At 35.9% G+C, this 144,179-nt stretch overlaps 6 protein-coding genes across 30 annotated transcripts; 4 read left to right on the top strand and 2 right to left on the bottom strand.

Moving 5' to 3' along the window:
* Positions 1–4,610: 4,610 nt before the first annotated feature.
* On the top strand, positions 4,611–28,189 carry LOC123524119 (40S ribosomal protein S12-like). Its single transcript, XM_045302068.2, has 6 exons — positions 4,611–4,722; positions 4,841–4,883; positions 14,378–14,503; positions 14,974–15,076; positions 15,610–15,711; positions 28,054–28,189. Exons 2-6 carry the CDS (start codon positions 4,861–4,863, stop codon positions 28,114–28,116), a joined length of 417 nt encoding a protein of 138 aa, XP_045158003.1. The 5' UTR covers positions 4,611–4,722; positions 4,841–4,860; the 3' UTR covers positions 28,117–28,189.
* Positions 28,190–49,333: 21,144 nt separating this feature from the next.
* On the top strand, positions 49,334–61,352 carry LOC123524120 (uncharacterized). The gene is made up of 3 exons (XM_045302069.2): positions 49,334–49,894; positions 56,686–56,883; positions 57,933–61,352. Exons 1-3 carry the CDS (start codon positions 49,489–49,491, stop codon positions 58,580–58,582), a joined length of 1,254 nt encoding a protein of 417 aa, XP_045158004.1. The 5' UTR covers positions 49,334–49,488; the 3' UTR covers positions 58,583–61,352.
* A 5,247-nt stretch (positions 61,353–66,599) lies between these two features.
* LOC123524121 (dehydrogenase/reductase SDR family member 11-like) lies at positions 66,600–79,848 on the bottom strand. Of its 4 annotated transcripts, XM_045302070.2 has the most exons (8): positions 79,659–79,848; positions 78,141–78,344; positions 76,803–76,897; positions 71,760–71,892; positions 71,210–71,302; positions 69,879–69,971; positions 67,750–67,815; positions 66,600–66,979 (listed from the first exon to the last, which is right to left on the bottom strand). In XM_045302070.2, the coding sequence occupies exons 1-8, from the start codon at positions 79,788–79,790 to the stop codon at positions 66,938–66,940; spliced, it is 858 nt and encodes a 285-aa protein (XP_045158005.1). In that variant the 5' UTR covers positions 79,791–79,848; the 3' UTR covers positions 66,600–66,937. The 4 variants fall into 4 exon arrangements, with proteins under 4 accessions (XP_045158005.1, XP_045158007.1, XP_045158008.1 ...); XM_045302072.2 differs by lacking the exon at positions 71,210–71,302 and having other exon boundaries at positions 79,659–79,847; XM_045302073.2 differs by lacking the exon at positions 69,879–69,971 and having other exon boundaries at positions 79,659–79,846.
* Positions 79,849–93,225: 13,377 nt separating this feature from the next.
* On the bottom strand, positions 93,226–115,908 carry LOC123542500 (uncharacterized). Of its 16 annotated transcripts, none has more exons than XM_053539216.1 (4): positions 115,650–115,893; positions 98,044–98,133; positions 96,993–97,421; positions 93,226–94,919 (listed from the first exon to the last, which is right to left on the bottom strand). In XM_053539216.1, exons 1-4 carry the CDS (start codon positions 115,675–115,677, stop codon positions 93,901–93,903), a joined length of 1,566 nt encoding a protein of 521 aa, XP_053395191.1. In that variant the 5' UTR covers positions 115,678–115,893; the 3' UTR covers positions 93,226–93,900. The 16 variants fall into 16 exon arrangements, with proteins under 16 accessions (XP_053395191.1, XP_053395193.1, XP_053395197.1 ...); XM_053539218.1 differs by having other exon boundaries at positions 98,059–98,133; positions 115,650–115,891; XM_053539222.1 differs by lacking the exon at positions 115,650–115,893 and adding an exon at positions 100,348–100,665 and having other exon boundaries at positions 93,226–95,299; positions 97,110–97,421.
* Positions 99,406–110,327, top strand: LOC123524122 (monocarboxylate transporter 12-B-like). Of its 3 annotated transcripts, none has more exons than XM_053539204.1 (7): positions 99,429–99,657; positions 105,939–106,341; positions 107,223–107,366; positions 107,615–108,151; positions 108,643–109,149; positions 109,555–109,680; positions 109,962–110,327. In XM_053539204.1, exons 2-7 carry the CDS (start codon positions 106,071–106,073, stop codon positions 110,129–110,131), a joined length of 1,755 nt encoding a protein of 584 aa, XP_053395179.1. In that variant the 5' UTR covers positions 99,429–99,657; positions 105,939–106,070; the 3' UTR covers positions 110,132–110,327. The 3 variants fall into 3 exon arrangements, with proteins under 3 accessions (XP_053395180.1, XP_053395179.1, XP_053395178.1); XM_053539203.1 differs by having other exon boundaries at positions 99,430–99,657; positions 105,934–106,341; XM_053539205.1 differs by lacking the exon at positions 107,223–107,366 and having other exon boundaries at positions 99,406–99,657; positions 105,934–106,341.
* Positions 115,909–132,857: 16,949 nt separating the features above from the next.
* On the top strand, positions 132,858–140,810 carry LOC128555766 (monocarboxylate transporter 12-B-like). Of its 5 annotated transcripts, none has more exons than XM_053539200.1 (7): positions 132,858–135,474; positions 135,885–136,344; positions 137,232–137,375; positions 137,623–138,159; positions 138,641–139,147; positions 139,554–139,679; positions 139,961–140,810. In XM_053539200.1, exons 2-7 carry the CDS (start codon positions 135,960–135,962, stop codon positions 140,098–140,100), a joined length of 1,839 nt encoding a protein of 612 aa, XP_053395175.1. In that variant the 5' UTR covers positions 132,858–135,474; positions 135,885–135,959; the 3' UTR covers positions 140,101–140,810. The 5 variants fall into 5 exon arrangements, with proteins under 5 accessions (XP_053395175.1, XP_053395176.1, XP_053395173.1 ...); XM_053539201.1 differs by having other exon boundaries at positions 135,880–136,344; positions 138,641–138,790; XM_053539198.1 differs by having other exon boundaries at positions 135,880–136,344.
* The last annotated feature ends 3,369 nt before the right edge of the window (positions 140,811–144,179 follow it).

The following is a 144,179-nucleotide window of genomic DNA, read 5'->3' as shown; positions in this document are numbered from 1 at the left end:
AGTTAAAATTTCAATATCTATCATCTTTATGATATACGAGCCGTTATATGGTTATTACTCAATTCTGATCAGAATGTTAACGAAGTGCGAATTTTTCATTATAGGTTAGAAGGTATTAAATGCACCCGCTTCTAAATTCTATGTAAAAATAATAATCTATAACATGTTTTTCTAGCCTTTCACTTCTTGCGAGACTAACCTTGTTTTAAAGTTATGTCTTTAGGCAATAAAAATACCAAAAATATGGAGTTGACCATAATGCAATGAAACCATGGTCACGTGACTAAGACACGTGATGAAAACTCTAAATATTGCGTCGGTAGACATCAAGAAATATCTATTTTCACTTTCATTTTACCAAACAACTTCTACACAACTTTTGAAACACATAACATACGTAGCTTAAAATCATCAGCAGACATTCCTCTTCACAATTAAGCATCAATAAAACTTATATCTGACATGAAAATGGCGTTATTTCATTTAAACAAAAAATCTTGAGACCTAATTTTCAGTACTTTAGAGCATTTCAATGATATGAAAACCATATATATGGTAATATAGTATAACACGTTTCCTCATCAACGATAAAAAATATTGACATGTTATTTTACATACAAGAAAACACACCACCCTCTGCAAATGCTCCTATGAAAATAACCGTTTAGAATTTACACGTATGAAGACATTTTCTCAATAAATAAAACGCACATAAAAAATAACTAGATCTTTTCTCAATACAATAAGCATTAAAAGTAAGTCAAAAATATCACTGCCACTTCCTCATATAACTCATAATACCAGATTTCATCAACATCATGGAACTACACTTTGGACTTCTTCACATATAACACTGTAATCAGTCATACATTCAACATTGATGCAGTTTCTCGATGCTCACTCCGTCAGAGACTTATTTTCTACTAGACATTCATACATTGCTTCAAGAAAGGAAAAGTGTGGTATTGAATAGTATTCAGCGAAATGCAGGTCAACTGACCAAATTACTCCTATGTGACCTTTTTGGTCAAATCAGACAAATAGGCATAAACACATTAAATAGCTGACTTTCTTTTTTATTTACAAAATTGAGAAACTTCAGATGGCTGCAGCACACACCAGGACTCATTTTAAATGTAATTTGCATTTTCTTGAAGAATACTGTTAGTGCTGAATAAAGCTTAAAAGAAAGTCGGTGTCATGTTTGATGCAAGAAAAATATTTTCGGTCAAACAAACACAAGATCAGCTCGAAATTGAGACCAAAAATTGTAGTGATGATGTATGACCAAAGTTTCCATGACAAATTCTGTAATCTATCTTACTGTTTTATCTCACCTTTCTCCCCTATTTTCCCTTTCGTTTTAATTAACAAAAGCGCAGTCGTTGCAAGAGAAATACTTTTATAAAAGGTATTGACAGTAGGGTGTCAAAGTGAGAAAGTAAGATTGAAAACAATTGCGATTGTAAGATATACAGGCAGGAGAAGTAAATTTAGGTTAAAAATAGCTTGCTGCAACTTATTGTATGTATGCTGGCATACTGCTTGCTTGCTTAACAGATTCAAGCTTGGAGGTTGTTCCATAAGGATACTTGAAAAAAAGGAAAAATTGTAACATTTGGAAACTGTAAGGATTTGTCTGTAGGCCAGGGTGTTTGGTTGACGAGTCAGTCTCCTGGGCTTTTTTTTTTTTGTTGTTTTTCTTTTCATAAAAAGCTGGAACAGGAATAGCTATTAGTGAATTGGCAATTTTGTAAATCATTATTATTTCGCATGTGTTCGTCTGATCTCCAAAGATCGTAAACCAGGTGGAATTTGCATATCTGAGACACTGTCATTGTCATATGTAGAATAGTTATTATGTATATATCTGAATGCTCTTCTTTGTGCAATACTATCTCGATACTTTTATTTTTGTTAAAAAAAAAAATGTGGAAAACCACAGGTCGCCAAACACGACATAAACGAAAATGTTGCAAGTTCGGTTTGGTTGAGCCTGTTCATAGACGGTAGTGGACGTGCAAGCCACCTCCAATGCTCTCTAGCCCCGAGTTGAGCAGAACTCAACATTTACACATGTTATCAGTATGTTTTAGTTTATACTTATTTATTTTAGCTCGATTGTAATATCAGTATGTTTTGTCCGACTTTTGAGGCCTTTGCCGATCATGTAAGGCCATTTCCGATCAGCGATGTTTATGTAATGACTCATATTTTGTCGACAATTCATTTAAAAATCGAAAATTGATAAACACAATCATATTTTTTTCTGTTTTTAATGTCAAAATGAAATGTGAAAAAAATCCTTATTTACTAATAATAAACAAACGACAGGCCCTTTCCGATCAAATACCACGAAAAGGGCCTGTGAACATGTGTCAGGATTCCGAGAAAACAAATAAAGATTTCTTTCAAGTTTAAAAGTACTTTTACTATAAGCTCGCCCGCTTAGCTCAGTAGGTAGAGCATATGTCTACGGATTGCGGGGCCGCGAGTTCGATCCTCGGGCGGGGCGTATGTTCTCCGTGACTATTTGATTAACGATATTGTGTCTGAAATCATTAGTCCTCCACCTCTGATTCATGTGGGGATATTGGCAGTTACTTGCGGAGAACAGGTTTGTACTGGTACAGAATCCAGGAACACTGGTTAGGTGAACTGTCCGCCGTTACATGACTTAAATACGGTTGTAAAACGGCGTTAAACCCAAAACAAAAACAAAAACCCAACAAAAACAACAACAAAAACAAACAAACTTTAACTTGATGTTATAGTAATATTCTCATTTATCGCATAGTGCGGCAGTTTTCCTTTGATCTTTGCAGTATGTTAAACATAGTAACACACATTATTACTACAAAATCTGTGCTGATATTTTACAAAACTGTTACGATATATATCAACACAGAAATCTCTATAGAGTTTCATTAGAAAAAAAAGTGTTGCGATATATATCAGCACAGTAAAACTGTTCCGATATATATCGCAACACTTTTTCTCTATTGAGGTCCTATCGAGGGAGTATAATTTTTTCCTTTCAAAGAAAAGATGATTTTAGCTCCAATTTACAGTTCACAGAGAAAGAATTATCACGAACACCTACATTTATAAAGTAAAAGAATAAATAAACTAGAATATTTCAAAAACTCGATAGTTATCGCCAAATTCAGAAATACATGAAATACACAAATGTATATGAAATTCTGAGATTTCACAATTTGATTTTTTTTACAAACAAAACAACAAGTTTTACAAAATGTTTGGCCAATGAAATGCAAAGATTTACAACCAATGCAGAAATCTGTTCGATACTTTTATCTGGGGAACACATTTTCAGAAGTTTCAGTGTTTCAATCGGCGAGGCACAGAAAGGGAATCAAAAGAGTAAAAATAATAATAAACAAATTTAAATGAAAATAATATATAAATTTTAATGATAAAACTATGCGATAAAACAGTTATAATATGTAATGCTCGTGTGTTACGAGGATATATCAGAGCTAGGGGTACATCACGGTATTTTTCTCTGCACATATCTGTCTCGGCCTACCGGCCTCGACGATATGTGCAGAGAAAAATACCCTCGATGTACCCCTAGCTCTAATATATCCTGGTAACACACTCTCACATATACTATAACTATTACATATTAACAACAGTGTTCCTTCATACAGCTGGATTACAAATACTTACAAGCAGGAGTTGGCTGGATTTTATCAAAGTGAAATTGAAAGCTGGCGGTTGTTGCACTTTTATGTGACACTTTTGAAAGTCAAGACCGAAGTGCTAGCCAGGATTTCTTACCAGCTTTTATAAACATCTGGATCTGAAATCCACCAACAAAACAGTAAAATCCAGAAATCCACCAAGATCCACCAATCAAACGATAGAAGGGTTTCCGAGGCCGAAACCCAGAATTTCAGCAGCCGCCATTTTGAAATGCAGCACGAAAAATAAGTTAGAAAATGATCGATAAATTGCATATAACAACGGTATTTAATGTATTTCTGGTGTTTAATAATCATAAATTACAAATAATAACAGATCATAAATTGTTCCTAGGTAGAAACTTTTGACTATAAATGGAATCTTATAAGAAAATATTGAAGTGGGCGGATTTCAAATATTTCCGCCAATGAATCTTTTGGTAACAATGAAATCTGGGAAAACTGACAAAAAGGTAAGTCTTTCACAATGTTATTGTAGTTTTCATATACAAAATGTTCACTTCTAATCAGTTCACACCAGTAAAGTTTATAACGTAAGTGAATCTATATTTTGTAAAGATCAGTTCACGACGCAGGATTTCAAAATCACAAGGATTCAGGATTTCATTGTAAAGTTCCATTGTCAGGAAGTCTTTCCTCAATTATTCATCAATTTTAAGTTCATGTATTAATGGTGTAACATGCAGTAACTTAGAAAAATATAACATAACATATTACAGGGCCCGGTATCTAGTCATACCGATTTCAGTCCCATATTTTGATGTTTTCGATTGCCCAAAGACAGATTTTAAGACATGATTAGTCTCGCAAGCTGATGAAAACATGTTGAACACTGTAATTCTTACATAGAAAATAGTAGCGGAGGCATTTAGTACCTTCAAACCTAAGCGTTGGTAAAAGATGTAGAATATTATTCCGTGTCATTCGTGGACAACCTCCCAAATTTTGACTTCCGCTTCCTTTCTACGCGGAATTTTCCCAAGTGGATATCATTGTGAGTGGCAGGATCCTAATCTGCTTTAATCGTTGCATTTTTAAGTCGAAGTTAAAACACATGACTTGATTTTGATACCTTGACTATTTCTTTTATACTTATTTTATTTTATTTGCAGAAGGACGTCCGTTTCTCGACATGGCTGGTTCGGATACGGAAGGGTATGCATGGCACAAATCTTGAGATTTATTTTGTAAACATTGACTAGATCTTCTTAATTTATGTTAAACTGAATTTAACAATTTAATTTGAATGTTAAGTAGACTGTTGTCTTTTTCCAAATGCCCTTGCAAAATCGCAGATTTTGGTGTAGTTCTGGCAACATTTGCCAGGCTGGTAACATTGCCCGATCGGGCTTATGACACAAAAAGTAATATTTCTTGAAAAATAATGAAGATAATTCTTTCAAACTTGGTCCATTTGATAAGCATAACAAATGGTACAAATTAGAATAAGAATAACTTGGTTGCCTTCAGTTTTGGTAGAATTATTTCCCCTTTTCAGGTTTTTATGACGCGTAATCTTTTAAGTCCAAAAAAACAATGTGCTAATGCTAAGTTTAAAACAAAAAGGGTTAAATGGCTTTCTAATGCTCTAAATTATTGCGCAAGTACATGAATGTAAACATTTTACTCTGCTTTCACTTACAGCATTATAGAGAAATGTTAGTCCTAAAAAAATTGCTCATACATCTGCACTAGAAACAAAGTATTTACCCTAAATATAGCCTCACTGTACCATTTCTCGACCCATTTTGCACCAGTAAATAAAGACTATTAAAGTATTTTCACATGTTTCACCGACATTGGCTAGTAGACAGACCCTTTTCAAAGCTGTGTATTCTTATTTTGCATGTTTATTCCACTTCATGAAGTTATGCGGCACTTTTAAATACAGACAGTAATGGTAGATATTGACGAACTTCAGAGAACCAATTCTCGACCTTTGACCTTTTAGGCATCATGCCACTAAATCAAAACAAGTTTTGTCAACAGTGTTTTATTGTTTTTACTTGAATAGTCCGTGGATAAATATTTATTCTCATCAAAACGAAAAGAAATAAACTAAACAATTAGCATAAAAATCTTGTATCCAGGTATGTAAAGCACCTCTACAGATGCCGATAATCTAGTGTTATGTCAACGTTGGTCGAGAGATGGTACCGTTCGAGAATTGGTACAGTGAGGCTATAGAATAAAGGTATTGGCCCACAAATTTGGAGCACTAGAAAGCCATTGAACCCTTTTCTGTTTTAAAACATTGCATTAAAACATAATTTTGGACTTCAAAAATTATGCATTATAAAAATCTGAAAAAGGGAAGTAATTCTAACTAAACTGAAGGCAACAAAGTCATTTCTATCTTGATAAGCATTATATGTAATGCTTAACAAATGGACCAAGTTTGAAAGAAATATCTTCATTATTTGTCAAGAAATATTACTTTTTGTGTCATAAGCCCGATTGGGCAATGTTACCAGCCTGTTTGCCCGACCGTGTTGAACAGGGTCGAATGCAGACTTCACAGCTTATATTTTGTGGAAGTTGCGTCTGTAAGTTTTGACAGCATAAGACTTTAGACCTGTCCAGACTGATTACCTTGCCAGATTGACTTTCTAAGCTCTGTACAGCATTCTTACAGATGTAGTGATTACAGCCCCCAGGGTTTTTTCTAGCTACTTTGGGAACATAGCCTGTACCCCCAAAATTGGGAACTTTTACGCGCAAATGTGCCGAATTTGGAAATATATAGTCCCATAGGATACTGGTTTCCCAGTGGTTTCCGGACCCAAGTAGTTTTCCGGACCTTTTACATGTCGTGCTGTATAGACTTTACACCGTCGTAAAGCATCTGGGTAACAATATCATATCTACACCTTTGTTGCCTTTACATAGCAGCGAAAACCTAGCATTACCGAACTTATTTATTATATGAATATCCCAGCTGTTTTAACTTACTTCGATGTAATGTTTACACAAGAGATTGTCAACAGCAGGGGAATTTCAGTTACAGTGCGCATGCGCAGAAATTGAGGCCCATTGAAAGTAAACATCACTCAACTGATGCTCTCTTTTACAGACGATGCAGTAAAAACATTTCGATAGTAAAAAATAAAACAATGAAAGTCAGAAAAATTGACCTATCCACTATACTACGGCATTAAATTATTGATTAAAAATAGGAACAAAAATAGACAGGGATTTACCTACGATAACGTCTATCAGTCAAATGTTTAGCAGTAGTGTCCATGCCCGAGTGGTCAGGGCGTTTAGAGTACCAATTTTGAGACCGGTCTTGTTTTTTTTAAACTTAATTATATTAAATGTTCTTAATTTCTTTTTTGCAATATTACCAGTCCGCTAAATACGTCTCGTCATTTTAGCGTGACATAGCAAATGTAATTAGACATATCTGTAATGAGCATATTATAAATCTAGTATTTGTTAAATTCTTGAAATAAACTTTTCAAATCGTCATCACGCATTAGAATTATTTTTTAATTTTGAATATATATAACGAAATCGGAAACGTTTACTTTTACAGAAAGGTTACAACTGTTACAATGAAAGGTCCGGAAACTACTCTGACTAATTTAAATATTAATGGAATTCATTGCCCCGTTTGAGGCCTCGTCTACATTTGTGTTATGAACGCAAGTGTAATACGAATTCTGCATGGTGTTAATGAAGAACCTAATTTTTTTCTGTGAAAATTTTATGTTTCTACTAGATTTTGTTTGATAGTTACTGGCAAAAAATAGCGATTTCGGTCCGGAAACTACTTGGAAACCAGTATAGTAGGGATGTGTTTAAGCACTTTCTCATACACTTGTTTCATATTATACAACCTCTTTAACATACTTTCATTACAAAATTGTCTATAATTTGGTCATTTTTGTGCAATTTTGATGAAATGTTTTTCAGAATGTAGAATGGGAATTTTTGCACTCATTTTGGGAAAAATACATATTTTTTGGCATTTGGAATATAGCCGAATAATAGCTATAAAAACAGCCGATAAAAAAACCCTGCCCCCCTCTGCCGCTGTCGGATATCAGCCAATATTTTTATTCTTTTAAAACATGCTGAGCACATATCTCAAACATTGAATATGTTTTGTTACAAAGTAATCATGTTTTGAAAAAAACTACCATTTACTATAAATGCAATAAAAAGTAAAGACAAGGTATTCTAAGTCTTGTTTCAACACAAGTTGCTTGTCCAAGGAATATATGAGAATAGATCTGAGCTTGATGTTACCAACAGAGCAGACACACAGATGTTCTCATCATTGGTCATAATAAAAAAACTTTCCTCCTTAGTTATTTGCAGTGATGGCATAGTGGTCTAACTCTAAGGCGATTGTTTATTATGTTACAAGTTTTTTGTTGGGACTGGGGGTTCGCTCCCTGCTGTAGCCAATTTTTTTTTATAGATTTTTTTTAATATGTAAATATTTAAAAAATATTACATTTGAAAAAGACAAAGCGGATCAATCAGTGCAGAAAATAATTTACGAAGGTTTTTTGTGAACAACTTCAGGTGAGGTATTGTGATCGCTCGATGTCTGTCTGTCGTCTGTCAGCATTTAGCTTGTGTATGCTGATAGAGGCATACTGATCTTCATGAAAGTTGGTCAGAATTATTATCTTGATGAAATCTAGGCAAAGTTCGAATATGGGTCATCTAGGGTCAAAAACTAGGTCACTAGGTCAAATAAAAAAACACTTCTAGTATGCGATAGAGGCTGTATTTTTCAATTGATCTTCATGAACTTTGGTCAGAATGATTGCCTTGATAAAATCTAGGTCAGGTTTGAATATGGGTGACATTGGGTCATCTGTGGTCAAAAAGTAGGTCACTCTAGGTCAAATCAAAGAAAAACCTTGTGTGTGCGATAGAAGCTGTATTTCTCAATAGATCTTTATAAAATTTGGTCAGAATGATTGCCTTGATGAAATCTAGGTCAAGTTCGAATATGGATCATCTGGGGGTTAAAAAGTAGGTCACTAGGTCAAATCGAAGAAAAACCTTAGTGTATGCGATGGAGGCTGTATTTTTCAATTGATCTGCATGAAATTTGGTCAGAATGATTGCCTTGATGAAATCTAGGTCAGATTTGAATATGGGTCATCTGGCTTTAAAAACTAGGTCGCTAGGTCATATCAAAGAAAATACTTGTTTTAACTCGAGACCAAATTTTTGGTCCAGTCCTGATGAAAATTGGCCAGAATATTTGTTTCCATGAAATCGCAAGGTCAAACATGTTTACATTGTTATGGTGTGTTTCTCAGGTGAGCGACCTAGGGCCATCTTGGCCCTCTTGTATCTATTTAATTGTCATTTAAGGATTTTTATACACCCAAAGGGACTAATTATGTTATACCCCCAATGTCTGTTCTTGCGATCGTTAGCAACTTCGTGTCCGCTCTGTAACTCTTGAACCTCTTGAAGGATTTCAAAAAAACTCGCACAAATGTTCACTACACCGAGACAACATGCAGAGCGCATGATTTGGATGTCTTGCTTCAAGGTTAAGGTCACATTAAGGGGTCAAAGGTCATATAAGTTTGTTTCGTGTCCGCTCTGTAACTCTTGAACTGCATGAAGGATTTCAAAGAAACTTGGCACAAATGTTCACCACACCGTGACAACGTGCAAAGCACATGTTTCAGATGACTCGCTTCCAGGTCAAGGTCACACTTAGAGGTCAAAGGTCAGATATGACTGCTATGTGTATATTGCTTAGCATTGCAGTGCTCTGTTTTTATTTGGCAGATCCCTTTTTTAGCCCACCATCATCAGATGGTGGGCTATTAAAATCACTCTGCGTCCGTGGTCCGTCCGTCCGTCCGTCCGTTAACAATTTCTCGTTATCGCATCTCCTAAGAAACTACTGGGGGGATTTTGACCAAACTTTGTCAGAATGATGTATTGGTACCCTAGTTGTGTCCCCCTGAAAATCAGACTGGTTCAACAATTTATGAGTGAGTTATGGCCCTTTGTTTATTTCTATATTTTACATAGATTTATATAGGGAAAAGCTTTGAAAACCTTCTTGTCCAAAACCACAGAGCCTAGGGTTTTGATATTAGGGTTTGAAGCATTATCTAGTGGTCCTCTACCAAGATGATTCAAATTATTTCTCTAGGGTCAAATATGGCCCCGCCCTGGGGGTCACATGGTTTATATAGACTTATATAGGGAAAACCTTTGAATAACCTCTTGACCAAAACCACAGGGCCAAGGGCTTTGATATTTTGTATGTGACATCATCTAGTGGTCTTCAACTAAGATTGTTCAAATTATACCCCTAGGGTTAAATATGGCCCCACCCTGGGGGTCATATGGTTTACATAGACTTATATAAGGAAAAACTTTGAAAATCTTCTTGTCCAAACCACAAAGCCTAGGGCTTTGATACTTGTAATGTAGCATCATCTAGTGGTTGTCTACCAAGTTTGTTCAAATTATCCCCCTAGGGTCAAAAATGGCCCCGCCCCGGTGGTCACATGGTTCATATAAACTTACATAGGGAAAAGCTTTTAAAATGTTCTTGTCAATAACTACAACATTCAAATTTGGACCACATGTATATTTTTGAGTGGCAAGATGAACCTTGACATGAGTTGACCTTGATTTTGACATAGTGACCTACTTTCACATTTCTGTAGCTACAGCCTTCAAATTTGGACCACATGTATATTTTTGAGTGGCAAGATGAACCTTGACATGAGTTGACCTTGATTTTGACCTAGTGACCTACTTTCACATTTCTCTAGCTACAGCCTTCAAATTTGGACCACATGCATAGTTTTGTGTACCGAAATGAACTTTGACCTTTACATTGACCTAGTGACCTATTTTCACATTTTTGAAGGTACAGGCTTCAAATTTGGACCACATGCTTAGTTTTGTATTCCGAAATAGAATTTGACCTTGATTTTGACCTAGTGACCTACTTTTACATTTCTCAAGCTACAGCCTTCAAATTTGGACCACTTGCATGGTTTTGTGTACCGAAATTAACCTTGACCTTAAGATTGACCTAGTGACCTACTTTCACATTTGTCAAACTACAGCTTTCGAATTTGGACCACATGCACAGTGTTGTGTATGGAAATGAAATTTGACCTTGAGCTAGTCAGTAAGTCTTGAAATTTGGAACACTCAAAAATGGCACATTGGTGGGCGCCAAGATCACTCTGTGATCTCTTGTTGTTCACTTAAGATAAAAAAAATTTTGAATTGCTTCCCTTTTATGTTACTATAAATAGCTTATTTTGAAACTTTTTTATTATTGGCCGTAGGGGAAAACTGAGACCACTTTCCTGTGGAACAATATGGATGGTACCTCCCAATTTTTAGGTGTATTTTGACATACCTGTACCTTGTAAAGATTTTTTTGTGGACTTTTTTTGGAAATTCTTCCCTTTGTTGTTCCTGTCCTTTGAGCTTCAACAGTCAAGTTCTTTAAATTTTGCTCCCATCCTCTGATGTAACCCTTCGGGCGTATATTGCCCTGCTTGGCGGAGCTCTTGTTTTCTCTTGTAATAACATCTGCAGAATCCCAAGGGCTTGGTTAGCCCCATCACTGGTAATAGCAATTCCCTAGGGATTCTGAAGATGTTATTACACAAAATGAACATGTTCTAATACTATTTTAGCATAAAATGCACAAAAACTAATGGCATTAATTATATCTCCCACCACACAGTGGTGTGGGAGACATTGATTTACTCCAGTCTGTGTGTGTGTGTCTGTCTGTCTGTCACAAAGCTTGTCTGCACTAGTCAAACATTTCTCATTCGATCTTCACCAAACTTGATCAAAATGTGTTTGGCCATAAGACCTCGGCCAAGTTCGATAACTAGCCAAATCCGCCCAGGCACTTTTGAATTATGGCCCTTGAATTACTGATTGGATCCATTCATCTAGACCATCCAGAGAAACTAGTAATTTTTCATTGGGCAGCACTGTCACAAAGCTTGTCCTCGCTCTAAGTCGAACATTTCTCAGCGGATCTTGACCGAACTTGAACAAAAGTGTTTGACCATAAGACATTGGCCAAGTTCGATAGCTAGCCAAATCCGCCTAGGTACTTTTGAATTATGGCCCTTGAATTACTGATTGGATCCATTCGTCTAGACCATCCAGAGAAACTAGTCATTTTTCATTGGGCAGCACTGTCACAATGCTTCTCTGCACTCTTTAAGTCGAACATTTTTCAGCGGATCTTCACCGAACTTGAACAAAATGTGTTTGACCATTAGGGGTGTAACGATACATCGAAATATTGATGCATTGCGATACTGAGTGTCCTGATAGTATGCATCGATAGAAAAGTCTTGATCCAATAACAATTGCCGATAGTTCCTTCAACAATCGATAGTTTTGATAGTTTTGAAATTTAAGTAAGTACAGAAATAATTTATAATTTATAAACCAAGAAACAGAGCCAGCTTTCATTTGCGGAAAATGTTAACGTCTCCATTACAATAATTATCCTCATGGAATTAAACTACCACAAAGACTGGGAAGTCTGGGAGATAATTAATAAATTTAGTTTCTTAGAAACTTAGATTAAATATATTTAAATAACCTGTTAATCTTAAATGAGAAAATATACTATGGACAGGGGTTCCACTAGACCTGAAAACCCGAGAGTCCCAGGACCATTGGGTCCAAATTTTGAAGGGTCCTTTTCCAAAATACAGGAGTCCTGTCCCAACACGTCGAAACAATGGATTATATTTTCTAGTATAGTAATACTATGTAATAAATAGCTAATAAAACAATAAAACCAAAGAAGTATAAAATACATTTTTTTTTATTTTATAGCTCTTTGATAAAACCAAGAACATGTTACAGCATAATAACAATATCTGTTTCAGGTCATATAATCTCATATTGTAAATTAATATTTATCAAAATTCATGTTAATTTGATGAGGTTTTTCTTCAATATTTTTATTTTTTTAACAGAAAAGTGCTAAAACACTAAAATGTATCCAAAACGTACTATCCGGATACTGGTACACTTTCGGAATGTCGCCTGAATGTTGTTTTTGCTCAGTTAACTTGATCCACTAAGGTAATCCAGAGATAGTTCCTCAAATAATGATGCTACTTTTCATTAAAAATTGCACTGAAAGTCAGTTTTTTTTTCAGAGAATTTTGGAAAAATTGCATATGTCATCGGGTGTAATTAGAATCATGAACGGACATCCTAAACTTAGTTTTGCTTTCCAAATTCATTAAAATTTGTGGATTTTCTTGTTGAAATTAATGTTTGATCACTAAACAATGGTCTAATTTAAAGTTTGCATGAAGAAATCTTGCAGGGCACTTTTCACATGCTCTGTAATCAGCTGGTCGCTTTAATACAGATAATTTAATAATTGGCGCCTTTTTGACAGTACACAATCAATACGCTTTATTAATTAATTAACACTTCACTGATTCTCATTACCTATGTGCTCTCGCCGTGACGTAACTTGCTGATAAAGAAAAATCGGCCAGGCATGTCCACAGGATAAAGGGTGGGATTTAGTAGATCAAAGGCAGGAGGGCATGACCGCGAGTGTTTATTTTGAATACACGTGTTTATCGTGGACATAGTTTTACTGTAGGAAATGAATGATAAGAGGAAGGATTATCAAAGGAAAATGCCTTCGGGTCCCGAGTGACGCACAGGCAATTATCATGCCGGGTCCTTTGAGCGTCTTTTGAAAATCTCCCGGGTCCAGACCCGGGGTCCCGGGTCAAATGGAACCCCTGCTATGGACATGGAGAAAGAAGGCTACTTGTATGATATAGCAAACTGTTAGGTAGGGCCCTTCATTTAGTGCTGGTACACCATAGTCCGATCGGTCAATTTTCGTCTTTTTTGATGCTTTGGGTTATTAAACATGTTGCCATTTGCAACAAAATGGCCAATTCGTTTGAGTATACCTGGCATAGGTTTATTGTTTTACTTACTGTTTTAAAGCCAAGGGAGGCAAAAAATAGAAAAAATGTTAAAAATATTTAATGTTAGATTTATTTCTGTCCATTTCAGTTATACAAACATCTCAATGTGTATTAACAGCAATTATAAACAGTGCCGTGTCTTGCACTGTGTAACAATGCCAGTTGGTAGTTTTACTGTATAAAACATAGTGGCTGATAACTATTGCAGTAGTATCGCAATAGTAACCTGCATTAGTTTTTCAGCAATATCAATAGTATTGCAATACTCAAAATTGGCCGCGATAGTCACCCCTATTGACCATAAGACCTCAGCCAAGTTCGATAACTAGCCAAATCCGCTTAGGCACTTTTGAATTATGGCCCTTGAATTACTGATTGGATCCATTCGTCTAGACTATCCAGAGAAACTAGTTATTTTTCATTGAGCAGTTGTGGGAGACATGCGCTTTTCTCAAAAGCATTTCCTAGTTTTTCATGAAATGCACAGGAATGTCTGCGTTGTTGGCTCATAAAAAAGGTGTTTTAACAGCACTTGAGCATGAAATCTTTAACACATTAATTCTTTTGTTAAAACTCCCAGTTAGTGAAAATAACAGTCGTCAAATGGTAGAACTTGAACTTGCATGTAAATGATGGTAAATTTATTCAGTTTCTACATGTAGTATGTATTTATTTTTATAATAGAGATGAAATTTCCACTGGGGCGGGAGCTATGGATGTCATGACCGCCCTACAAGAAGTCCTCAAAACTGCACTGATCAGTGACGGACTAGCACGTGGATTACATGAATGTGCTAAAGCACTAGATAAGTATGTTAATTTTAAGTTTCATATAATTTAAGTGAAGGAAAGAGATCACATAAATTTCAATAAAATTAAGATATAGCAAAAAAAAACAACCTGGGTTATACTTATTTTTGCTGTCTTGAGGTGGCAGTCTGGAAATGACTTGGCAATATCTGTGTGAGTCACTGACTATGCATTCTTGTTTAACAATTCTTCCTTCATAGCTCATTGTGTGCAAAAAATGTGAAAATTGCTTTCAGAAAAGAAGTAATTTGCTTATCACCATTGGTCCACTACCTTAAAATGAAATGAACAGTAAGAGTAAACAAGTGAGAACAGAGATAACTAGAATGAATCTTGCGATTGGTAACATGAAAAAATCTTTTACATGAAAAATATATAATTATATATTTAGACTTTCCATTTAATACGAATGATCTTATTTTGAATGCCACTGAAACAACATTCAAATGATTTTGAAATGTCTTTTACAGACGTCAAGCTCACTTATGCGTACTTGCTAACAACTGTGATGAAGCTATGTATGTGAAGTTGGTTGAAGCTCTCTGCGCTGAACATGGTATCAATCTTATCAAGGTAACAGCACTTGCATTGATACACATGGTCTTTACATCATTGTACTTTAAACTCATTTAATTCTGAGGGCTCAACTACTTATTTGTTGCTAAAGAACCTTTTGGATATGAATTTGTTGATTCTTAATCCTTACCTTGCTAAATTTCTGTAATGAACTTGTCCATCTTTCAATTTGGACAGTACAATGAACTTAAAAGGGGTGCTTTGCAAAAGATACTGAATGGCGAACAGTGCAGATCTTGATCAGACTGCATGGATGTGCAGGCTTATCATGATCTACACTGGTCGCAAATGCAGAATCAGTCGCATCCAGCACAATAAGGATAAGATATGTGTGAATTTTACTTTGGATTTAATTTCATAGATTGACCCTGTCATGAAATCCACAAAAACGGTTCTACACAAATATAAATAAATTGATTGGTCTTGTAAAGAATTAGTATGAAAGATTTTTTCGAAGGAATCTGTACAATTTATGTGAAAGGCAAAAGTATATTAACAATAATTATGATGAATAAATTTTGCCAATACAGGTTGATGATAACAAGAAACTAGGAGAATGGGTTGGCCTGTGCAAGATTGACAAAGAAGGAAAGGCTAGGAAAGTGGTTGGCTGTAGTTGTGTTGTTATTAAGGTGAGAAAATAGTGAAATGACTTGCTTCAGTTTACCATTAGTGGTATTTAAACCTAGGAAAAGATGATTTCAGGTAGAATTAGCAGTGTGCGACATTTACGGTAGCCCGATCGCAAATGGCTACGAAGAAACGGCTAGGCCAACAGAAAATCGGCAGACCGTAGCCCGTTGGGCTATGAAAATTTCTGAGAAATAATTTGGCAAAAAGATCATTGCAAAATGGGTCTCGCGAGGGAGCGAAAGGAGCGAAATAGTCATTTCTAAAGAAGCTTCAGACTTCGCTCAAATCTTACCTCAAAGCGAAATTCAGGTCGTCCTATTTTTTATTTTCGCTATCTGTTGATAATTTGCACCATGTCATAAAGTGCGTTGAATACACATACACACACGCCGATAGCATTATTTAAGCTCCACCTACTTGGGTACTTGTGAGAGAAGTGTGAAAGCGAATCAAATTATCCGTTTCACCATAGGCAACTGTAATCGGCCAGTCCGCGCTGCGGATACGTCTTTGACACTTAATGTTTAATTGTCAACATGTGCGAGTCGTTTTCTAAAGAAATTTTTGATTAACAGTGAGATTAATTGAAATTATAGACACAAATATTTGGTATCCATGGTAAAAGAACAACATGTAAAGTATTTACTTCATAAAACTGACTGATGGATGAATTGATTTGAATATGTATTTCTAGGTTTGACACGGTTTACTTCCAGTTTTATTCGAATGAGAGACTGTTCACACAAGTAGTGACTCAGTATTAATAATAAACTCCTTTCATCCTGCATTCATATATTACACGATATGGCACCAAAAAATCGGCGGGTTAGATACAGCACCGTCTTGAACAGATAACTTTTTTCTGAATTTTGTGATGAAACAATAATCACTGTATTGTAAATGTTGGAACTAAGAAAATGAATGGACATCGAATCACTTCACAGCGTTGAGGTAGAAATATTAAAAATCAATGGAGTCTTCCTACTTCTCCCTAAATCATCTAAGATCAGCTTGAGGGAGAAGTGACTTCTCCCAAAAAATTGGGCCTAGCGAGACCCCTGACAGACCTGGAAAATTGGTTGGGCTATGAAAAATTCTGTCAGGCTACAAAAAATAGGAAGTCCGTAGCCCCATTGGCTACGGTGTTAAAAGTTAATGTCGCACACTGAGTTAGCTTAAAATTGAAGTTTTCAGGACTTGTACCTTGATCTTTTGGCGATATTTTGCCTTCAACTAAGAACTTGCAGAACGAGAAACATTGTTTGCAACCTTTAGATGTTAAGAATAAGGAAAGATATTGTATATAAAGTTTAAAAAGTATTTTTCAAAATATTAGTGGAGAGCACTTGATAAAGGAAACTTTGGAGAGTAAAATCAGATAACCAATGATGAAAAACAAACTACTCATGCTTCCTCGTCTGAAAGTAGTGTTGAGAATTGTTTACATGTATCTGATGGTTAACATGTTTTCTCCATACTTTTGAGTGGTGATACCAAGATTACTTCTTTTTGTTGGGTATATTGTCTCATTGTCCATATTTTGCTCTGAGGTGAATTATACTTTACTGGGAATCTGGAAACACTTTCTTGCATGCCTGACAGGGTTTTCCTTGGTTCACTGGTTGGAGTTGCAGATGGGAATATCCACCTAAACAAACAGTTGCCTTCAAGTCAGATATTTCTGTCTGCAACTTCAGCCAGTGAAAGGTTCTTAAACCTCTGTCCGGGAAGAATGGCCAAGTAGAAAAAAAACTTCCAGTTGGCAAGCTTCAGCTTGTATGAAGAGAAGATAAATGACAATGTTAACCAGTGATGAAAAACAAACTACTCATGCTTCCTCGTCTGAAAGTAGTGTTGAGAACTGTTTACATGTTTCTGATGGTTAGCACTTTTTCTCCATGCCTTGAGTGATGGTATCAAGTTTGCTTCTTTAGTTTTTCATTGTAAGAATATATGACTTTGGATGTTTTGGAAGAATATGCTTTTTCCTTGTGCGTAATAAGCTTCCACATATCATGTCCGAAACCGCAACGTCTTGCACATCAGTACAAATATGGGCAAACGCATATTTCTTGGCAAGCTGATGGACTGTAACGATTCCCGATAGAGGCAGTGCCTTATTTCATATTATGCATAAATTCCTATGCTACTGTACTGAAACAGATTCAATTTATGAAGAAATGCGTAAATTCAAATGCTACTGCAATAGAATATATAGGTTGAGAGGAAAGCATACATTTTGTTTTAGTTCTTTTATTTGAGGGATAGGGTATGCAAGAAAAGGAATTTCCTTGGTTCTAGGTATGGCTGGAAATTTTTGCTCTTCGGTAACTGTGTTTGCTGTAACTCTGCATAACCTTTTTGTTGCCTAAATGGTTATCTTCAGCCAGGTATTTCTGTCTGCACCTTCAGCCAGTAGTAAATATTCTTATAACCTTTATCTAAATATTCTTATAACCTTTATCTGGTAACCGTTAGTATCTTCAATCAGAAAAAATCTTTTAAATTGCCTTACTAGTCTGGTGGGGAGTTCATAGACAAGTGTTAACCAATGATGAAAAACAAACTACTCATGCTTCCTCGTCTGAAAGTAGTGTTGAGAATTGTTTACATGTATCTGATGGTTGACATGTTTCTATGATTTTCTATCCATGCTAAAGTTTTTGTTGTAGAGAACGTACTTCTGGAATTCTATATAGATTTAACTGAATAAAAAAGCAATATAGATTTTACTGAATAAAAAAGCAAATTTTTACAACAGTGAAGATACTTTACTCACGTTTAAGATCATCTCTCTCTCTATATATATATACACACACAAAAGAAATGCCCTTGAAACCACCAACAGCCGAGATGTACATGTTATTTTTAATACGCCCAAAGGGGGCTATTGTGCTATGACACCGGTGGCCATCTGTTCGTTAGCAGTTTCATGTCCGCTCTGTAACTCTTGAACCCCTTGACGGATTTCGAAGAAACTTAGACAAATGCTCACCACATCAAGACAACATGAGAGCAAATGTTTTGGATGGCTCGCTTCAAGGTCACACTTTGGGGTCAAATGACATATGACTGTTTCATGTCCGCTCTGTAACTTTTGAAATGTTTGAAGGATTTTAAAGAAACCTGGCACAAATGTTCACCACATCGAGATGAAGTGCAGAGCGCATGTTTCGGATGGCTCCCATCAAGGACACACTTAGGAGTCAAAGGTCATATCTTGGGCGTATATTGCTCCACATTGCGGTGCTCTTGTTGGATAGTAGGCAAGTCATTCTATCAAAAATATAGGCCCTACCTTAAACAAATTCCAACAGAAACTTTCTTCATTTCCTTACAATCTTTAGACATTGTAGTATTGTAGAAAAAAAGTCCTCAAAAAAAATCCTGTCGGAAACTCAGAAAATGCATCATGTTTAATGGCATCCTTTATTCCTTGAACGATTCTCATAAATTCTTAGTTGTACTGTCAAAATAATAAGCATGCAAGAAAAACAAACATTTTTGTGTGATTTATTATTTTTATATAATACTTATGCTATTCTGATATTTCTATAACATATTTTTCAACAAGAAATACATTTATCTCCAGGAAATTTTATACCAGTGGGGTCAAAATACCCCACCCACTTGCATTTACATTGCAACTCAAAGAGCACCAAATAATTTGCCCAGTAAAACTAGCACATCAGTAACAGTTCCAGGTTGCTGTATAAAAGACTAAACAAAAAGTATGCATGTGTACTTAAATAGATAACAAATCACTATAAGATGAACCACATCATAGCAAAATGGGCCATATGATATGATATTTCCTTAACAATGGGAAGGTTAAAAATAGTTATTTTCGCATCATCTTTATCATGTTACAATAGCAACCGGTGTTCAAAAAACATTATTATAATCATAAAGGAAACCCCTTAGTATATTCACTGTTCTTTACTATGCGCTTTTAAATGTATTATGCATAGTGTATCATTGTGACGAAAACACAAGAGCAGCCCAACAATCTAACCTGCTTAGCCTGTATTATAGAATAATTAGATAAAATATGTATAAAATTCATATCTGAACATTCCATTGTCAAAAAAATATATTAATACGTACATATGTATTAACTTTTATGAATTATATAAAATTACAATGCATTTAAATATAATGATGCTGCTTGTCATATCAGGCTCACGTAGGAGTATGTCGGAATATTATCACGTTCAATTCAATCTCAAAGTTAAAATATTTCTAGATCTACATTTAGTTCTCGTTTTCTTTTGATTACAACAGTTGGCAAATAACGTTCACTTAAGTAAATACAACTGTATCAGCTAATAATTTTCGAACAGTTAAGCGTACTTAAACACCACCAACATGCTCGAATTCTTCACTGCCAACCTTCATACTGTTTGAACAACAGATGCCTCTACATCCTCCACATCCTACAGAACAGGAAAGTCCATGTTTCCTGCAAGAACATCTTTTTGTATCACAATTGATTTTACAATTACATTTAATGATGTTAAGCAACCTTTCTGGTGCAGCGGACAAATGTGTTTTAAATGGAACAAGTTTATCACCGGTTGAACACCAGCCCCATTCCAGAGGGTTTATTGTATTGCCAATCCACGTTTGAACTTGATGGTACACTCTATAGCTATGGTACTTCGCGGCTGCTTCTGTCGGGGTAATGTCTGTACCTGAACTACACATGTGCTTGTAGCTGCTTTAGTTATAAATTTTCTGTACCTTAAACTGTTCAGTGGTGTTTCAATTAATCCATTATACAAACACTTAAATGAATTTTCTCCAGCTTTCGCTACCTGTTCATGGGATGAACCATTATTTACAAAAACATGTGCCTGTTGTCTAAAATAAGCATCTGTTGCTATCTTCTTAAACACCGCACCTTTACCAATGCCATAATTCGTGATGTTGTATCACACCCGCTGAAAGCATGAACAAATGGTAATAATCTGCACGTTTCTGAACCTAATGCACATTTTGTCTCTTTTATATCCCATATTCTCTTCTTTTTCATACAATTCTTCGAGTCGGATGTGAAGTACAAGCTGTTGTCTGATTCGTTTGCATGATAAAGAAGTAAAACGAGTAGATCGGTGTCCTCACCAACAACAATAGTTGGAAAATCTTTCGCTAATTTTACTCCTGTTTCAGCTATCAGAACATCAGCATCACCACCAGCGTTTAAAACACAAATTTCCCGGTCTTGCATATGCTTTGTTAGAAGATTGATAAATCTTTGTTTGTTTTCTTTGTTTGACAAAACTGACTCCTTTTTTGTTTTAAATGGTGTTTTCCCATCAAATTTTACTTCTGTTCCAACGACCCCCCTTGTTCTTCGCTCATGAGTTACGTCTTTTGTTGACGGACCGTTGCAGTAGCCATCAAACACTACATGTGCTTTACCATAGCTCCTCTCGACGTAATCTGTATATCTTGAACAAATTGAATCAAACGATGATCCACATGACCAAGGAATTCTTTGAATTAACGAGCCACCATCTAAGACATAATGAACATTTTCATCTGATATAATGTCTGTACCACATTTGCTATGGTCCCATATAGCCTTGGCCAATAATGGTTTTTTGTGGTTCGCGCAAAAGTCCAGCAGAATCAAACAGAGATGATGGGTTGCCACAAAGTTCATACTGGAAAATATCTTCCTTCTCATCTAATGTTATGTCAGCAACAGCAATAAGACGTTGGAATAGAAGTTGTGAATCAACATGTATTTCCGCTCCATCAACTTTCACACTGTTCTTTTTTCCTAACGTTACAGCTTCATTCTTCCTTTTAAATGTATACTCGATAACTTTTTGATCTGTCATCCCCTTTACAATACCCTCACCAACTTCTTTTGCTGTATCCGCATTTACATTTTTATCTGCAATAACTCCTGTTTCAATGTTTCTTAACTCTACTTCTTCTGCGAATGGATTTCTTTCTTTTAAAAAGTCTATAAATGTATTTCTGTCCAGTTCGTCTCTTTTAATTCTTGATTCTGTACTTTCCTTATACTGCTCACTTGTTATTAATCTATGCTCTGTAAATTCCTGCATTGCATTATTAATCTCAGCCATTGCAGGGACAGAAAGTAACCAGTGTGCTCTTGTGCTTCTGTCATCCCTCTTCTTCTAGTTAGACCACCGACCGACTTAACACTTCGCATTAAGACCTGCTCTATCGCCAAATCCGTTGAAAGACCTCCCCAGTAGCGATCGCTCCTGCGTACAACATGAAACCCATTGCAAAATGCGTTATGAAGCTGTGGGTTGCTATCAGGAAGACTTATCATCTGTTGGAGATACAGATAAGCTGATTTCAGGTACAAGTTGTGACCGGCTGCTGCAAAGAATGGCAGCATTTTCTGCATGGATTTCAGATGTAGACACCAGTTTCCAGTTCACTCTGCTTTGATAAATGATTTTAGTATATCTATCATTTCCATATATTGCAGCCAAAGCCTTGCAGTTTTATATTTCAAAAGGTCCAACTTCATTTGTTCATAGCTTTCCATCAATTCAAGTATTGTTTTGTTATTTTGCAGAGATTCCGGGGCTCGTCTCTTATTCAATATATCATGAAGGATGTCTTCTACTTTAGGAATGTCACTGTGTTCTGTGCTTTTTTCTTTGTTAATGTCACTTTGTCCCCTTTCTTCTACCTTGCGAATGTCATTTTGTTCTGTGTGTTCCACTTCGTGGATGTCACATTGTTCTGTGTCTTCTTCTTTGAGAATGTCACTTCCAGTTTCTGGTTCAATGTTATCATTTGTATCGTCTTTAGTTTGGATAGAATTGTTGTTACTATCCGAAGATTGATCTTTCTGTGCCAGCATCTTTTCAAGCAGCAGAACATTTAATGCGTCATCTACAAGAAAATGTCCTCTGATTGCCCTGTTTATAGCTTTACCATCAAGCATATGTCCAACTGTATTTTCAGCATAAGCAGTCGCAAGAAGTTCTTTCAGGCCAGTATTTTCCATTATTCTGCCAATGCACCCTAAAAAGCTCATCTCGGTATGAAATCCACCCAACCGTACCACGACTGATTTAATCTTGCTTTCACTTGGTTCATTTTCTATAATATTGAGTGCCTTCCAGTACAGAGGCTGATCGAAGGTAAGAACCGGGGTTGTATTCGATTGGTTAGATTGTGATACTACAGAGTGCAGCGTTGAAAAGATACAAGACAGGTCACTTGCACTCATATCAATCATAGGCATGAACACCAAGGATGACTCTCCGGGATACTTTCCATGATGTACCATCTGCATAAATCCGGACCAACCTGATGACTGTACTCCCAACGGTCGTGCAATTTTAATCAGGAAGTCAAGTTCTCTCAGTGGTTCTTCAATGTCTGCTAAATCAATTAAATGTTTAAATATCATCTCTTCCATTTTGTTACTCTTTTGTTTGTAGAAATGAATGTCAATTTTTGCAATATCAGTTACTTCTTCATTTGCTACATGTACACGTGGGATAATTTGATTCGTTTTAAGTCTAGGAGTAACAGCTGCAATTATGCCCATCCCATGAAATGTGTTCAGTCCATCCAATGTACAAATGTTATGATCGACATTGTCGGCTATGTATTGCACAAATTCATTATTAGTTGTGTGAATAGTTGTTCCCTGTGTAACTGCAGCACAAGATTCATATTTCAGAACTTCTTGATAAGAGGAACAGAAACCAAGACTATGTAAAGATTCAAGTAGCATTTTAGAACCAACTAGATGATGGACTTGCACACCTAAACCTATCTGTAGTGGTGCGATAACACTCCTTGGGCAGGCAGCTTGCACAATTGCTTGACCTATAGATGCAATCTTCTTTTCTCCTTGTTTGTTATCAATTATCTTATTTAGGAATATTTGGAGACTTTCAGGGACATACTTAACGTTAGATTCAAGTGACATAATTTCGGATGCTGTTGGATAAATTTCTTTTGAATACTCGCCAGACTTATATCACTGAAAATAAGTTTTGCTGCTGTTAGTATGATAGCTTTCTGTTCTGATTCACTATCTTGTTTGCCATTTCTATTATAAAAAGAATGTAAAATGGAATGAGCTGTACTTTTAAATGTTACAACGTCATGTTTCCCATTCAGTTCTGATATAATGATAGCATCCCCAAAATGTTCAATCATTCTTTTTTTCATATAAACTGTACCATATGCTTCATCATCCCCACACAGCTCTGACATAATTTTCACAAGATCTGACAGTGTTACCTGATCATGTTCATGATTTTCAAAATACTTCATGGTATCAAAGAATGCGTCTTCTATTTCTTTTTTAGTTGGTCTACCTTTTTTTCTTGTTTGAGAATTAACAGGAGATTTATATGGCGTAGGAATTTGATAACCTGTCCTAAAATTAACCCTACAAACTTGATGATATCGAGCTTCAGCAGCTGGAAGGTCGTGTACAAATTCAAGCCTACAAAGTACATCATTTCCCCATTCATCATTTCTCTGTTTACACACATTTTTTATTGTTTGCTGAAATTCTAGAGTTCTAACTGGGAAAACGTCATAACCTCTATTATTTTCATTTTGTTTTGCGTCAGTACCACAAAAGATACATTTACTTTCAATATCAAATGCTGTTTCACCAGATTTCCGTGTCTTTACACTAGAGCTTAAATCAGACTTTTCTTTTGATGTTCTAAGCTGGTTTGGGTGACAGTAGACCCTCCTACACTCAAGATGTACTATCTGGCCCGGAGAAACACATAGCAGATCACCTGAAAGAAAACGTATGATTTAGTACATACCTGATTTGACAAGTACTTCAATAATCTACAGTCTAATACTACCAGTGTTCACTAGGATCAAAGTATGGATTATATTTTAGTTATGCATGAATTATAAATTGACATAATCAAATTATGCATTATTCGATGCATGCTTTTAATTACATATATAAGGTAAAAAAAAAAATTTAAGTTGATAATAAATAATTGTTCATGTATAAAACAGGACATAACTGGCTTCATTGTTCTTCCATGTCCTCTGAGAACTGAAATCTTTCAACGCAGAATAATTAGAAAAATAAAAAATTGTGTACCTTTCTTCTTGCTAACTGTCACTAAACTCATGCACCCATTTGTACCAAGCTTGGCAGTAGGACCTTCATCTTTTACTTTACAAATAACACAGGCTTGCTGCTCAGTGCTGGAAAACAATATGGAGAGTTCTTTAATATATCACAGCGTACTTCGTTAATACTTTATGACAAAAACAAATTCGAGACATCTAGTGTACATATCGCATTGATGTGAATAGACTTCCGTTGCAATAGTTACCTGGTTTGAAATAAAAACGAAATCATTATTCATTTTTTCAAAACTAAACTAAGTTTCATGAATGCCGTTCAGATATAACTTATAAAATTTCAAAATCATCATGGTCTTACTTCATGCTCATCGCCAGAAAAAGCAGTAAGCAGCAGTAATCAAAGATAATGTACATCTGTTTCAACAGCTTCTCTTTAACAGTGTTTCAAATAGTCGTGCTACGCATTCCATATTTCCTGAAATGAACAATAAATAAATAAAATAAATTTACTTTTTTTCGTTTTAAATAGAAATAAATGGGTTGACTATGTTACAATTCACTACAATTTAAACTTTACAATGAATCATAATATCTTTTCTTAATCAATTTAACGAAAAACAAATATTATTTCGAATAATAATAATATATATTCGTTACTTTCAGTCAAAAATACACGCAATAGCCTATTTGCAGAGTTTTTCCATTTTTCAATTTATGACCCAAAAACGCTTCCGTAGATTTATTTTTTGGTTATATTCCTTATAGGCAACGTGTTTTTCTATTATTTTTTTTTCATAAATACCTGTTTTTTTCATTACGATTATAGATATAAATACGTGTGTTTACTGTACTAAAGCTTATGTGGCCAATACTGGACATAATAAAGTGTATTAGCCTCTAGTAAACAAATCGCGAAAACATAAAACATTAAAAGACCTTGCTTATTTTCGCCTCTTTTAAAAAGTCGTAGTGGCGTAAATGTTGTATTTATTGTTGCAAATAAACGTATATTTACCAATCCTGTGAAATATATTCGTCTTGGTGGTTAAATAAACGGATAATGTAACACTTTCACAGTAAACTTTGCGTTAATCATATATGCAGTACCGAATATGACTATAGGTAGTACACTGAGCGTACAATACACTGACTAGAGGTTAGGGTTAGGTTTAACATAGGTATATCATACTGTACTACCACCAATAACATCAGTACTGCATCTAGAGCTAACCTAAACTTTGCAGACGCTTTGTTTACGTCAGAACCGGAAGTAGGAAAACGAGCGATATGGTGTATGGTAATGGACATCGTCAGAAAACGAACAAAACATAAACTTTCCGACGTTGTATCTGAAAACCCTGTCGCCCGATTTTTGAGGACTTTTTTTTAGTGTTTCACTTCATATTAAAGAACATATTTATCATAAGAAAGTTTCTGTTGGAATTAGTTTAACGTTGACATTCAGAATAACCGGCCTATAGGTTTGTTGCCCATGTGGGCCACCTTGTACACTGTTGCTTTGAACAATCTGTAGCATATTTGCTAAATCTGTGCTCAATGTCTCAAGTGTTTAGGTGGTAAGCGTTCCCTTCAGAAAAGGCAAGATGTGCAAAAGTGGAGTCTACAAATTCTTCTTATTCTTTTCAGTAAATCGGGGAAGTCTATTTTTATGCCCCCGAAGGGAGGCATATTAGTTTTCAACTGTCCGTCCGTCCGTTCGTTAGTCACAACGTTAACTTTTTGCATGAAGGCACTTTACTCGCGAACCACTGCACCCAGGACCTTCAAACTTTACTTGCCGATAGTACTTATTGAGTATACCACCCCTACTGACTTTGGGGTCACCAGGTCAAAGGTCAAGGTCACAGGGGCCAACGTTAACTTTTTGCATGAAGGCACTTTACTCGCGAACCATTGCACCCAGGACCTTCAAACTTCACGTGCTGATAGTACTTACTTAATACACCACCCCTAATGACTTTTGGGTCACCAGGTCAAAGGTCAAGGTCACAGGGGCCAACGTTAACTTTTTGCATGAAGGCACTTTACTCGGGAACCACTGCACCCAGGATCTTCAAACTTCACATGCTGATAGTACTTATTGAGTACACCACCCCTACTGACTTTGGGGTCACCAGGTCAAAGGTCAAGGTCACAGGGGCCAACGTTAACTTTTTGCATGAAGGCACTTTACTCGTGAACCGCTGCACCCAGGACCTTCAAACTTCACATGCTGATAGTACTTATTGAGTACACCACTCCTACTGTTTCTGGGGTCACCAGGTCAAAGGTCAAGGTCACAGGGGCCAACATTAACTTTTTGCATGAAGGCACTTTACTCGTGATCCACTTCACCCAGGACCTTCAAACTTTACATGCTGATAGTACTTTACGAGTACACCAACCCTTCTGACTTTGGGTCACCAGGTCAAAGGTCAAGGTCACAGGGGCCAACGTTAACTTTTTGCATGAAGGCACTTTACATGCGAACCACTTCACCCAGGACCTTCCACTTCACCCAGGACCTTCAAACTTCACATGCTGATAGTACTTATTGAGTACACCACCCCTACTGACTTTGGGGTCACCAGGTCAAAGGTCACAGGGGCCAACATTAACTTTTTGCATAAAGGCACTTTACTCGCTAACCACTTCACCCAGGACCTTCAAACTTTACATGCTGATAGTACTTTATGAGTACACCAACCCTACTGACTTTGGGGTCACCAGGTCAAAGGTCAAGGTCACAGGGGCCAACATAAACTTTTTGCATGAAGGCACTTTACTCGCAAACCACTTCATCCAGGACCTTCAAACTTTACATGCTGATAGTACTTTATGAGTACACCACCCCTACTGACTTTGGGGTCACCAGGTCAAAGGTCAAGGTGCTGTGGGGGCATTTGTCACCATTAGAGTCTTGTTTTAAATTAATGCTATGCTGTTAGTCAGTTAACCAGTGATGAAAGATCAACTACTCATGCTTCCTCATCTGAAAGTAGTGTTGAGAATAAGTTTTTCTGTTTCTGATGGTTAACTTAAAGGTGCCTTTTGATTATTTCATTTAGTTTTTTGGTGGGTATCTATATTCCTTTATCAGTACTGGTCTCAACTTGCCTTCCTGTCTTAGCAAGTTGCCTTGTGCTGTTGGGACGGAATGTGAAGTGGGGCAATATGCATTTGGAATTTAGAAATAGTTCCTTTGAGTAAATTATTTTGTCATCTATTTTAATGTACCATATTTTCCGTTTCAGGATTACGGCAAAGAATCACAGGCCCTTGATGTACTTAACGAGTACTTCAGGAACAAGAAATAGACTTGATAACAGGAAAAAAATAAGAGAAATAACCTGTAAAATTGTACAATAAAACAGTGCAGTTTTGAGGAAATATTGTGTATCTTTTCTTTTTATGCCCCAGGGCATAGAGCAATTAAACTGCCCATTTGTCAATCCATACAACCAAGATTGCCTAAAGCCCACATTAATGACCCGATTTAGTTCATAACTGGTAAAGCCTACAAATTGACATATAGATAGATAGATAGATATGACTTTCACCTTCATTCGTCCGTATGTACCAGATTACCAACAGCCCCCAAGAATGACCAGATATAATTTATATTGGCTAGACAATCATTTGACCCATATAAATTACCTTTACCTTTACATGCTTTGAACTTTGATAACATTTTGGTCATTACTATTGAAGATTGAACTTAAGGTATTAGATCACTAATAGTATTGTTTACAAAATGGCCTTGGCTTGATATATTCTGAAAGGTAACCGTGTTTTGCACTATTTTGCAATTTTTAAACAACTTTTACCGTGCCATTTCTTAGCCCACCATCATCAGATGGTGGGCTATTCAAATCACTTTGCGTCCGTGGTCCGTCGCCCTTCCGTTAACAATTTCTCGTTATCGCATCTCAGAAACTACCAGGGGGATTTTGACCAAACTTTGTCAGAATGATGTATTGGTACCATAGTTTTGTCTCCCTGAAAATCGCATCATCTAGTGGTGGTCTACCAAGATGATACAAATTATTTCCCCCGAGGACTAATATGACTATTCATTTATATTAATTAAGACTTATGAAGAAATACAAATTTCCATATTAAACAGTGATGTGTTTTTAGCCCACCATCATCCGTCCGTCCGTTAACAATTTCTCGTTATCGCATCTCCTCAGAAACTACTGTGGGGATTTTGACCAAACTTTGTCAGAATGATGTATTGGTACCCTAGTTGTGTCCCCCTGAAAATCAGACTGATTCAACAATTCATGAGTGAGTTATGGCCCTTTGTTTATTTCAATAATTTATATAGATTTATATAGGGAAAAACTTTGAAAATCTTCTTGTCCAAAACCACAGAGCCTAGGGCTTTGATATTTGGTATGAAGCATCATCTAGTGGTCCTCTACCAAGATGATTCAAATTATTTCCCTGAGGTCAAATATGGCCCCGCCCTGGGGGTCACATGGTTTATATAGACTTATATAGGGAAAAGCTTTGAAAAACCTCTTGTCCAAAACCACAGGGCCTAGCGCTTTGATATTTTGTATGTGACATCATCTAGTGGTCTTCAACTAAGATTGTTTAAATTATCCCCCTAGGGTCAAATATGGCCCCGCCCTGGAGGTCATATGGTTTACATAGACTTCCATAGGGAAAAACTTTGAAAATCTTCTTGTCCAAACCACAAAGCCTAGGGCTTTGATATTTGTAATGTAGCATCATCTAGCGGTTCTCTACCAAGTTTGTTCAAATTATCCCCCTAGGGTCAAATATGGCCCCGCCCCGGGGGTCACATGGTTCATATAGACTTGTATAAGGAAAAGCTTTTAAAATCTTGTCAATAACTACAACATTCAAATTTGGACCACATGTATATTTTTGAGTGGCAAGATGAACTTTGACACGAGTTGACCTTGATTTTGACCCAGTGACCTACTTTCACATTTCTGTAGCTACAGCCTTCAAATTTGGATCACATGCATAGTTTTGTGCACTGAAAAAAACTTTGACCTTGACATTGACCTAGTGACCTACTTTAACATTTTTGAAGGTACAGGCTTTAAATTTGGACCACATGCATAGTTTCGTGTTCCGAAATGAATTTTGAGCTAGTGACCTACTTTCACATTTCTCAAGCTACAGCCTTCAAATTTGGACCACATGCATAGTTTTGTGTACCGAAACAAACTTTGACCTTCATATTGACCTAGTGACCTACATTCACATTTTTGAAAGTACAGGCTTCAAATTTGGACCACATGCATAGTTCTGTGTTCCGAAATAAAATTTGACCTTGATTTTGACCTAGTGACCTACTTTCACATTTCTTGAGCTACAGCCTTCAAATTTGGACCACCTGCATAGTTTTGTGTACCGAAATGAACTTTGACCTTAAGATTGACCTATTGACATACTTTCACATTTTTGAAGGTACAGGCTTCAAATTTGGGTCACATGCATAGATTTGTGTTCTGAAGTGTAATTTGACTTTAATTTTGACCTAGTGACCTACTTTCACATTTCTCAAGCTACAGCCTTCAAATTTGGACCACTTGCATAGTTTTGTATACCGAAATAAACTTTGACCTTAAGATTGACCTAGTGACCTACTTTCAAATTTCTCAAACTACAGCCTTCAAACTTGATGCACATGCATTGTTTTTTGTACAAAGACCTTTGTCCTTGAAATTGATCTACTGACCTACTTACACATTCATCAAGCTACAGCTTTCGAATTTGGACCACATGCACAGTATTGTGTACGGAAATGAAATTTGACCTTGAGCTGGTCAATAAGTCTTAAAATTTGGAACACTCAAAAATGGCACATTGGTGGGCGCCAAGATCACTCAGTGATCTCTTGTTTAATATCTAATCCATTAATATAGGGTTGTTTATTATTAGTTGATTGAACAAATTCACCTACTGTAATACTTTAACTCACCTGTACTATCACGGCATTACTAAAAAGCACACGTGACCAGAGGTGATAATTCAATTATTGATGTTGTGAAGCAGTAATAACGGGGTATAGTTCAATTAGTGTTATTAACGAGGTAATAATTCAATCAACCTATGTTGCGTATTAAAGCTGTGATAATCACAGATTTTTGTTTGTGAAAAAATTGCAGCTGTATTGTTTATTAAAGTCTCACCAAAGTACACAAATCAATATTAAAGACATGATAAAATTATATAATAAACATGTAATTTGCATAACGCAGTTTATGACATGTAATGCCAATAAAGTTATGTTATATACATGTACTTTGTCACTCTTCAGTGCAGTTATAAGAGACTACTTAAACATATTATTTAATGATAAGTGATGAAAAACTGAATAATTATTTGCTCAAAACAGGATGGAATTTGTAGTCGCACTTTGTTCTTTATAGTATATTTCTCGATCCAAATTATTTACTTACAATGAGAATTCATAACGTTATGCAGCACAAAAGGAAATAAAATGGAACTTCATGTATTATATAATGTAATATATTGTTATGTTGTATTATGTGCTGCTTGAACTATTAATAAATCTTTAAATAAAAACTGCATCGTTTTCTTTTTCAGTCACATCGTTTTCTTTTTCAGTCACAAATAACTATTTTAAATTAAGATAATAGATAAATATAACCCTTAAATACTATTGGTTAGGTTTTTTACGACGCAAAGTGATTTAAGCTATTTTCATTACTTTTAAATCTGAAATAAATGAATTTAAATAATTTAATTTTAACTATCGATCGTGTAATTAAAGATCATCAATAATATTTGATGACTGTTTAAGATCATTAGAACTGCCGGCAATCATTTTTAGCTCATCTGATTTTTTGAAAAAAAATGATGAGCTATTGTCATCACTTGAGCGGTTGTCGGTGTCGGCGTCGGCGTCTGCGTCGGCGTTGCCTGGTTAAGTTTTATGTTTAGGTCAGCTTTTCTCCTAAACTATCAAAGCTATTGCTTTGAAACTTGGAATACTTGTTCACCATCATAAGCTGACCCTGTATAGCAAGAAACATAACTCCATCTTGCTTTTTGCAAGATTTATGGCCCCTTTTGTACTTAGAAAATATCAGATTTCTTGGTTAAGTTTTATGTTTAGGTCAACTTTTCTCCTAAACTATCAAAGCTTTTGCTTTGAAACTTGGAATACTTGTTCACCATCATAAGCAGACCCTGTGCATCAAGAAACATAACTCCATCTTGCTTTTTGCAAGAATTATTGCCCCTTTTGGACTTAGAAAATCAGTTTTCTTGGTTAAGTTTTATGTTTAGGTCAGCTTTTATCCTAAACTATCAAAGTTATTCCTTTAAAACTTGCAACACTTGTTCACCATCATAAGCTGACCCTGTACAGCAAGAAACATAACTCCATCCTGCTTTTTGCAAGATTTATGGCCCCTTTTGGACTTAGAAAATATCAGATTTCTTGGTTAAGTTTTATGTTTAGGTCAACTTTTTCTCTTAAACTATCAAAGCTATTGCTTTAAAACTTGCAACTCTTGTTCACCATCATAAGCTGACCCTGTACATCAAGAAACATAACTCTATCCCGCTTTTTGCAATAAGTATTGCCCCTTTTGGACTTAGAAAAATCATTTTCTTGGTTGAATATTATGTTTAAGTCTACTTTTCTCATAAACTATCAAAGCTATTGCTTTAAAACTTGCAACAGTTTTTCACCATCATAAGTGGACACTGTACATCAAGAAACATAACTCTATCCTGCTTTTTGCAAGAGTGATGGCCCTTTTTAGACTTAGAAAATCATGGGTAGGACAATATTTCTATTATACAAAAAAAATCAGATGAGCGTCAGCACCCGCAAGACGGTGCTCTTGTCTTACTTACGACAATTTTGATTAATGACAAACTGTAAACTAAATTGAACTGTAATCAGGCATTGACATTATCACAGCTTTTATGCAAAACAAAACAATTTCAGTAACACAATCTTTTCACTTAATTAAACATAAATATAATAGATCTACATTTTGTATTTTACAAAAAAATAAATAAAATAAGAGTAGAAAAATCTATCTCCTCGGTCATTTACATATCTTAATTATCTCATTATCCCCTTTGTTAATGACGTTATTAATGTTATAAGAATATAATTATATTTCTAAACCAACCAAATTAAGTTTCTAAACATGGTACGAGTTGACCAAAAACTTTGGTTCGGGTCGTCTATAAAATGAGTCTGTAAGTTAACTTTAATAAAAATGAGCAATGTTCGTAATAGACATTATTAGTAATTCTGAAACTTCAAAAACATGTATTTTGTACAAAACAGTGGCTTAGAACTTTACAAAAAACAGCTCAGTTCGTTCTGAAACGTGGTCCGGGTTGTCCCAAATATGGTCCGTATTGTCCCAGTACCGAATGAACATTGTACCACCAGAGGAAATTCCATGAAATTGTACAAATCTAGACCCCGCTTACACGGCTACTAAACGCTAGCCCCACCACCAAATTGTGGTGATAAGGAGAAGAGCTATCGAAATTTCCGTGGTGTAGCTATCGCCCGTTTCTACATGTAAACACGCGAGTAAAATATATATTTTATCTTATATTCTTATTGATAGAACTTTTTTCAAAATTCGGAGAATGTAGTTCCGTGTAACAACACTTTAACTAGCGGTTGGCTGTGATTTCATTAAAATAATATGCAAATTGTGGTGTCAGGAGCTTTTCTCCCGAACCGAATCTGACAGTGGCGCATTTTCATATAGGCCAGTATTCGAACACCATTCCGATGAATGGACTCACTGTAAGAACATACCTGCGCATGCAAATGGTGTAGAAATGATAAATAACTATATATGCACACATTATGAATAATAGAATCTCGGGTTAGAAGAAATATTCCAGGATTTTTAAAAGTGGTGGCGCTAAAACTCTAGTGATGGCACTATACAGTAGTGGTGGCGCTGTTACGGCATTCAGTAATACGAACTGCTGACGCATCCGGAACAAAACAAACACTAACATTCTCTAACTGATAATTTTCCTGCAAGGAATTATGTTATTTAAGAAAGAAAAACACGATCATAGTTTATTTACCTTTATGAAACATTCTCTATCCAAGAAAAAAAAGAAAAAGATACTCACAGACCCTTGGAACTCTTGTAGTCAAAGTAAATATTTTCCTTTGTTTAAAATGTTAATGTAGAATTATTTCTAACATTTAAATATTCTACCTAAATACAAACGTAAGTGTACTTTAAATTCAGGTCATGAAAAATAGTAGCAATACTTTTATTTCAAACAAAGATTTGTGTAGAATGTATTTGTTATATTAAGATTTTGAAAATTACTTGCCTTTGTTTTTATACGTCGTTTGCATGCATTGTAAACAAAAGACCTTACTTTCACAATTCTTTCTGAAAAGTGAGTACAGTACATTTTCAGTTCCAATCGATTAAATGTGATTAATCAATAGAGCTTAGATGTACAGTCTGAATCCACATACATGTAGATTATTTTGCGATCATGTAGAGGTTACTACATGTATTTTGTTGAGTAACGTAATTTGGGTTTAGTATGGGATAGATTGATAACATCAATTATGGTAGAAATTTCCGTGGCTTGCAGTCAGACATTTTCATATATTAAAATTGAATATATCAGCCACTAATCATATACAACAGCGCCACCACTACTGTATAGCGCCACCACTTGAGTGATAGCGCCACCATTTTCAAAAATAGTTGTGTTTTAACTTTTTACTGTGTTTTTCGTAATTCTTTTGTGTATGGGAATACGTGTAATTCAGTTTTACACCATTTGCATGCGCAGGTATGTTCTTACAGTGAGTCCATTCATAGGAATGGTGTTCGAATACTAGCCGATATGAAAATATGCCACTGTCAAATTCGGGAGAAAAGCTCCTGGCACCACAATTTGCATAATATTTTAATGAAATTACAGCCAATCTCTAGTAAAAGTGTTGTAACACGGAACTACATTCTCCGATTTTCGAAAAAAAAAAGTTCTAGCGTTTAGTAGCCGTGGCTTAGACATCCGAAAGTATTCATTCAGTCATCGTGTGGTTGATATGTGGAACTCGCTGCCAGATAATGTGATAAGTGCAGGGACACTAATAACCTTTGAATCCAGGCTGGATAAATACTGGCAAAACCAAGCAATTTTATATAACTTTGAGGCAAAAATAACTACCGGACAAGATATAAATTGCCGAGAGCTGGTGTCAGAGGAATTACACCTTCTACCAGAAATCAACTAATGTAAAGGTATGTCCAATATCATAGTCTAGTACAATCCGAAAATTCACAAACCTCTTTTTAGGTTTGTTATCAATCAATGTCAAGAACTGACCACAGCCTAACTGATAGAGATCAGTGGTTTACTGCCACATGTTTATGCAATTTATTGAGACCGTCTGGTAGCTGGGATTTACAACTGCAGGGGTCAGCTGAGTTGAAATTTTACCAGAAATGAATTTTGATTTCTCTGTATTGGTACTTGCAGTTAGATTGGAAATTCTGAAAGATACACATCCCTATGGCTTGTCATAAAATGGACATAACTTATAATGAATTAAACTGTTATTGAACAATAAAGGAGTAGAACAGATGTGTTTTTTCCTGAACTGGTAGCGGAAAAAGTTAGCTTTTGCGATATTTGTGTTGAAACCTTGAACAGTAATAGACGGAATGCACATATAATATAGTGGTATCACCTCTTGGTGCACCAATGAATATCCAGGTTAAGGGGCTGAATAATGCATATTGAAGTGTTGTATTTGAAGGACAGTGAAACACAAGTACAGGCACATAAATCTGCAATCTTGCTCTTAGAATATTCGGACAGAATGCTTTCATTTCTTGTTATCCTGTATTCTGTTAGTTAGAAGGTCTATGACTTTTCTGAGGAATTTTTAGCTTCAAAAATCTATATGTAAATACATGATAGCACATTTTGTACATCAAAATTGGTATTTCTGCAGAAGATAGAATCGTCTCAAAGTTAGATATACATTTAAGCTTTTAATTCTTGTGTTTCTTATTTGTGCAAATTACGCATGTTGCCTACCTATATAATATTCCTCAGTTAATTCCAGTTAGTTAACTACTACTATACAAATCAAGAAAAGCCCATACTTGTATAATCTTTAGTAAAGATTTAGTAAAGAGCCAAATGTTTTAAAATAAAAATTAATTGATTTGTCAAAAATATAATGTTAAATAGAGACATGTGGTTTCAAAGTGTTTTGGTCTTGAAAATGTAACTAGAACATATTAAGATTTAGTTACATATCTCTTATAAGGTACATGCATTTGTTCAATTAATCGCCAGTGTAGAGAGGACTGGGGGTGATTGAAAATCTTCTGTATACTAAGTAACATTATTTGAAATTTTAAGCGCTGGGGGTTATCACATCTTATTAGACCACTTTATTTGCTATTTAGTTTAAAATAACAGTTTTATTCATGGAAGGCTTGTTCAGTTTACCAAATACTTCATTTTAACGTTAAAAATGTTTAATACTCTAAATACAAGTAAGCATTTGATATTCCGCATAAGATATATAGCATCAGGAGTTAACATTATAACTCCGCCCTTTCATTTGAAGAATGCCACATGCCAAATGCAAAATATTTAATGCCAAATGCTAGATCTTGAGTCATAATTGTCAAATGCGATGGCAAAACAATACTGTGGAAGGACGGTGCGCCATGCTAATTGCAAAATGCTAAATGACATATAATTTAATAAAAATGGCATTTAGCATTACATAATATGTATTTAGCATTAAGTTATTGGCATTTAGCATTAAAATTGACATTCGGCAATTAGCATGACGAACCGGCCCTCCATACAAAGTTGAATGCTAACATGCATTGTCCGATACTGGCATGACATGGTAGAAGATGCTTCAGATCAGACTCATGAAACATGATGCAGATCTTTATTTCATAAAATCAATGGACAATTAGCATTATCTTTCAGCATTATAAACATTAGATATTTGAAATTTTCACATTTATTATGAGTAAGAATATTGAATGTTTCTCATTGCAGAGTTGGTGCAGCCGTTCTGCGCCTGCGCGGAATTATTATCCGTTGGAGCGCACGGCAAAATTACTCATTTTTTTGCATGTCCGCACGCATTTAGAGTATCAAATGCATGATATACTGACTAGAGGTTAGGCTTAGTATCACCATGGTTACAAAATATATACATTTAAGATATTTTCTTTCAAATTTAGTTAATCCGGTAAATACCGGAGTCTGTAATATATCATAGGTGCACCAACTCTGTATTTGGAGGCAGTAAACAGTTTTCTGAGCTTCTCGGCTTAGAGTCGCCTACCTAACTTTCAAAACCTCACACAAAAGTCTGTAACCACACACCTGAAATAAAGATATTGCAACATTAACATCACTGTATGTCTATCGTTACAAACTATCTGCAATACATCTCTAATATCTAGTTTTCTGTTTACAAGACCTGAACTTTGTGCTCTCCCGGTCGCGGAAACTGATGATGAAAAAAGCTAAATTTGCCAATTTTTCAATCGCTGCAGAAAATTCCCTGCCAACGATAGCCCCAATTGCTACACTGTTCCATACTCCAGTAACACTGTAAAATCTGAAAATAAGCTGAAATATATGTGCCATCCGTACCGTTTTTTCACTATTCCACTTTTCCTGAGGTCCCTGCTAAAATGACAACCCCACTTTAAGCTAGCTCAGAGGAAGCATGTATACGCTCCTGCAAGTCATTACGTCATACTATCAAGATCAAGGCTACTCAACCGATTTTCTTTAAATAAGTGAAACTCAATTCTAGCCGCTGAAACTTCAATTCTAGCAATTATTATTATTTAGAAGTTCAAATATGCACTTCATTCCGTAAATTGCCTCTTATTTGTAAATTTCACCCCGGTCAATTCGACACTAACAGCTGAAAACTGTTTACTGCCTCCTTTAGTCACAGCCAAGAATATTGTATTTAGCGATTAGCATGCATTAGATATTTGGCATTAAGAATGATGCACCAGTCTTCCATATATGCATCGACCTTCAATAGTTTTGTTTTTTATCAATCTTTGTTAAGAAAATAAAACGTCTTTTTTGTTTGGTGCTGCAGTGACTGCAGTACGTGCTTGGTCACTGAATAGAAACTTTATGCTGACACTTGTATTTCTTTTAATTTTGGTACAGCTTTCTCATAATTTTGTCTATATCTACTAGCTTTCCATTGGGACAACAAGTCTCGGTTTATTATTAATACCTCTGAAAAGTTTTATATCGTAGCGATCATAATCTTCTTTTTTGCCACATATTATACAAAGCAGTTTCTTTATCGTTTCAATAAACTTGAACTTGACATATATTTTAAAATGTGCCTTTGACAAAGATATGCTGTAATAAACTTTTAAAATCCATTCTTCAGTTTCAGAATTAATTAGATTAATCCTTTAAATAAGATAAACATATTATTGTTAATAAATATATTTGCAAGACGACCCATCAAGATTTCAAAAGTAGCAAAATGGTTTAGATTCTATTCTAGATGAGAATGGTTCTTCAACTATCACCATTAAAAATCAGTTAGGTAAACAGATTTATGATCAGCAGCAAAACACTTGACCACTGGCATGATGTACCAAATTATCCATGGGTAATCTAATAGCCATAGGTGCCAATGATCTCTCTGAGAGCATTTCGGATTGTACTGGACTGATAATATCAACATCAGTCCTGTGTGAAAATCTCTAAAATAGACTGTCTTTTGTCTCTATGAAACTGAATTTGTCAAAAAGGGAAAAATATAGAAATATAGTTATTATCAGTCTAGTGGCTAGTCTACCTCATTCTCTACAGTAACCCGAGTCACCCTGGGTATTACTCGAATATAACTCGTGTAACCCGGGCGATAGTAGTCGTGTCACCCGAGGTCTACCCACCTCCTGAAGCCGGGAAAGGCGGGTGATCGTATCCGAATGCATTAACGCTTTAAACATGGCGTCGCTGGTAGACTTGTAAAATTTTGGATGCAATTACTATCAAGGCTTTATCTCAATAACCATAGCTGATATTGAATTGAATCTTCAAACAAGTTTTTCCACTCATCAGACCTACCAAAATAATCAAGTTAGATAACTCTTGATCGAATCTTATGTAAATTATGGGTCTCATTTATAGACATAATGCTTTGAAACCTATTTTTACTTTTTAAGGTCATTAACTAACCGCAGATGATCAAGTCCCATTACTCTAAGGAGGCAGTAAACAGTTTTGAGCTGTTAGTGTCGAATTGGCCGGGTGAAATTTACAAATAAGAGGCAATTTACGGAATGAAGGGCATATTTGAACTTCTAAATAATAATAATTGCTAGAATTGAAGTTTCAGCGGCTAGAATTGAGTTTCACTTATTTAAAAAAAATCAGTTGAGTAGCCTTGATCTTGATAGTATGACGTAATGACTTGCAGGAGCGTATACATGCTTCCTCTGAGCTAGCTTAAAGTGGGGTTGTCATTTTAGCAGGGGCCTCAGGAAAACTGGAACAGTGATCAACGGTACGGATGGCACATATATTTGAGCTTATTTTCAGATTTTACAGTGTTACTGGAGTATGGAACAATGTAGCAGTTGGGGCTATCGTTTTCAGGGAATTTTCTGCAGCGATTTAAAAATCGACAAATTTAGCTTTTTTCGTCATCAGTTTCCGCGACCGGAAGAGCACAAAATTCAGGTCTTGTAAACAGAAAACTAGATATTAGAGATGTATTGTACATGGTTTGTAACGATAGACATACAGTGGTGTTAATGTTGAAATATCTTTATTTCAGGTGTGTGGTTACAGACTTTTGTGTGAGGTTTTGAAAGTTAGGTAGGCGACTCTAAGCCGAGAAGCTCAGAAAACTGTTTACTGCCTCCTAATATGTATTTTGACAAAATTGTACCCCTTTTGAACTTTAAGTTAGAAAATGCAGTTTTAAGTTTTACATGCAAGTTAGTATATCCAAACTAATGCAGATGTTTGGTAAAAACTTCACATATTTCTTCGGGTCTGTAAAATAAGGTCATATCTACATATCACATGCCTCATAACTCTTACTTGAGTCAGACTCCTTTTTGGGGTTAAAGTTTTGCATGCAAGTTTTTTTTAAACTAATGCAGATACTGGGTTGAAATTCACACATGTCTTCCATGTTGTAAAGGACATGTCATCGACTTCCATAACTCTTACTTGAGCCGAGTTATGCCCCACTGTTCAAACTTAGAAAAAGTTGGTTAAAGTTTTGCATGCAAGTTACTATCTCGATCGGAAACTAATGCAGATATTGGATTGAAACTTCCATACATGTCTCCAGTGATGTACAGGAAGGTCAAATCATCAATTCCCATAACCTTAATTTTGGACAAGCTATGCCCTCTTTCTTGTGCATAGATATTGTTCTGTTTGTATGCAAGTTGCTATCTCCAAAACTAATGGGGGCATTGGGTTAACATTTCTCATATGTCTTCAGGGTTGTAAAGCAAGGTAAAAACATCAAGTTCCATAACACTTACTTTAATTGTAGCAAAGTTATCCCCCTTTATTTGTAGTAAAAAATGACGGTTAAAATTTTACCTTCAAGTTGCTTTTGTCAAAACTAAGGGCGGTACTAGGTTGAAAACTTCTTATATTTATTCAGGGTTTTAAAGCGAGATCATAGAACCAAGTCAAATAATCCTTGAATCATTATTTCAGTTCTAGAACCGAAAATCATTCATACTGACAATTGCCTTCGAATAGTGGAGCATGCTGTAATTGTTCTTTTAAAACCTTTTACTTTCTTCTAAATGCAGAGTAACTTTGAAATGCCTTTTTGGCATCCATGCCCTCCCCACCCCCCTCCCCCACCCTCACATCTGTAAATACTGCTGAATAGGACAGAGATTGAGAAAAAACTGCTTCTAACAGCAGCATCCATGTCAAGCATATTTCGAGGGTTCCCGATCTGATTCTTAAAGCTTGTAAGTTTTCTTTCTAGGTTCACAAGGGACAACTTGTGTGAAAAATATCTAGGCTTAAGAACAAATAATGAGTGATAAGGACAAATAATCCACAAAAGAAGCCACACATCGATGTTGAAGTTATAAGTAAAAAAATCAACCTCCCTACTTGCCGACAAACCTTTCCACAGACACATATGGTACTGTTGTCTAGTTAGCTCAGTAGTTGATCAATGCACTTTACTGCCGGTCCAAAGGTCACAGGTTTGATCCGATTAGCGAAGAAATTCCTTCCATGGCCATTTGCAATCTACCTCAGTTCATACGAATGTAGAGATGTCAGTTCCTTATGAAAGTGTACTGGTAAGCCACTTAGGTTGCTAAGCTTGTCAGGGAGAGTGAACACTTGTTACCATTAATGACTGTCAGTCATATATGGCAATAAGATTGTTGGAAATGGTGTTCACTCACTCACAGAACCAAACTGAACAACATTAAGAACTGGTACTTGGTCTTTTAAAGTCAAACTAGCGTTTAGCACATTTCATGGCTGTAGCATAGTGAATTCAGTTATGTCATTTTAAACAGAGACATTTTCATAAAAAAAGACATTAATTAGCAGGGGGGGGGGGGGGGGGGGGGGGGGGGGGAGGGAAGGGGAATATATATGCCGAATGCGCCCAGTGAAGGAAGAGGAGTGTTTACCTATTTCAGGTCACGTGATAGGTATGTCGATATTGGGCGCATTCGGAATACAAGCCCGTATAACTCTGACCAGATCACCCGAGTTCACCTGAGTGACACGAATAACAACTGTAGTCCGAACGCTTTCTCGACTAACTGAAAATGATGGAGAACGTTACCTATATGCTAACAGTTCTAAAGCTTCTGAGCTGTAACAATAATCAAGAATGGTTGCTACTTTTGACACATAATAACTTAATTTTCCAAAATAAACTGCTGATCAGACAAGACAGTATCCCTCGATCGTATCAGAAATTATGTTGAATTACATGTAGTGGACTTTATGTTTTATGTATGTGATATAGTGTTGTTAGTTGATTACATTGCCGCTGCGTGTATCTTACAAAATGTTTGCATTTTCAATGACAATACAATAAGTGATTTTTGTGAAGAACCTAATATAGATATGTTTGATGGCCATTATGAGGACAGACAATCTGTTACAGATGAACTGGTACGACCTCTGTCAGAGTGAAAAATCAGACTGGTTTATTATTAATCGACATTTCAGATTCTAGGATCAAGTAACACTTGGAAAAAATGTTCAGCCCATATTGTTTAATAGACTTGAAATTTCTATTTTATGTTAATTTATACTTTAAATTATTCCAGAAGCAAGAGCTACAACTTATACTAATCCTCTTATGTCTACACATGACTCTACTACCCCGAACCATTTCAAATTAAAAGGGTGTTTGGTATTATTATTTCGTCTTTTTATTGTTCTGACTGAAAGAAGGTTTGTCGGCAAGTAGGGGGGTAGAATATTTTACTTATAACTTCAACATCAATGTGTGGCTTCTTTTGTGGATTATTTGTCCTTTTAATTATCACTCATTTTGTGTTCTAAAGACTAGATGTTTTTTCTAAAAGTTGTCCCATGTGAACCTACAAAGAAAACTTACAAGCTTTAAGAATCAGATCGAGAACCCTCGAAATATGCTTGACAAGGATGTTACTGTAAGAAGCAGATTTCTCAACCACTGTCCTATTCAGCAGTATTTACAGATGGGGGCATGACTGCCAAAAATACATATAAGAGTAATGGGACTTGATCATCTGCGGTTAGGTAATGACCTTAAAAAGTAAAAATAGGTTTGAAAGCAATATGTCTATAAATGAGACCCATAATTTACATAAGTTCGGGGGCATGCTCCCCCGGGAAATTTCTTTTCTTAGAACGTCTCTGGTGCGTTCTGGAGGGTATCCAGATGACGAATTTCAATATAAAAATCATACAATCATGGTAGCAAATTTGATTTAATACCGATTTTTTTATCTTTAACAGCCGATCTGAACCACATTATTATAAGTGACCAGAGAGGGTCCATCACTAGATCTTACATATCAAGTAAATGCCAAACTGAATAGCAATGATTTTACGGCACAGTGTTGAAAATCATCAAAATATGCAGAACATTTTCCGATAAAGACAGGAGTTAATTAAATACACGTTTTACACGCTTCAGTCGTAAGCACGAAGAAAACACAAAATTCCCCTGATTGACTATAGATGGCGATGGGCTCGTGTCGTATCAATGATCAGTGCGACATTTTCTATTGACATTGTTATATATTTAAACACGGAAGTGCCAGACGTCGGCTTTTCCTTTTCGCAGATATGTCAACAACATGTTCTGCACTAATTTCCCGCTCTCTATGAATGTTCAGGAGTCCTAACCCGGACAACCGCTTTCTGTACTCATTGTACTGCGCAGATAGGTCTTCATCCTTCTCATAGTGGAGAAGGATCTTCCTGCGGTTGCAGTCGAGACTGGCATCACTAACAGAATGATCAGACATTTTCTGATGCTTGGGTACATATCGGACGCATACTCCAAGCTTCTCAGTGCATCCGATGTCCACCAAATGCGCCAACAATCACATTCCCTGAGAAAGGGGTCTTCGGTGACATCTACTGGCAGGTTGGCACTGTAAAATTGGAACACTTCCTCTTTGCATTGTTCCTGTGAAAACGGACGTGACACCTTTAGCTAGGCTGAATGGGTCATTGTCCACAGGGGATACTACTTTAAGGTCCCTTAGGGGCTATGAGTTTACTCAACCGTAACCCAATATCCAATGGGGACATTGTAGTATGCTCAATTGAAAAAATACTAATAGCGCCTGCAGATACAGTGTACAAAAACATCCATGTTGAACAGCTAAATTAAAGGCAATAAAAATAAATTTTAAATATTTTCGAAATCCATTTTGTAGCGATAAGTTTATCTACCTTTTAATTCATATTTGAAAATAAGGCCAATTATTTTATTATTAGTTTTACCGATTTTTTTTTTGAAAAAAAAGATAGGGCAGGAGGAGGGGAAAAAAGAAATGTCCTCGATTGTAAAGTATTTTTGCAAAATCTCAAACGCAGCACTGTTCAACCTGAACTGAAACTACCAACAAGGCAACACTATCACCAAATGAAACGATGATTATTGAATCAAACTACAGCCACATCCCTGTTCACAAGGCAAACGCTGACAGCCAGAGGACAGACAGTAGTTGATCACAAAAACTTACCTGGTGTACCTGTACTCAGTTCTCAACATGTTCGAAATGTGCATTTTTATTGTTCTTGTATTTTTATTCAAGAAGGTTTGTAATTGCTCAGCAGTTGGTGCCGAGTGGATACTGGTTCAAATCCGGCTACAGCCCATTACCTTTATATGTTAAATGATTAAGGTCACTAATTTTATATTCTTACACAATGTCATACCATCAACTGTGAAACAAGGTTTGAATCACAATGCTCAACGAACCCCATCCGTGGAACAAGTTGGCAGATAAAAGTTAAAGACAATCGTGATAGTTTTTTTTTCTCACATTAAAATAATTTTCTTTGACTTTAAATAATAAGATATCAGCAATAAAAAATACACTTATCATATAGTTTACATTTTTTGATGATTTAAAGATGATACATTAACAGTGCACCCCTTATAAATAAAAAAAACTGGAATAGAACCCTTTTTTGCAGCAAATATGAAGGAGTCAGGACATTTCTTGTTTTGTTATATCCCAATCCATATTCAAAAACTCATCTTTTTTAAGATGCGTATGATTTGTTCTTAAGCATTAAACATTATTTTCATGTATAATCAGTATGGAACCAGTTTTCTGATATTCCTGTCCTTAAACTGTTATTTAATTAAAAAAACCCAAAAAAAACCCCAAAAAACCCCACACATTTATTAATTTTCCTGAAAAAAAAGAGGTAAAATACCCACTACTAAGAAAATCAACATAAAAAATAAGTTTACCATCTATGATCACTGTGTGTGCATCATTTTTGAGTTTTTTTTTAAATCTTACTTTTTTCACTTTCCCAAATTTTAGGGCAGGAGGGCCGGTAAAACTAAAGATAGAAAAATACTGGCGTAAAGTATTTTGGAAGACATAAGTTAAATCAAACTCTTTGGGGAGGCACGAGATAACAGATCTCCGATAAATTCTGCCGCTGATGCTTTTCTTGCTAGTTAGGCCAAAAAAAATCTTTGTTTCCGGTAACTTTGTTTCCGGTAACATGCTAAAATCAAAGGCCTGAAGGGCCTGAGAGTCGGCTAATGATTGATGTACTGGTAGTATAGTCTACCAGTTTCAGTTTGGTTTTAGTTTTTTTCCCCAACTGAACAGAGATCTTGTTACAATAGATGAAATGGACATTCAATCGATGCCTAGTAAAACTTTGATTGACATGATACAAGTATTTAAACCCAATATATTTCTCTAAAATTGAAGAGTGGTTCGCAAAAACAAAAATGTTGAAAGTACAAACTACAATTTGACAGGTGACACTAAGATACTGCCCATGACTATGAATATTTTTCCAGTAAACATTTGCCTCCGGCATTACCAAAACAGGCAATTATCGGCTGGTATATATTCGCACATGATAAAATTTGAATATGAAAATTTATATATTGAAATTTTATAGCGCGGATTGCCACATACAATTTGTAACGGATGGACGAAAGAACTGTTCAGATATTTTTCAGATATGGGGCCTGGCAATAACCGTGTCACACGCTAGGTATTGTTCAATCATATTATAAGGTATGTGAATTTAAAGTATACTTACTTTTGCGTTTAAAGATATGTAAATGTTGCTGAGTGTCAATATATAGTGTCATGAATGTTTACACTGACAGGAAAATTGCGCATTCGAAACTAAGAGAAGTTACTCGGACTAGCTACCAATTTCGGAAAAGATAACCAATATTAATAAATGCAGTTCTTTTTTAGTTAAAACCATCATTTATTCTATTTCAGACCTGTTAACCCCTTAAAAAACCATGTCAGTAGTCCCCAAGTGTATGTACTTTCAATTATCCGTTTTGATTCATGTAGACAGACAGGCCCAGACTTGGCTGAAAAAATGTTTGAGCCATTTTTACGTGGTCGGTAGCAGGGTGGGTGTGGGAAGGGGTGTTCCTTCCCGCTTTGAACTGCAGTCAGATTTTGAAATGGGCATTGTGGCAGGTGGTAAAAGGGCAAATGTATCAAACTGTAAAGTGGCAATATGGGGGGAGGGTGTGGGAGGATACCTCCTCCTGCAAGTAGGGTTTGAGTTATCACCACAAGGAAATTTTGAAAATGTAGACCCTTGATACAGCCTTTGGTGCGATTTCTAACTGAAAATTTTATGTTTCAATTTCTAAATATTACCTAGATTCTTTTTAGTATTACAATATTCAAAGTATGAATGACTGTCACTTCATATTTTTACTTTCAGGTCATGCCTCAGCACTAGAATATAAGTCTGATATTGATTCTACGTATGTATTATAAAAATAAATTCCAGAATCATTTCTGTTACAATAATATCTATCATGCCTGTTACTTGAATGTTAAAATTTCATAACACAGCTCGATATTTACCCAAAATATTATATCCGGATACGATTACACTTTTCTCCAGTTTCAACAATATATTTTACAAATTGTGATAATAGAAGACATTTAGCAGCACTTGGCAGTATCTGACATTGAAGTTTACGGTTAAATCACCTCTTATTTAAATCTTTTCATAAAAAAGTTGTTTCGTTTCGTCAAAGCAGCCAAACATAGACGATCTACTTTCGATTTCAAAAACTACAATAAAATACAATTTAATATTTCGCCGATTTGTTTATTTCTCGAAAAATAAGAATTAATATCATTTTTAATATCAGTAGTAACTAAACAAACCAGTAAGAGCTTCTTCTTCCGATAATTTATCCGTTTACTGACTACAAAATTCAACCCACGCAAAGTCGTAGAAGCATTGTTATAAACAGGTCACGCGTGTTCGCCGAGAAGTGTCCACAATGTAGTTAGGATTCATCCGCGAAGTCTCGCGGAAGAATTAACGTACTGCACATATCTTATTCGGGTCATTTAAAATGAAGCTGTCATAATTTAATTTCATCGATGTGGTAAACTCTTTGATAAGAGACATTCCAATGCTTTCCCACTCAATAAGATACTAGCAGTATGTTCTGGAACTATATTTTGTCTTTCGCTGGATGTTACGCAAGCTTTGTAAGTCTGCGCAATTCATAAAATGCACAGCACAATAAATTTGTTATTTTCGCAATTATTTTAAAGATTATTTTTTGAAACGGACAGGGTAACAAATGGATAATTTGGCTAATAAGTTAATATGCAGTTTTTATTTGAATTTGTGAACATCATATTTGCTATTTTGTGACAAAAGGGCTTAAAATTCGTCACCACAATCATATGCGCAAATGTATTACCAAATCCCGCAGAATCGTTATGCGTGTTTATGCTTAATGAGTTACCGCGGAAGAAAATACGTGGCTTTATTCGAGTATTGCACAATTACAAGTCATAAATATGACAGATTACATCGTATATTGGTCATAGCAAATAGGATTGACATAAATGAACTTCATTCGATCAATGAACTCTTTGAAATTAGAGACAATCCAATGGAACTACATCACTTCGCTGTGTTGTGAGGCCATTTAAGAATGAGAAATCGTGCGATAGCAAGGACTCGTCAAACGCTTGACAGCGTTTAGCCGACTCAAAAATTAGGGTAGGTAGGTTGGAAATTTTTTTTGGAAATTTTTTTATTAAGTGAGACTTCTCGGAAATTACTTTACTGTCAAATAAGGGTGTTGTGCCTTTAGAGCATCAGCAAGTTGATTTCTAACGTCACTGGCCATGTTTAAAGCATAAAAAATGCAGTTTTGCAACCTTTTGTTAAAAAGTTGAAAAAATATTCTCCAAGGCCATAAAACCTTTAGGGTCGGGCCAAACATTTACGGTAGGTCGGGATACCGGAAGCAAATAATATTTTTTTACGCCTTAGCAATGATTTTTTCCCTCTGTAAAACGTTGGTGTTTAACTCAGGGAATGTTTTCAGTATTTCGGTGGGCCCTTAGTATACTCAATGCAATGTTTTGCTTCCCACACAAAATAATCGTCTCTACAATACAAGTAATTATCTGTCTATTTTTCTCAATTATTTCATGATACTGCGACGAAAGAGTATTTTCATTGTCCTTTCTGTCCCCCCCTCATAACAGCCAAAAAGTTATCTGCAGCAATAGATTGCTGAACATGGTAAGGATGTGGCAGGTTCTCTAGAGAGCTCCTTATTACGTGGGTTATGCTCACCAAATAAAAAGCAGTTAACACAGAAGACTCCTTTAGACTTAACCGAATATCGCAACAACTTGTAATCCACAAACCACAAAGCTTGTGCCTTTCGCATTTTGTCACTATTATAAAAAGAAAAAAATATGAGAACTGATTAAACATATCTTGCTGGAGTCGAACCTTGAACCCATAGATTCGACAGCGAGTGCTCTACCAAAAGACATATGGCGACTATACGATTGCGCAATATATATTATTGTAGTATTTAACCAGTTGCTGTACCCACCGTAACAGTTTGCCGCTTCTTGGAAGTTCAATTTCTTATGTTTACATGTTAATTAACACATTATTGACATACATATAATTAAATAAATGCACTTTAAGCAATTCATAATTATGGCAGATGTTCAATTAATTTACTATCATGATGTGGAATATAATTAAATAGATCTAGAACTTACCAGAAGAGATCCTACATCATTCTAAGTTAGCTTACATTTACAGGAAATCAAAAACATGGACTTGCTTCCTTTCGTGAGTTTTCATCTTTATTACAAGACCTTGGGTTATCTGTGCTTTCGAAAACGTCAGCGTTAGGTGGCGAAGTGCCACAGTCAGCCATTTCAAACATTCACGGCTTGTTTACATGTTACATTTGGAAAATACCGAGATACAACGATAAAGCGAGACAATCAAGGGTTATAAACAGTGACACGAAGTAGGTCTGCGGTCGGCCTTTTGTGAGGGACTTTTCTCATTTTGCAATGAAGAACACAAAAATTCAGCGACGACTGATAGGAATTTAATGCCTAACCCCCCCCCCCCCCCCACACACACACCCCTTAGGCATCGATTTTTAATGCAGATTTCGCATTTTTAGACTTTTTATTTTTTTAAAATGCGATTTGAAAATGACGCACGTGCGCTGCACCCAAACTTTTACAAGTGTACCAAAGACGCCTTGTTTAAAGTGTTAATGCATTCGGATACGATCACCCGACTTTCCTAGTCCAACCCGTTGCGTAATTATCACTTTCATTTCATTTCAGTTTGATATTACGACTCTGTGGACGGACCGTCAGGGGAGGTAACTAGAATCACGGATTGGGACTACGACTTTCCCAGCTTCAGGAGGTGGGTAGAATTCAGGTGACACAACTACTATCGCCCGGGTTACACGAGTAATACTCGAGTTATACCTAGGGTGACCCGGGTTAGCTCGAGAAAGTATGCCGAACGCGCCCATGGTGTAGGGTTAACGGACGACAACAATATGAAATTTAGCTGTAATTATATTACTAGTAATATCACACCGGAAGCTGAAGATGGCTGACGGTGAACCAGAGCAAAAAAAACGTAAAACAGATGTCGAACAAGACTTTGATCCAATTTTTTGCTCTTTTTTGACGAAGCGGAATAAAGTCGATGCTCTTGATCAGGCTTTGATTGCTTTGAAAAGGGGGATATGGGATTGTCAATTGAATCTTGCCTCTTTACATATTGATGACTGCAATGCTCGTTCGTTTGTATGTTTCTCGAGAGCAACCTTAACTACAACTCCAATCCAGTGGGAAGATGACGAGAGCCCAGCACAAGGAATTGCGTTTGGAGAAATTTTCGGAACTGGGATTGATGTGTTGGAAAAATATTTGGATAAATCACCTAAAATTCCAGAAGATGAAAAGATGCGACATGCACTGCAGAAACTTCTGGAATTTCTCGTTAAAAAAGGTATATAGTCGATTCAGGTGGTATTGCGTGCCAGGAGTAGAATTCATACGTCCGACTCGGGACTTAGTGCCACGAGTTCCGGTAACCGGACCTCTAGCCCCAGACCAGAGTCTAGGGGTCCGGTAACCGGATCTTCAACCTGGCCTACAAGGATAGGCTAGAGATTTGGTAATTGATAAATTACAACTAAGCAATGACCTTTTGAAAATAGGGGTTGAAATGACTGGGGCTGAAGCGACTAGGAGGTGAAAAGACTTGATACTCAATAGCAGTAGTCTAACTAATTTAAACGACGTTGAAAGCTTTAGATGGGCACATTCTTCCAATTCTAACCCCTTTCTGAATTTTTACGTTCGGAAACTGCTCAGTCGACAGCGGTTGGGCCCGATTTATTCAAATTATTGTGAACTTCCATCAAGAAAAATATTGATCCTTGTTAATTTAACACTTCAAATGACCTTTCAGTAGTAGCCTAGCTGTAATATAAGTTTTGTTTTCCTTCAATCTCAGTTATATAACGATCCGGTTTCAGTTGAAACTTGGATGCGCCTTTTTTTTCATAATTTAACTCCTGTACAGAGCCATTTCGGCGGTAATCCGGATGAAGTTTAAAACTCAATATTTTTAATCAGCCACGATGTTTTTCATCACAATTTGCATTTTTCTTTGAAAAAATAAATCATATTTTCCTTTTTCAGAGTAGAAAAACTGAAATTTGAATCAGATAAATTGAAATAAACATCATGTACAAAATTAATGGCCGACTGTACCGTAAAGCGGACGTACATTTTCCGCTTGGTTTTTAGCAGATCGAAATTAGGTGTTGATGATTGACAAGTTATGAAATGTCAGATCTATATGCTAAAAGGGGTCTAACTGAGTACGCCAAAGGAATTAGGCTACAATGGCAGTGACATGTATTTAGCAGAGACATATATATAATACATATATGTCTCTGTATTAAGTAATTTTACCTGCAGGCCAGGGATTTTCTTTGCCATTTTGGGGAAAGGTCCATGACCAGTAGAATTAGGAAGAATGCGGATTTCTTACATAGATTAGGAAAAATGGCAGGGTCTTTGGATTTTTAGGCCCAAGGGGAGCTTTTAGGATCGCCTGATGTCCGTCATCCGTTCGTCATCCACGTGACAATTGCTTTAAAGATCTTCTTCTCCGAATCCGCAAGGCCCAGAGCTTAGATTTGGTATGTACCATCCCCAAGTGGACCTCTACCAAATTTGTTTAAGTCATGTCCCCTGGGTCAAAATTGGCCCCTAAATAGGGGTCAAAAGAAAAAACTTTGACAATCTTCTTTGGAACCACAAGGCCCAGAGCTTAGATATTTGGCATGTAGCATCTTCTAGTGAACCTCTACCAAATTTTTTCAAATCATGACCCCCCCCCCCCCCCCCCGGGTCAAAATTGGCCCCGCCCCAGGGGTCACTTGTTTTTACATAGACTTATATAGGGAAAACTTTAAAAATCTTCTCCTTTTAAACCACAGTGCACAGAGCTTAGATATTTGGCATGTAGCATTGTCTAGTGGACATCTGTCAGTTTGTTCAAACCATGACCCCCTGGTCAAAATTGGTCTTGCCCCAGGGGCACATTGTTTTATATAGGGAAAACTTTAAAAATCTTCTGAAACCACAATGCACAAAGCTTAGATATTTGGCATGTAGCATTGTCTAGGGGACCTCTACCGAGTTTGTTCAAGTCATGAACCCCGGCCAATATTGGCCCCCACCCCTGGGGCACATTGTATTATATAAGGAAAACTTTAAAACACTAATTCTCAAAATGAAGGGACACAAGTAAAGTAGATTTTTTAAAAAAAGAAACATCAATATTTTGGACAAAAATGTTTATTTTCATAAACAAGAAACATTAACAAACAAAAATAAAAAGTATCAGAACTCAGCTGCTTCTGGCAGCAATTGAAGTTGATACATTACAACTAGGTGTATAATTTACATTGTAATCTACGTTATGTGGCATGTACAACATAAATAAACAAATAAACAAACAACATTGCTCGTTTTACCTTTGCCTTTGTAACCATTATGCTATAAAACGGTCTTACCGAAACTCAAAAAAAAGTTACTGGACAGGAGGTCCTGTGAAGCTCAAAATTTTACTGGACCTCACTCGAGTTTATTGGACCGGAGAAATACATACGGTGACCGGCCCAAATTTTGGAGGGTTATTTCCAAAATTCCAGGGGTCACCTATATTTCATTATTCATACATATGATACCACCTGCTATAAAATTTGAACGTCAATAAAAGCAGAGTTTAAATCACTTGAAGAATGCATAATTTAAACAATTCAAATGCATATTAAATTTTGAATATTGTTTAACATCTTCATCTCAGACTGCTGCATAATGACATTGGAAACGAATAATTATGATAAATGCAGAAATGAACTTTTTTTGGCATACTTTGAGAAGCAAAAAAAATTCCAAAAAGTAAAAAAAAAATCTTTTACAGACTCCGAATTTTTAAAACCTAACAAAATATCAACAGCAGTTGCAAATCATAAATTTAGAAACATAATGCCATATAATCCAAAAGTTTATTGGTCAAATCAAAGGTAATGATGGCTCAATCTGACTGAAGTACTTGATCTTCTAAACGAAGATCTGAGAACGACCCATTCACATTCGTCTTCTGTATATTTTGGATTTCCAGTATTGCTATTTTTATTTTATCCAATCAGACGACTTGTTCGAATGTCAAAGAGTAAGAAAAATGTGCAATCATTCCAGGGCTCGAACCCGGGACCCCTCGCTTACAAAGCAAGTGGCCTACCGACTGAGCTAACCGGCTATCTGATAAATTACGACATAAGAATTATAAATATCAAAAGTCAAGGCTACAGGTAGATTTGCAAGATGTTGTAAGTTAGGCACTGATTGGCTAGCGGAAGGGTCGTCAGAACGAGGCAATGAATAGGTCGTTCTCAGATCCTATGCGTAGCTAATAGGATATGTACTTTAGTCAGATTGATGATGGCTACTCTGACTTTCTACATTGTTGTCAATTAATTAATCTGCTTTCCCTTGCCGACATGCATTGTTATTGTTTCTTACTTTAGGTTTCAACAGTAACGCACGATTTTACTCAATGCACAAAATCAATTAGTCATTTTAGTTTCGTGTGTTTGATTGATGTTTTAAAAGTTTTGACCAATAAAAATCATCGTTTCAAAATTTTGAAGGACGGAGCATATTTTTGTTGACGGGTGAAATCGCCGTTTCCTTTTAACTCAGTTTGAATTGAAATTTAAAGTATGATCATTCCATGTATTCTGATAGATATGTACACTATTGTTCGTAAATATAACAAGTTCAAGGCTATCTTTTAAACGCCGACATGTGCGAATTATCAATAATTAACACTCCCTCAGTCGGCCAGGCTGTGTAATTACCGACAGAGCTTTATCGGATCCGCGTGATTTTATTAGCCGGAATGCGAAGCTTCACACGTCAATTCGACAGTTGTCGGCACATGAAACAAAGTAGGCTGGTCATTGAAATTGATTGACGCATTGAATTTGCCCTGTTGGGAGATTAGAATGTTTTAGCGGACAGGCGGTCCTGTGTTCTGTCGCATTCAATCGGACCTCTTGATTTTTTGCCAGACAGGTCCGTCGATCCGACGGAGTTTCGGTAAGACTGATAAAACAATACAAAATTATATATGAAAACAGTATCTCAGGTCGTTATAAAGGAAACATGTTTTCCGTTTAAATTGTAAATATATGTAATTATAAAGCTCAAATTTTTCACTTTAAAAAGTTATGCAAACTTAGTTAAATACTTAACGTAACTGTTTTTAGCTCAAGGGGAGCTATTCTGATCACTCGTTATCCGTCGTCTGTCTGTCTGTCTGTCTGTCTGTCTGTCTGTCAACAATTATCGTGTGAACACTCTAGAGGCCACATTTTCTGCCTGATCAATATGAAAATTGGTCAGAATGTTTGCCTTGATGAAATCTGGGTCAAGTTAGAAACTGGGACATCTGGGGTCAAACACTAGGTCACGGGGTCAAATCATAGGAAAACCTTGTGAACACTCTAGAGGCCACATTTTCAGCCTGATCTAAATGAAACTTGGTCAGAATGATTGTCTTGATGAAATTTGGGTCAGGTTCGAAACTGGGTCATCTGGGGGTCAAAAACTAGGTCACAGGGTCAAATCATAGGAAAAGCTTGTGAACACTCTAGAGGCCAAATTTTTGGCCTGATCTAAGAATGATTGTCTTGATGAAATCTGGGTCAAGTTCGAAACTAGGTCATCTGGGGTCAAAAACTAGGTCACGGGGTCAGATCATAGGAAAACCTTGTGAACACTCTAGTGGCCACATTTTCAGCCTGATCTGAATGAAACTTGGTCAGAATGATTGTCTTGATGAAATTTGGGTCAAGTTTGAAACTGGGTCATCTGGGGTAAAAAACTAGGGCACGGGATCAAAACATAGGAAAACCCTGTGAACACTTATGAGGCCACATTTTCAGCCTGATCTAAATGAAACTTGGTCAGAATGATTGTCTTGATGAAATCTGGGTCAAGTTCGAAACTGGGTCATCTTGGGTCAAAAACTAGGTCACAGGGTCAAATAGGGAAACCTTGTGAACACGCTAGAGGCCAAATTTTTAGCCTGATCTAAATGAAACTTGATCAGAATGATTGTTTTGATAAAATCTGGGTCAAGTTCGAAACTTGGTCATCTGGGGTCAAAAACTAGGGCACGGGGTCAAATCATAGGTAAACCCTGTGAACACTCTAGAGGCCACATTTTCAGCCTGATCTAAATGAAACTTGGTTAGAATGATTGTCTTTATGAAAACTGGGTCAAATTTGAAACTGGGTCATCTGAGGTCAAAAGCTAGAAACTACGTCACTGGGTCAAATCATTGGAAACCTTGTGAACACTCAAGAGGCCACATTTTCAGCCTGAACTAAACAAAACTGTGTCAGAATGATTGTCTTGATGAAATCTGGATCAGGTTCGAAACTGGGTCATCTGGGGTCAAAAACTATCAACACCAACGCTGACACCGGGGTTGATGCAATACCTCTACATATTCTTCGAATAGTCCAGCTTTAAGTTATAATGGCAGTGTAATTATAACGTGTTAAAGTGTATAGGTAGCATACTAACAAAGTGTATAGGTAGCATACTAACATTGCTCGTAATTCACCTTTTTAGCTCACCTGAGGGGTCACTTGTTTTACATAGGAAAATACATGAAAGTCTTCATGTCTGACAGCACAATGTTTTGAGCTGAGATATTTTGCATGGAGCGTCATCTGGAGACCCTTTAACAAAGTTGCTAAAATAATGTCTCTGGGGTCATAATTGACCCCCCATATTATGACCCCCCAGGGGTCACATGGTTAACATAGATTTATATAGGAGAATTAAAAAAAATCTTCTTTTCTGAAAGCAGAAGATTTAGAGCTAAGATATTTCGCCTGGAGCAATACTTAGAGACCATCAAACAAAGTTGCTAAAATAATGTCCCTGGGGTCAAAATTGAACCCGTCGCAGGGGTCACATGATATTATTATGTTTTACATAGGAAAATATAAGATTTCTTGTCTGACAGCACAATGTTTAGAGCTTAGATATTAAACATGGAGCATCATCTGTTGACCCTTTAACACAATTGCTTAAATTATGTCCCTTGGGTCATAATTGGCCAGGCCCAAGGGTCACATGTTTTACAAAGAAAAAAATCTTCCTGTCTATAAGCATGAGGTAAGTGATATATTACCTAACCCGTTTCTCAGGTGAGCATCCCAGGGCCACTTGGCCCTCTTGTTTACTATTTTTGTATGATGATCCTTATTTGCATAGGTCAGAGGATAACTCCGCCCCGACAGGTCAAATAAAATGCACAATACAGGCTATTACAGCTATGAAAATTGACATAGATAACGGCATGCGGATTTCATCCTTGACCTTTGTTGACATTGACCTTGACTTACTGACCTACTTTACTGTTTTCCAAGCTAGCCTACAGCTATGAAATTTGACATAATTAGAAAACTTTGCATGCAGATTTCATGTTAGACCTTGACTGACCTTGACCTACTGACCTACTTTACTGTTTTTCAAGCTACAGCTGTGAAACTTGACATAGTTAGATAACTTTGCATGCAGATTTCGTCTTTGACCTTGAACTTGACTTATTGACCTACATTACTGTTTTTTAAGCTACAGCTATGAAACTTGTCACATATGCATGATTTTGAATGTAGATTTCAAATGTGAACAGTTTAGCATGTTCAGCATTGGTTGACCTTAAGTCCTTAACTGCAGTGATACTCAGGTGAGCGACTTGGGTCCCTCAGGGGCCTCTTGTATTTGATATACAATAGCCTTTTCTGTCAGCCTTGGTAATATTCATAAGTCATTAAACATGACTCTATACATATATTGAAATACACACATGCATGCCAGTGTTTCGAACTTGTTCTTTTGAAAGAGAAGTGGTGATTGCAAATTATCTTAAATAAACCGGAAGACATATAGCTTTAAGTATATGAAATCTAGATTGTGCAGGGTTTCAGTGGTACTCAGTTTAGCGATATAGGGCCATCATGGCCCTCTTGTTAATCACAAGGTTGATAAATTTGACCTTCTTGTCCTTTAGTGCACAGGCACTGGGGTGAGTGATACAAGGACAATCATGGCCCACTTGTTTCAGAACTGTGTAAATTCATTAAATTTGCCAGGTTTGATCTCAGTTCAATGCGATTTGTTTCTATTATTTGCAGATTATCAACCTTTATTCGAAAACCAAGAGAGGGAGTCAGATTGGTCTGTTGTTGTTGCCCAACATCTGTTGTCTGTACTGACAGTTGACAGTACCTATACTGTATCTGCAGCCCCGTTTACTCAAGCAGGACTGCCACCTAAATGTCCCTGCCAACTGAAAGATGACTTAATTGGGAAAGTAGGAGACACTAGCTTTGGTATGTACAATTTGAAATGGAGGAGCACACTTGTACTAACTACTAAGTTTTCTTCCTTTAATAGGTCACTAGGTGAGCAATGCTCATGGTGAGCTGTTGTCCGTTAGACTCCTGTAGCGTAAAAAACCCTATTGGCATCTTAAGACCCTTTCAAACTTTTAAATTAGTATCATATTTTGTCAGACAAAACTCAGTTTTGTAATATATTCAAATACCCTATGTCCGTGGCTCCTAAATGTTGCAACATGAGAGACATGAGACAAAAACTGACACTTTAGGCCAACGTAAGAAATGACCTGAGACACAATTTTACAATTTTCACTTGATTGTACATACTAGGAAAATTCTCTAAAAAATTCTAAAACTAAATCAGAAAGATTTTTAAGTGCAAAGATTCTCAGGTGAGCGATATAGGGCCATCATAACCCTCATGTTTAAGCTGCAACTATGAAACTTGATACATGTGCATGATTTTGCATGTAGTTTACAAATGTGAACAGTTTAGCATGTTCAGCGTTGGTTGACCTTGAGTCCTTAATTACAATGATACTCAGGTGAGTGACTTAGGTCCCTCAGGGGCCTCTTGTCTAGTCTTTTGTGATTGAATAATGTCAAATTGACCCCACCCTAGGGGTCACTTTGTTCTTCAGAGGAAAAACTAAAAAAAATGATAAAACTAAACCAGAAGGTTTTAAGCTTCGATATTTGACATGTAGCATGGCCTAGTGGACCTCTACCAAGATTGTTCAAAGCATGACCCCCGGGTCAAACTGACCACACCCCAGGAGTCACTTGATTTTATGAAATTTAACCAGATGACATAGAGATTATATATTTTACTTGTAATAATTGGTCAGAATGTTTGTCTTCCTCTGCATTGGGATTATAACTTAGGTCATTTGGGGCCAATTACGTCAAGTTACCCAGGTGAGCGCTGTATCTTGTTTATTATCTGGCTGTCTGGTTTAATATTGAGTATAATTACATATCTCCATGTCATAAGAAAGTACAGTTTTGTAAGACCTAATTAAGATCTCATATTCCTTCAGGTTGTAGGAAAGGATGGCACGGACATACAGACATTATAATGGAGGAAGATATTGCAGTCTCAGTAGCTCCAAGTGAGGCATCTGGAGACTCCACGGTAGAACAGACGCTTGATGACACTGGTACTGATGTATCTGATGACAGATCTGTTTCTTCTGTTGAAAATAAAGCTAGTCCCGATTTCAAAAGAAAGGATTTAATGCAGATCAAGGCTGAGACAATTGTGTTTTCATTTTTGCAGCACAAATTAAAGAAAGGCATTTTGGAGAATACTTTAATTCCTAGCATAGGAATCTCAAGTCGTAGTTTGTTGCTAACTTTTTATGACTCACAGAATGATGTGCTTCTCTCTAGTAAAGCAATTCGTCTTTTTGACCAAAATACCATAATAGTCTCACCTGTTGTGGCTCTTTGGCTGACACTTAATTATAAACTCTTCTGTACAGGAGTAACCAAACGCATGACAAAATATAAAGCTGACTTCTTCAAAAGGGTTGATGATCTTCTAAATGAGTACTCAGATCATGTAGAAAAACCTAGTCCTGTGCAGCGCAACACACAAGACGATCTATTTCCCTGGTTAGGACTTACAAGGGGCTATGAATTTCCAAAAAGACGGATTCCATTCGTGTTTTTAAAGCCAGATCGTTAGGGTCATAATATTTTAGCACACCAAGTTTGTACAAATCATGTCCCCGGGGTCAAGGAGGGTCACTTGATTTTACATAGGCATATATAGGAAATACTTTAAAAATCTCTTGTCTGAAACCACAAGGGCCAGAGTTTAGATATTTGGCATATAGCATTGTCTGGTGGACCTCTAAAAATCATGTCCCCAAAGTCCAAATTGACTTCACCCAGGGGTCACTTGGTTTTACATGTGGTAAAATAGGGAAACTTTTAAAAGTCTTCTAAAGAAACCAGAAGGCCCTGAGCTTATAGCATTGTCTAGTAGACCTCTACCACGATTATTTAAACCATGTCCCTTGGGTCCAAATTGACCCCGCCCCAGGGGTCACTTGGTTTTACAAAATAAAATTATGGTTATATAGGGAAAACTTTAAAAAAAATTCTCAAAATAAGCCAGAAGGCCCAGAGCTTAGATATTTGGTGTGTAGCCTTGCCTAATGCAAATCTACCAAGTTTGTTTTAATAAATACCCCTGGATCCAAATTGACCCCACTCCAGGGATCACTTTATTTTACATAGGCTGATATAGTCTGAAACCACAAGAGACAGAACTTAGAAATTTGGCATGTAGCATATTTGGCATTTAATCTGAGCACTACATAAAGTGCCTATATTTCTCAACAAACAGCAAATTTAAGGTTGACAGTCGTTAAATTTCAGTTAAAGCAGAAGTAGATTACTTTTTAGGTTGTACAATAAATACAATCAAACCTGAGTACAAGACACGAGTGTTAGGTAGCGGCAAATGTTGTCTTTGTTGACATGAAGTCACATTCACAGTTCTTTCTAGTATAGATAATAGTACACAGTGATCATCCTTAAATAGCCCAATATTGGCCCATACATTACAAATGTGAACACTTTTATATCTATAATTTACATAGATTTATAAAGGGAAAAACTTTGAAAATCTTCTTGTCCAAAACCACAGAGCCTAGGGCTTTGATATTTGTTATGAAGCATCATCTAGTGGTTCTCTACCAAGATGATTAAAATAATTTCCCTGGGGTCAAATATGGCCCAGCCCCGGGGGTCACATGGTTTATATAGACATATAGGGAAAAACTTCGAAAAACCTCTCGTCCAAAACCACAGTGTCTAGGGCTTTGATGTTTAGTATGTGACATCATCTAGTGGTCTTCTGCTAAGATTGTTCAAATTACCCCCCTAGGGACAAATAATTATGGCCTCGCCCTGGGGGTCATATGGTTTACATAGACTTACATAGGGAAAAACTTGGAAAATCTTCTTGTCTAAACCACAAAGCATAGGGCTTTGATATTCGTAATGTAGCATCATCTAGAGGTTCTCTACCAAGTTTGTTCAAATTATCCCCCTAGGGTCAGATATGGCCCGCCCCGGGGGTCACATGGTTCATATAGACTTATATAGGGAAAAGCTTTTAAAATCGTCAATAACCTACAATATTCAAATTTGGACCACATGTATAGTTTTGAGTGGCAAGATGAACCTTGACTTGGACCATGTGCATAATTTTGTGTACCAAAAAATAACTTTGACCTTTACATTGACCTAGTGACCTACTTTCACATTTTTGAAGGTACAGCTTTCAAATTTGGACCACATGCATAGTTTTGTGTTTCGAAATGAAATTTGACCTTGATTTTGACCTAGTGACCTACTTTCACATTTCTCAAGCTACAGCCTTCAAATTTGGACCACATGTATAGTTTTGTGCACCGGAAAAACTTTGACCTTGAGATTGACCTAGTGACCTACTTTCACATTTTTGAAGGTAAAGGCTTCAAATTTGGACCACTTGCATAGTTTCATGTTCCGAAATAAAATTTGACCTAGTGACCTACTTTCACATTTCTCAAGCTACCGCCTTCAAATTTTGACTACATGCATAGTTTCGTGTACCGAAAAAAACTTTGACCTTGACATTGACCTAGTGACCTACTTTCACATTTTTGAAGGTACAGGCTCCAAATTTGGATCACATGCATAGTTTTGTGTTTTCGAAATGAAATTTCACCTTGATTTTGACCTAGTGACCTACTTTCACATTTCTCAAGCTACAGCCTTCAAATTTGGACCACATGCATAATTTTGTGTACCGAAATGAACTTTGATCTTCAGAATGACCTAGTGACCTACTTTCACATTTCTCGAGCTACAGGCTTCAAACTTGGACCACGTGCATATTTTTGTGTTCTGAATTGAAATTTGACATTGACTTTTACCTAGTACCTACTTCCACATTTCTCAAGCTGAAGCCTCCAGATTTGATGTATACCGAAATGAACTTTGACCTTGAAATTGATCTTGTGACCTACTTTCACATTTCTCAAGGTACAGCTTTCAAATCTGGACCACATGCATGGACCACATGCACAGTGTTGTGTACCAAAATGAAATTTGACCTTGATTTTAACATTGAGCTAATCTTGAAATGGGAACACTCAAAAATGGTTAAGTGTTGGGCGCCAAGATCACTCTGTGATCTCTTGTTATAAATTTTGTATAACTTATGGAATCTCCTCGAGCTCAAGTAGAGACAAATTTCAAAGTGATAGCCACTATCTAAAACGTTTGCAGAGAACTCATTTTACCATTAATTTTAATAAAAGAAACATCAAACTATCGGTAAACAATTATAAAACACAAAATAAAAATGTCAATATCATTTTTTCTATGGTGCCTCGAGTAAACGGATTTAATGAAACAGAATTCATACTTCAACATTGAAAAAATAAGGTCAAATGCTGTGTTTCTGTTTTGAATTTTGCTTACTCCATTTAAAAATAACCTTAGGGCAGATGTAAAACCTACCTAAATTTCTTCCAGAATATATAATCGAAGAGGGAGAGCAAAATAGAGAACTTTCACCGCGTGTAACTGAATATTTTTAAAGATGTGTAACCACTTCTGTTTAATTAAGTAGTAAATTCACTTTGAACACCAAGAAATCGTTTATAAGATTCATCTTTTTTCCATTTTTAGCTCATCTGATTTTTTGAAAAAAAATGATGAGTTATTGTCATCACTTGAGCGGTTGTCGGCGTCGGCGTCGGCGTTGCCTGGTTAAGTTTTATGTTTAGGTCAGCTTTTCTCCTAAACTATCAAAGCTATTGCTTTGAAACTTGGAATACTTGTTCACCATCATAAGCTGACCCTGTATAGCAAGAAACATAACTCCATCTTGCTTTTTGCAAGATTTATGGCCCCTTTTGTACTTAGAAAATATCAGATTTCTTGGTTAAGTTTTATGTTTAGGTCAACTTTTCTCCTAAACTATCAAAGCTATTGCTTTGAAACTTGAAATACTTGTTCACCATCATAAGCAGACCTGTACATCAAGAAACATAACTCCATCTTGCTTTTTGCAAGAATTATTGCCCCTTTTGGACTTAGAAAATCAGTTTTCTTGGTTAAGTTTTATGTTTAGGTCAGCTTTTATCCTAAACTATCAAAGATATTGCTTTAAAACTTGCAACATTGTTCTACCATCATAGGCTGACCCTTGTACAGCAAGAAACATAACTCCATCCTGCTTTTTGAAGATTTATGCCCTTTTGGACTTAGGAAAATATCAGATTTCTTAGTTAAGTTTTATGTTTAGGTAACTTTTCTCTTAAACTATCAAAGCTATTGCTTTGAAACTTGCAAGACTTGTTCACTTCATTAAGTAAGACCTGTACAGCAAGCAACATAACTCCATCCTGCTTTTGCAATAATTATTGCCCCTTTTGGACTTAGAAAAATCATTTTCTTGGGTTGAATATTATGTTTAAGGTCAACTTTTCTCATAAACTATCAAAGCTATTGCTTTAAACTTGCAAGTTTTTCACCATCATAAGTGGACTCTGTACATCAAGAAACATACTCTATCTGCTTTTTGCAAATGATGGCCCTTTTTAGCTTAGAAAATCATGGTAGAATATTTCATTATACAAAAAAATTCAGATGAGGTCAGCACCGCAGGCGTGCTCTTGTTGTACAAGAAATCAATATCTTGAAGATAAAGACTTTTTAGAAAAAGGAATTGGTCAGTAGGCTTGACCTAGCCCTAATGCGTAAGTAAGTTGTAGGATTGATCTCTTCAAAAGAGTTTCATAGTATTAATACTTAGGACAGTGCGACTCACGTCCGTAGAACCATTTGTTTCTGTAATGCCTGAATGACAATACTTCACCTGGATCGCTGCTCAAATTTTGATATAATGTGGAATTGCAGGGCTTCTCTTACTTGACTATATTTGTGATTCGTATTGAAGTTAATCCTGAAATGTCATAATGCATATTTATGCGCCCCTTCAAGAAGGGGTATATTGTTTTGCAGATGTCGGTCGGTCGGTATGTAGACCAATCCGTTTCCAGATAACTAAAGAATGCTTGGGCCTAGGATCATGAAAGTTGATAGGAAGGTTAGTCATAACCAGCAGATGACCCCTATTGATTTTTAGATCTGTATGTCAAAGGTCAAGGTCACAGTGACCCTGAACAGTAAAACAGTTTCCAGATTATAACTCAAGAACGCTTGGGCTTAGGATCATGAAAGTTGATAGGAAGGTTTGATCATCACCAGCAGATGACCCCTATTGATTTTGAGGTCAGTATGTCAAAGATCAAGGTCAGTGACCCAGAACAGTTGAACCGTTTCTGGATGATAACTCAAGATTGTTTGGGCGTAGGATCTTGAAAGTTGATAGGGAGATTGGTAATCACCAGCAGATGACCCATATTGATTTTGAGATCAGTAGGTCAAGGTCACACTGACCAGGAACAGTATAACGGTTTCCAGGCGATAACTCAAGAACGCTTGGGCCTAGGATCAGGAAAATTGATAGGGAGATTGGTCATGACCAGCAGATGACCCCTATTTTGAGGTCATTAGTTCAAAGTTCAAGGTCACATAGGCCAGGAACAGTTAAACGGTTTCTTGAACGGTTTCTGGACGACAATTTGAGAACGCTTGGGCCAAGGGTCATGAAAGATGATAGAGAGGTTCATCATGACCAGCAGATGACCCCTTTTGATTTTGGTCAGTAGGTCAAAGGCCAAGGTTACAGTGACCCGGAACATTTAAACCGTTTCCAGACAATTACATGAGAACGCTTGGGCCTAGGAACATGAACATTGATAGGGAGGTTGGTAATGACCAGTAGATGACCCCTATAGATTTTGAGTTCAGTAGGCCAAAGGTCAAGGTCACATTGACACAGAACAGTTGAACCCTTTCCGGATGATACCTTGAGAACGCTTGGGCCTAAGATCACGAAACTTAATAGGGAGGTTGATCATGACCAGCAGATGACCCCTGTTGATTTTGAGGTCAATAGGTCAAGGCCACATTGAAGCAGAATAGTAGAACTTTTGTTTACAGTCAGCAAATAATTTGTTCCTTCTGCAATTACTGAATGGATTACAGGGGGTGGGGAGCATTTCGTGTTCGACGAGCTCTTGTTTCACATTAATGACGTGCCTAGCTCAAAATGTGTTTGATGTAATTTAATGAAACCTTGCACGAGTCTGTATCATGACCTGACCTTGCACACTTTGCATTCTTCTTGGGATTTTAAGTGCTAATTACAGAGTTGCAACCCTTAAGATATCCAAAATAGTGGATTTTTTGTTTGTGATGCTCGTAGCTCAAAAAGTTTATGGCCTAGAATAATGAATCCTTGAGGCTAGTATAACCCCTTAAGATCGCAAACATTTGAATTATTGCCCCTTATCTGTGACAAATGTTCCAGTGGGGGACAGACCCATGTGTTCTACAGACATATTCTAGTTAAATGGTTTACTGTATTAAGGGCCCCAGAGTGTAAAGCAAGATGTACCCTTCAATTAAATTAACGGTTTCTCCTAAACCACTGCATGGATATACCTGCACTACACAAGCATCCATCACAAGTTTGGTCAAATGGTTCCATATGACTGCAATTTGAGGCCACCGGAGTCGGCTATACAAGATTATTACATGTCTATATAAATTGTAGGTCCATAGTTTGTGCTATTGACTTGCGACAGTTCAAGAGTAAAATATGCTGTTCAAAAGAAAAAAAAACCGGAAATTTATTTTATATGCCCTTCAATAAGATACTGGGTGACTTTCCAGGTTTGTCTTGAGGCGATATTGTCATGCTACAAGTGGTACTCGGTACTCGTACCAAAGACGTATTAAAAAAAATGGCACAAGTGGCTTCCTCGCTTGGCGCTCAGTATTAAGAGGATATTGCTAGGACTGGTCAGCCCGGTGTCAGTATAATGTGACTGGGCGTGATATTCCAGCGAGGCAGCACTATAAAGTTGGGCATTGTGCTCACTGCTACAAGTAGACACCATCGTTTATATGGCTGAAAAATTGTTGAAAAAGACGTTTAACCCGAACACGCACAAGAGGTACTGGCTGGTCTAGTGTGCCAATATCGCCTTCGGTCACATCAGCCATGTTTTATAAAGGGGTTTGCCTTGCTATAATGGCACACCTACTGCAATAATGGTTTTCGAGAAAGAAATATCTAACTTGGTTACTGATGTAGATTTGGCGTTGCCCGTCCGGCTGTTTATACACGAGTCTGTCCAAACTTGAAAATGCTTTTTATTTCATTTAAACATGCCCGGGTGCCTAATGCAGAAAATCTTAAAATGCCGATGTAATGAGACAAGCACAGCAGAACATTCGCAATGGTATACGGTTGTGCGTGTGTCAGGAAATTGTCGGACCCAATCTTATTATGCATGGTCACCAGCTACATGGAAATTAAATAAGATGTTTCAGAAAATCTTAAATCATATGCTTTAAAATGATCAAATCAAGTATTATATTCAGTCTTAAATGTTACATTTCAGCAACCAGCATTATTTTTTTCAATTGTGTTTTCATAATCTAAAATTTTAAGTACTACGGTAGTATCGCTACCTGGTGAGAATTCTGTTAACTGCTAGTAGCTGCATAATACTGGTGCGCTGTTTTTTTACATAACCCACAGTAAGTCAAAGCAGGAAGGTCTAATACGTATCAGTTGTTCCAGGTCAAAGTGTACAAGAGCGCCGACATCATTTAGAGATTTTTTATTCGCCACAAACAAGTGTAAGTCTAAACATTTATGTAATACCCAGTGCAGGGCCTCAGTTTATACCGAGAAAAGCATGGGTACAATATAAAGCAAGTCAAGAAAGGATGACCTTTTAGCTGTACAACCTTGTGAGGTCAAACCTGATAAGGCGAAAGGTCAAAGAAAACAAATGCATACTTGAAACTTCTGTTCAAAAAGAATTTATTATAAGTCTCCGATATCGTTAATAATATATTCTATAATACATATTTGTCAGACAAAGCCAGCTATGCAGATCTTGCATCAAAATTTTTATCAACCCTGATAAAGGTCAAAGTTTATTTTCGTGTGGGGATAGCATGCAGGCCCGGATACAGAAATATTTGACGTTGGGGGTGGGGGGGGGGGGGGGGTTTGAACACCAGTCTAGAACGAAGACGTAACTGCCGAGAGCAGGTAGGTACGGGAGAGGGGCCTATGCACTGGACATTATTTGAAATACACGAGCCATCTCTAAACAATAAGCAATGTAGGCATAATCCAAACAACAGCCAAGGACAAACTTTATATCAAAGATCAAATTTGTGTGAAAAGATTTTTTGCAGTATAATTCTACCGTTTAAACACACCTTTGTCATTATTAATAAGTGGTCGTTAGTCGAGGAGTATCAAAAGTGTACCTACATGTGCATGTACAAACATATCTGCGGGTACAAATCGGAAAGGTACATGAGGTATAAAACTGTACTTTTAGTATTTGGCATATAGTTGCACGGTATACCAGTTTAAACATTAAGCTGATTTGCAAGAAATATTGATCAACAGGAATCGTGTACCTTCGTTTGATATACATGCACTCACTACGCTGTATAAAAAGTGTCTACTGTGATATCATTAATATTCATGGAGATTTTATGGTTGTGTCAACCCGTGAAACTCAATTCCAACGAACAACTAGAATTCCCATTCCTTTTATTTCCCCACGAAAAAGGATGTTCTACTCAAAACCACGAAATATCATGTCCACGAAATCAAAGGATTTCACGGTATTTGTCTACCTTTCGCTGGACTTTGCTACGAAACTGAAATAACTTGCAATCCACTTTGAAAACGTTCTATTATTACTTTATTGTCGCTATTGAAATCCCGGAAATTTTGTTAAACGAGATAGCTAAACATGGAGTTATTACAGTGAATGTACATTTTGTATTAAAGATGACACCGTCTGATTTTGTGTTTTAATTAATGCACAAATATACTGCGTGATAGTTCAACATATCTTAACAAACTTTCTCAATACGGACACTCGGTCGGACGAATTAGTATGTCGTGTACCTGAAAATAGAAGACATAAAATGCTGAAAGTTAAAAAAAAATGGCACAGAATCGCATATAAGCAAGCATTACATACGTGTCAATAGAGTTTGAGACGCCAAATATAGCAGGTGCCAGCTTATTTACAAAGCCGAATGTCTTGTGTCTTGAGTTCCTTGGAATATCAAAGAATTGACGTATAAGTGACGTCATCTGTTATACTTAACATTGCAAAAAAGCAGCCCTAAATACATAAAAAAATACAAAATATAAATAGAGGATATAACCTATTATTCTATTTATCTTGTCATTACTTCATTTTCCGATATTTGGCAATTTATTTAACAAAAATAAGTGTGCGACAACCGCTTTAATGACGTCATATTCGTAATGACGTCACTTATATAATGACGTGATTACCGGCAAAATCGCAATAAATTCTTCGTTTTTGAATAAAAACTCATTATTTGACCACTCATTTTCTTAGTTCGGACATTTCCAACACAATGATGATGGTTTCGTTGCAAAATTTCTTATGACAACAATATCGATCATAAGGTCACATGATCAACTGACCGTATATCACTGGTCACATGATCAACTGACTGTATATCAAGAAAGATATACGGCACCCTGATATCGGGTCGAAAATACTGCAAGTGACAGGATAAAAAGCTTTATTAAACTAGTCTAATACCAAAGTTATGTAATGGCTTTATATCACTCCCAAGACGGCAAACGTGTGATAATTAAAATTAAACAATTAAACAATTATAAACTCTAAAATTTACCTGCACATGCGTTGGTGCACTTAGAGCGTAAATCACACTGTCGGTTACGTCATCGGCGGTCATTGCCTAGAAATTAAAGAAGGTCACATTACCATTTTGTTTCATCCAAGCAGAGGAAATGGAAAATACGAAATTAAATGAGAAATCGAATGAGAAATATATTAACTGTAGAACGAAACTGAGGCAAAAAAATTAACACTGATATTCCCGTTAACATATCTTCTACAGCAACACTAATTATATTTTGCTAAAATACGGCAAACTTTATGCTGTTTAAATACTATCTTATGATCTATCTTCGTTTTCTAGTAAAGTATTAAAATACACATTCAAAATAAAGCACGGAATTCCTGCGAATTAATTAAACAAAATTACCTCGTCGTCCTAGCTGCTACACGGGTGAGGAAAATTTAACTTTGTCTTGATATTTAAACATATTTTTGTGAATCTTTATTATAACGGAATCCAGGGCTTAAAAATCTTTAAAGTAGGTTACTTTTGTGACTTGAGGAAATAATCATTATAATAAATATAAATAATAAAGGATTTTTCTGCAGAAACGTACATAAGTAAAGATAACGTAGTGCGCATGCGTATAAAATTGACCACAAATTAACAATTTTAATAAGTATAATATTGTACAGTGATCTAAAGCTTAATTACTTCTGCAATGAATATTGTAATTAAAACCCTTCGACATGTTCGATTCTCTTCAGTGTTCTAGATTATTCGTATAATGGATGCTTTATTGACTGACCCATCAAACTCGTAACATTTTTTTCTCTCGATGTTTTTTTTTTGTCAAAACTTAAAATGAAAAATGTTGTATAATTGGGACTAAGATATTTGGAAAGTTATATCAACAAATAAAACCAAAATTTGAATTTTTTACAATGGAAAATACGCCTGAAAACTTTTTTGATGATTAATTAAATTAAAAAAATTCTTGTTACCATCCTTGGAGATTTTCTAAATGATACATGGTATGAAATAAAAGATAATTGTTCTATCTTTAAAGAAATCAAACACACTTAAAACACGGAAAAAGTGGGTCAAACAATAGGCTTAAACAGTATTTGAACCGCACCATGAGAAAACCAACATAGTGCATTTGCGACCAGCATCCAGACCAGCCTGCGCATCCACGCAGTCTGGTCAGGATTCATGCTGTTCGCTTTCAAAGCCTATTGCAATTAGAGAAACCGTTAGCGAACAGTATGGATCCTGACCATACTGCGCGGATGCGCAGGCTGGTCTGGATCCTTGCTGGTCGCAAATGCAAAATATGTTGGTTTTCTCATGGTGCGGCTCATTTATATATAGCGGTAAGGGAAATGGAAGAGTTAATCGACGTGGTGGCACTGCTGCAAAGTGAAATTACATAAAAACCTGAAAAACTGATGCTCAATGATGCTAAGTGGTCCCAAAAACCGTTCAATCAATGGCTGCTCAGTGAAATTGACATAAACTTATGCTCAATGCTGCTTGGTGAAATTACATACCAAACGTGTGCTCAATGGTGCCTGGTGAAATTACATAATACCAGACAAACTTATGCCCAATGCTACTTTGTGAAATTACATAATACCAAACAAATATGCTCAATGCTGCTTGGTGAAATTACATAATACCAGACAAACTTATGCTCAATGCTGCTTGGTGAAATTACATAATACCAGACAATTTTATGCTGAATGTTGGATATCAAATTTACGCAAAATCAGACTAATTCGATGGTTCCAGATTATTCTCCAATTTGTTCTAATTAAGAAACGGTTTAGCGGACAATGGCAACGCAATTTGGCCGAAGGATATGATTTCAGTCAGACTGATGGCACAGCGAATGAATATTCTCCAAGAAATTTGCTTTTCAGCCTTCATAAAGTTCTTCTATAAACTTCAGTTCATTTTACCTTGTAACTGTTAAAAATTTTGTCTGCACGTGCAGGCTCGTCTGTCCACATTCTATGATTAAATTCCGTCTTGGCCATTCCCGGGCTAATTGCCTGAAATACATCACCAACACCACCATTCTAAATAAACAATCTTTAAGAACCACAGCGCAGAAAGTTGCAGACACTATGGTGCACATTCATTGGCATAATGTACACTTTTTTTCTGAATTTTACCTTGCAATCTCCATACTCTAGCTCTGCTTTTCTTATATCGTCTGCGAAGAGCCTGTGAGTAAATTCCGTCCTCGCCATTCCCGGACTTATAGCCTGGAAGATATATGCCGACTACTATGTAACATATACTGACCTAGCAGTTAACTTCCGTCTGCCTGCCAAATCCACAAAAAAGACTTTGGTTTGCATATGTGTAAAACTTAAAACGCCCTTCCTTTGCTCTAGCAATATCTTTCATATTACATGTACAACCAGTATATCTATGAAAGTATTAATAAGAACTTACGCGAATTTCAGCATATTCAAATAATTCTATGATATCATTTGGTGTGGTATTTGACTGTATTATATCAGCGAAAAAGATATTTGCTTATTTAATATTATGAAAATTAGCTGTAACCGTAAAACGAATAAAATGAGACCATGGCACTGTTCAACTTTAATGTAATTTTCGAAAATTGTTATTAATTATTAACCATTTCTTAGCTAGTGTTCATGATACAAAAGACAGTGCAGAAATATGGAAGGGCGTTAGGAGTTTTGTTATATTTATGTTGCTGTCTTTTCCGACGTCCAAGCGCTAGCTGTTAAAACATTCGGTAAAGTCTATTTCTTGTCACTTGACAACTTTGAACATAAAATTTGGACCGAAAATTTTCCCCGCTTCTTCTTTACCCGAGGAATGAATTTTCAACATGTATACAAAATTCTGAGCCGCACCATGAGAAAACCAACATAGTGCATTTGCGACCAGCATGGATCCAGACCATCCTGCGCATCCGCGCAGTCTAGCCAGGACCCATGCTGTTCGCCAACGGTTTCTCTAATAACAATAGGCTTTGAAAGCGAACAGCATGGATCCTGACCAGACTGCGCAAACGCACTGTGTTGGTTTTCTCATGGTGCGGCTCAAATAGCTTGTTTCAAATCTAACTAAACTGTCAATTATTTTGTTGAAACAGTTGGCCATTTAAGGTTTGTGAAAGGTTTGTCATCTCGAAAACACCAAATTAGGGAAAGGCCAAAATGAAAACGAGAAAGATCACGCAATAAAACCTCGGGTAGATAAAAACCAGATTTCTTTTAAAAATCTTCCCTTTCAACGGCGATGCCTGAATTAATTTCGTATTTGCTACATTGCTAACCTACTCGTGCACTGACATAAAAATGTGACGGAAGTAGACATTACCAAAACATGTATAGGAACACTGCACGGGTTTCACGCTCTGGGCTATCTTGTTTGGGTAAAATCTGTACTAATGTTTACAGCTACATGTACAACCACAGGAATCCTGAATAAGATAGGAAAGATACACGTTGTCTGCTAATACCTGTATACCAGAATATCTTTTATCTGCCCTTTCTATATCATCTTTAAACAGACGATGTGAGAATTCCGTCTTTGCTAAACCTGGACTTACACTCTACAAAGTAATTTTATGCAGTTTTTGGTTGGCCCGATTACATCAATATTAAGGCTAAGACTGTACAATGTTTATAGTTATTTTGTTCTCTAGAACGTGTAGAATTAGAGAATTTTACTTAAATGTTTGCCCTCATCATTTCGAATGACTCTACAGTAAAATTTCAGCAGTTCAGATTTACGAAATTAAAGTACTGAAAACATTCTTTAGACTAAGTTTGAATCTCAAAACGGTCCCTCAATTAATGTATTTATGATGCTTAGTTTTACCACTTCTAGGCTACATTTGTAAGTTCATACTTATGACTTTTTTTGTTATGGCGGTCGTCGAATGTTGATTAAGTATTCAAATAACTTTTTTGTAAGCTAAAGTCTACACCATCATCATCATCATCATCATCATCATCATCATCATTGTTAATTATTATTATTATCATACAAACTAAGAATTAACTTACCGTTACTCGGATGTGACTTTTCATCTCGCAGACTTCATTCCGCAGACCTTCTGTCAGTGCTTTTACTGCGTATTTAGTGGCAGCGTAGAAATGAATGTGTGAGGCGTTTGGAACAACTCTGTGACCCGACATACTGAAACAAAAACATGCATAATTCAATAAAAACACTTAATAAAATGCTGCATTAGGATTTTTGAATCATGTTTATTCTAAACTGTTGCAAATATAGTTTGAATCTAAATATGTCTTATAGAAAAACATCAGCAAATGATTTAGCGATTTAAAGACACGTCTGAATACAGAATGTACATTCAAACAAAATTGCGATAACATTGAAAGATGTTCTGTTTGAAAAAACTTTTGTTGTACGTTTTTTATTAATAACTTTATAGCGTTTATCATGTGTGAAATTCGTTCTAAAACTAACCTTTATTCACTACTACTACTACTTCTTCTACTACTACTACTGCTGCTACTGCCACTGCTACTTCTACAACTAACGCTACTGATACTGCCGTTATAATTGCTACTATTACTTCCACTACCACTATTACTACTATTGCTACTGCTACTACTACTGCTGCTGCTGCTGCTAATGCTGCGGCTGCTGCTGCTGCTGTTACTGCTGCTTCTGCTTCTACTGCTACTACTACTACTGCTGCTGCTGCTGCTGCTGCTGCTGCTACTACTGCTACTACTACCGCTACCACTGCTACTGCTACTGCTGCTACTGCTACTGCTACTACTACTGCTACTGCTGCTACTGCTGCTGCTACTGCTGCTACTGCTACTGCTACTACTGCTGCTACTGCTACTACTGCTACTGCTGCTGCTATCACTGCTACTGCTGCTACTACTACTACTGCTACCACTGCTACTGCTGCTACTGCTACTGCTACTACTGCTGCTACTGCTACTGCTACTACTGCTGCTACTGCTACTACTACTACTGCTACCACTGCTACTGCTGCTACTGCTACTACTACTACTGCTACCACTGCTACTGCTGCTGCTGCTACTACTGCTACTACTACCGCTACCACTGCTACTGCTGCTACTGCTACTACTACTACTGCTACCACTGCTACTGCTGCTACTGCTACTACTACTACTGCTACTACTGCTACTACTGCTGCTACTGCTACTACTGCTACTGCTGCTGCTATCACTGCTACTGCTGCTACTACTACTACCGCTACCACTGCTACTGCTACCACTGCTACTGCTACTGCTGCTACTGCTACTGCTACTACTGCTGCTACTGCTACTACTGCTACTACTGCTGCTATCACTGCTACTGCTGCTACTACTACTACTGCTACCACTGCTACAGCTGCTACTACTACTGCTACTACTACTGCTACTGCTGCTACTGCTACTACTGCTACTACTGCTGCTATCACTGCTACTGCTGCTACTACTACTACTGCTACCACTGCTACTGCTGCTACTGCTACTACTGCTACTGCTGCTACTGCTACTACTACTACTTCTACTACTAATGCTACTGCTGCTACTGCTACTACTACTGCTGCTGTTACTAATGCTACTATTGCTACCACTGCTACTACTGCTGCTACTGCTACTACTGCTACCACTGCTACTGCTGCTACTGCCGCTACTACTATTACCACTGCTACTACTGCTACTACTACTACTACCACTGCTACTGCTACTACTACTACAACTGCTACCACTGCTACTACTGCTACTGCTGATACTGCTACTGCTGCTACTGCTACTACTACTACTACAGCTACCACTGCTACCACTGCTACTGCTACTGCTACTGCTACTGCTGTTACTACTGCCACTACAACCACTGCTACCACTGCTACTACTACTACTACTGCTGCTACTGCTGCTACTGCTACTACTACTACTACTACTGCTGCTTCTACTACTACTGCTACTACTGCTACTGCTACCACTGCTACTGCTGCTGCTGCTACTACTGCTACTACTACCGCTACCACTGCTACTGCTGCTACTGCTACTACTACTACTGCTACCACTGCTACTGCTGCTACTGCTACTGCTACTGCTGCTACTGCTACTGCTACTACTGCTGCTACTGCTACTACTACTACTGCTACCACTGCTACTGCTGCTACTGCTACTGCTACTGCTGCTACTGCTACTGCTACTACTGCTGCTACTACTACTACTGCTACCACTGCTACTGCTGCTACTGCTACTGCTACTGCTGCTACTGCTACTGCTACTGCTGCTACTGCTGCTACTGCTACTGCTACTACTGCTGCTACTGCTACTACTGCTACTGCTGCTGCTATCACTGCTACTGCTGCTACTACTACTACCGGCTACCACTGCTACTGCTACTGCTGCTACTGCTACCACTGCTACTGCTGCTATCACTGCTACTGCTGCTACTACTACTACTGCTACCACTGCTACTGCTGCTACTGCTACTACTGCTACTACTGCTGCTATCACTGCTACTGCTGCTACTACTACTACTGCTACCACTGCCCAGATAGCAGACATGCGTTGGCCCAACGTTGGCCCAACGGCAGACTCTTCGTTGGCCCAACGAAGATTTCCAACGTTGGCCCAACGCCATTTTGCTAATTGGCGCAACGTTGGCCCAACGGTTGGTACACCGTTGGCCCAACGACTGGTATCCTACACTTATCGTTGGCCCTCCATTGGCCCAATGACTGGTATCCTACACTTATCGTTGGCCCTCCATTGAGCCAACTACTGGTATCCTACACTTATCGTTGGCCCTCCATTGGGCCAACAACATTTTTTCGTCTATTATGGTTGGTCCTACGTTGGGCCAACTCTATCTCTTTGTTGGCGAAAGAAGGATGCCAACGCTATTCCAACGATAACGAATTTGAAAAAAATAAACTAAAACTAAAATTATTTAGTACACATTTTATTTTCAAATAATTGTGATTTTGTTTAACATTTAACAAGAAGAAATCTAACATTTATTTAAAGTTTGTTTGCAAGTCTCCTGAAGAAATATAACCGAATATTTCATCACTACAACATGTCAAATATTTATTCCAGCCATCTATAAATCTATTTTTCATTTTTCAGTTACTGATCAAATCCTATTAATATGAATTACTGTCTGTATTTTAACTCATTATATATCCAAGTTCTGTCTGATTGTTTTCTTTTCTCACTGAAGTTGCAGCTTTCTATCTTTTCTTTTTTTCCTGTGCCCCACAGTGCTAGGCGCCCAATTATTACACTCTTGAACAGCATCCTGTAAAAAAAAACGAAAATCATAATGTTGATTAAACCATCTACGTCATATTGATAACAATAACTATACAGATGCACATAAACCTTGGACATAAACTGTATGAAATTTATTTTTGTCTGTATTTAACCGAGAAAAATATGTTAAAATTAAGAAAATACGAGTTATTTCATTTACAGAATTAAATACTCAACACTAGTGCCATCCGTCAGTTTTAGATAAAAGTATTCATCATATGTTCAAGTCACATAGATACTACATGCATACAGGCTATAAAAAGAAATTCTCTATAATATTCAACAATTTTATCAAAAAATATTCAAAAACTTCTACTTACAGTTTATAGTTAGTAGACCGGGTTTTTGTTAACATGTATTAATAGTTTCCTTTACTTCACGTCTATGCAGCTAGAAATCTCGCCTAGAGAGTAAAATTAACCACATTTTCTGGGATTTCTTACATAACTCGGGTTAACGAGAGTTCATGTTCTGGAATATTCAACAGATTTATTGTAAACATTTTATGATTGTACAAATTAGATATTTGTTATAGCAGTTTTTTTCTTCAATATTTTTTTCACAAATCAGATTCTTCAGGTAGAAGATTTGAAATAGTTCAAAATATCATTACGGCTGCAGATAAGTATTAAGTTTAATTAGTTCAAACTATCAGATTACGAAATGGTGCAGAAAAGTATTTGATTATTAATTAAATACTGCATGTTACACCTACACAATGTGTTTACCTGTAGGTGCTTGTGATAAAATAGTGACCTGTAAAATATATAATTATTATATTATTACTTCTATTGGGCCAACGTTGGGCCAACGATGTTTTCTCTGTGTAAGTCTTTCCCTGAAAATCAGTATTGGGCCAATGCAGAGATATCTTTGACTGAAATTTAAGGTTGGTTCAACGTTGGCCCAACCGCTGTATTTACAATTCTTATTAATCATTGTTGGGCCAACAGTGGCCCAACAACGATTATCCTTTGACGGTTTTCCGTCGTTGGCCCGATGACTTCATGTTTACAGGGTGCTACTGCTGCTACTGCTACTACTGCTACTGCTGCTACTGCTACTACTACTACTTCTACTACTAATGCTACTGCTGCTACTGCTACTACTACTGCTGCTGTTACTAATGCTACTATTGCTACCACTGCTACTACTGCTGCTACTGCTACTACTGCTACCACTGCTACTGCTGCTACTGCCGCTACTACTATTACCACTGCTACTACTGCTACTACTACTACTACCACTGCTACTGCTACTACTACTACAACTGCTACCACTGCTACTACTGCTACTGCTGATACTGCTGCTGCTGCTACTGCTACTGCTGCTACTGCTACTACTACTACTACAGCTACCACTGCTACCACTGCTGCTGCTACTGCTACTGCTGTTACTACTGCCACTACAACCACTGCTACCACTGCTACTACTACTACTACTGCTGCTACTGCTACTACTACTACTACTACTACTGCTTCTACTACTACTGCTACTACTGCTACTGCTACTACTGCTGCTGCCCCTGCTGCTACCATTATTACTTCTACTTTTACTGCTGCTGCTTCTGCTGCTGCTAGTACCACTACTACTGATGCTGCTGCTTGCCTGTCTGCTACTGCTGCTGCTACTGCTAATACATGTTTGTGTAAAACCTGTCCTGAAATTAATACGAACGTAACTTTAAATGACTGCTGTGAAACTGCTTTGACCTATGTAAATTCAAACTTTATGCTAATAAGCAGATATACATGTATGTTACTGTTGATAAAGCGTTTCCTATACCTGCTCATTAGAATAATATGGCCGTCATCAACTCCTCGTTCCTTCATGGATTTCACGGCCTCTCTCGAACAGATACACAATCCCAGTACATTAACCTGAGAACAAAAATACAATCAACAGTGAGTTTAGACCACTTCTGAACAGAGACTACATGGATCTTAAAACCACTAACTTTAGTTCCTTCCATTTCAACACATACGTATTTTACCACATTAATAAATATCACAGGTCTAAATGAAGTCCTAGTTTTCGTCCCAGAAGCTTGGATTTTAAACAGGCATAGGTTTGACCGTTGAAAAATAAAGTAGGACGATAAAACGCGTATGAGAAAACGTATTCAAAAGAGAACAAAAATCAGAAGACGGACAACATTTTGTTGCTTTTATCTTGAAAAATTATACTTTATCAATAGCTGTCAATGCGTTGGATGACCTGAGAAAAAAAAAAAAAACGAACACAACGGGTGCTTTGAGAGTATTCAGTTAAGCGAAAAAGAGATCAAAACTCTCTTTTCTTTATGTTGTTTTAAGACAGTGGATCTGCAATGGGTCGTTTTCTCCATATGTAATTTTGGCATTCTCTGGTTGTTATGGAAACCATTGCTCATACTGAGCTACATCTACGGGTGATTGCCGAAATAACAGACGAGAATACGAAATCGCATGGAAATTGCCGATTCCCATTACGAGTCAGCATGAAAAACGTCACACGAAAGACACAATTTGGGAATTTGAAATGAAGTGATTCAAGGATTTCAATGAAGTATTCATTTACAGTTGAACAGACTGTAAATTGCGTGTATAAGGAAGTTAGTCGCGCAATAAAAATTGATGTATTTTAATATCAGCTGTTTTCGCGTTACCAAACTTTCGCGATTTTACAAACAGCCCGTTTACACAACACTAACTCCTTGAAGTTTCGCATAACAGCTACTGAAAGCCGAGTGTTCCAGAGGACTGATTTTCGGTAAAAATAAAAAGAACGCAAAAAATGGCGAAACTAAAATGCTCGAGAATATTTCTAATTCTACAGTAATTTGCATGTTCTTTGCAGCCTACTCCGAAGGTACTGCTTTGAATTGAACAATTCTTTTTATTTTGATACGTAATAGCCTTGATATGTGTTTTTATAACATGTTATCTCGGGACTTTCCTCGAGGTTTAAAGGGACACCAACCTTTTGCCTTTTTAATGTTGAAAATATGAACAACTTCACCCTCAAATTGGAGTATATGAATAGACAATAACAACACCAACATCATCAACACAAAATAGTATGTTATCCCTCGTTGTAACTCGAAAATGTTCAATTATATTGAGGAAAGGCAAAAGAACTTACATCAAGCATATGCCTCCATTGTTCTGTGGTGCCGGACAATAACGGGGCATTATATGACAGACCGGCGTTGTTGATACACACGTCCACTCCTCCGAAATCTTTTTTGATCTTTTCAAACATGGCCGAAATCTGGTCTTCTTTAGATATGTCACATTGTATAGCTGTCAGAGTTCCCTTCGCACCTTTTAAACTTTCGGATAAGGTCTGTTAAAATCATATAAGATTATGTCCATGTAATTTTATATTTATTTGAAACATATATTTATCTACGAGTATGCTGGTATTTCATAAAGATGCACTGAGTAAGCTACGTTCAATAATTTTTCAATTTCAGTTTCATAGGATAAATGAAGTGTCTACATATCACACACACTACCATGTAATATCACAAATGCATGTCTATAGATATATTAAGGGTGTGGAAAAAGTTCGTTTCTAAATATACAGCGCGTATGTGAAATAATGACAATGTCGCATACTGCTAAATCTGAATGCAGAAATTTGGTTAATTTAGAGTATATACAGTTTTTAAAAGTAAATTCAGAAGCTGTCAGTTCTTAAAATTAAACGGACAAACTTTCATTCATTGATCATAACCCTATCACTCTATGTCAGAACCTGAAATCGCAAATCATATACAGCTTATCTTTAAATATAGTGTTGTAGAGTCTGTATGCGACCCACATCATCGCAAGAAAAGGTTAGAAGGTATCAAATGCCTCCGCGACTATTTTCTATGTGAAAATAACAATCTATAACATGTTTTATCATCATTTCTAGCCTTTCATATACATGTATTGATATGGACTACATTCGAGTGGACCACGGAGGCATATCCGGCGAGTTACTACCTTCGTACCAAAAGGGGCAAACTGTCATCTGTGATCGTAAATTCTTCCCATTTTTAAAACCAGTATCATGACTGGCATATAGCATGGACCTTACACCTTAATACGATTAAATTCTTACCCCTTACCCTGCTAAATTTCTAAAGTGAACTTATCTATCTTTTAATTTGGACAGTACTATTAACTGTTCAAAGGGGTGCTTACCAAAAATATACTGACTGAATGGCGAACAGGGCAGATCTTGATCAGACTGCACGGACGTGCAGGCTGATCAAGATCTTCACTGGTCGCAAAGGCAGAATCAGTCGTGTCCAGAATGATAAGGGTTAATAGGGTCGAACTTTCCACACATTTTATGATATGAAGTCCAGCCAACAGTTATTAAATGCGACGGGAACCGTTGATGCATATATACTGAGGTCCTTCTTACCCTCGAACGTGTGTGACCTTACAAAGTATATAATGACTGGCCTAATCCATTAAACCAAAGGAAAGATACGAGTATAAACCTAGAAAACTGTGACATTGAATAAAACTATCTAATTTACTACTAGTACTTTAATCCAGAGGGCTAGGTTATGCTTCTAACATAAAATAAAAACAAGGTTATCTTAAAAGTTGCAATTCATCCACAAACTTATGTTTGCTGATTAAAAAGTCAAACACCTACTTGTATTTTTTCTATGTTTCTGGCACATCCCACCACTTTCATTCCATGTTCAACCAAACGCTTTGCTATTGATTCCCCAAACCCAGCTGAGGCTCCTGTCACAAGTGCAACACGCCCGATCCACTTCTCCATTTTTAAAAAATTCTAATCTTGCTCACCCGACACTGCACAAAATTGTATTCAAACTAGGTTTGTTATCTCTACTGATAGTCATAACAGATCGCAAATTTTTAAAGGGACATGCCCGTACGTTCATCATATTATCAGATAGCAACGTTTACCTATAAAATTATGATATTAAACTATTATAACTTTAAATCTTTTTGACAGACAAAACGTTGAATTATATGTCCATGTTATACAGTGAACGTTTTCCATTATAATATATAAATCGCTTTGTTGGAGTCATTAAATACTGGCCACGGCTTAAAGTTGTAAACACGAAAATGATTTAGTTCAACACCTGCTTTCTTTAATACATGTCTTTGGCTTTATTGATTTATTCCTGTTTTCTGTGGTGTCAGTTATAAATATGCACGGAATAGTAGTATTTCTACAGGATGGACTACCCACGTGACTTTTTAATGTCGTGCACACGGAGAAAACCGCATGACTCATGTAACATTTTTGTTTTTAATTTCCTTCTTACTTGGTGATTTTCATAGAATGAAAAGCGTCGAAGTCAGACTTTTCTCGGCACAGAACGTCGGCCACTCTTAATCAATACTGCATGGCTCAATTCCAGTGTGTACGTTATCTCCACATTTGGTGCGTGAAAAACATTTGGGCGGTGTGTTTGAGAAAGGTATCAAGGATTTCTGACAGATGCTTTATGGCGGGGAAAACACCCGTTTTCCTATCTTATTATTATCAAAATTTGTCAAGTAATAAGGAAATTATAAGCAAAAATGTTATTTGAATCGAGCGATTTTCACTGATAGATAAATGCGTATAAATCTCTGCTTTCCAGGATAAAGTCGCTGTCCTGTTTCTGTAGATTTTTTTTCTCCGTGAAACCTCTCCCACCCGAAACATCTAATTTTTATACATTAATATGCAGTTTGTTAGCTTTAAAAAGATGAGATTAAGTTTTTAATTGAATAAAGGATGGTTCGATTCTAATAAAATGATCAAATATCATTGACATTTCATTGTTATAAATTCAAAGATGTTCGTTTGGTAAATCCTTTATATATTTAACGCATAGCCTTACATTTTGAGAAAAAAAATCAAACACCACTAAAATCATAGAAAGAAATGGTTGTTTCACATGAACATGTATATTACTCTAACAAAACTATTGTCAGTTTCACAATGTATACATTGTTTTGTTCAGAAGTTTCTAAAGCAAGGCAGATTCTGTTCACAGGTTGTCTTTAGCAAAGGTTCCACTGTACTATCAAATCATAAAAGAAGAAACACTGGACATGTAACCGTAAATATCGTGCAAAAATTCATCATGCTTTAAAGAAGTTCAATTCAATATGGCAGATCTATGTTGAAAATGCTGAATGCTGCACATGCTGAAATTTTAAAGACAAAGAGCTACTACATTGTCACCATAGTTTTTATTTGTGTATGTGCTTGCATCTATGGTTAAAATCAGTATAAACTAAACGTATTTGAGCCGTGCCATGGGAAAACCAACATAGTGGCTTTGTGACCAGCATGGATCCAGACCAGCCTGCGCATCCGCGCAGTCTGGTCAGGATCCATGCTGTTCGCTTTCAAAGCCTTTTGCAATTAGAGAAACTGTTGGCGAACAGCATGGATCCTGACCAGACTGCGCGGATGCGCAGGCTGGTCTGGATCCATGCTGGTCGCAAAGCCACTATGTTGGTTTTCCCATAGCACGGCTCATTTGATGAAGAGAAAAGACCATACTTAGTATAATGACATTAGAACTGAAAAATGCTTGAAATCATTTAAACACAAAGTGGATGGAATTAGTTTGCAAAAAGTACTCAAATTCGTCAGTTGTAAAGGAAGATTGATTTTCTGATAAGAAATGTCACGAATTAGGTAAGCATGTAGTTCGTTCAAAATGCTTTTGTAAAACATGTTGTTTAATGTCTAAACTTCACAAACATGTCACTATGTCAGTAGTTGCTTCTAACAAAGGAAGTAAAGAACTATCTTGCTTTAGTAGCCTGGACTTTGTTGGTTAAAATACCCTTTGTCTCAAACTCATACACGCGCCAAGTACACTCACATCCTAGCACTTGCATACGTCCGCCACATCCGCAGCTATTGATGAATATTCAGTCGTCTAGCTTGTAATTTCTAAAAATACCTGGCCTCGAAGCTTTTATACTACTCCAAAATTCGTCAAAGCAGCTCATTGGACATACACCCGCGATTGCCTGAATTGCATTTCCAGCTTTTGTTCGGAGGTATCTCCAAAGTTTTTGAGCGGGTGAGACATCCTGACCAAGAATTCTTCTGGTTTTCCGGAAATATTCGTTGCTGCGTTTACATTTTTCTCGCCATTTTATAGTTTCAACCTCAGAAGTTTGTAAGAAACTTTTCCAATCATCTCTATCTCCTTCTAAATTGCCAGCTAGTAACTCATCTCCAAGAATATACAAACTTTTGAAAAGATTTGTTCTACATTCTGTTATGCGTTCGAAGTACTGAAATGTTTCTTCATAATTTTCGGGCGTTTGACATTCATTTATTTTTATATCTTTGAAGTCATCTTTATCTATAGGTATAACATTGACAATAACTGGTTCTCCGGCAACTTCTGTCCTAATTATTGCGGCCACAACGCGACCTCTTTTTCTTTTCCTATTTTTCTTAAACATTTTCGGCATCTTATTAACATTTTCACTAACAACAGCCCTTATCAAACTTGGTAAATCAGTGTCTTCCTTTATGCTTATTCCTGAATCAGTAAACTTTTCTTTGGGACTCATTTTTGAGCAATTATTCAAATCGACGATTTCAAGCATAGAATCTCTTTGATGCGAAGCCACTCCACATACTGCATGTTCTGCTATACTTGCAGTGGACACACATTTTGAAAATGATGCTATTTTGCTATTTTCATCTTGTAACATTTCCCGTCTGTCGGCCAAGATTTTGTCGTTGTCAGAGGATACCTGTGAGTTTTGTTGCTTTGAAGATATTTTCTCCGTCATCAAATTTTGACTGCTGTTCTTGCAATGTTTGTATAGTCCGAATGGATCATTTTGTGATTTCTTTCGTCGACGCCGGCAAATTTCTCCGACAGACAGCATACTTTAATAATTACCCGAAACTTTAAACGTTGTTGTCAAGTAACGTCGTTACTATTGTTGGTGTCATGGCGTCATAGTCATCCAGACGCTTATTTGTCATTCGCAGTATAAGCGCTCAGTTACTGCGAATCATTCACGTAAATTAAATGTTGGATTAGGTATGACGGTATTAAAAACATTTCTTCTTTGAGTCATATTAAATTGTCAAAGACTACAGTGTTTTATTTCACTTTTCCATTCTTTCACTTGTTACCAGACCATGTTCCTTGTATAAAATAATCCAAATGCTGTTGAAAACACAGAAAGAAAACAAACAATATTTCGACCATAATGCAAGAGCACCGGCTAACTTCGAATGGCATCACTATTGTAAACAATGTATTCTTCCGCAAACTGTCCCAGCATCCTCAGCTGTCATTAAGCAACATCACAAAACTACATACAACTTCAATATATCTGACCTCTTCAAAAATACTCTATAAGGATATGATTACTGATTAAATTGAAAATTAAAGCAATACCTAGCATGAAAATGCCTTTTTTACCCCACAAAAAATTTGAACTATATATTGTCAGGGACTACATTCGAGTGGACCACGGAGGAAACCCGGCGCATTACTACCGTCATACCTGAATATAGCGTTTTTGTAACATTTATATTTATCATTTCTTTATTCAGTTACCTTGCGCTGCATTATTTCAATTTCTTTATAAATCAACATTGTTACAGCTTTTCAATAAAAGAATTTTAGAATGTTTTAGCTCTAATGTTTTCTCACAACTTCACCACAAAAACCCATTATAGAACAAAGATGCATAAATTTATATGCTACTTTTTAAAAACTGCGTTTATTAAAGAGAAACAGAAACACATATGAAAACACAAATTCTTCACTGTCGGCCTTTTCGAAAATCCAGTATTAAAAACACAACAATAATCTTTGTAAAATCACGAAATTGCCAATGTTCACCAACAAATCAAAATGGGTTTAACAGCTTTATTGGATGTTTACAAAATAAATATTTATGTGAAGTTAGTTCAAAAATCATATCAGTGATTTAGGAGAAGAAGAAATTTGAAGCTTATTGATTTTTTTTTGTTTTGTTTTGGCGGTCATGTTTTTTTTTGACAAATCGAAATACGAAGTTTCTTTGTAGATGGTCGAAAAAGGAACATTATCTAAAATTATTTCAAAATCGCAGCGTTTGACAAGAACTGCTTAAAATATCCACTATATACATAAAAGGATATTTGTGGCCATGTTTTTGGCGAATCATAATACCTTGAACAATCTTAAACATACTGTAGAGGGCCCTACCAATTCCTGTAAAATTATTTCCAAATTGTGCCAGCAGTTTCTGACGAGTTGATTGTTAAATTTGCAACTATATAAATAAATGGAAAAATTACAACGTCCTCCGAACAACTTTAGAAAAGTACCACTCAAAGAACAAAGTAGTTCGAAGAAAATGTTACCGGGCGACAGACAGCGAACGGTGAGTGATCAAAATATAGCTCAGACTGACCACTTTGTGCTCTTGTGAGCTAAAATGCCTGCGGTTAATTAAAGATGCTTGCGGTTAATTTATTTCAGATTCTTTCTATAGGAAATATTCATTCAGAGTGATATTTTTAGCTCACCAGTCACAAAGTGACAAGGTGAGCTTTTGTGATCGTGTGGCGTCCGTCGTCCGTCCGTCCGTCCGTCCGTAAACGTTTGCTTGTGACCACTCTAGAGGTCACATTTTTCATGGGATCTTTATGAAAGTTGGTCAGAATGTTCATCTTGATGATATCTAGGTTAAGTTAGAAACTGGGTTACGTGCGGTCCAAAACTAGGTCAGTAAGTCTAAAAATAGAAAAACATTGTGACCTCCCTAGAGGTTATATTTTTCAATGGATCTTCATGAAAATTGGTCAGAATGTTTATCTTAATGATATCTAGGTTAAATTCGAAACTGGGTCATATGCGGTTGAAAACTAGGTCAGTAGGTCTAAAAATAGAAAATCCTTGTGACCTCCCTAGAGGCATATTTTTCAATGGATCTTCATAAAAGTTGGTCAGAATGTTTATCTTGATAATATCTAGGTCAAGTTCGAAACTGGGTTATGTGTGGTCAAAAACTAGGTCAGTAGGTCTAAAAATAGAAAAACCTTGTGACCTCTCTAGAGACCATATTTTTCAATGGATCTTCATGAAAGTTGGTCTGAATGTTCACCTTGATAATATCTAGGTCAAGTTGGAAAGTGGGTCACGTGCATTTAAAAACTAGGTCAGTATGTCTAAAAATAGAAAAACCTTGTGACCTCTCTATAGGCCATATTTTTCAATGGATCTTCATGAAAATTGGTCAGAATGTTTATCTTGATGATATCTAGGTCAAATTCGAAACTGGGTCATATGCGGTTGAAAACTAGGTCAATAGGTCTAAAAATATAAAATCCTTGTGACCTACCTAGAAGCCATATTTTTCAATTGATCTTCATGAAAATTGGTCAGAATATTCACCTTGATGATATCTAGGTCGAATTTGAAACTGAGTCACGTGCAGTCTAAAACTAGGTCAGTAGGTCTAAAAATAGGAAAACCTTGTGACCTTTCTATAGGCCATATTTTTCAATGGATCTTCATGAAAATTGGTTAGAATGTTCACCTTGATGATATCTAGGTCAAGTTCAAAACTGGGTTACGTGTGGTCATAAACTAGGTCAGTAGGTCTAAAAATAGGAAAACCTTCTGACCTCTCTAGAGGCCATACTTTTCATGAGATCTTAATGAAAATCGGTGAGAATGTTCACCTTGATGATATTTAGGTTAATTTTGAAACTGGGTCACGTGCCTTTAAAAACTAGGTCATTAGGTCAAACAATAGAAATACGTTGTGACCTCTCTAGAGGCTATAATTTTCATGAGATCTTCATGAAAATTGGTCAGAAAGTTCACCTTGATGATATCTAGGTCAAGTTTGAAACTGGGTCACATGTCTTCAAAAACTAGGTGATTAGGTCAAATAATAGAAAAAACATTGTGACCTCTCTAGAGGCCATATTTTTCAATGGATCTTCATGAAAATTGGTCAGAATTTTTATCTTGATGATATCTAGGTCAAGTTCAAAACTGAGTCACATGAGCTCAAAAACTAAGTCACTATGCCAAATAATAGAAAAAACAACGTCATACTCAGTTCAAAACTGGGTCATGTGGGGACAGATGAGCGATTTAGGACCATCATGGTCCTCTTGTTTAAGAATGTGTTTCAGAGAAAGTGCCTTTCATGATGTAACATATCTACCCATATAAGGTCAGTTATTTGTAATGCGTTATTATTCCAACTTAAGTCTTTAGAGAATAAATCAAAGGCATTAGTACAAGATAAATGTAATGATTAAAGGTGTTTTTTAATGCATTTAGAGTTTGGAAATACTTAGAAAACGCAAACTACAGGTGAAAGTGGATAAATCCTATTCCCATAAGTGCAGTGCCAGAATACATAAAGAAAAAAAACTGCGGGGTGGGTATTCCTGTCGTACTACGCATGATTAAAAAGGTCTGTCAATAGTTTTTGCTTCAAGACCGGTTTATTGCAGGTCAATGTTCGTCATACCACGGTTGTCCCAAAATAGCGTAGGTCTACACTCGCCAAAGTACACATTCAATCAATACTTTCACCGGAGGTCCGAAGTTTTGACTACGTCCGGCAAGCTATTCAATAAGTAGTTTATTACATGACATCAGAAATAAAATGTCATATTTTTTCATGTTTTGACTTTACCTCAGCAAAATATATTGCTGAACAATAGCACAAACTATGGACCGGTGATTTATATAAGGAGTCATTCAATTAACTTAATTATTGACGTCCTACATTAATAGCATTTGCTTTGATGGCAGAACATTTATATTCTTCCATCTCCTTACTATTTTAATGATGATAACGCAATATTTGTTTTATAAAAATAGCTTTTGGTAGTTTTTTTTTCAAAATGTCATGAAATTAAACTACTGCAAATTTTCTTAATTTGAAAGAAGTTAAACATTATATATTTTTCATTCGGATACTGACTCATTCATGCTGACGGCATAGAAAGTTTAAAATTTCAACTAATGTTAGATTGGCGAGGAGGCGGCTCACTGAAATGTGATATTATTTTGTGTTGACCCCTGTCATAGGTGAAACTTAAAGCTAGGACTCAAGAGCCCTAGTTTACAAGAGGGACAAGGAATATGTGTTAAATGAAGGCGAAACACGCGCTTGACCGGCGTCATTCAGTGCAATGACCGTTCAATAAGACTTAGTTAGAGCAAACTGATAAACATGTAAGGCAAACGGTTAGGGACATAAGTTTACCAAAACGGTCGTTTTTGTGAATATGCGGGGATAGGTATATATATGACTCAGGCGAGTACAAGGTGTGTCCTTCTAATCCTCAGGGAGTAAAGTACGTAATGAATAATTTGAAAAAGTGTAATGCCCTTTTCTTTGCTTAGTCAAATAGTTTTATCTATTGACCAGTAATGTATTTACTAAATGCTTTATTGTATGACATCAGAAATAAATTTTCAAAAATATTTTTCATGCTTCGACTTTAGCCTAGCAAACATCGTGAACAAACGTTTATTGGTTACAAATTGATAATATAAAATACGACTATCAACCTTGCAAGTGGCCAATTGTTAAAATGATAAAGTCCAGGCAAATGACTATTGACCCTCGACCCTCAAAGTATACACGTCTCATTTAAAGCAGTCAAATTACTTTAATAAGAAAATATTGGAATTATTTTGTTTATTTTTTTAAAATTATATTTTATCGTAACTTTTTAATGCAACATTTAACATTACTCTGACCTTGAAATGTGACTGGCTCATAGATAAAGAGGAACAATACAAAACTTAGTCATTTAACAGTTTTCTTTTCCAGTAGATATAGACAGGCATGTAGTAATTACAAACGATGTTCTCCTCGTGTTTGCTTCCTATAAGATGAAAAGTAGGTATTAAAATTAATCATAAAAAATCTTGTATTTTTCTATTTGTTCAAGAAGAAAATTGTTTAAAAACCAGAACTCAGGATTTCGTTTGAAGATAAAATGTATCATGAACAATTTCAATTTAATTTACAGTGCAACAAATGAAAGAGTTGTCCATAAGACGTCGGACTGGTCTATCTGACAGAAGTCGAGAAATGGCAATAACTTGGCAAGACAATGGCAACATCTTGGCAAGACAATGGCAATAACTTGGCAAGACTTAAGTAAATGAATAATTTTATTACAATTTAAAATTTTGTTATTAGCAATAATGATAACTTGCTTGCATGATTTCAACCAAATTGTCTAAACAGTTTCTAACGTACCTCAATTTTTTTTGCTAGACCATTAATAATAATGATAGTACATTTATGAACTATTTGATTTCACAGACATTTAAACAAAATTGTTATTAAAATATTAAAAAAAACAATAAAATTGATTTGTGCAGAAATAGATTTTTATTCAAAACAGCATCATTTATAAGGATGCAGAGGTGTAGATATTGAGTTTCTCTGATATATAGTCAAATATCAATTAAAATTAAAATTCGTTTCCAAAATATGACATGAGAAAGAAGTACGTTGTATTGTTTTTGTCATGACTCGCCTGCCTGATAACAACATTCACACTTTTGTATATCTTTTGTAACATTTATGTGTAGTTTTGTGACTTTTTAAAATTGGACTGAGGTCCTAAAATACAGAAGATGATATAGTATTATTCGACTCTTTAATAGCATAGTTTACTAAATCAAAATGTTTAAGAAATTTCATTGACGTGCAACTTTTAAGTTTCAACATTTAAATATATTCGTAGAGTAAGGGGTTTCTATGTGACAATAAATTCAACTGAAAATGAAATGACCATTTAATAATAAATGACGGAATTACGTCTTTATATATAACTTAATACAAAGATGCATGCAGAAGTATGAAACAAAATCATCCAGTTTGTAAAATATACAATTAAGTTACACTGTATACATGTATTAACATACTATATATCCTCACAAATGTTTGTCAATTTTCAAAAACTTGATGAAAACAAAAAGTACTGAAGCTTGTTATAATATTTTTGCCAAGTATGCCACAGAAGAATCCGTCGTCTCCCTAGCAGTGGACGATTTGGTTGGAACTTTAAACCTCAAAGTTATGAATCCGACTGTGTTGGAGAAACTTCGATAAGAGAAAAAATCATTAATCTGGGAAATAAAGATAGCAATATCAACCGCCATTTCCAGGTCAAGGTCAGTCTCATTCACATGATCTGAATAATGTAACGATGTACATAACACCCGCAGAAAAATACCAAAGCGGTTCCAATAGCAATTATGAAACGTTGGAAGTTTCCACAAAATTACTTGGGTTAGATGCAAAAATGATTATTGCAGAGAATTTGAAGCTAAACATCAGGCTAAGTAATGCGAATAGGACTTACAAATGGTTACTGTTTGCTTTTGTTTTTGATTTGGTTTTTAAATTGCTACATTTTCAGTGGTCATACTTTATATTCAACACAAACTGGATCATACAGCTTAAAACTGTTATTGTAAAGTGTGTCAATAATATAAAAATCAAAGTACTGAGAGGACTGATGGGGGCAATGCTTTGCAGTTTCAAGACTTGATGTAACCCATTCATGTCAGGGAAGTACATGCAGACATTATGTAATGCACTTGTGTGAGGCAAGAAATGGAGTGGTCACAACTTTAAGTGTGCACAACAATAAAATTTATTAACTTTGTGTTCAATACACTTCTATATTTTGTTCAAAAGGTAAAGATAAAGAAATCTAGTCTTGTTCAATAGCAGCTGTTCATCGACAAACAAAAACCTTTCATTGCCAGGTTTGATAAAATTAAAAAGATAAAGCTATACAATGTATTTCAGTTTCTTCAATACTTCTGTTTGCATACCTGACATCATGTGTTCTTGACAGTCTAACAGAAACAGGCAAACTTTGTAACACTTTATGAAAGTTTGGAAAGAAAGTCAAAATATTCCAATATGTGAAAGTTTAAAGGAACAGGATTTCCTTGAACTGACAATGAAAAAATATAGGCTATGTTTTCTAATGTGTACAGTACTTATCAATTAAAAAATCAGGAATGTTTTTTGTTACAAATAAGCATCATTTTAATAAGGAGTCGTCATTAGTTAACACACAAACACCTGTAAAAAATATTTTTATAGACCTAACTTTTTTCCATTCTAACTATTGCTAAAATTCAGTAACTGTTTTCTTAAAAACATACATGATATATGATGATATTATTATTCATATTGTTTGTTATGTTTGTTGATCAAAATAACATTGTCTTTTTCAATTTTAGGTTATTTAATGTACACCTGTATTTCAAACTATCAATATCATGATATAAGAAATACATTAAACACTATGAAAACCGTGATTCGTCATATCAATGAACCTACTGAACTGGCGTATGTTCGAGTAAATTAGGATACGAAACGCCCATGGAAAAAGAACAATATTTCTGGTGGTTCTGCCTTCGAATATCACCATCAGAAACCATTTGCACCCTCAGATAGATGAAATACATTAAACTGGTAACATAAATGTATATCTGCAGGGATAATTACCAAGAAAATGAGGCCAAAATATAACGGGCACCTGTGGCAAGTTATCGTCGCGGAGTGGTGGATTACCTCCCATAGCAAAAATTACTCGGTCTGAAAAATGATGAAATACGTATATGTACACGCAATTATAACAGTATTTAGCGCACTTTTTACGTTAAACGATAATTTTCCTGCAGATAAATACCAGTTTGTTCAGCGTATATGGCGTTTTCTTTTTAAATAAAAATCTGGGAATGAATGTTTTCTTCGGTCCTTTTACAAGGATTTCCCGAACATTATAATTATGTTAAACACGTCATATACATAATGTTCTGATCTTTAGACTAAAGAATCGGGCACATGTTCAGTTTGGGAAATGCTGTACTTTTCCAGAATAAGCGCGTTTCTATTGGCCCTATCGTGAGGTCGGATTTCAGGAAAAAGTAAAAAAAAAATATCTCTCCTGATTTGCGGTGGCGTGGTGGTTCCAACTGAAATTACTGCATGCCCGCAAGATTCTGATGTCATAACTTTTGACAACATCTCCATGGATTCAAACCTTCCCTAGATGACATATATATTCAGGATGCTCTCTCCAATTCACAGTACATATCCATATCGACGCACTCTTTGCGAAATCTGCTATATCGGTGGTTTCTTTGCGTCGGCACCGGCTATTTTTTGCTATAAACAGTGCCCAGGTTGGTATGGGAGGCGAAACATCGAGCTGCCATCCATGATCATAGGTATGCTGCTCAAAATAAGTAGAGCACGGAACATAAGATTTTCTTTTCTATATTTTATAGTGTTTACTTTTTAATTATCAACGATTTTGCTCGCAACTCGATGAAATTTGTTGACGGTGTACTGACATGGAACACTAGCCCGACTTTTTCCGCAGTCTTTAACCAGTTTTTGCTTTGATATCATACATATCAAGCGCACTATTTGTATTCATTTATCAATATTCTTCCAAATAATAAAGATAAATAGGCCGAAATGTAAATGGAATTTTTCAAAACCACTTACTTTCGGTTTTGTCGTGGCACCGGCGGTCTCTCTGCATACCAGTTTTTTTCTTTTTCGTTTTTTTTTCTTGATACACAGGCAGGCTCTCTGCATTACGCGCAGAGAGGATCTAGGCTAATGACTATCTGGAAACATTATAGCTTAATTAATTTGGTGTGTTTATCTGACTTTTTATAACTGCCAACCTGTTTATAGCAAAGAATCGCCGGTGCCGACGCAAGAAACCGCCGATAAAGCATATTTCGCAAAGAGTCCGCCAATATGGATATGCACCGTGCAATTGTGTATTAAATTTTAGTAACTATTTGAAATTCAATTCATTTTTATGCAACTTCTGTGGACAAGACATTTTGATTAACGATTTACAGCTGATTTCGAGATCAAAATATATAATTATACATAATAAACAATCACGAATAAGGACGGTCCGACCAAGTACATAAATATGCCTTTAAGCTTTAAAATGTTCTTAATAGTTGGTGTAAAACAGAAGTAATCTGTTCATAGTTGATTTTACGAATTCGAAGAATGAGAGAAAAAATCTACTGACGGTTATTAGATTAGATAATAATTACAAAAAAATCAAACTGTTAAATTAATTCCCCCCTCCCCCCACCGAACTGGCGAATAAGTAATGAATTTTTTCTACCTATTCTATTTCAAGTAAACCACTGTTTTTTTTTTTTTATTTTATTTTTATTATTATTATCTTTTATATAGCATTAATTTTTATAAATAACATATCTCTTGAAAATATTTTCTTAGACATGCGAAAAGTATTTCATTTCAGCACTCTGTTTTCTGAAATAATATTTTAGAAATAACACCTGCACAGAAAAGATATTTTAACAGATTGCGAATCGGGATCTATAGGATGTTGCCGCATTTAATATTATAGATTCGCCCCCCTCATCTGATATCAACGGTATTGATCGCCGCAAACTGATAAAAGTTTCTCACATATATACACATCCACAACAGTGTCGAGGCACGGTGATAAAAAAAAATCAATAATCTATCGACTTATCAGTGGCGTTGCAATTCCTTAGTAGTTGCTATTTTCACGCAGAATCATGAACACATTTTTTTAAGAATAGGTCACATAATCAAAACAAGTTTCGGTTTCAGAATCGATCACGTGATCAAATCTAGCGTCTTTATTATTCTTACGCTTAAGAAGATCTATTATATTTATATTTATGATGCAGTTTAGCTTTCTTCACATACTGTTGTTGGTATAAAATGTATAGGTCTATTTAATCATATCTGGATCGAAAATTGAAAAACGGTTTGTTAAATCTGGGGGCATTGCCCCCCAAAACTCTGTCAGAACAGAACAGAACAGAACAGAACAGAACATCACTTTATTAACTCTAGTTACATATTACAGTAACAAGAATGTACAATGCATAATACAATAAAACAAAGCATGCTTTTACACGTGACATAGTATAAAGAATCACATTTTTTATTTATATAATCATTATTCATAGAGGATTTTACATGAGTGTCTTTTCATATTGAATTTATTAAACGAGTTGAATAAAATTATAAAATGCGAGGCTCTGCCAAATGTAATATTCTTTATGCAAGTTCCGTAGTATCAGTTCCATATATCTTACACTCACTTTATGAGCTCTGTTTGATGGTGTAGTAAATTAAAAACAAAACCAACACGTATCTTTGATTGAAATCTGTCATTTAATATGTAAATGACGAATTTGAAAACACAGTAAACAATAAATGGTTCTGTTACAGCATCATACATAATATGTGATAGGTGACTAGTTTTATCAAGAGAAGACAAATATTAACAGTTACTATGCATCATCAAAGGTGGGGATCTAACCTTTATGCCATATATTGCAAAAACATAATAAATGGATTTCATTTATTAAGTTATTAGCAATAACCCCATCCGAAGAAAGTGAGTGTATATTTATTTATCAACCTTACTCAAGTGTTACAACCTATAACATGCAGAAATTTTTCAAAAATAATATAATAATAATACTGATAAAATTGGAAAAGAGGTGAGTAACCAATGACACAAAGCAAAGTATAAATAATTCATACAAAAACATGAAAAATTACCTGCTCATAAACTTTATGTACCTGAGACATGATAACTCAAGTGCGAGAGACCCATGACCCCATCGCACCACTAGCAATACAAATCACAACCATAAGGAAACTAAATATTAAAACAATCATCCACCCCAAACAAAGGTGTAGGATTTCTCAAACCCATGGCAATACTGGTATTAGTTTTAAGAGGAGAACTGAAGAATATTGTTAACATGATAATCACAAGGTGAGAGACCCTTGACCCCATCACTTTTGTGACCATGATGTAACTATTTTGCTGAAGCTTTGGTCCCATTGGATTGTTCTCCCATAGGAATGCGAATATACTTTTTAAAAGCGTTTGAAGACCACCTGCCCATAAGTCGAATTTTTTCCTCTGGAACTCCCGAGAAAGCTGCTTGCGATGCAGCACCAATGCGGAAACTGTGACCTTTGTAAAAGTCAGTACTATAACCTGCCCAAGTGAGTGACATTTGAAGCTTGGTACAAAAGAACGATCTTGTCACTTGACTATTATCAAAAAATGAAAACAGTGGGCCTGGTGGAGGGTTACGTAATGTATAATACGAGTACAATGCATGTACTGGACACATATTCAATTCATGGTGACAACATGGTATATGTAGTTTATGAGTCTTGCCTCGACTATATTTATAGTTTTTCAAAACCAAGTCAAAGCTATTTAGTTCGCCATGAAAACGATTGAATGTCACATGTTCTACTCCTATAATATACGATTCCGGAGAGGAAGAAGTGAATTCTCCAACTCGAAGGAAAGCATGAAAGGCCAATAAATACATGGCCGTTAACAGTATACGTAAGAATTGCGAATTGCAAACAGCGTCCAGTGACCGTATTAAGTTATGCAATATTTCATTTGTGATTGGTAACCGTGTGTCCGTTTTAGGAACTAAATTATGATAACCTTGCAATGCTTTTTTGACTAAAAACAATTGTGTAACATCTGGCAAGTTTTTCAATTTCATAAAATTGCCAAGTGCAGAGATATATGTTGATACTGTGGATGCTGCTAATTGTTTGTTAAAACAGAAAGCTATAAATAATAACAGATGGTCTCTATCTACAGGCACACCATACTGACTGTTAAAAGTTTGTGCCAAAAATTCCTGATAAACATCAAAAGCTCTCTGGTAGACAGTGTGTGTGGATGGGGATAAAGCGCTGTGTACCAAATGCGAAACCAAACCAACTAAATGGTGAAACTGTCTTTTGTTACATGCTGGCGCTTGAGTGGTTGATATTTGCACATTTCCAGAAAATCGTCTATCTGAAGTCGAGAGAGTTTATCAGCTAATACATTAGTAACACCAGGAAGATGTGTGGCTTTAAACAAGATGTTTTTTTTCAAACACTGTAAAACTAATCTTCTGACCAAGCACATAATATTTGGGTCCCGAGATGTTTGTTTATTTATCAAGCCTACAACTGCTATATTGTCACAAAAAAAGTTGATACATTTGTTTTGCATCTTAGGTGCCCAAAACTCCAACGCCAACACAATTGGAAACAGCTCTTTGAGAGAAATGTGTAAGTTATACCATGTTTTTGGCCATTCTTCGGCAAACCAGTAATTTCCTAAGTAACCCCCAAAGCCTATGTTAGACGAATCTGTGTACAGACACAGTACAGTTGAATCTACCCATCTATCTGAAAAAAACAGGCATTTGCCATTAAAATGTTCTACAAAAATTGACCATGCTTTCAAATCGGCCCTAGCTTCTTTTGTGAGCCGTCTCTTATGATGTGGCTTTTTTAAACCCAGAGTTAAATCTATTAAACGGCGAAGGAAGGTACGACCTGGGGTAACAACAGAACAAGCATATGACAGCAGTCCGATAAGGGATTGTAATTCTTTTAATGTAGCCCTTCTCCTATTCTGAAAGGTGTCCAATGCAACACGAATTTTTTGGAGCTTACTTAAAGGAAGGCGCTTCTCCATCGCAACAGAGTCCAACTCAATACCTACAAAGCATATGGTAGTGCAAGGGAGAACAGTTTTTTGTGTCTTAAGAGGAAGGCCTATCTGCTTAGCAAAATCCAGGAAATGGGTCAGGTTATTCAAGGCAGTGTCATAATCTTGTGAAGATACAAATAAAAAATCATCCAAAATATGTGCACATCCTGGAATTTGAAGTTTGTTTTCAGCTATCCAATGGATTGCTGAGCTGAATTGTTCGAACAAACTGCATGAAAAACTGAGACCCATCGGTAAAGTTTTGTCATAGTAATATTTGTTGTCTATGCAAAACCCCAGCAAAAAGTGATTGTGTGGTGCAATTGGAATGATTTTAAATGCATTTTGGACATCAATTTTTGACAGAAGCGCACCAGGTCCAATAGTTTTCACAAGTTCTACTGCATCATCAATATTTTGATATTGAACAGAGCACAATTCAGATGGGATTCCAGCATTAACAGATTGACCTTCTGGAAAAGATAAATGATGTATGACACGAAATTCACCGGGTTCCTGCTTTGGTACTAAACCCAGAGGTGAAATCATGAAGTTGCTAAAAGGTGGTTCGTTGAAAGGACCCGCAACACGACCCGCATCAATTTCCACAGCGATTTTAAGTTTTAAGACCTCTAAATTTTCAGTCGCAGACTTTAAATTCCCAGGAAATGTATTATGGTGAGTACCTGTAAAAGGTATTTTAAAGCCCTGTTTGAAACCATTCACCAAATATTCTGTTAATTTCAAGTCGTACCCTTGGAGCCAGTATCGTAGCTTATCAGAATTAATAGGTGTAACAATATGAGTAGCCTTATAATTTAAGACTGCAGGCACTGTGCATGGGGTTTCATCATCAGTTCTTCGACTTGAAATTTGATTGTTCCTTTTGGGCTGGCTTTTTAGAACATACAATTCGTCCATGTGGACCGGAGCATTTTTGACATCTGTGCTGAAAGGTACACAATTTTCTAGTACAAGACCCGTTGTTGAAATCAAAACACGATTTGTTTTGTTTGGATCTTGCGCCAAGAAAGGACTGTTTTTGTTTTGGTTTAATTAACCCCATGGCCAGTGCCTGCGTGTACAATTGAGTATCGATTTCCCCGTATGAAATCGAAGCCGACCTAGCTTCTTTTAAGAGACGAAATTGTCTATCATAAAAAATGGCAGCGGAATCCCCTGATTGCTTTGCAAGTTTATGAACTGTGTCGCAATGTTTCATTAAAGCAGGAGCAGACGTTGGGTGTCTGTCTGTGTAAACACTTGTAAAAATATGGAATGCCTTGAACCATTGATCCAGCGTTTTAATACTGGTTGACGATTTAAAAACTTTCTTGAACGAAGGTTCCCCACTGCCATTTTCGACTAACTGATATTGATAATCACCTTTATCTAATATGGAGTCTAACTCCACAAACTGATCTGCTACAATCTTAGATTTTATTTTTTCATCAATACCAAGAAAAAGTGGACGCAAAAATGTAGCAGAATTTGGATTCGTACCCGAAGCTGCCAACAATGGTGTTGGTACAGATGCTGAAGAGCTCTGCGTGGGCAAAGGTAACTGTTCTTCTTCGAAGTTTTGATTCTGAGGATTTTCAGGCGGTATTACCTTCAAGTCTTTTAATACCTGTAATACACCTTGTGTGACAGCAGGAACAACATTTGATATAATTGTATTCAAGTCTTTATCCGATAAATTGGATGTGATAGCTTCCGTAACCTGCTCAACTGGTTTAGGTCCTCGTTTGGTTTTAGCAGCTTCCTCGGCTGCAGCAGCCTTAGCTGTTTTTTGTCTTTTTCTGGGTGGCATGTCTGAAATGTAGTACTGACATATGAATAGATAACCATATACTAGTGCATGTCAAGATCAACTTCCATGACATAAATTGTATCTACAACAATATCTTCTTGTAAAAGTTTACAACCGTATGACAGTCATCCTGTGTTTAACCATTCCTTAAAAATAGTCCATTGACTAAATAAAGTAGTCCATATGACTACATATAGTCCATTTGACTATACAAAAAGTCCATCTGACTATACAAAGTTAGTAGTCCATCTGACTACACTAAAAAGTCCATATGACTGCACCAATACGGCCAAAATATCTTGATTAACATAGACTTAGTAGCTCATTTGACTCAATGCAGCACATTTGACTACATAAATGTACAGACAACCGTCAAATACAACCAATTTTTGTCGTCCATTTGACAACTTGCGGTAAATTTGACTGCATATAATCTCATTTTGTCTGTAAACATTATTTATACAGTAGAATTGAATATAAACAAATGCAGACAATGATTCTAGTAGTCCATTTAACTACATTTAGTCTATCATGTTTATGAACTTGTAGAAAGTCATGTTTATCTATTGAAATAGACCCCATATGGGTTTGTTTCTATCATATATGACAGGCAAACATACTTACTATAGCTATACTTACTGCTATATGATAATATATACACAGATGTGCCACCAATTAGAATACAGTATCTACCACTATGGATTGCTTCCACTCCTGAAGACAAACAATGTACATGCATGAATTACATATCTGTAATGCACTTCAAAATTATTCCTCTCACATTGCGGCAAAATTTTTCATATCCAAGATTGTTGAAATGAACACCATCCCTCTGTAAAATATTTGCCTCAGAATGTTTCATTCCTTTCAAATTCCAGTATGTTAAATATTCATTTCCAACAAGTTCTCGTTTAAATACCTTGTTTGCTTCTCTCAGTAATTCATTGTATATATATACACTGGGATGTGGCGGGTGTGTTGCCTTGTTTGCTTCTCTCAGTAATTCATTGTATATATACACTGGGATGTGGCGGGTGTGTTGCCTTGGAATTAATTGGCAAATAATAATATGTTTCAAACTGTTGCGACGTAAGAAAAGTTGAGCAATTGAAACAATTCGTAATGCTATGGTCTCTGCATTTAATGCATTAGAGCCTAGTGAATCAATGTCGTTACCACCGATGAACATAACAACATAGTCTGGATTGTGCTTCACTAACGAATCTTGAAAAAGCTGTACATGATTCGAGTTTGTTATACAGCCACCACTTATTCCGCAGAACCTTACATCAATTGCCGAATTAATATCAAATGGATCATAGCTTTGCAATTTATCAATATACGCCTCAAACCGAGCTATATGAGAATCTCCAATGAACAGCAAAGACATCCCTAGCACCAAGTAAGCTATATCTTACTGGGTCGAAAATGACCGAGTACGAATAAAGAAAATTAAAACCATACAAATACGACTGTCCTGTGTTGTACAATACGGTGATGTCTGTAGTATAACATTACATTGTGATAGACATTAAATTGTAGTAAAACATCAGAACTGTACGTGCTAGAACCTGTTCTATTGACGATTTTGAAGTTCTTGATAATTTGCGCGTAATTGATTGAACAACATTAAAACCCGTACCGTCCCGTACTTACATAAATTTATTTATTTTTCAATAAATCTGTATTTTTATCACATGTTAACCTTTCTTGTCGAAACATCAAAAAAACCGACTTTCTTTTACTATATAAACAAGACAATTTGACCGACGTCGCCTTTACTATAAATGACGTCGACGTCAAAGCTTTATTACACTAGTGTATTATTATTTTTATTTAATGGCTTTATTACACTCCCGCGACGTCAAACATGTGATAAAAATAAATAAACGAGATTTTACTTCGTTTGTTTGGTTGGAGGAGGGAGAGTGGGTAAATACCCTAAGGTTTAACTGGTACTAACAAACATTTTTGAAACGGATTATAGGTATGGACAACTTATAATTGCGTGGGCGGATCGACAGTTTGTAAACATCATTTTACGCTAGGATAAGCACAACATACTGGGTCACGTGACCGTCTGTGTAGTAACTGGACTTGACAGCGTATGACTTATGAACACGTGCTATATTATGAAATAAACAAAAAACGAATCTGGAATTACGTTCGTTATACAGTGACACTATTGGATGGATACATTTAAGCTAAAAAGTGTAACGGAATACTAATCAACATAAGGTATGAGTATTTTAAATTAGAATAGTAATCGGGTGGCGGGAATTAGAGTTTACACTGATACATGTTGTACATGATGTTATATATCAATATCATGTATATACACAGGTAATTAAATAATACCAATAGTGTTATAGTGGGAACATTTTTACAAGAGGGCTTTAGTAACCTAAATTGCTCGTCTGATTCATTTGGGAGATATAGGCATTACTGACCGTGTTAATTCGACGACCTATGTGAAATTTATTTATTTATTTATTTATTTTATTATTATTGTTTTTTTTTTTAATTACTTAAATGATTGTAACAGAATTGTTATAAATTTACAAGTTTTCTTTAATTGCATAAGAGATGTATTTGTCAATAGTCCTTTGTATTTCATAATATTTGGTCGATTGTAATAGTATCGTTTGATATACTTTTTTCGTTCATTATCAAAAAAAAGAGCATTTCAACAAGTAATGGAGTTCATCTCCTATGTCGTTTGAACCACATACTAAACATCTACGTTCATGTATTTCTTTAGTTCAATAACATTAAACTTGCACAGGGCGCCTTTTAAAATTTGGACGTTCAACATATCCCTGTGTCAAGTTTAATCGAATGTCAGCCATTTGCATAGCACAGACTACGACTCTATTTTATTGAAGTGTAATGTAGGAAAACTCTCAAACACGTGAAACATTGGTTTACCGTAACTAAAACTGCACCACCAATCACTTCCCCGACGCATTTCACAGAATCTTCTAGCGTAATTTATTGAAATATCATGAACAATACAACACCGAATAAATATATAGAATCAATTATACATGCTTAGACGAATACAAATACGTTTAGCCTACGACACTTGTAAAAAATCTGCGGCCATTATTTAACGCATGGGTACCGCCGAACGCATGTGGACTAGCCTTTTAAACTGCTTTGATATGACATTACAATTAATTTAAGTAACTTTTAATAAAATTACAACCGATAAATGCTGATTACACCAATCGATTATAAACATATACATACTATTATACTATACAGACAATACGTTAGTAACGGGCCGCATTTTTTTTTCAAATCCGACCGTGAGAATATTTATTCGTCTAAAATTATTCTTTATAATAAAGAAGATTTGACAGTTTCGTGTTGTGTTGGGAAAGTGAATGGATGTAAATTTCATTTCCAAAGTGCGGTCTGTTCTTCAATATCTTCAGTAAGACAGTATGTTCAATGGATGTGTAAATTAGGTTTCTTTGTCCGTTGTTGGTATTTAGCTATCGCTTTCAAGTCACTTCTACCGTGAACTTGTAAAACCTTTCGCAAGACCTTTTGCGGAAGGCTCTACCGGGAAATTCATACTTTCGATAAAACGTCGGACTATATGAAATGTCAAAATCGTAAAATATTGAAGTCCGACGTTTATTTATAGAACTAGTATTTCTTGGCAAATCCATCTACCAGTTTCTACTGGGAAATAGTGATTACCAGTCCTGAACTTTAAGAGACTTAAGTATTTTTGTTTATTAAGTTGAAGGAGATAATTTTCAAGTTTAATGGAATCTTTGAATAATCAGTAATTTCTTCCCTTGCTTGAATTATCAAGAGATGATTGCCAGTTTTGTAAATTTTGATCATTTAAAATTTGCTTTACTACGTTTTTAATAGTTTTGCTTTGTATATCTTCCTGTTGAAGCCATATATCATATATGCCTACTTCATTTAATATTTCTTTAATTTTAAGTATCCATTTAGATTCAAAATTTTGTTTGCTTCTCATATATTGATACATTTTAAATGCAAGTTTATTTTGGCTTCCAGTTACAAGTCTATTCCAGTATCCAATCATCCTACTTTTTACTATTATATCAAGAGGATACCTTCCAGTTTCACCATATTCACCATATAACATGTATAATGGGGTACTTTTTTTTTAGATTTTTTTTTAGAATTTTCCTTAAAAATTCACAGTGAACTTTTTCAATTATTGCTGTGCTTTCATATCCCCATATTTCGGCTGAGTACATTAGAAATGGCAGGACAGTATGATTATTATTATTATTATTATTATTATACCAGATTTATATAGCGCCCTTTTCATGATCAATTTCACGTTCAAAGGCGCTTTACATAGTTCAAATGCAGCCACACAGGGCGCATAATTCATCCTCTACTAGTACAGACACAGAGCGATCTGACCAGAGGGACAAAGTGAGACAAAGCCCCAACGACAGAGATATCAGAAATCAGATACAGGCTTGTCCGGCTAACTTAGCCTAGCTCGTTGCGAATAGACAGCCTGGTTCTTTAACATGCCCAGTGTATAGCACTGATACACGCAAGGATTGCCTGGGTTCCTGACCAGTCCACCTCTAGTTGGGTGGGAAACACTGAAAAGCGTTTCTGAAAATTCCCGAGTAGCTGCCGGGGATCGAACCCCCGACCTCAGGATTGGAAGGCCAGTGTGCAAACCGTCCTGAGCTATCCGTCCACCACAATAATGATCAAACAGCTTAAACACTAGGTCAATTGGTAGATTGAGATGTAAGTTCTTTGATATACTAGATGTAACGCCTTTCTTACTTGTTCAGCCAAATGCTTTCTGGTTGTCAAAAAACTTCCAGATTTAGAAAAATATGTTCCAAGATACTTGTAAGATCGCACTATTTCTAGAGGAGTATCGCCAATTTTGAATGTAAATTTGTTATCATTTCTTGAACCTAGCACTAGAACCTTAGTTTTACTAATATTTATGTTAAGATTCCAGATATTACAGTATTGTACAAAGTCATTCAGGCATTCCTGTAACTTCTTAGGGTCTTCAGATACCAAGACTGTGTCGTCAGCGTAAAGTAAAATTAATATTTTCAAATAATTAACAAATTCATTTTGTCATAATCAGTTAAACCTACGTCAAATAGTTTAGATTAACTTGTTCAAATAAGTTGTGAAGAAAAAACAAATGTATTGACTGACTGGTAGATTTGGCAGTTATTTCGAAGCAGGCATAGCGTACATAGCAAAAGGTAGGTGATATTTCGTATCATTTGTAGGGACTTGTGACTTATTACATCTCTGCTTATTTGCATGTGATATAACTAGTTATCTTGTTTTGCGTCATTTTATTTAACCGTCTCCAATTATCAAATACATAGACATTCCTTTCAATAATTACGTACGTATTCGAATATGCCATCCTTTAGCCAAGTATCAAGAAAACAGAGTGCAAATCTTAAACAAAAGCATTGCATTTAGTATAATGATAAAGACCAAGGCGCTTTTATGCCTAGATCTACTGCTATGTAGGTAAATCAAATAGACAACTCCAGGTTTATCTGCTGCTTATCAGCGACTATGTCATTTAAATGAACTGGAGAGCAATTAGCACAGCAGGGGGTCCATGAAGACGTGTGCAATGGGTTTTCTTTCAGTGAATAATAATAATAATAATAATAATAATAATGATAATAATTATAATTATTATAATTATTATTATAATGATAGTAAAGGCAATAATGAAAAAAGATGACATACCAGTGAAGGTAATTTTATCTTTATTTACAATACTTACGAAAAATGGTAAAATGATTTTATCAAAAACATGCTATCACTCTGATTGCAAAATAACATAATGGGATGAAATCAAATCTGTTTTGAATTTTTAATAATAAATAATAATCAATAATAAGTTGGATGAAGTGTACCTTTTTCATGTTTTATTTTATAACATTGAAATGCACATGAGTTTTCAATCTTATTCAAATGTTCTTTACAGTATTCAGAAAGCAGTAAAATAATAATTTCGATGTTTGAATTTCGCATTTTTTCTTAGAAAGGCAATTTGAATTTGTACACATCTCAAACAAATATTCACCAGATTACGATCTAAATTCAATGTGAATAAAGTCGACAAAACTGAACCAAATTTCTTTTTTGCTTAAAATTTAAAACCAGATAGATGTTGAAAAATTGAAAACATGTTTTTCTTCATAAAAGTATTGTAACGTTTGTAATATATTCCTAATATAAGAGTTCCCTATTTTAAATGTTTATTACGCGTGAACATTTAATAAAAAGTGTCCCAGAGAGATGCAGTTCTTAAAGCTGACATATTTATTGAATAAGAGTTTGAAAATAAAATTCTCACGTACTGATACTGATATAAAAGGTTGGCTGACTTGTATAGCGTATTATTTGGGCTAAAGGTAAAGAGATACGCCAAATTGTAATAAAGTTGTAACTGCAGGTACAAAAATGTACCTACAGGTATATATATAAAAGTACCTGCAGGTATAAAATTGTACCTGCGCGTATAAAATTGTACCTACAGGTATATAAATTGTACCTGTAGGCACACTTTTATATGCGTAGGTACAAATAAGAAATGTACGTACAAGTATAAAGTTGTACCTGTGGGTATATATTTTTATTACCTGCAGGTACACTTTTGTACCTGCAGGTACAAATTAGAAATGTACGTGAAGGTGTAATTTATAGCTGAAGGGTATTAATATTTTTGCACCTACAGGTATAAAATTGTACGTGCAGGTACAATTTTATACATGCATTTAAAATTTATACCTGCAGGTACTTTTGTAAGTTTATACCTACAGGTATAAAATTGCACGTGCAGGTATGTTTTGTACGTGCAGGTATAAAATTGTACGAGCAGGTACAATTTTAGTACTCCTTGTTCTATCTATTTTTTTACCCAAATTGTACGCCATATAAAAAGTACGGATCAAGCATAGGATCTTTTTCATTTGCCGAGTTTTCTAAAGATATTCAGAAGTTTTGAAAAACCAGTGTTAATCAAAGTCTACATTGCAGAACAGTTTTTGATTCGAACGTAGACAGTGAATGTCATTCACACACACTGTGCTAATGAAGATAAAAATCCATTTACCCACTTCTAGGATCTAGGCCTTTAAATGACAAGATCTCCAACTTTATGATTATCTTGTTTACTATGTAACCTCTATATGATTCAGACTCCAAAATTCACAAATCAATTTCGTTAAGTGTCATCGAATCAACCTTTTCCATCATGAAAAATCACTAACACAACTCTCAGACTCTGGCAATATTAATAGGACCTCGCCACATCCTCGCACATATCATGGAAAATTCAAAACTTTATCATCATTTTATCGTTGGACGTCTTAGGGAGTTCTGCACGTTTGATAAACCGGAAGTAATGGCGTAACTTCCTTTATCCAGAAAACGTAGAATAAAGCCCGGATTCGGCGTTCGCCAAAAAAACAACATATGAGCCATGCCATGAGAAAACCAACATAGTGGGTTTGCGACCAGCATGGATCCAGACCAGCCTGCGCATCCGCGCAGTCTGGTCAGGATCCATGCTGTTCGCTAACAGTCTCTCCAATTACAATAGGCTTTAAAAGCGAACAGCATGGATCCTGACCAGACTGCGCGGATGCACAGGCTGGTCTGGATCCATGCTGGTCGCAAACCCACTATGTTGGTTTTCTCATGGCACGACTCAATTATTATGAATTAAAGGTAATTGTGATTAAATTTGTTACAGCGGCAGCTACACTATCTTTAAAATATGGTATTAAAACATCTGACACGTGAAATAATTCCAAACAAAAAAATGTCTTAAAATAAGCTCGAAAGGCGCGGATCTCTTTCATCATTGGCAAATATCTCGAAAAAAAGCCCACACGGATCTTTACATCTTATTTAATTATATTGTAGGCCATATGTTTATTTACGGCTGTGAGAAGTTTTATTTAAATCTTCTTTGTAGAAAAAATTCTAATCGCGAAATTGTTATCAAAATGTGATTTTCCCATGGATTACTATTATGAAAACTTGTGTTAGCTCAATGTTTTTTTTCAAATCTGTCCATCAAAAAAATCGAGCTCACGACCTTACCATTTTATTTGCCGAATTATCTAAGTATATTCTACAGTTCTTAAAAATCGGGGTTTTATCAAATTCTACATTATAGAAAAAAAAGATCCGGCCGTGCAGATCAATCTTAAACAAAAAATTGCTCTGTCTATATGTTCATTTAAATAGATTTTAAGGCTGTATTTTTGCATAATATTGTTCTCACAATGTGTGAAATGCGTCAGAAGAAATAAGATTTTCAATCAAAATTCATTTTTATCAACTACAATAAAAACACTATTTCTCGTTAATTAGGCAAAACACCCACCACAAAATATCAGTGTTCCTGTTTAATCAAATTTTATTTGCCGGATTTTGTAAGAATATTGTGAAGTTTGTAAAAATCAGTGTTTATCAGATTTTACATTGTAGAACAGTTTTTTATCCGGACGTGCAGAACTACCTTAAAGAAAGACAATATATCAGTTGTGCAATCGGACAAAACTGAACAAATGACATTAAATTAGAACACGTTATCAAATGTGTAGCCTAACGAAGAAACTGAACAGATGGCATTAATGAAGAATACTATATCAAATGTGCAGCCTGACGAAGAAACTGAACATATGGCATTAAAGAAGAACGATGGCACAGTTGTACCACCGGACGGTGGATTGGGATGGATGATAGTTCTCGGTTCCTTTCTGGTGCATTTAATCACTGATGGAATATTATATTCATTTGGAATTCTCTATATAGAGTTCTTAGACTATTATAAAGGTGGCAAAGGGGAGACTGCTTGGATAGGTTCACTGGCAATTGGTTTTCAGTTACTCGCTGGTACGTAAACTGTTCATCTATATATGCATTTGAGCCGCACCATGAGAAAACCAACATAGTGCATTTGCGACTAGCATGGATCTAGACCAGTCTGCGCATCCGCGCAGTCTGGCCAGGACCATGCTGGTCACTAACGGTTTCTCCAATTGCAATAGGCTTTGAAAGCAAACAGTATGGATCCTGACCAGACTGCACGGATGCACAGGCTAGTCTGGATCCATGCTGGTCGCAAATGCACTATGTTGGTTTTCTCATGGTGCGGCTCATTTAAAGCTTTTATTGTAATGTATACAGATTTTTATAGCAGTTATACATTCGCAAAGTTCCACTCATATATATACTTACCGTGCCTGTGCATAAGAAAATTTCCTGTCTGTTGCTCTCGCTGGGGACCCAATTCTTTAAGATAATAATATTTATTTGAAATGCTAATGCACGCTTCTTAACTTGTAATTAACACGAAACGTGTATAAGCAATTGGAATAGCTATTAACAGGTATCGAACATAGCTTGTCTCCATTAATTGTTCTTGTTGTGGGGACTCCAGTCATACTGACTTTATGCTTTATTGCAATTTTTCTGCTTTCGATGGTGAAAGAAGTCTCTGATCACCTATCTGAGTACTATTTCATGCATGGGAGGGAAATCAGCGACTTTAACCGCTGGGAAACGGAAACTGTCTTATTAATGGCTGTGCGGAGAGGCCCTTTACATAATGATATTTCTAAACAAACGTTTTCATAATGTCTCTGCAACAGATCCTATGTATGTCGTATTAGTGTGAGGCCTGAATATGTATTATAATATCAATATAATCAAACTAACTTATTGACATTGTTCTGTGTTTTTGGATGAGTATTTTCACATATACTGTATTTCAGGCCCATTAGCGAGTATCTTGACCAACAAGTTTGGATGTCGATTAACAACAATAGTTGGTTCTGTGGCTGTTGCCCTAGGATTTGTGCTCAGCATTTTTTCACCAAATCTTTATTTCCTGTATTTCAGTTTTGGTGCAATTTCAGGTCAGTGGCCTATGTTTCCCAGGGATCTTCACAGATATGTTTTCAATTTCACATATATATCTTAACTTCATTGCATTTATAATACATAGCTTTAAAAATAGCCTTATCAGATAAAACTCTGACTTTGATATATAGATCCGTTAGAGTAGTTATCTACCTGCACTATTATATTCTTCAAACGTTTTTTGTGTAAGCTTAAAGAAATTCATATCCGACACATGGTCTTCATAATGTTATTTCCGTTGCAGGTATCGGGTTTTGTTTGACTTATTTACCAGCTGTTGTTAGCGTAGGACACTATTTTGAAAAGAAACGTACTTTTGCGGTTGGACTTGCATCATGTGGAAGCGGTATAGGTTCGTTCATTTTTAATCCGCTCACAAAATATTTAATTGATGTGTATGCATGGCGAGGTGCAGTACTTATTCAAGCGGGTATTGTACTAAACTGTGTCCTTTGTGGAGCTATATTTAGACCACTAGAAAAGCAAACAACACCCGCACCTGAAACAATGGCTTTAGAAAAACTTAAAGTTAGGGAAGGCAACTTCTTATTGACTAGCGATACCACAGATTTAAGGTTGTGTGCCGATAACAGTGATAATGTACATGGCAGTCAATCATTCCTTGAGCAGCCTTCAACATCAGAAGTTGAAAATAGTAAACGTTACGCCTGCAAAGATGAAAATGGCTCGTTTCACTGTGAAAGTTCTTTACAAAAGAAAGAGAACCCACAAGAACAGCGACTTCGCGCAGAGGATTTGGCTGATCAGTTTCATCGACATGGTAGGTACATGCATTTTTTTCTTCTGTATTTATGATAGAACCAGATATTTGTGAATTAGTTTTGTATATGGGAAATTAATTATCGTGAAGGCTTTATACTCGTCAACCCGGAAAAAAAAAACACCTTAATGCAATTATATTCTTAAATCAAAGAACACTTATTATCATAAAAAAAACACCTTTATGCAATTATAATTTTAAATCAAAGAAAATTTATTATCATTAATTAGTCATTTGAGAATCAACAGACACTTGAAAACAAAATCAAAATTAAATGATTTTACTGTGTATTATATTGATATGAACAGTTAAAGATCAATAACAAAATTAATATGCTTTGTGCTAACTCTGTTCACGTGTTCTTCTTTCTTCTTCATCACAAGAAAAATGCTTTATAACCATATAAGATAATAATGTAATTTTGTTGACGAGAACAAAAATCTTTAACAATTTTAGATGTATAGATATTCAACTAATGCTTCTAATTACAGAAGAACTTTCTCCGAGTGATATAGATTCCAATACATCTGCGTTGCTCCCCACGTCGGACAGGAAGACTAAAAGTTTTGAATTGGTTGCTGACGACAAGACCAAATTTGCAAAGACATTGTGCTGTGGCTATGGACGAACCGATTTACAGCGTACGATGAAGCAATCGTGCAACTTCTCCCCACAGAAGAACTTGATTTTCATAATGTATCTAATTTCAAATGTCTTTGCCAGTTTAAGCCTCAATGTCCCATTCGTTTTCTTGTATGGTCACGCCATTGATCAGGGAATAGACACAGAGAGTGCTAAATGGTTAGGTTCTATTATTGGGATAGCGAATACTTTTGGAAGAATTTTAAGTGGACTTATTGCGGACAAATTCAAAATTAATCGGTTATTGCTATTCAATACTACATTGACAATATGTGGTATTGCAACAACCCTTTGTCCTTTGTGCTTTAATTTTACCTCGTTAGTTCTGTTCTCATGCGTGTTTGGTCTTTCATTTGGTGAGTATTTCTGTTTTATCCGATGAACTGTATTTTATTTGCCATTATAGGATTCTTATGTCATCAAATAAATATCAAGAATGATATGCAATTTTGATGACATTATAATTATTCTTATTGCAACAAGTCACCGAACCTTGATATAATACAGAATCACATATCAAGGTATCTAAAGACTTTACATAATACAGTACTCACTGAACTATAAGTATAGGATCTCTAGCTCTCTACTGAAACCAGGTCACTGAATTTCTATAGTTCAGCTATTCAGTAAATTCAGTTTGGTTTTTCTAGTTAGAATTTGTGTCTCCTTAATCCTGTACTGTTTTAGAAGTATGATGAGCTTACCGTTAAATTACGGAATTGTTCAAGCACAAAGACTATACGTAGTAGTTTTCTTTTCAGGTATATATGTTCCATTGATGTCAGTTGTCCTTGTTGACCTTTTAGGACTAGAGCTGTTAAATAATTCTTTCGGCCTGCTACTGATGTTTAAAGGGATTGCAAATTTGATTGGTCCACCGGTTGCAGGTAAGGGCAAAACGCATTGCGACAACATGAGCATTGATGTATAATTAATTTTTTAAAGTAATTTCATAGATATCTGCTATTATATTTTACAGGTAATGAGCGATTCGCATTCACGAACTTATATATCATTTATTCATATTGTTCATTTCAGTAAAGGCTCTGCTAATCCTGCGAAACGTGATAATGGAAAATCTACAACCTTAAGAATGTTATGATTTCTTAATCCTTGTGGTTGAACCAAACCCTAAACAAATCTAAGTAGTTTAATTTAATTTGCACAGGTTGGCTTTACGATGCAACAGGAAGTTACGATATACCTTTCATAATTGGTGGCATCACCTTGACTGCGAGTGGAATAGTGTTGTATCCTGTAACCTGTATAAAGACATGTCGTAAAAATAAAGAGTGTAAAGGAGAAGAGCGTTCTAATAAGACAAAACATACTGGATGAACATTTAAAACAAATATTACCATTCATATCCAGAGTTACCAGAATTTTTTAAGCATTCAGTGCAAGTGTTGTTACAAGAGAAATAAAGTATTATCTAAACAGAAGACTGTCGCAAAATGACAATCATTTAAAAGAAAATGTAGTACGTTGTACGTTCATAACACTTCATTTATCATATTGTACTCTTAAACCTTCATTTTTCAAAAGATCCAGTTATATTTGACCTTGTAAAGAACGAAATGCATTACAAAAATACTATTTATAAATAACAATCATTTTACACTCCATCAGTGGACTGAACAGATCTTTACGTTTTGAAATCATGAACAAATGCAACTGGGTAATAGTTTTCTGATCGCTGTTAGTCATTTCTTATATATAACTGTTTTAAGCAATTCCATCAGCGGAATATTTTCTCTATTTTCTATATTATCTCTTGCATGTCTATATTTGTTCAGAAATGTCTGCAAGAGGAATATTTTAGTTCTAATCAGCAGCATTAATGAACTATAAGTATGGCACTGAAGACATGTCACGGGAAAAAGAACTTTATAATATACTAAAATAAGAAATTCGTTTGAAGAATCGGAAAGTTAGAAATATTTTGCAATAAATACAATGTCAAATTATTGAAACGAATTCAGATTATTTCCTGGATTTTTATATGATAAACCACGTAAGTTTAATTATGTCTCCCACAACAGTGGTTTGGGAGACATATTGATTTACTCCAGTCTGTCTCTCGTGTGTCTGTATGGTGTCTGTCACAAGCTTGTCGCACTGTAAGTTGAACATTCTCATCCGATTTTCACCAAACTTAAACAAAATTGTTTGACCCTAAGACCTCAGCCAAGTTCGATAACTAGCTAATCGGCAAGACACTTCGGAATAATGGCCCTTGACAATATTATGAATCACCTAGATGCATAAAAATGCTGAAGTCTTCATTCTCAAACATGCACCAAAACCATCATTGTCTGCACTCTAGTCGATATTTCTCATCGATCTTCACCAACTTGAACAAATGTTTTGACCATAAGACCTCAGCCAAATTCGATAACTAGCTGAATCGGCAAGACACTCGGAATTATGGCCTTGACAATAATTTAGAATCACTAGATGCATAAAATGCTGAAGTCTTCATTCTCAAACATGCACCAAAACCATTCTCTTGTCTGCACTCTAAGTCAAAATTTCGTATCCGATCTTCACAACTCGAACAAAAAATATGTGTTTGCAAATAAGACCTTGGCAAGTTCGATAACGCCAAATCGGTTAAGAACTTCGAATTATGGCCCTTGACAATAACAATTTAATCACTAGATCATAAAAATGCTGAAGTCTTCATTCTCAAAACATGCACAAAAAACATTCATCTTGTCCGCATCAAGTCAAACATTTTTTATCCGATCTTCACCAAACTCGAACAAAATGTGTTTGAAATAAGACCTTGGTCATATTCGATAACTAGCCAAATCGGTTAAGACACTTCGATTATGGCCTTGACAATACTAATGAATCACATAGACTCATAAAAATGCGAAGTCTTCCTTATCAAACATGCACCAAAAACCATTCATCTTGTCGCACTCCAGTCAACATTTTTTATCCGATCTTCACCAACTTAAACAAAATGTGTATGACCATAATTCTTCCAGGTTCGATAACTAGCAAAATTGCATAGGCACTTCGAATTATGCCTTGAATTACTGAAAATCAGCATTTACTCTTCAAAGTATATTTGTTCTGACTAAACAATATAAAAACACTGACTCAGTGTTTAGATGATTAGGCAGTTGTGTGTGACATGCGCTTTTCTCAAAAGTAGCTCTAGTTAAAATTTGTCTTTGCATATGCGGTCATAAATGTTGCACAATAAACTCAAAAGATTTACAAATCATCTAAATTCTATTGAATCGAACGTTTTCTGTGTTCAATATCTTCGAAGTGTCTGAAATATACATTCTCAAATAATCATTATCATAGTCATAATGATATTGCATGTATCAGTACAAAAAGGCTACCCTATATTGTTTTCAGAGCAATCAAGACTACTATGATTTAAGGTTTTAGAATCTTTCACATCCTTGATATAATGGGCGTATTTAAACATATGCTCATATTCTTTTAATTGAGCAGTATTCTGATTAAGTACATATCTCTATTGTACAGCATATCATAATTACATTCCTCATATTGATTGGGCAGTATCATAATCCTCCATATTGATAAATTGGAGCAGTATCATAATCCATCCATATTAGAGTTTTCCCTTCATATAATTTGTGGGCAGTAACATAATCCTCCATATTGATTGAGCAGTATCATACTCCTCCATATTGATTGAACAGTATCATAATCCTACATATTGATTGAGCAGTATCATAATCCTACATATTGATTTAGCAGTATCATAATCATCCATATTGATTGAGTAGTATCATAATCCTACATATTGATTGAGCAGTATCATAATCCTACATATTGACTGAGCAGTATCATAATCATCCATATTGATTGAGCAGTATCATAATCCTACATATTGATTGAGCAGTATCATAATCCTCCATATTGATTGAGCAGTATCATTATCCTACATATTGATTGAACAGTATCATAATCCTCCATATTGATCAAGCAGTATCATAATCCTACATATTGACTGGGCAGTATCATAATCCTCCATATTGATTGGGCAGTATCATAATCCTCCATATTGATTGGGCAATATCTTAATCCTCCATATTGATTGGGCAGCATCATATTCCTCCATATTGATCGGGCAATATCTTAATCCTACATATTGACTGAGCAGTATCAAAATCATCCATATTGATTGAGCAGTATCATAATCCTACATATTGATTGAGCAGTATCATAATCCACCATATTGATTGAACAGTTTCATAATCCTCCATACTGATTGGGCAGTATCATTATCCTCCATATTGATTGAGCATTATCATAATCATCCATATTGATTGATCAGTATCATAATCATCCATATTGATTGAGCAGTATTATAATCCTCCATATTGATTCAGCAGTATCATAATCCTCCATACTGATTGAGCAGTTTCATTATCCTACATATTGATTGAACAGTATCATAATCCTCCATATTGATTAAGCAGTATAATAATCCTACATATTGATTGAGCAGTATCATAATCCTCCATATTGATTGGGAAGTATCATAATCCTCCATATTGATTGGACAGTATCATAATCCTCCATATTGATTGTGCAATATCTTAATCCTCCATATTGATTGGGCAGTATCATATTCCTCCATATTGAGTGGGCAGTATCTTAATCCTCCATATTAATATGGCAGTATCGTGCCCACATTGTTTGGGCAGTATCATAATCCTCCATATTGATTGGGCAGTATCATAATCCTCCACATTGTTTGGGCAGTATCATAATCCTCCATATTGATTGGGCATTATCATAATCCTCCATATTGATTGGGCAGTATCATAATCCTCCATATTGATTGGGCAGTATCATTATCCTCCATATCGATTGGGCAGTATCATTATCCTCCATATCGATTGGGCAGTATCATTATCCTCCATATCGATTGGGCAGTATCATTATCCTCCATATCGATTGGGCAGCATCATAATCCTCCATATCGACTGGGCAGTATCATTATCCTCCATATCGATTGGGCAGCATCATAATCCTCTATATTGATTGAGCAGCATCATAATCCTCCATATCGATTGGGCAGTATCATACTCCTCTATATTGATTGGGCAGTATCATTATCCTCCATATTGATTTGGCAGTATGATAATCCTCCAAACTGACTGAGCAGTATCATAATCCTACATACTGATTTGGCAGTATCATAATCCTCCATATTGATTGAACAGTATCATAATCCTCCATACTGATTTCGGATAAGGTCTGTTAAAATCATATAAGATTATGTCCATGTAATTTTATATTTATTTGAAACATACATTTATCTACGGGTATGCTAGTATTTCATAAAGATGCATGGAGTAAGCTACGTTTAATAATTTTTCAATTTCAATTTCATAGGATATATGAAGTGTGTACATATCACACACAATAACATGTAATATCACAAATGCATGTCTTATTTATTTTATTTTGTTGGGTTCAACGTCGCACCGACACAATTATAGGTCATATGGCGACTTTCCAGCTTTGATGGTGGAGGAAGACCCCAGGTGCCCCTCCGTGGATTATTTCATCACACGCGGGCACCTGGGTAGAACCACCGACCTTCCGTAAGCCAGCTGGATTGCTTCCTCACATGTAGAATTCAACGCCCAGAGTCAGGCTCGAACCCACACCGATGAGGGAAAAGTGATCTGAAGTCAGCGCCCGTAACAACTCGGCCACGGAGCTCCCCCCCCAAATGCATGTCTAGAAATATTAAGGGTGTGAAAAAAGTTCGTTTCTAAATATACAGCGCGTATGTGAAATAATGACAAGGTCGCATATTGCAACATCTGAATGCAGAAATTTGGTTATTTTAGAGTAAATACATTTTTTAAAACTAAATTCAGAAGCTGGCAACTTTTAAAATTTAACGGACAAACTTTCATTCATTGATTATAACCCTATCACTCTATATCAGAACCTGAAACAGCAAATCATATACAGCTTATCTTTAAATATAGTGTTGTAGAGTCTGTATGCGACCCACATCACTGCAAGAAAAGGTTAGAAGGTATAAAATGCCTCCGCTACTATTTTCTATGTAAAAATAACAATTTATAACATGTTTCTATCATCATTTCTAGCCTTTCATATATTGATATGGACTACATTCGAGTGGACCACGGAGGCATATCCGGCGAATTACTACCTTCGTACCAAAAGGGGCAAACTGTCATCTGTGCTCGTAAATTCTTCCCATTTTTAAAACCAGTATCATGATTGGCATATAGCATGGACCTTACACCTTAATACAATTAAATGTTAACCCCTTACCCTGCTAAATTTCTAAAGTGAACTTATCTATCTTTTAATTTGGACAGTACTATTAACTGTTCAAAGGGGTGCTTACCAAATATATACTGACTGAATGGCGAACAGTGCAGACCTTGATCAGACTGCACGGACGTGCAGGCTGATCAAGATCTACACTGGTCGCAAAGGCAGAATCAGTCGTGTCCAGAATGATAAAGGTTAATAGGGTCGAACTTTCCACACATTTTATGATATGAAGTCCAGCCAACAGTTACTAAATGCGATGGAAACCGTTGATGCATTTACTGAGGTCCTTCTTACCCTCGAACATGTGTGACCTTACAAAGTACATAATGACTGGCCTAATCCATTAAGCCAAAGGAAAGATACGAGTATAAACCTAGAAAACTGTGACATAGAACACAACTATCTAATTTACTACTAGTACTTTAATCCAGAGGGCTAGGTTATGCTTCTAACATAAAATAAATACAAGGTTATCTTAAAAGTTGCAATTCATCCACAAACTTATGTTTGCCCGATTAAAAAGTCAAACACCTACTTGTATTTTTTCTATGTTTCTGGCACATCCCACCACTTTCATTCCATGTTCAACCAAACGCTTTGCTATTGATTCCCCAAACCCAGCTGAGGCTCCTGTCACAAGTGCAACACGCCCGATCCACTTCTCCATTTTTAAAAAATTCTAATCTTGCCCACCCGACACTGTGCACAAAATTGTATTCAAACTAGGTTTGTTATCTCTACTGATAGTCATAACAGATCGCAAATTTTTAAAGGGACATGCCCGTACGCTCATCATATTATCAGATAGCAACGTTTACCTATAAAATTATGATATCAAACTATAGCTTTAAATCTTTATGACATGCAAAACGTTGAATTATATGTCCATGTTATACAATGAACGTTTTCCATTATAATATATAAATCGCTTTGTTGGAGTCATTAAATACTGGCCACGGCTTAAAGTTGTAAACACGTAAATGATTTAGCCCGACACCTGCTTTCTTTAATACATGTCTTTGGCATTATTGATTCATTCGTGTTTTCTGTGGTGTCAGTTATAAATATGCACGGAATAGCTGTATTTCTACAGGATGGACTACCGACGTGACTTTTTGATGTCGTGCACACGGAGAAAACCGCATTATTCATAGAACATTTTTGTTTTTAATTTCCCTGTTACTTGGTGATTTTTAATAGAATGAAAAGCGTCGAAGTCAGAAATACGAGTACTTTTCTCGGCACAGAACGTCGGCCACTCTTAATCAATACTGGCTCAGAACGTCGGCCACTCTTATGGCCAGTTTTTCAACTATTAAGTAATGACTTAAGCTCTGACTTAAGCCGTGTCGGATATATTTACAACGATTTATTCAGCACGTGAATAACGGGGCTCGACAAAAGTTAAACCTTCAATTGGATTTTTCTACTTTGAGCGGTGTCAGCAATGGCTTATCTTTCTATTGTTATTTTAAACCTGGGGCATAGATGGTTTAAGAAAAGATGGAGGCGGAATATTTAGACATGGATTTAAATTTCCAGCATGAAGTTAAAGCAGAAATGTTGAGGAGGGAGGGAATGATACGGGACTGACTGAGTGAGCAAACCCTTTCGTTATGTACGACGATTTGGACATTTGGATAGATTTCGTCTCATTAAAGCTAGTATTACAGATGTTTTACTTTATAAAAAAGAAACTTAAACCAACGGCGACGCCGACGCCGACGCTGGAGCGAGTGCAAAAGCTCTTTTTTTATTCGAAAAGTCGAGCTTAAAATGAAACAGATTCAACTCTTCAATTTTAGCTACGTTTGTACACGTTTCAAAATATACGTGCAAGCATAAATATATAAGTGCATGTAATTAATTATAAGTACATGTAACGCACAAATATGTAGGTGAACATATATATATATCCTTAAAATACCTGGTATGTTGGAACTATTCATTCCGTAATGTACCGTTATTTATCTTGCCTCCTACAAGTTTCTTGCATTTCTATTGGTCAACAGACGTCACGTGGAGACAGGATATATTCCATATCCTGCTAGTACCGTGATTTCAGATATGAATTTTGATCAAAACAAATGGCTGCCGCTTTGTTAATTTACAAAATATTAGATTACAGCATGTAAGTAAAGGGTAGTCGGCAAGATAAAATCGTTACACAGCTTCGCTCTCGCCTGAATATGGATTTCCTCGACAGCGTATATCCCGTATCCTGTCACCAACAAGCTGTCACTGTGTAACTAATAATACCTGGGATCTTGGAACATTCTTTTGTTGGGATCTTGGAACGATCATAGATCATTAATAAAAGAATGTTCCAACAAACCAGGTTATTCAGGGTTTATATATATGCATTCCTAATTACAACATTTAGGAATAATGAAAACAATAAGACAATGAGCAAATATAGGAATGCTTGTAGTCTTACCTTGAAATAAATTCACCTTTTTTCCCAGCAATTTTTTTTTTCATTTATTGGACGGGCGCTAGTGCTTTTGTGTTTTAATGTGTTTTTGTAATTTTCTATGATTTCTATGAGAATTTATTTTTCGAAAGTAGTAAATCACCAAAGGAACACGTTTTATATATGAAAAAATACAGCGAAACGGTCCGGTGACTGTATCTACATGGTCATAGTGTGTGACCAAGGTTTAGCTAATACATCGCAAATATACCCGCCGAGTATTAGTAAAAATCCGTTAAAAAACAAAGTTGAGCGATGGCTTAACTAATACTGGTTTGAGCCTTTCTTAGTGCTAGAGTTGAAAAACTGGCCATTAATCAATACTGGCTCAATTCCAATGTGTACGTTATCTACACATTTGGTCCGTGAAAAACATTTGGGCGATGTGTCTGAGAAAGGTATCAAGGATTTCTGACAGATGCTTTTTGGCGGGAATACCCGTTTTCCTATCTTATCTTATTATTATCTAAATTTGTCAAGTAATAAGGAAATTATAAGCAAAAATGTTATCTGAATCGAGCGATTTTCCCCGTGTGTACGATACATAAAAGTCACGTGGGTTCACCATTGATAGATAAATGCGTATAAATCTCTGCTTTCCAGGATAAAGTCGCTGTCCTGTTTCTGTAGGTTTTTTTCTCTCCTCGGAACCACTCCCACCCAAAACATCTAATTTTGATACATTAATTTGCAGTTTGCAGTTTTTTAATTGAATGAAGGATGGTTCGATTCTAATAAAATGATCAAATATCATTGACATTTCTGAAATCTGTTAAAATAAATTCACACAGCTGTTCGGCTGGTTGGGTAAACCTTTATAAATTAAAGCATTGCCTTACATTTTAGCAAGAAATAAAATCAACACTAACAAGGTATTAGGAAAGAATGTTGTTTAATAGACAGATATTCACCTAAAATAACTAACTTGTCAGTTTATCAAATGTATTTACAATTGTTTTTTCAGTATGTTTTTAAAGAAAGAGCAAGTTCTGTTAACAGAATTTGTCATAAGTACGCAAGTTCAACTGTACTGTCAAATCATAAAAGAAACACTGGACATGCAACCGTAAATATCGTGCAAAAATTCATCATGCTATAAAGAAGTTCAACTCAATATGGCAGATCTATGTTGAAAATGCTGAATGCTGCACATGCTGAAATTTTAAAGACAAAGAGCTACTACATTGTCACCATAGTTTTTATTTGTGTATGTGCTTGCGTCTATGGTTAAAATCAGTATAAACTAAACGTATTTGAGTCGTGCCATGGGAAAACCAACATAGTGGCTTTGCGACCAGCATGGATCCAGACCAGCCTGCGCATCCGCGCAGTCTGGTCAGGATCCATGCTGTTCGCTGTCAAAGCCTATTGCAATTAGAGAAACTGTTGGCGAACAGCATGGATCCTGACCAGACTGCGCGTATGCTGGTCGCAAAACCACTATGTTGGTTTTCCCATGGCACGGCTCAATTGATGAAGAGAAAAGACCATAGTATAATGACATTAGAATTGAAAAATGCTTGAAATCATCTAAACACAAAGTGGATGGAATTAGTTTGCAAAAACTACTCAAATTCGTCAGTTGTAAAGGAAGATTGATTTTCTGATAAGAAATGTCACGATTTAGGTAAGCATGTAGTCCGTTAAAATGCTTTTGCAAAACATGTTGTTTAATGTCTAAACTTCACAAACATATCACTATGTCTGTAGTTGCTTCTAATAAAGGAAGTAAAGAACTATCTTACTTTCGTAGCCTGGACTTTGTTGGTTAGAATAACCTTTGTCTCAAACTCCTACACGCGCCAAGTACACTCACATCCTAGCACTTGCATACGTCCGCCACATCCGCAGCTTTTGATGAATATTCAGTCGTCTAGCTTGTAATTTCTAAAAATACCTGGCCTCGAAGCATTTATACTACTCCACAATTCGCCAAAGCAGCTCAATGGACATACACCCGTGATTGCCTGAATTGCATTTCCAGCTTTTGTTCGGAGGTATCTCCAAAGTTTTTGAGCGGGTGAGACATCCTGACCAAGAATTCTTCTGTTTTTCCGGAAATATTCGTTGCTGCGTTTACATTTTTCTCGCCATTTTATAGTTTCAACCTCAGAATTTTGTAAGAAACATCTCCAGTCATCTCTGTCTCCTTCTACATTTCCAGCTAGTAACTCGTCTCCAAGAATATACAAACTTTTGAAAAGATTTGTTCTACATTCTGTTATGCGTTCGAAGTACTGAAAAGTGTCTTCATAATTCTCAGGATATTTACAGTCATTTATTTCTATATCTTTAAAGTCATCTTTATATGTAGGTATAACATTGACAATAACTGGTTCTCCGGCAACTTTTGTCCTAATTATTGCGGCTACAACGCGGCCTCTTTTTCTTTTCCTATTTTTCTTAAACATTTTCGGCATCTTATTAACATTTTCACTAACAACAGCCCTTATCAAACTTGGTAAATCTGTGTCTTCCTTTATGCTTATTCCTGAATCAGTAAACTTTTCTTTGGGACTCATTTTAGAGCAATTTTTCAAATCGATGATTTCTAGCATAGAATCACTTTGATGCGAAGCCACTCCACATACTGCTTGTTCTGCAATACCTGCAGTAGACACAAATTTTGAAAATGATGCTATTTTTCTATTTTCATCTTGTAACATTTCCCGTCTGTCGGCCCAGATTTTGTCGTTGTCAGAGGATACCTGTGAGTTTTGTTGTTTTGAAGATGTTTTCTCCGTCATCAAATTTTGACTGCTGTTCTTGCAATGTTTGTATAGTCCGAATGGATCATTTTGTGATTTCTTTCGGCGACGCCGGCAAATTTCTTCGACAGACAGAATATTTTAATAATAACCCGAAACTTTGAACGTCGTTGTCAAGTAACGTCGTTACTATTGTTGGCGTCATGACGTCGCAGTCATCCAGACGCTTATTTGTCATTCCAGTTAAGGCGGATCGGCTCAAAATTATTCACGTAATGTTGAATATAGTTTTTTGTAACATTTATATTTATTATTTCTTTATTCATTTACCTTGCGCTGCATTAATTCAATTTCCTTATAAATCAAGATTATTTCAGCTTTTTAATAACAGCATTTTAAAATGTTTTAGCTCTAATGTTTTCACACAACTTTACCACAAATATCTATAATATAGAACAAAAATGCATAAATTATATGCTATTTTTTTTTAAAAATGCGTTTATTAAAGAGAAACAGTGACACATGAAAACACAAAACCTAAATAAATTTTCTTGACTGTCGGCCTTTCCGAAAGTCCAGTAGATTTTTCATTTAAAACACAACAATAATCTTTGTAAAATCACGAAATTGCCAATGTTCACTAACAAATCAAAACAATTTTAACAGCACTAGTAGATGTTCAGAAGAAACATTTCTGTGAAGATAGTTCAAAAATCGTATCAGTGATTTAGGAGAAAGACATTTGATTTTTTGGCGGCCATATATTTTTTTGACAAATCGGAATATCATGAATTTTCTTTGTAGATGGTAAAAAAAAAACAAAAAAAAAAAAAAAAAAAAAAAAAAAAACAAAAAAAAAAAAAAAAAAAAAAAAAAAACATTATCTGTCAAATTATTTAAAAATCGTAGCGTTTGACAAAAGCTATTTAAAGTTTCAACTAAAGACATAAAATTGCGGCCATTTGCGCCATTCTTGTCAGACGCTCTGTGCACGTGCCGGAAGTACACATTTTTTAAATTCGATAGTATACATATCGCATGTTACCGTAGAGGGATCGATTCGCGACGAAAATCGGTAGGATCAATTCCCTATAAAACTAAAAACTCATTTTGCTTTAAAATATCACAGGAAAGTTTCATTCGTTGCGCGTTATTGAAAAATAAGTAAATAGATAAATATTTAAAAATAAAAATTATACGGGAGCACATTACCGGTCGGCCAACGAGAAAATACGTTTGTATCTGGAACATTGTAAATGGGCATAATCCTAGGTTAATCTTTTGTTTGTTTACATTTCAAAACGCCATATACTAATAAACTTTGATAATGTGGCAGCTGAGTCCAGTAAGTCCAGGGGTGTTCAAAGATATTCCTCATAAAATTGTCTTGGGGCTATGTTGCAAAGTAATTATTAGTTACCTGTTTATTAGTTACCCGTATTAGTAAATAATAAGTGTCGATTGTATTGCGGTCAACTGTCACATTATTAAGGTCTATTGATATCCTTATACGCGTTGTTCAATTTTCAAAAGCTTAATAAAAACAAAAAGTATTGAAGCTTGTCATAATGTTTTTGCCTAGTATGCCACAGAAAAATCCGACGTCTCTCTAGCAGTGGATGGTATGTTTGGAACTTTAAACCTCAAAGATACGAATCAGACTGTGTTGGGGAAACCTCGTTTTTTCCAGCACTGATAAGAGAAAAAACATTAATCTGGGAAATAAGGATGGCAATACCAACCGCCATTTTTAGGTCAAGGTCAGTCTCGGTCACATGATCTGAATAATATAACGATGTATACATAACACCTGCTGATACATGCCAAAGCGGTTCTAATAGCAATTATGAAAGGGTAGAAGTTTCCCAAAAATTACTTGAGTTAGATGCAAAATAGATTTTTGCAGAGAATTTAAAGTTTAACATCAGGCTAAGCAATGCGAATAGGTGTTACAAATGATTAAAGTTTGCTTTTGTTTTTAGTGGTTTTAAATCGCTACCATATTTTCCGCCTTGTCAGTGGTCCTACTTTATATTCAACATAAGCTTGAAACTTGTATTGTAAAGTGTGTCAGTAATATATAAAAATAACTCTGTCATAATCAGTTAAACCTACGTCGAAATAGCCTAGATTAACTTGTTCAAATAAGTTGTGAAGAAAAAAAACAAACAAATGTATTGACTGACTAGTAGATTCAACAGTTATTTCGGATGCAGGAAGGAAGGTGAAATTTGGTATCATATGCAAGGACTTGTGACAATTTGCATTACATCTCTGCATATTTGCATATCTTATAACCAGTTATCTTGTTTTGCGTCATTTTATTTAACCATCTCCGATTATCAAACGCACAGAGGTTCGTTTCAATAATTTTGTACAAATTCGAATATGCGGCCATCCTCTAACCAAGTTTTGAATACCATTAATCTAGAAAACAGAGTGAAAATCTTATACAAAAGCAATGCATTTAGTATTTAATGATGAAGACCAAGACGGTTAAAGGCCTAGATCCACTGCTTTGTAAGTACTCTGTGTTCAGACCATATGTTTTGTTCAAAGGAGATAACTCCTGAGGCTATTCAAATTTTGTATAATTATGTCCCTTGTCTTCTCAAAACATAGATAGTCAGAGCCAGGACTGATGAAGTCAGATTTTTTCACATATTTTTTTTCTAAAAAAAAAAGATTATCTATTCGGTAGCCAGACTACTATGTAAGTGTCGCCCACAAAAAAATCAAACAGACAACTCCAATTTTATCTCCTACTTATCAGTGGTGAACTGGAGGACAATTAGCACAGCAGGGGCTCCCGATTAGACCATGATTGTGCAATGGAGTTAATAGGAAGCAGTTTCCTTTCAGCAAATAATAATAAAAAAATAATAATGATAATAATAATAATAATGAAGAAAAGATGACACACCAGTGAAAATGAATTACCTTTATTCACAATACGTACGAAAAAATGGTAAAATGACTATCAAAAACATTCAATCACAGTTATTGCAAAATAGCATAATGGGATAAGATCAAATTGTTGTGCTTCATCTATTTTGAATTTTCAGTTTTAATAATAAGTTGCATTTAGTGTACGTTTTTCATGTTTTGCTTTATGACATTGACATAGACAAGAGTTTTCAATCTTATTCAGATGTTCTTTACAGTATTCAAAAAGCATTAAAATAATAATTTCGATGTTTGAATTTCGCATATTTTCTTAGAAATCCAATTTGAATTTGTACACATCTCAAACGAATGTTCACGAGATAACGATCTAAAAGTATTGTAACAATTGTAATATATTCCTAATATACGAGTTCCCTATTTTAAATTTTTATTACGCGTCGCCACTGTATACACAGTTGTACGGTATTAGTACGGCATACAGTTGTTAGCTTTATGTTGCAAGGGTTGTCGCCCTTTTGCTTATCTCCTCCATTTGTAATCATAAAGAGTTGATTTACGTTTCTCTGCCAGTAAACGTTGATTTGCATCGTTACCGTTGTTCCTTGTTAACTGGCGTGGTGGCAGCGCTTAAACAAACCCACGTTCTTCCCCTACACACCGAGGACGAGCGAGTTCATTGACATTTGAACAATAAACCAGTGCACAAAACAACTTGCTATAACAAAGGCAGTGACGAGGCAGTCATTCTTTGACTTTTCAACGCAAAGTGACAATTATGGCTGGTGTAAGGGCACCGAAACAGTGGTCCCTGACCAAAAATGAAACAATAACAACTTTCGAAGGGTGGAAACAAACTCTTCATTACACACTGTCCCTCGATCCAAATTTTGCCAGTTTTCTTGTTGATGGTTCCACCTGGGCAAAGAAGACTGTAGCTCATCCACTTAGAGGTTTTGATGACGATGGTGAGGGTGTTTCTGAGGCTAAAAGACGCACTGTGGCACAGAAGTGTACCCATCTTGAGCTAGTGTTGGGCCAAATAGCCAATAATTGTCCAGTTATTTCTAGGAACACCATTGTTAAAAATTCCACTTCAATAAACAGTATCTGGCAAGCGATTCGCTTACATTTCGGGTTCCAGACATCTGGCGGGCATTTCATGAACTTTAATAACTTAAAACAAAAGAACCAGGTGAACGACCGGAAGATTTATTTCAACGACTCACCAGTTTTATAGAAGACAATCTTCTTCGTGCTGACGGGTCAATAAAACATCATGGTGAGGTTCCGGACAGTGACGAGGATATTTCACCTACCATTGAAAATTTAATTGTACTTACCTGGCTGAGGCTTATTCACCCAGAAGTTGGAACTGCTGATTGGCCGAGACCTCATATTACTGAATCGATCGCGGGAAAAATTCGTTTGTGCAACGATACATGCCAACCACAATAGTTACGAAAAAATGATCATGTCTGCCAAATTTTGAATACATGTGTTCCTTCTGTCAATGATGACGCTAGTAACAGTTCACACGTATCTGCAGCAAGTTCTCCTAAGTATTACTCTGACACTGTCAAACTTGATCCTGATGAAATCCTTCCTAGTGAAACTCGTAATCAATTTCAAGAACTGTTAAGGGAACATGATGAGGTTTTCAGTACTGACCTGCAGGGTTATAATGGGGCGGAAGGATCTTTTGAAGCAGTTGTTAATATGGGTCCAACTCAACCCCCACAACGCAAAAGTCGTCTTCCTGAGTATGGTCGCGATAAGCTAGTACAGCTACAAGAAAATTTGATGAATTAGAAGGTCAGGGTGTATTCAAGCGACCAGAGGATGTTGGTGTCTCAGTTGAGTATCTAAATCCCTCCTTTCTGGTCAAGAAGTGATCTGATGGATTTCGTTTAGTAACTGCTTTTGCTGAAGTTGGACAGTATGTAGTAAACCACAACCTTCGTTAATGCTAGATGTAGACTCTGTTTTGAGAACTGTTGGTCAGTGGAAATATGTCATTGTTGCTGATCTTACAAGTACCTTTTATCAGATACCATTATCTCGTTCATCGATGAAATATTGCGGTGTTGCTACACCATTCCGCGGGGTTCGAGTGTACACTAAAAGTGCCATGGGAATGCCTGGTTCTGAAACGGCTCTAGAGGAATTAATGTGTCGCGTACTAGGTGACTGTTTACAAGATGGCTGTGTCGCAAAGTTAACAGATGATTTATACTGTGTAGGGAACAGCCCTGAAGAACTTATTCGTAACTAGAGCAGAGTCCTAAAAGCACTTCAGAAGTGCAACCTTAAGCTATCTCCGTCAATAACAATCATCTGTCCGCGTTCAACTACCATACTTGGTTGGGTTTGGAATGATGGCCAAATCTCAGTCCACATAAGGTTGCGGTCTTGTCAACATGTTCACCGCCATCTTCTGTTCTTGATCTTCGTGCATTCATAGGCGCTTATAAGATGCTCGCAAAAGTATTACCAGGGTGTGCAGAATACTTAGCGTCTTCATCTAGAAAAGAATCACGTGATAAACTAGTGTGGACAGATAGCTTACGTTCTGACTTCAGTTCTGCACAACATGCCTTGAGCACACACGAATCTATAACGCTTCCCAAGACCGATGATCAGTTATGGATTGTAACTAATGGATCCGTTTCAAAAAATGGTATAGGTGCTACTTTGTATGTCAATCGTGGCAACAAATTGTTACTGGCAGGATTCTTTAATGCCAAAATTAGAAACATCAAGTCTCATGGTTACCGTGCGAGATCGAATCCTTGAGCATAGCGGCCGCGATTAAGCATTTTGCTCCTTTCATAATTCAGTCTTAACATAAGCCGTGTGTACTAACTGATAGTAAACCTTGCGTACAGGCTATACTGAAACTTGGTCGCGGTGAATTTTCTGCAAGTCCCCGCGTTACCTCATTTCTTTCTGTGGCCAGTCGGTATCAAGTGAGTGTGCAGCATGTTGCTGGGTCAGCTAACTTTCCTTCAGATTTCGCGAGTAGAAATGCTGCCGAATGCTTGGAACCACGGTGTCAAGTGTGTTCATTTATAAGTCGTCTTGAGGATTCAGTAGTCAGATCAGTTAGCATTCAGGACATTATTGAAAATAACAGTCGCTTACCGTTCACATCAAGATCAGCCTGGAAAGACCTCCAGACAGAGTGCCCTGATTTACGTCGCACTATGGCTCATTTGAAGCAAGGCACGCGTCCGTCCAAGAAACAAACTAAAGTGAAAGACGTAAAAAGATACCTCAGTGTAGCTTCCATCGCTAATGATGGTTTACTCATTGTTAGACGTAGTGATCCATTGTTACCTCCAGCTGACTTAATTATCGTACCGCGCAGTGTATAGGAGAGATCGTGTTTGTATACAAATCCATTGTATATTCTATTTTTAGAACTGATAAGACAAAGATCGGGTGGTCAGACACCGAGCGTTCATGTTTTTCTGTTAACAGTGATGTTTTTCTAACGGCTTAAACTTTCTTAAAACACAGATGATATCAATATTGTTTTTGATCAATGGAAAGAATATAAAACAAGCAATTTATTGATAACTTTTAAATATTATTTTGATATAAAATGAATTAATTATGAACGCTTAACTTACAGTTTTTTCTAAAAGTTTGGAGCATCGCTACGCCGCTATTAAAATCAAATGTCATTTAAAACGGTTATTCATTTTCAAAAAATATTTGAATTAGAAAATATGAAAATCGTTAGCATTTCAAAACTTTTTAAATTTTAAAAATCCATATATGAACGAAAAAGTTATTTAAAATTGAAAATTCTGATCCATACACAAACAATGTAAAAACATTTTGTTTTGCCCAACGCCAGATAAACAGGTGTTGATGCGTGACGTCAGGGCGATCTCTCCTATTGGATGGTTTGGTAACCGCTTTGCACCTAAAACTTTGTCATCATACCAAACACCAGTTACAATTAGTTCTTAAGCGTCGGTTTTATGCATTGGATCTGTCAAAAGCTATTGGCAGAGTGTGTGAGAGTTGTCATACGTGTGCTTCTCTTGAGCAATTTCCTGAATGTCTCGTGAAACAATCCTCAGAGGAACCACCTGAGCGTGTCGGTATCAATTTCGCGGCTGATGTCTTAAAGCGAAACCGCCAACTTGTACTTGTCGTTCGTGAAACTGTCACATCTTACACGTCAGCTTGCATTATTGCAGATGAGAAACGCGACACATTATGCGATAACTTAGTCAGTGTAATGGTTGGAATGCATCCATTAAATGGCCCAAACGCGGTCGTCCGTGTAGATCCTGCTCCAGGATTCACTTCGTTGAAGGATAACAAACTTCTTGAACAGTATAACATTTCACTTCAGATTGGACGGGTTAAAAATCACAACAAGAACCCTGTTGCTGAAAAAGCCATTGCAAAGCTAGAAACTGAACTATTGCGTTTTGAACCAAGAAGGGGTCCATTGTCTAGTTTAGATCTCTCAATCTGTGTTTCACGACTTAATTCACGTATTCGCAATCAGGGCTTGTCAGCGCGTGAACTATGGACTCATAGAGATCAGTTCACATTATAGATCATGACATCGTTTTGAATCAGCATAGTTTACGTGAAAGTAATCATAATAGTCTATCAATTTCTTGAGAAAATGTGACTTCTGATGGCATTTTTTGTTAATGCTCGTATATTAGTATAAAAGTGTTCCTTAGGATAAAACATGAAATTTAAAAGGGGCTGTCGCCTTCTAGGGTTCTTCTTTACTGTATAATTGGGTCAAAGGTCAAATGGGTGCATTTACAAATACACAATGCCGTTTTGCACTCATTTTATTTTCATATACCAACTGAACTGGTATAAATACTGTGGCTCGACGCCCTTTAGTATTTTATAAACTGATGATGATTTTAAAAGTATATAAACACATTTGTAATAGAATAATATATATCTAGGAAAAGTGGCATACGATGGCAAAGTATGTTATACTTGACATGTTTGCTAATCTTTATATGTGGATCAACTACAGAAATATTTTTGGTACTGTTGCATCAAAGGATTATTTCAATGTAATTTCAAGGTCACAGACATGTCATGGTCAAAACAGAACTTTTAAAAATGACTTCTTAGTTATTAAAGGTATCAGCTATAAGAAGAATACATGTATTGTACACATTTTGAGAAATGTGTGTGAAAGAGAAAATATGATAGGTTTTAAGGAAGAAGACTAGAGCGGAAAAAGAATTACATTTAAATGTATAAAAATTCTCACGTAAATAGTTAAAATCTCTTTAATGCCATGTATACAACCAAGTATTTTTAGCTCAATAAGGAGAGCGCATACCTAAGGACCGCGAGGTCGTGAGTTAGATCCCCGGGAGAGGTAAATGTTCTCCATGATTATTTGATAATAGACATTGTCAGAAGTAATTTCGTCCTCCACTTCTGAATCATATGGAGGAGTTGGCAGTTACTTGCGGGGAAAGGCTACTACTTGTAGAGGCTCTGCCGCAAAATGACTGAAATACTGTTGAAAGTAACATTTTTATAATAGTTTTATATGAGATGCTTCTTCAGCTCCTAAAGAAATGAATACAAATCTGGTGATGATTTATTATATGATTTTATATTTATGTTAATTTGTCCGTTCGGTGATGCTTAAATAGGACCATTTCAGAGGAATATCTGAATATTGGTCACATCATAGGTGTACACAGTACATGTACAGTAATAAACAAAAGAGAACAGATCTGTAGGATTTCAACTAGTTAATCTATACATTATTTTTTTGATTTGCTGTAATTTTGTTCTTTTTTCACTATCGGTCAGGCTTTTATTATCATACTTTATGTATTTGTAATTAAGTAACACATTTCAAGAACTATCACCGAAGCTCTTAATGCGATATCTGCATCATTTTTTTTCTGAAAATTCAGCACGCTATTTCTGTTTCGATCCTTATTATCTTTGGCTTTGCTTCTACACCCTCACTTCCTGTCAGGTCAAGTCTTTTTGAAGTTATGACATCTATAGGACCAACATAAACAAATAGTTACAAAATTGTAGATACTGTAAACACTTGAAGAGCGGCTACCAGTTCTGACAAAAGCCTAATGTTTATGTGCAAAATAAGTTTTAGCTGATTCAAAATTATATAGTGTACCATTTTCATGCTAATGAAATGAAAAAAAAAATATGAAAAGAACCCTAAAAACACACACATAACACTTGCAGTTATCTTATATCTATATTTACATTTTGATTAACTACTGCTTGATTTTTGGTTGCGGGATTTATCCCGCTACCAAAGTTAAGTGTATTTCTGACAATCATGTAGTATCTTTATTTGATTCCAAATTACAACCAAAGGAAGGATGTTCATGTGCTACACAAAGTAGTCCCATTCATGAACAATGCGGATGAATTATCAATGATCAAGTAGTTCTTATTCATCGTCCAGTATCCATTCACACTGGCCATTTAGATTATATAAGATCTGTCAATGATTAGGTATTCCAGCCCATGGTTACATCTCTGACTTCCAGCTGTTCATGTAAGGTCAGGCAGAGTTTATCTTAGATATGAGGCACATTAGTATTTGTTCCTTATACATGTATATTTATAGATTTGCATTTTAAATGAAAATAATTCTAGCAAAACCCGCAACCACCAGACATCTCAAGGCTTTGATTATTTATAGATAGTATTTCTGAACGCCCACACATTCATAAAATTGCTACAGCACATGCGTAAACCACTGGAATAGAGTCTTGATTGACAGCATAGACCATTTTAGATAATGCTTGAGAGAATTCGCACAATTCAAACTATTCCACTAATAGACTTAATCAATCCGAGTCTTTAGATCTAGCAACGGTTAGTACAGTCAAACCGTGTTTGCTAGAGCTCGACGGGACTAGCAAAATGTGTAAGAGATATCAGTAGTATCCGAATTCGAGCAAACGAAGTTTTATTGTTAGGTTTAACGTAGCACCGACACAATTATAGGTCATCTGGCAACTTTCCAGCTTTGATGGTTGAGGAAGACCCCAGGTACCCCTCCATGCATTATTTCATCACGAGCGGGCACCTGCCTGGGTAGAACCACCGACCTTCCGTAAGCCAGCTGGATGGCTTCCTCACATGAAGAATTCAACGCCCCGAGTGAGGCTCGAACCCACATCGATGAGGGGCAACTGATTTGAAGTCAGCGACCTTAACCACTCGGCCACGGAGGCCCCTCAAGTTTGACTGTACTAATCTTTATAAAATTTGCGCCATAGAACTTTCTACCTGTTGTGTTTATACAGACAATCATACAGGTACTCAACCAGCATTTATGGAAATTGTTAGCCTGAAAACGGAAAGTTTAGAAACATGAGAAAGATATCTTTCACAAATGAACAAAATATCAAAGCTTATGAAAAATTAAGCTCATTCTATAGAAATAACTTTAGTCGTTTTTGTACCCCCTGACAACAAAGTTGTAAGGGGGGTATACTGGTTTCAGGTTGTCTGTCTGTCCGTCTGTCTGTCCGTAGACACAATCTTGTGCGCACCATCTCTCCTCATCCCCTTGACACAATTTAATGAAACTTCACACAAGTGATCAGTAACAACAGTAGTTGTGCATGGGGCATGTTAGGTTCTTTCAGAAAAAAAACTTGCAGAGTTATGGGACTTTGTTTTTTGTTACTATACTATATACATAGACACAATCTTGTGCCCACCATCTCTCCTCATCCCCTTGACACAATTTAATGAAACTTCACACAAGTGATCAGTAACAACAGTAGTTGTGCATGGGGCATGTTAGGTTCTTTCAGAAAAAAATACTTGCAGAGTTATGGGACTTTGTTTTTTGTTACTGTACTATATACATAGACACAATCTTGTGCGCACCATCTCTCCTCATCCCCTTGACACAATTTAATGAAACTTCACACAAGTGATCAGTAACAACAGTAGTTGTGCATGCGGCATGTTAGGTTCTTTCAACGACAAAAATTGCAGAGTTATGGGACTTTGTTTCTCGTTAACATACTATGTACATACAGTCTTCATATGCAGTCTTGTGCACGCCTCATCTTCCGAACCCTTGCACACAATTTAATGAAACTTCACACAAGTGATCAGTACCAACCCTAGTTGTGCATGGTTCATGTTACGTTCTTTTAGATAAATATTCTGCATAGTTATGGGACTTTGTTTTTTGTTACTATACTGTATACATACAGTCTATATACATACAGTCCACATAATTATGCAATCTTGTGTGCGTCAAATTGCAATGTACTGTGTCATTGCATGCGGGGGGTACATTCATCACCTTAAGTGATAGCTCTAGTTAATTTTGCCTGTCTCAAATGCAATAAATCTATTTAAAGTAATTTATTTTACTTCTCAAATTTATAATTATCACCGAAAAATAACAGGTTTTCAACTTACTTCGACACTGACTGCGGACAGCGGACTGCGTACTTACAGTACGGGTTTTCTCAAAATATTTAAAGGTTCGCAAAACAGAAAACATACTTAGGGTATATATGTTTCTTTTACCTATATGTGTTGTAACTTTTGCCTTCATTGTACAAATTAGTGTATTGTGAGATTATCTGCTGTTATATATACGTTTGAAAATATATGGATAGTGAACAGGCTACATTTAAAACAGGTAATCGCAATATTCTGATGTCATCTAAATATACGCTGTCATATTTTACTTGCATTAAGCATGTTTATTCAATTATCCGTATGCTTTAACATTTTGCTTTTATATTTTTGGACATTTCTGGCGTTACTTAACCTCCGTGCGAATCGAACGATATGACATGTGAAGTTTCGAACCCACATTACTACGATAATAATTTACCTTAATATGTTCATGCATTAATAATACAACTTGAAACATGGATTTGAAAATAACGGTGTATGTGTCCGTCAATACAATTCCTAGACTAGTTTTTTCCTAGCAACATAATAAATAAAACGAAGTACAAAATATTATTGTTAAAAGTTAATAAAACATCCTGAATGAAATTAAAGTCCGTTTTTGTTGTATAGTATATATACCGTGTTCTAGTAGAATTCTGTACGGAAAAGGTCATTGATTTTCATTAATTTTGATAATGTATCTAATGTTCGATAAAATAGAAGTTTTACTGAAATATCTTGAATGATTTATTTCAACACTTTGTCTTAACATACTGGAAGCTCTCATACATGTATATTTCAACCCCGTCGAAACGAGATCCGATACATTACCATATTTTAGCTAAAACATCCTGAATTAGTTATGTATCAGCATGTTTGGAGATACAAATGGAAATAGCCACTTCGTATTTTCATAATCTGATAACAGAATTGCATGTTAAAAGTTGTTTTAAATTTACTATCTTAAAGTGACTACTCAGTATGAATTATCAGTCTCAACTGGAATTTAATCTTTAAGTACCATTAAAACTGGCTGTCAAAATGTCAATCTAAAACCCAGCGGAGGCCGAAAGTTGTTTTGTGTACATTAGGCATGTGACGCGTCCAAGGTCAAATTCCGATCATATTCCGAAAAATGTTTTATGGCCTGAGTGCATGCATAGAATTGTCAGCGAAATTATATTTTTGACACCATTTGAACAATTCTGTGTGGTCATTTGATACAACCAGCTTAGTAGTCGAGACAAGCCTTTATCATTGACAAAGCCTTTTTGGTCCTGTACCTTTTCGAACACATGCATACACATGGTATGTGTAGATACTCGGTTTTGGGGAACTTGGACAAATATTTAAACTCATGAAAACTCACGGTATATATTGGTTTAATAATTTATAATGTAGCCATCTTTTATATCCTGATAAGATAACGTGACCGGGAAAACTGAATGAATTCAGTACTGTATAAAAATGAATTTGTAGGGTTTGAAATAGTTCAGAATATACATGTTTAATACCAAGTAAGACATTTTTACCGCGGTGCATTAAACTGTCACGCATCGTTTCGTGCATTTTCAAAATTGTGCGTCGTACAATAGCATTTCAGCAATCCGAGTGCATTAGTACGAAACTATGTTTCCAAAATCACTATATACATTCTTTGATACCAAATATTCAACTCAATTGTAACATAATGTTGTTTTGATTCCCTGATCTTAAAAAAGCGAACCTCTTGCGGCACAGGGGTAGGGGAAGTGTCTGTCTCTTTACCAGGTGGTCATTGGTTCAAATCCTTGACTAAAAGGTATGTTGATCGTTGAATTAAAAGCCGTTTTCGCTGCTAGCGAATACTGGCTAGATCCTCACGAAATTGACAACAAGCATTTAAATAAGTTGCTACACTTCAGATAAAAAGGAATAAGTTTGCGATGTCGAAAGATTTGAGTATAATAGATACGTTAATAAAAAAGGTATAAAAGGTAAAAGGATATTTTTTTTAAAAGATGCGCCCACACTGTTACGAATGCTTGTAAGACAAAATACATGTATATCGGTAATTCATAAACGCAATACAATGCATATTAAATCTTATAACTATCTTTTCTCGGATATTTTAAATAGAAACAGTATAACGGCATTAGAACCGGATGCTAAGTACGCCGCTGTTCAGTTTTGAAAAAAACAAACTTACATACAGTTTGAGAAAACCCCTATAGTAAGTTCGCAGTCCGTGGTCCGCAGTACGCGTCGAAGTAAGCTGAAAATCTCTATTAGAAGGTAGCAGAAATGGCGAAAATCTGACGTTTATAACAAAAATGCACTTACTGACCTTTGACCTTGTGCTGTGACCTTACTATGACCTTTAGAAGGCGACAGCCCCCCTGAATTTTTTCCAATTTTAATGGCTGTTGGGCATTAACAAAAAATGCCATCAAAGGCAATTTCTAGGCCTCTTTTTGGATATATAGGCAGACTATAAATACAGTGAGAAATCTAAATGTCCTAATGTTACACACAGTTCAAACCAGGTCAGTGTAGGAGATTTAATATATTTGTATTCAGACAAGCAGAAATCTCGTGCGAGGGACATATACCCTTTTGTTTCTATTGACAATGAATGGTGCTTTATAAAAAAGTTCACAGGAAATCAGTTACGCGCTACATCTTACAAAATAAAACTGTCTGAATGTTACCGCGTTGAGAGTGAGATTCATTCTATTTATTCCCCAAGTCTGAAAGATTTTGAAAATGAGAGTGATAATGAGGACACTGAATCAAACACGTGCATTTCTGAGATGGTTCCAGTGCCTCCGACTTTAACTATACCATTACTAAATGATAATGTCCTTCGTGAGCCTTCTGAACCTTAAATGTTAATCGGCGAACTTGATGAAAGCCCTCCTCTGGAAAAGGGGCGTTCTGATGAAGATATAGATGAAACTCCACAGTCTAGACCACGAAGATGTCGTAAACCTCCAAGTACTTGGAGTATTATGAGACATAAACAATTCATGACTATAAACTACATACCAGTATTTGTAAACCTGGCGGTATATTTACCACTAGTACACACTGGTGTACATTTATTGGAATATTGATAATCTATGATAGCTTAAGAGTTTGGTTGAGAAATGTTTTTCATGTTATAGGACTAGAATCCGTATGTTTCCATGTGACAGTATATTTTTTTAACATTTCTTTGTACTATGCTTTTCTGTTTTATGTTTTATATGATTAGGAAATCTCATTAAGTATAAAATAGGTATATTTACTAAACAAGTGTTAAATAACCTACATATCTGAATATTGACATACTTTTTGTTTAGCAGTTACTTATGGTTAATTCTTATGCGGCACATAAACTACATATTTTTCCTTTATCAGCTTGAGATATAAATTCATGTTCTGAACTACCGTACTTGTACTTTTAAGTTGGATACTTAACTATTTTAATAATTGGAATGCTTAACTATTTTAATAATTGAGAATAGTTTTTCTTTAAAGATAAAAGAAGAGGTTGCGCCACTGTATACACAGTTGTACGGTATTAGTACGGCATACAGTTGTTAGCTTTATGTTGCAAGGGTTGTCGCCCTTTTGCTTATCTCCTCCATTTGTAATCATAAAGAGTTGATTTACGTTTCTCTGCCAATAAACGTTGATTTGCATCGTTACCGTTGTTCCTTGTTAACTGGCGCGTGAACATTTAATAAAAAGTGTCCCAGAGAGATGCAGTTCTTAAAGTTGACATATTTATTGAATAAGAGTTTGAAAATAAAATTCTCACGTACTGATACTGATATAAAAGGTTGGCTGACTTGTATAGCGTATTATCTGGGCTAAAGGTAAAGAGATACGCCGAATTGTAATAAAGTTGTAACTGCAGGTACAAAAATGAACCTGCAGGTATATATATAAAAGTACCTGCAGGTATAAAATTGTACCTGCGCGTATAAAATTGTACCTACAGGTATATAAATTGTACCTGTAGGCACACATTTATATGCGCAGGTACAAATATGAAATGTACGTACAAGTATAAAGTTGTACCTGTGGGTATATATTTTTTACCTGCAGGTACACTTTTATACCTGCAGGTACAAATTAGTAATGTACGTGAAGGTGTAATTTATAGCTGAAGGTATTATAATTATGCAGGTGTTCCTGTTTAATCAATTTTTATTTGCCGGATTTTGTAAGAATATTGTGAAGTTTGTAAAAATCAGTGTTTATCAGATTTTACATTGTAGAACAGTTTTTTATTCGGACGTGCAGAACTACCTTAAAGAAAGACAATATATCAGTTGTACAATCGGACAAAACTGAACATATGTCATTAAATGAGAACACGTTATCAAATGTGCAGCCTAACGAAGAAACTGAACAGATGGCATTAATGAAGAATACTATATCAAATGTCCAGCCTGACGAAGAAACTGAACATATTGCATTAAAGAAGAACACTATATCAAATGTGCAGCCTGACGAAGAAACTGAACATATGGCATTAAAGAAGAACGATGGCACAGTTGTACCACCGGACGGTGGATGGGGGTGGATGATAGTTCTCGGTTCCTTTCTGGTGCATTTAATCACTGATGGAATATTATTTTCATTTGGAATTCTATATATAGAGTTCTTAGACTATTATAAAGGCGGCAAAGGGGAGACTGCTTGGATAGGTTCACTGGTAATGGGTTTTCAGTTATTCGCTGGTACGTAAACTGTTCATCTATATATGCATTTGAGCCGCACCATGAGAAAACCAACATAGTGCATTTGCGACTAGCATGGATCTAGACCGGCCTGCGCACCCGCGCAGTCTGGTCAGGATCCATGCTGGTCACTAACGGTTTCTCCAATTGCAATAGGCTTTGAAAGCAAACAATATGGATCCTGACCAGACTGCACGGATGCACAGGCTGGTCTGGATCCATGCTGGTCGCAAATGCTCTATGTTGGTTTTCTCATGGTGCGGCTCATTTAAAGCTTTTACTGTAATGTATACAGATTTTTATAGCAGTTATACATTCGAAAAGTTCCACTAATATATATACTTACTGTGCATGTGCATAAGAAAATATCCCGTCTGTTGCTCTCGCTGGGGACCCAATTCTTTATGATAATGATATTTATTTGAAATGCAAATGCACGCTTCTTAACTTGTAATTTACGCGAAACGTGTATAAGCAATTGGAATAGCTATTAACAGGTATCGAACATAGTTTGTCTCCATTAATTGTTCTTGTTGTGGGGACTCCTATTATACTGATATAAAATTATGCTTTATTGCAATTTTTCTGCTTTCGATGGTGAAAGAAGTCCCTGGTCACCTGTCTGAGTACTATTTCATGCATGGGAGGGAAATCAGCGACTTTAACCGCTGGGCCACGGAAACTGTCTTATTAATGGCTGTGCGGAGAGGCCCTTTACATAATGATATTTATAAACAAACGTTTTCATAATGTCTGTGCAACAGATCCTATGTCTGTCGTATTAGTGTGAGGCCTGAATATGTATTATAATATCAATATGATCCAACTAACTTATTGACATTGTTCTGTGTTTTTGGATGAATATTTTCACATATACTGTATTTCAGGCCCATTAGCAAGTATCTTGACCAACAAGTTTGGATGTCGATTAACAACAATAGTTGGTTCTGTGGCTGTTGCCGTAGGATTTGTGCTCAGCATTTTTTCACCAAATCTTTATTTCCTGTATTTCAGTTTTGGTGCAATTTCAGGTCAGTGGCCTATGTTTCCCAGGGATCTTTACAGATATGTTTTCAACTTCACATCTATATCTTAAATTCATTGCATTTATAACTGCATAGCTTTAAAAATAGCCTTATCAGATAAAACTCTGACTTTGATATATAGATCCGTTAAAGTAGTTATCTACCTGCACTATTATATTTTTCAAACGTTTTGTGTAAGCTTAAAGAAATTCATATCCGACACATGGTCTTCATAACGTTATTTCCGTTGCAGGTATCGGGTTTTGTTTGACCTATTTACCAGCTGTTGTTAGCGTAGGACACTATTTTGAAAAAAAACGTACTTTTGCGGTTGGACTTGCATCATGTGGAAGCGGTATAGGTTCGTTCATTTTTAATCCGGTCACAAAATATTTAATTGACGTGTATGCATGGCGAGGTGCATTACTTATTCAAGCGGGTATTGTACTAAACTGTGTCCTTTGTGGAGCTATATTTAGACCACTAGAAAAGCAAACAACATCCGCACCTGAAACAATGGCTTTAGAAAAACATAAAGTTAGGGAAGAAAACGTCCTATTGACTAGCGATACCACAGATTTAAGGTTGTGTGCCGATAACAGTGATTATGTACATGGCAGTCAATCATTCCTTGAGCAGCCTTCAACATCAGAAGTTGAAAATAGTAAACGTTACGCCTGCAAAGATAAAAAGGGCTCGTTTCACCGTGAAAGTTCTTTACAAAAGAAAGAGAACCCACAAGAACAGCGATTTTGTGCAGAGGATATGGCTGATCAATTTCATCGACATGGTAGGTACATGTATTTTTTTCTGTATTAATGATAGAACCAGATATTTGTGAATTAGTTTTGTATATGGGAAATTAATTATCGTGAAGGTTTTGTACTCGTCAACCCGGAAAAAAATCCACCTTAATGGAATTATAATCTTAAATCAAAGAACACTTATTATCATTAAAAAAACAGCTTTATGCAATTATAATTTTAAATCAAAGAAAATTTATTATCATTAATTAGTCATTTGAGAATAACAGACACTTGAAAACAAAATCAAAATTAAACGATTTTACTGTGCATTATGCTGATATGAATAGTTAAAGATCAATAACAAATATGCTTTGTGCTAACTCTGTTCACGTGTTCTTCTTTCTTCTTCATCACAAGAAAAACGCTTTATAACCATATAAGATAATAATGTAATTTTGTTGACGAGAACAAAAATCTTTAACAATTTTAGATGTATAGATATTCCACTAATGCTTCTAATTACAGAAGAACTTTCTCTGAGTGATATAGATTCCAATACATCTGCGTTGCTCCCCACGTCGGACAAGAAGACCGAAAGTTTTGAATTGGTAACTGACGACAAGACCAAATTTGCAAAGAAATTGTGCTGTGGCTATGGACGAACCGATTTACAGCGTACGATGAAGCAATCGTGCAACTTTTCCCCACAGAAGAACTTGGTTTTCATAATGTATCTAATTTCAAATGTCTTTGCCAGTTTAAGCCTCAATGTCCCGTTCGTTTTCTTGTATGGTCACGCCATTGATCAGGGAATAGACACAGAGAGTGCTAAATGGTTAGGTTCTATTACTGGGATAGCGAATACTTTTGGAAAAATTTTAAGTGGACTTATTGCGGACAAATTCAAAATTAATCGGTTATTGCTATTCAATACTACATTGACAATATGTGGTATTGCAACAACCCTTTGTCCTTTGTGCTTTAATTTTACCTCGTTAGTTCTGTTCTCATGCGTGTTTGGTCTTTCATTTGGTGAGTATTTCTGTTTTATCCGATGAACTGTATTTTATTTGCCATTATAGGATTCTTATGTCATCAAACAAATAGCAAGAATAATATGCAATTTTGATGACATTATAATTATTCTTATTGCAACAAGTCACCGAACCTTGATATAATACAGAATCACATATTAAGGTATCTAAAGGCATTACATAATACAGTACTCACTGAACTATAAATATAGGATCTCCAGCTCTCTACTGAAACCAGGTCACTGAATTTCTATAGTTCAGCTATTCAGTAAATTCAGTTTGGTTTTTCTAATTAGAATTTGTATCTCCTTAATCCTGTACTGTTTTAGAAGTATGATGAGCTTACCGATAAATTACGGAATTGTTCAAGCACTATAGACTATACGTAATAGTTTTCTTTTCAGGTATGTATGTTCCATTGATGTCAGTTGTCCTTGTTGACCTTTTAGGACTAGAGCTGTTAAATAATTCTTTCGGCTTGCTACTGATGTTTAAAGGGATGGCAAATTTGATGGGTCCACCGGTTGCAGGTAAGGGCAAAACGCATTGCGACAATATGAGCATTGATGTATAATTAATTTTTTAAAGTAATTTCATAGATATTTGCTATTATATTTTACAGGTAATGAGCGACTCGCATTCACGAACTTATATATCATTTATTCATATTGTTCATTACTGTTAAAGCTCTGCTAATCCTGCGAAACGTGAAAATGGAAAATCTACAACCTTAAGAATGTTATGATTTCTTAATCCTTGTGGTTGAACCAAACCCTAAACAAATCTAAGTAGTTTAATTTAATTTGCACAGGTTGGCTTTACGATGCAACAGGAAGTTACGATATACCTTTCATAATTGGTGGCATCACTTTGACTGCGAGTGGAATAGTGTTGTATCCTGTAACCTGTATAAGGAGATGTCGTAAAAATAAGGAGTGTAAAGGAGTGTAAAGGAGAAGAGCGTTCTAATAAGACAAAACAATACATATTTAAAACAAATATTACCATTCATATCCAGAGTTACCAGAATTTTTTAAGCCTTCAGTGCAAGTATTGTTCCAAGAGAAATAAAGTATTATCTAAACAGAAGACTGTCGCAAAATGACAATCATTTGAAAGAAAATGTAGTACGTTGTATGTACATAACACTTCATTTATCATATTATACTCTTAAACTTTCATTTTTCAAAAGATCCAGTTATACTTGACCTTGTAAAAAGCGTATTGCATTACAAAAATACTATTTATAAATAACAATCATTTTACACTCCATCAGTGGACTGAACAGATCTTTACGTTTTGAAATCATGAACAAATGCAACTGGGTAATAGTTTTCAGATCGCTGTTAGTCATTGTTTGGACAGTACTAATATAATTTCTTATATATAACAGTTTTAAGCAATTCCATCAGCGGAATATTTTCTCTTTTTTTTCTATTATCTCTTACATGTCTATATTCATTCAGAAATGTCTGCAAGAGGAATATTTTAGTTCTAATAAGCAGCAATTAATGAACTATCAAGTAATGGCACTGCAAGACATTGTCACCCGGGGCAACATAAGAACTTTACTACTATACTATAAATAGATATTCTCGTTTGAAGAAATCGGGAAGTTAGAAATATTTTTGCAATAAATGCAAATGTCCAAAATTACTGAAACGAATCAGACTTATTTCCTGGATTTGTTATATGATAAAACCACATAAGTATAAATTAAAATTTGTCTTTGCATATGCGGTCAAAAGATTTACAAATCATCTAAATTCTATTGAATCGAACGTTTTCTGTGTTCAATATTTTCAAAGTGTCTGAAATATATATTCTCAAATAATTATTATCATAGTCATAATGATATTGCATGTATCAGTACCAAAAAAGGCCATTTTTTTCGTACCAAATCAAGACTATATAAATAAGGTTTTAGAATTTTCAAACCCTTTGGCAAGACGTACATGTGTATTTGCAACTGGTTTTGAAACTTAAGTAAACTCCTATTCGTCACATCTTTCTCCTGCATATTAATTGGGCAGTATGAGAATCCTTCATATTAATTTTCCTTCATATTAATTGAACAGAATCATAATCCTACATATTGATTGAGCAGTATCATAATCCTCCATATCGATTGAGCAGCATCATAATCCTCCATATTGATTGAGCAGTATCATAATCCTCCATATTGATTGAGCAGTATCATAATCCTACATATTGATTGGGCAGTAACATAATCATCCATATTGATTGAGCAATATCATACTCCTCCATATTGATTGAACAGTATCATAACCCTACATATTGATTGAGCAGTATCATCATCCTACATATTGATTGAGCAGTATCATAATCATTCATATTGATTGAGCAGTATCATAATCCTACATATTGATTGAGCAGTATCATAATCCTACATATTGATTGAGCAGTATCATAATCCTCCATATTGATTGAACAGTTTCATAATCCTCCATATTGATTGGACAGTATCATAATCCTCCATATTGATTGAGCAGTATCATAATCATCCATATTGATTGGGCATTATCATAATCATCCATATTGATTTAGCAGTATCATAATCCTACATATTGACTGAGCAGTATCATAATCCTCCATATTGATTGGGCAGTATCATAATCTTCCATATTGACTGAGCAGTATCATAATCCTACACAGTTATTGGGCAGTATCATAATCCTCCATATTGATTGGGCAGTATCATTATCCTCCATATTGATTTAGCAGTATCATAATCCTTCATATTGATTGGGCAGTATCATAATCCTCCATATTGATTGGGCAGTATCATAATCCTCAATATTGATTGGGCAGTATCATAATCCTCCATTGGGCAGTATCATAATCCTCCATATTGATTGGGCAGTATCATAAACCTCCATATAGATTAAGCAGTATCATAATCCTACATATTGATTGAGCAGTATCATAATCCTCCATATTGATTGGATAGTATCATAATCCTCCATATTGATTTGGCAATATCTTAATCCTCCATATTGATTGGACAGTATCATAATCCTCCATATTGATTGGGCAGTATCATAATCCTCCATATTGATTGGGCAGCATCATAATCCTCAATATTGATTGGGCAGTATCATAATCCTCCATATCGATTGGGCAGTATCATTATCCTCCAGCTCGATTGGGCAGCATCATTATCCTCCATATTGATTGGGCAGCATCATAATCCTCCATATCGATTGGGCAGTATCTTAATCCTCCATATTGACTGAGCAGTATCATAATCCTCTATACTGATTTGGCAGTATCATAATCCTCCATATTGATTGAACAGTATCATAATCCTTCATACTGATTTGACAGTATCATAATCCTCCATACTGATTTGGCAGTATCATAATCCTCCATATTGACTGAGCAGTATCATAATCCTCCATACTGATTTGGCAGTATCATTATCCTACATATTAACTGAGCATTATAATAATCCTCCATATTGATTTAGCAGTATCATAATCTTCTTTATTGATTGAACAGTTTCGTAATCATCCATATTGATTGAGCAGTATCATAGTCATACATATTGATTGGGCAGTATCATAATCCTCCATATTGATTTGGCAGTATCATAATCCTCCATATTGATTTCGCAGTATCATAATCCTCCATATTGATTGGGCAGTATCTTAATCCTCCATATTGATTGGGCAGTATCATAATCCTCCATATTGATTGGGCAGTATCATAATCCTCCATATTGATTGAGCAGTATCATTCCCTTAAACTTATACTGTGTCCAATAGAAACAAACAAACAATAACAACTTTATCATTTATTATTTGGTAAATAGCACTTGGGTGTCAATGTGTGCATTGAAACATAACACTGTACTCATCACATCTTATACATAGTCTTATATAATTATAGAGAAACTGCACATACCACAATTGTAATAGCATTTTCATAATTTTCCATAAAGTTTTAACATGCGTTACTGTTAACCCGAATTAGAAAATGTTTAAAAGTATCAGATATAGAGAATACATCTTCATAGAAAAACATTTGTCTAAATTTTTTAACTTAAACTCTGTTAAAACTCATCATCATAAACGTATACATATTGCTGCCAATTTTTTACAGTTTTTTTAAAATATTGATAAATTCCCGTCGATCGCCCAAAGCTGAATGACAATTAAATACCTTACATTTAACACGAAAACTTTGTGCACAAGCACCGCCTACTGGACACACTATTCGACCAATGGAAAATAATTTTCTTCTAATTCACATTCGTTCAACCGCAGAAAATTATATTTCACTTTAACTTATACTGTGTCCAATAGAAACAAACAAACAATAACAACTTTATCATTTATTATTATCATTTATTATTTGGTAAATAGCACTTGGGTGATCAATGTGAAATTAAAGAACGGGCTGTAAAGCAGATAAAAAATTGGCAGCTAAACTTCAAATTGATATTCAGAATCAAAATACATTTATGTATATACTCAGAAAATGTTGATGAACTATTTATATATTACATAAACCAAGTGATAAGGAAACTGCCAATCTTTCTTTTAAATTGTCTTTTATATAACCATCTTTCGCTTTCTCACTAGCCCAACGGCCGTGTCTTTTAAACATTCTGTCTTTAATACCAGAATTGGATGCGGCCGTAGCCCCGCCAGATCTCAAAGAATGTAAACTATACTTAGCTACATCAACCACATGCGGTTTCAAAGCATTCAAAAACAGTTCACGTAAGTTTGTATAAGAAGTTGGTTTACAAGTATTTCTCACTTTATATCCAGTCTTAGTTTTAGATAAGTTACAAAACAAAAAATCGTCTTTCTGAAGACCTGTCCATGAAATATATTTTAAAACATTTTCACCAGAGCAAAGTACAGTTCCTGTCTTTGCAATCATTAACCAGTGTCCATCTCTATACTTATCAGTTTTGCTTTTCTCAATATAAATTGCCATGTAAGATTGCTCCAACACTATATCACATATTTTTAAATTTATAACTCTGCACTGCGTAA

Source organism: Mercenaria mercenaria, chromosome 3, assembly GCF_021730395.1.
Source record: "Mercenaria mercenaria strain notata chromosome 3, MADL_Memer_1, whole genome shotgun sequence".
Lineage (NCBI taxonomy): Eukaryota > Metazoa > Mollusca > Bivalvia > Venerida > Veneridae > Mercenaria > Mercenaria mercenaria.
Note: the sequence above shows the minus strand (reverse complement) of the source record. Positions and strands in the feature narration are given on the sequence as shown.

Coding starts and splice junctions, on each gene's coding strand:
- LOC123524119 (XM_045302068.2), top strand. CDS start 4,861: ATGGCTGGTTCGGATACGGAAGG. Junction 14,504..14,973: donor TGTGCTAAAGCACTAGATAA/GTATGTTAATTT, acceptor TGTCTTTTACAG/ACGTCAAGCTCACTTATGCG. Junction 15,077..15,609: donor ATGGTATCAATCTTATCAAG/GTAACAGCACTT, acceptor TTGCCAATACAG/GTTGATGATAACAAGAAACT.
- LOC123524120 (XM_045302069.2), top strand. CDS start 49,489: ATGGCTGACGGTGAACCAGAGCAAAAAAAACGTAAAACAGATGTCGAA. Junction 49,895..56,685: donor GGAATTTCTCGTTAAAAAAG/GTATATAGTCGA, acceptor TATTATTTGCAG/ATTATCAACCTTTATTCGAA. Junction 56,884..57,932: donor AGTAGGAGACACTAGCTTTG/GTATGTACAATT, acceptor ATATTCCTTCAG/GTTGTAGGAAAGGATGGCAC.
- LOC123524121 (XM_045302070.2), bottom strand. CDS start 79,790: ATGGAGAAGTGGATCGGGCGTGTTGCACTTGTGACAGGAGCCTCAGCT. Junction 69,972..71,209: donor AAAGATATTCTGGTATACAG/GTATTAGCAGAC, acceptor TATATCTTCCAG/GCTATAAGTCCGGGAATGGC. Junction 66,980..67,749: donor GTGCACCAACGCATGTGCAG/GTAAATTTTAGA, acceptor TTCTATTTTCAG/GTACACGACATACTAATTCG.
- LOC123542500 (XM_053539210.1), bottom strand. CDS start 96,527: ATGGACGAATTGTATGTTCTAAAAAGCCAGCCCAAAAGGAACAATCAA.
- LOC123524122 (XM_053539204.1), top strand. CDS start 106,071: ATGGCATTAATGAAGAATACTATATCAAATGTGCAGCCTGACGAAGAA. Junction 107,367..107,614: donor CAGTTTTGGTGCAATTTCAG/GTCAGTGGCCTA, acceptor TTTCCGTTGCAG/GTATCGGGTTTTGTTTGACT. Junction 109,681..109,961: donor GATTGGTCCACCGGTTGCAG/GTAAGGGCAAAA, acceptor TAATTTGCACAG/GTTGGCTTTACGATGCAACA.
- LOC128555766 (XM_053539200.1), top strand. CDS start 135,960: ATGTCATTAAATGAGAACACGTTATCAAATGTGCAGCCTAACGAAGAA. Junction 138,160..138,640: donor TGATCAATTTCATCGACATG/GTAGGTACATGT, acceptor TTCTAATTACAG/AAGAACTTTCTCTGAGTGAT. Junction 139,148..139,553: donor CGTGTTTGGTCTTTCATTTG/GTGAGTATTTCT, acceptor TTTTCTTTTCAG/GTATGTATGTTCCATTGATG.